General features: G+C 37.5%; 13 protein-coding genes across 16 annotated transcripts; 6 read left to right on the forward strand and 7 right to left on the reverse strand.

The window, feature by feature from the left end:
* Positions 1-3,139: 3,139 nt before the first annotated feature.
* On the reverse strand, positions 3,140-7,549 carry LOC137729404 (protein ROOT HAIR SPECIFIC 17-like). Its single transcript, XM_068468350.1, has 10 exons — positions 6,834-7,549; positions 6,672-6,734; positions 6,484-6,574; positions 6,197-6,273; positions 5,947-6,035; positions 5,671-5,854; positions 5,341-5,522; positions 4,906-5,008; positions 4,460-4,791; positions 3,140-4,367 (listed from the first exon to the last, which is right to left on the reverse strand). The coding sequence occupies exons 1-10, from the start codon at positions 7,083-7,085 to the stop codon at positions 3,899-3,901; spliced, it is 1,842 nt and encodes a 613-aa protein (XP_068324451.1). The 5' UTR covers positions 7,086-7,549; the 3' UTR covers positions 3,140-3,898.
* Positions 7,550-20,573: 13,024 nt separating this feature from the next.
* Positions 20,574-25,379, forward strand: LOC137728904 (glycerol-3-phosphate acyltransferase 9). The gene is made up of 12 exons (XM_068467700.1): positions 20,574-20,803; positions 20,917-20,974; positions 21,293-21,411; positions 21,616-21,715; positions 22,561-22,656; positions 22,909-23,005; positions 23,575-23,662; positions 23,752-23,848; positions 23,962-24,047; positions 24,480-24,599; positions 24,699-24,797; positions 24,972-25,379. Exons 1-12 carry the CDS (start codon positions 20,682-20,684, stop codon positions 25,018-25,020), a joined length of 1,131 nt encoding a protein of 376 aa, XP_068323801.1. The 5' UTR covers positions 20,574-20,681; the 3' UTR covers positions 25,021-25,379.
* A 3,241-nt stretch (positions 25,380-28,620) lies between these two features.
* LOC137728292 (plant UBX domain-containing protein 1-like) lies at positions 28,621-29,097 on the reverse strand. The gene has a single exon (XM_068467122.1). It carries the CDS (start codon positions 29,095-29,097, stop codon positions 28,621-28,623), a length of 477 nt encoding a protein of 158 aa, XP_068323223.1.
* A 5,862-nt stretch (positions 29,098-34,959) lies between these two features.
* Positions 34,960-36,019, reverse strand: LOC137728293 (uncharacterized). Its single transcript, XM_068467123.1, has 3 exons — positions 35,747-36,019; positions 35,425-35,556; positions 34,960-35,106 (listed from the first exon to the last, which is right to left on the reverse strand). The coding sequence occupies exons 1-3, from the start codon at positions 36,017-36,019 to the stop codon at positions 34,960-34,962; spliced, it is 552 nt and encodes a 183-aa protein (XP_068323224.1).
* Positions 36,020-37,982: 1,963 nt separating this feature from the next.
* On the forward strand, positions 37,983-43,564 carry LOC137729417 (protein DETOXIFICATION 45, chloroplastic). Of its 2 annotated transcripts, XM_068468362.1 has the most exons (16): positions 37,983-38,514; positions 38,621-39,003; positions 39,589-39,707; positions 39,804-39,947; positions 40,087-40,256; positions 40,536-40,671; positions 41,112-41,208; positions 41,299-41,399; positions 41,657-41,820; positions 42,007-42,078; positions 42,188-42,304; positions 42,398-42,493; positions 42,604-42,725; positions 43,004-43,061; positions 43,143-43,198; positions 43,333-43,543. In XM_068468362.1, exons 2-15 carry the CDS (start codon positions 38,642-38,644, stop codon positions 43,173-43,175), a joined length of 1,791 nt encoding a protein of 596 aa, XP_068324463.1. In that variant the 5' UTR covers positions 37,983-38,514; positions 38,621-38,641; the 3' UTR covers positions 43,176-43,198; positions 43,333-43,543. The 2 variants fall into 2 exon arrangements, with proteins under 2 accessions (XP_068324463.1, XP_068324464.1); XM_068468363.1 differs by lacking the exon at positions 43,143-43,198 and having other exon boundaries at positions 43,333-43,564.
* A 13,463-nt stretch (positions 43,565-57,027) lies between these two features.
* On the reverse strand, positions 57,028-60,450 carry LOC137728013 (isocitrate dehydrogenase [NAD] regulatory subunit 1, mitochondrial). Of its 2 annotated transcripts, none has more exons than XM_068466893.1 (4): positions 59,756-60,450; positions 59,439-59,666; positions 57,718-57,796; positions 57,028-57,484 (listed from the first exon to the last, which is right to left on the reverse strand). In XM_068466893.1, exons 1-4 carry the CDS (start codon positions 60,281-60,283, stop codon positions 57,210-57,212), a joined length of 1,110 nt encoding a protein of 369 aa, XP_068322994.1. In that variant the 5' UTR covers positions 60,284-60,450; the 3' UTR covers positions 57,028-57,209. The 2 variants fall into 2 exon arrangements, with proteins under 2 accessions (XP_068322994.1, XP_068322993.1); XM_068466892.1 differs by having other exon boundaries at positions 59,439-59,678; positions 59,756-60,442.
* A 2,703-nt stretch (positions 60,451-63,153) lies between these two features.
* Positions 63,154-65,818, reverse strand: LOC137728801 (SEC1 family transport protein SLY1-like). The gene is made up of 2 exons (XM_068467573.1): positions 65,708-65,818; positions 63,154-65,377 (listed from the first exon to the last, which is right to left on the reverse strand). The coding sequence occupies exons 1-2, from the start codon at positions 65,736-65,738 to the stop codon at positions 63,537-63,539; spliced, it is 1,872 nt and encodes a 623-aa protein (XP_068323674.1). The 5' UTR covers positions 65,739-65,818; the 3' UTR covers positions 63,154-63,536.
* A 204-nt stretch (positions 65,819-66,022) lies between these two features.
* On the forward strand, positions 66,023-67,968 carry LOC137729204 (uncharacterized). Its single transcript, XM_068468065.1, has 6 exons — positions 66,023-66,168; positions 66,252-66,332; positions 66,551-66,679; positions 66,816-66,878; positions 67,036-67,163; positions 67,649-67,968. Exons 1-6 carry the CDS (start codon positions 66,073-66,075, stop codon positions 67,839-67,841), a joined length of 690 nt encoding a protein of 229 aa, XP_068324166.1. The 5' UTR covers positions 66,023-66,072; the 3' UTR covers positions 67,842-67,968.
* Positions 67,969-68,159: 191 nt separating this feature from the next.
* Positions 68,160-74,143, reverse strand: LOC137729203 (protein LAZ1). 2 transcript variants are annotated; one of them, XM_068468063.1, is made up of 9 exons: positions 74,012-74,143; positions 72,856-73,124; positions 72,699-72,755; positions 71,941-72,049; positions 71,081-71,265; positions 70,883-70,971; positions 69,918-70,179; positions 69,282-69,533; positions 68,160-68,804 (listed from the first exon to the last, which is right to left on the reverse strand). In XM_068468063.1, exons 2-9 carry the CDS (start codon positions 73,006-73,008, stop codon positions 68,451-68,453), a joined length of 1,461 nt encoding a protein of 486 aa, XP_068324164.1. In that variant the 5' UTR covers positions 73,009-73,124; positions 74,012-74,143; the 3' UTR covers positions 68,160-68,450. The 2 variants fall into 2 exon arrangements, with proteins under 2 accessions (XP_068324164.1, XP_068324165.1); XM_068468064.1 differs by lacking the exon at positions 74,012-74,143 and having other exon boundaries at positions 71,961-72,049; positions 72,856-72,939.
* Positions 74,144-79,875: 5,732 nt separating this feature from the next.
* LOC137727982 (uncharacterized) lies at positions 79,876-82,924 on the forward strand. Its single transcript, XM_068466847.1, has 10 exons — positions 79,876-80,038; positions 80,132-80,190; positions 80,288-80,328; positions 80,452-80,483; positions 80,633-80,661; positions 81,251-81,287; positions 81,492-81,548; positions 81,876-81,952; positions 82,218-82,291; positions 82,642-82,924. The coding sequence occupies exons 1-10, from the start codon at positions 79,955-79,957 to the stop codon at positions 82,659-82,661; spliced, it is 510 nt and encodes a 169-aa protein (XP_068322948.1). The 5' UTR covers positions 79,876-79,954; the 3' UTR covers positions 82,662-82,924.
* Positions 82,925-99,331: 16,407 nt separating this feature from the next.
* LOC137729753 (G2/mitotic-specific cyclin-2-like) lies at positions 99,332-102,902 on the reverse strand. Its single transcript, XM_068468773.1, has 11 exons — positions 102,764-102,902; positions 102,523-102,583; positions 102,319-102,418; positions 102,130-102,189; positions 102,005-102,038; positions 101,686-101,862; positions 101,472-101,594; positions 100,843-100,932; positions 100,416-100,736; positions 100,139-100,317; positions 99,332-99,984 (listed from the first exon to the last, which is right to left on the reverse strand). The coding sequence occupies exons 2-11, from the start codon at positions 102,572-102,574 to the stop codon at positions 99,846-99,848; spliced, it is 1,275 nt and encodes a 424-aa protein (XP_068324874.1). The 5' UTR covers positions 102,575-102,583; positions 102,764-102,902; the 3' UTR covers positions 99,332-99,845.
* A 10,977-nt stretch (positions 102,903-113,879) lies between these two features.
* Positions 113,880-117,618, forward strand: LOC137728924 (ubiquitin domain-containing protein DSK2a-like). Its single transcript, XM_068467729.1, has 8 exons — positions 113,880-114,251; positions 114,564-115,325; positions 115,929-116,137; positions 116,227-116,340; positions 116,541-116,596; positions 116,904-116,932; positions 117,028-117,114; positions 117,244-117,618. Exons 1-8 carry the CDS (start codon positions 114,017-114,019, stop codon positions 117,390-117,392), a joined length of 1,641 nt encoding a protein of 546 aa, XP_068323830.1. The 5' UTR covers positions 113,880-114,016; the 3' UTR covers positions 117,393-117,618.
* A 2,254-nt stretch (positions 117,619-119,872) lies between these two features.
* On the forward strand, positions 119,873-120,931 carry LOC137728294 (uncharacterized). The gene is made up of 3 exons (XM_068467124.1): positions 119,873-120,085; positions 120,194-120,545; positions 120,615-120,931. Exons 1-3 carry the CDS (start codon positions 119,873-119,875, stop codon positions 120,929-120,931), a joined length of 882 nt encoding a protein of 293 aa, XP_068323225.1.
* The last annotated feature ends 8,246 nt before the right edge of the window (positions 120,932-129,177 follow it).

The following is a 129,177-nucleotide window of genomic DNA, read 5'->3' on the forward strand; positions in this document are numbered from 1 at the left end:
TCTCCCTTTAGTGATTACACACTTTCAGGGCTTCCACAAGTCATGAGTGACACCTAACAGTAAGTCATTACTGCACAAGCTAATCAGAAGAGGTTGGAGAACCTATTCAGTTTGGCCTTTCTCTAACACAATACTCTTGATCACATTGTTTGGTTTGATAGTTTATTCATGTCTTCTATTCAAAGTGATTATCTTGAATGTGATTTGGAATGACTTCCTGAATCTCATGCATACTTTGGCTATAGATTCTTAATTATCATAGAGTATTATCCCTCAATGGTTTGAAAGTTGGAGACCCCCATGATTAAGTGGCTTAGCCCCAACTATATCGTGGACACTCTCAAATGGAATGCCTTTAACATGGTCAAAGACTAATTATGGACCTAACCACAAGACAACTATGATGTCTCAGGTCAAATGACTACTTCGCATTATCCCAACCACGAGTTCTCATGTGACATGAGTATGAGAACTCCTCTTTAATCGCGTTCAGTGGACTCATTTTTTATTGAGTACCTACATACTTGTCTTGATGTAAATCATACTAATGACGCGAGACCAGCCACTCTCCTAGGAGAGAAGACATAGCATGTATTGATCTATGCTAATCGTTAATGCCCAATTGGCAATCTTAATTATGATCGAGAATGTTTAGGATATGTGTACAAGAAAATGGTCTCATTAATCTAACTTCTTTAGATCACGTTCTTCTAATTACATATTCCTTGGACTAATCATTTAAGTGTATAACATTTAATGAGACGGCTTTAAACAATAATCTTTGTCCTTATATTAAACTAGTTTAGTTTAACATGTGAAATATTTGTAAAGTATCATCTTATCGTTGGCTTTTGGGCATATTTCCAACAGAAAGAATGCTATAAATTACCAAGAAGGCTACAAAATCTAGAGACTACATCTTAACTAAATTGTTAAATAAATGAATGCAGACACTCCTATATATATGTGTTACAGAATCTTGTGAACTTAAAGGTGATCAGTCTTAGGGCTGGTTTGGTATTGCTGTGCTTTGAAAAAAAACTGCTTCTGCTGTGCTGTGAGAATAAGCAGCTGTGAAATAAAGCAGCAGAGTGTTTGGTAAACTTTTTTGTAAAAGTGCTTTTGAAAAAAAAAAAAAGCAGTATTAGAATGTTTGGTAAACTTTTATGTAAAACAGATGTGAAAAAAAGCCAGTTTTTCAAAGCTGGGTTTTGCAGCTTCTTGTTTTTGGCTTTTTTTCATCCAAAACTGTGAAAAAAAGCTAAAGCTGAGTGTTTACCAAACACAAAAACAGCTCCCAGCTTTTTTTGATAGCAGCTTTTTTTAGAATCACCTCAGTACCAAACCAGGTATTAGCTTCTCCAAATATCTAACTGAAGTTCCAAATCTCTCTCGGAGTCTGAAAATTGAGCATATAGATCTTGATGGCTGTGAAAGTTTGTTTGAAATTCCTTCGTATTTCAATATCTTGACATGCTCATTTATCTTGATCTTCAAATGTGCACGAGTCTCGATTATATTTCGGAGATGTCAGGCAATATGGAGTTTTTATGTTTACGTAACACTGCAATAAAGGAATTGCCTTCATCGGTTTAGTCTCAGCAAACAATTTCTCACTTTGATATTGCCTGTTGTAGGTACCTTCAAAATCTTCCGAGCAGCAGCTCTAAGTTGAAAGTCTCTGGTACTTGTAGTCTACATAAATGCTCCTCTCTTGGTAAGTTTTTGGAGCTTTCCGGGGCATAAGTGTACTAGATTTATCTTGCACAGCAATAGAAATATTGCCCATATCCTTCTGGAGTGTCTCTTTAGTCTCACTACACTTAAACTGAATGATTGCAAAAGTCTGTCAAGTCTCCCAACCATCATTTGTAAGTTGGAATCTCTCGAGAAACTTGATCTTACTGGTTGCTCTAAATTCACACACTTCCCAGAAATCTTGGAACCTATGGAACATCTGGAGTTTCTTAGCTTGAAATGGAAAGTACAGCGATTGAAGAGCTACACTCGTCAATAGAGTTTCTCCCTGTTCTCAAAAAAACTAGAACTGAGTTGTTGTCAAATGCTTACAAGTCTCCCACTCAACATCGGTAGGTTGAAATTTCTCAAGGATTTGATCTCACCGCTTGCTCACATTTGGAGCCAATGGAACATGTGGAGTTTCTTGGTTTACAAGGGACAGCCGTTAAAAGGCTTCCCCGCTCGATTGGAAATCTAATTGGGCTTCAAAGACTAAATCTTGATTTGTGCAAGAATCTTGAGTTTATCCTAGACAGCATCTACGATTTAAATAATCTTAAAACTCTCACCTTTTTTGCCTATCCGGAGCTTAAAGAATTTCCTCCAATCTCTGTCGAATTGCTCGCTTTGGAAGTACTAAACCGCTGCTTCAGCGGTATATCCGAAATCTCTGATGGCCTTGTTTGCTTAACCTCATTACGGGATTTAGATCTGAGAGCAACCAAAATTAATAGCATACCTACAATAATTAAACAAGCTTCCCAGCTTTCTCGCCTGTGTTTAATCAAATGCAGGTGGCTTCAATCTTTACCAGGCTCCCAGCGGTGCAAAAACAGTATAAAAGATGGATCACTTTGCGACAAGAACAACAGTATGAAAGAGAAGAATATGGTGTGTTGGTTTGAGATATAGAGGAGGGTGGTGGTGGTGGTGGTGGTGGGTGTGTTTCATGTGTTTTATTTTATGTGTTTATATGTCTATAATGTATTTCATATTCATTCATGACTTTGTTGTACAACTCTCCTTTGTGTTTCATGTGTAGAAAGGGTTTTCCATGTTGTTCGATTAGTTACATGAAACGCATATCTCATGGGTCGGTTTAATCATTTTTTATTATTTATCTTGAATGTAAATATTTTTAGATTAAAATATTCATAAAAATAAATTAGGATAATCTACATAATTTTTTTAATTAAATTTATCAAAAAAGTTGGTTGGTTGGTTTCATACAGATTTCTTGGTTTCGCTCCATCTTTTGTTGCACGCATTCAGCGATTACTATAATGGTACGAGGGTCTGGATTTTGAATCGCGTTTTTGCGAGTTTGTGTGGTATAATGGCTTTGAACTTGGAGATGGAGCAAAATGCTCCACTGCTTTTTACTATGTTCAGGCAAAATAGTGTGGAAACAATAACTACTTCATTGGCCTTCCTCAAATAGTTCTCTTTATAGCACGAAAACAACTTCCAAATTGGAAAGGTTAAATTGATTATTGTTAAACTTGGAAAAACATGACGGATAATCAGACTCGCTGATTAGGATTGTGTGCGTAATTGCGAGTTGTAGAGCCAATTTAAAAAGGCGAATACGTTGTCATTCCTTCATCTTGCCTTCCTCAAATACATTGAAGAGTTTTCTTTCCAAGTTCCAACAACCACAACCAAACAAGAGACTGAAAATTTGGAGTGAAGGAGAGAGATTTGAAGAATTCCATGCATACAACAGACGACGATGCATCAGAAACTGAAGAAAGTTTTAAGAGAAAGTAAAACCTGAATTCCGCGTCTATAATAACCACACCCTAAACCCTAAACCCTCGTATCTCCATCATATATACGCTCCTGCCTTACGGAAAGAATCATCAAAGAAGAAAACACAATGTTGTCCTGAGCATGAACCGCTGTACAGGGTTCAAAATCTGAATAGTCCTGTATAGTCTGCCATCACTTACTGTGATTTCAAGCCAAATATGATGAACTGCTGAAGCCTGAATGTACAATGTGGTTTTCTGTTACGGCCACTTCAATTGTATAAATCACTCTCATCCATGTAAGTAACCTATCAAAACGGGCGACAGAAAGACCCAAAGAATTTGGTGAAGAGCTTGTTAAGACAAAACTGCTAACTTGCCAAAATTTGAAATCCTGTCATCAAACTTCAGTCTGAAAAGAATTCTTCGATTTCTGGTTGGTCGGACTTATGTAGAAGACTTGGATCCGAAACTCTTACACTAGGCAGCACTTTCCCTAGAGACCTATTTGTAATTTCATCATAATCAGCCTCAGACCAATCTTGCTCGTCCTCAGTTACTTGCTCATCTGTCGCATAACCACTGTCCTTGTTTGTATAATCCTCCTTATCTATTTTAAGGATATCAGGACTTTCATTTTGAGGAATTGGAACTTCCTTAGCCTTTGTGTTGGATGCACTACAAATGCAGGCTACTGGGTTTTCGTGGAACTCACCCCTGCCTGGCTTTATCTCATTTGGCTCTCCCATGAATCCAATTTGACTCGTTCGAAGCCTCGATGCAAATTCTTCCCATGTCATGTTATTACGATTTATGAACAACGGAGACAGTTTCTTAGCATTTGGACGGATTGTTGGTTTGTGACCAAAGTATCTCCTGCGTGAGTAGACAAACTTGTTACAGCTAAAACAGGAATCAAATCAGAACAAGTGAAAAAATAAATGTATTGGTAACTCGAGTTTTAATACCTTCGACCAGCTAACATTTTAGCCATATTGCCATTGTTGTTGGTGATGAAAACATCACTTTCATCACAAACAATGAAGTCCAGTGCAGCCATTCGAGAAGAGAAGGATGAAAATGGTGCCAACTCCTCCTTACTTAATAAAGTCTCTTTTGTGTGGAAGTTTGGGAAAAGTACTTTCAGTGGTGCCATTGTCTCTTCACCTCCATATACTTCACCGGATGCCACATACAAGTGAATATCATTTCCGAAACCCAATGCTCTAAGCATGAGACCAACTTCCTCTGGAGTTAGCGGGCATCTGCCATGTCTTCGTACCTTGTCAGGGTTGCTTGCCTGCACGCAATGTAGCCCCATAAAATAATGTAACTGTGAGGCAGAGACAAATTATATACCCAGGTAATTACTGAACGGCATTATCCAAGTCATTACTCATTAGTGAAGCCTTACATGTAAAGTTTTCCACCTTTTCCGAAGTTTGCCAAGTTCTTTCCTTTCCTTTTCTCCCCCACCATAATCACATCCAGAAAACGCCAGCATATCAGGCTCAAACCTATAACGTAACCAACCAATGTAACAAACTTTTTTCTACATACTAACATTTTTACGGACAACACTAACAACCATCAAAATAACCTAAACCAAGGTTTTCGTACATTACAACCCACCCAAGTATATTATTCTGAGAAAACAGAAAGTTCGACTTTTTTTCAGGAACAAACACACGTTAATACTCAAAGTATCAATTTCAGTAAATTAGGAAAATAAAAACAATTAACATCTGCACAAGCAATTATTCTGTACAACGCATAGCTTACTCATAGTATACCAGCATGTATACTGGGGAAATATTACACAAGCAGTTAAAAATAATTTGCAGTTTACCTCAGATGCAGGGCAATGAAATGCTTGCTTTTCATTCTCATTCTCTCAACCAACTTTTTACCCATTTCGCTAATCGTGTTGGTAAATTTCAAGGCTTGATAATTGGCTCTACATCTCAGCTTTTGTAAATCTGAATTCAACCTATTTGAAAGTCTGTAATCAAATTTTGTGAGCTGAACAGCCTGCACATTAGAAAGCATAACCTACAATTGTCAATTCTATGCAACCTGAAAAGCACAACCAATAGAAATTTCATACACCCTACACGGTCCCAAAGCATATTATAATTCTTTAAAGAGAATGTGCTACATTCTTCAGCGAGACACTTACATGCTTTTTATTAAGAACAGGCACCAAGCGGTTCTGGTAACATTTTTCATTACACTTCCTTGGGACTCGAGTGGTATGCACACTCATTGGTTTCCCTCCCTTCGTTGGAAGCTCTTTAATGATTTTAACATCTTTCGAGAGAGATGATATAAACCAGTCTACATCAAAGATTTCATCGAAGTTGCTGCAACAAATACCCCAATTCGCATTATAAATACGCTGACTATATCACTTACATTGACAGTAGTTCTTTAACTGTAAAACGATGAAACTGACCTGGAATCCTTCCAATACGATTTCTGGTCCAGCTTGGGAACAACAAGAGTAGCGTTCAAGATATAAGCTGCAACGACAGCATCTGTTATCTGCAATACAACCGGTAAAGGAAGCATCAAGCACTGAACCAACAGCGAAAACACGCATAGTTACAGCGTACAAGTCCAATCAATTAGACCTAAACAATAGCTACTTATAACCAGATGCCTAAAAGAAACAAAAAAACCCCAATTGCGAATAAGAAACTCACCCCTGTTCTTTGTTGGTTCAAGCCTCCACTAGTAGCAATCAACAAGTAGCGATTCGAATGAGTTTTCGCATCAGCAGCTGCAACATTTAAAGCATTGCTTTGGTAAGATAAATTAAACCAGAGCTCCAACAATAAAAAATTCAAACTTTACCATAAATTCATCACACGGCATAGAATCGATTCGATTACAACACCATGAAATGAACAAAACAAGACTTCAATCAATCAGATTAAGCAAAACCATCAATTAATATTGAATTTCAATCTGAATATCCAATATACTTTACTTGCAAAGTTATCGGCGGCATTGCTGCAGCCATAGAAAAACTCCGATTTCCTTGTACTCCATAAATATCGACCTGAACTTCCCCCACTCTCCTAAAAACAGAACAAAAATTCAAAACCAAAATCATAGCAAAAGCCAATAATTAAATTAAATTCTGCAAAATCAGCTCCAAAAATATAAATATCGCACCGGCACGCGAAACTTCGTCGTCTCCTCCGAATTCGGCCAGACCTCAACGTCGCCATTGTCATCCTGAACGCAAAAACCACAAGAAAGTTTTCATATAAAAAGAAAATCATAGCAAACCGAGAAAATCGGAGCTGAGAGGTGATTCGGTATGTGCTTGAGTACCGAGGTGAGGTGACGCAAGAGCGAGAGGTGATCGTGAGGATGCAGAACCGGCGACGGAGCGAGGACAGAGAAGGCGGCGAGGAAGAGGAGCAGGCAACCGGAAACGGCGGAGATTAGCGGGAACACGTGGTGGCGGATACGGCGGAAGTGTTGCCGGAGAACAGAGGTTTTGAAAACGACGCCGCCGAAGGCGGTTGCGGTGATGTTGATGCAGCTGTGGCCGTTGATTGCGTCTCTCTTCTTCTTCTTCATCGTTGGTGGCGTTGTTGCAGAGCAGAAAGGGGAGGAAATAGAGTCGTTGTATTTGAAGCTGGAAAGCTTCTGCGGCGACGGCAGAGACTACCAGAACGACGGCGTTTTTGTGCCTCTTCGCTTCCCTCCCCCGCAAGAAAACAAACAAGCTTCACCAAAAGGGCCCTCCCCTAAAACCCATCGCGCGCGTAATTCTTAATGGGTTGGTTCCCGTGTGACGCGCTCAGACAGTACTATTGTCAAAGTGCCGACGATGATGCGTTTCTGATCGTCCAACTGCAGTTTACGATGATCGTTGTTCTTTTGAGTGGGCCTATTGCTTTGGGACCCATGGAGAGGAAATTGAAGGAGCCAATGGGATTTTTGCTAGCGAAAATTTTGAATGTTTTCACTAAAATAAATTCTCAATGAACTCCTTGAATAAAAAAGTGTAATTAGTCTTTAAATTTAAAGATCTAATTCACAAGTTAGAAAGATTTAAAATTTTGTTGGCAAAGGGGAATTTTGCAGCTAATTTAGGGGGGAGGAGGAGAAAAATCAGCTCCCATTGCCTCCATTTTTAATCTTTTAATTTTGGATAAGTGGTTTTTTGCTCCCTAAATATGTGGGCGAAGAGTGGGTAATAGGGAGGCTCCTTATCCCATTGTTTTAGACTTTCTCAAGCATTTTTAGGAAAATAAATGATTAAGATGAGATATCTAATCCTAAAACAAAGTCCTTACACATATTTTAAATTGAGTTGTTATTAGCACTTCAAATTTTCAAGGGATGTGATATCCACATACCCCATTTTACTTCTCACACACCTTTTTAATTTTCGGTTGTCAGATCGGATGAATTGAAGAAAATCAACGGACAAAAGTTATCATGGGGTGTGTGGATAGCACACCCCAATTTCAAATAACCCTTGAACTGTTAGTGTAAAATATAAAGGATGAGGAGTGTAAAATGGTTGTCCTCGCACCGTTTTTGTAAAATATAAAGAAATGAGGAGGGCAAAATGGTTCATTTTCAAAGTGAGGATAACAACCTTCGTTTTAAATAATCTTATGAGTCAGTTTTTGAACTATGAAACGAAAATGTTATTTGCATTCTAAGAAAATCATGATTCATGATTCAACATAAAATAATTAAACTAAATTTATCTATATTATAGGGAGACATGTGCGAATTTGAGTGCAAAGAATGACACTTGCGAACAATAATTTTGTTAGACTATCATTAGCAATTTCAGTTTTATGAATTAAAAAGGAAAAATAAATGAATTAAGATGAGCTATTGAAATAATTGAGTGCACCTCGAGGGAGTGCAATCGTGTTGCTCATACGATGGTGGCATATGCGTTCAAGCATGATGGCTCCTACTTGTGCTGACCTTTAGATCTAGATTTTCTATTTAATGTTATGGCGGAAGATGTAAACGTTTCAGTCCGACTTTAATGAAATTCTTATCTTGGAAGATTTTTTTTTTTTTTTTTTTTTTTTTTTTTTTTTTGAGTTTATGGAGGAATTATCTAATGATTGGGTGAGATTAGTGGGTTGGGATGAGTTAAAAGATTCCTAAAACTTTTGGTATGAGCGCTATACACACCCGAATTCCCAGATTCTTTATTTATGTCCGGCAAGATCTTTGTTTCCCCGTCACTTCTCACGTGCTCAGCGCCCTTCCCTCTTTTTTTTTTTTTTTTTTAATCCAAGGACAGACGGCGACAACAAATCCCAACAAAAAAGCGCGGGGCGGAGCTGATCAATCACCGAAAAGTGAAAGCCGGCCTTTCCGTCAGTGACACTCAGACAGGGACTGACGTGCGCGGTGCCCGCTTTCGCCCTCGCGCTAATTGTCGTTTTGGGCTTGTTAATAACGCTGTGCGATGTGATTTAAGTGAGTGCCTTCGTCGTTTTGCGTTTTGACGTTACAAAAATCTGGTGGTTTCCGTTTGCCAAGAAATTAAAACACGAAACGGACAATTATCTTAACAAGGGAAATGCGAGTTCTTTCAAATTATCATTCTTTTTTAATTTTCTGTCATCTTAACTTCTATTTAACATTATATAATATTGTATTAAAAATATGGATTGGCAAACAGTTCATGGAGAGTTTAATTTTTTGGCACCTCATGGTTTTGGCATCTTAAACTTTTTGGCATCTCATATTTTTTTGCACAATGTTTTATAATATTAACACTGAAATTGATATTAAATTGTAAGGTGGTAGAAAATTATGCTTTAAGAGAGTCTCATTAACATTACTCTAACGATATTTGACCAAACTTTAAAAGAAAAGTGGGTATAAAATTAGGGAAATACATTTTTGCAAATTAGGGGAATATTTTTGCTTGTCACCCTAAAGTGATGGAGATGCCCATCACCCTATTGATTACTATTGGATGAATTTGATTTAATTTATCTATTACACAAATTTTAAAATTTAAACTAATCTAATAGTAATTAATAGGAGCCACTTAGCCCTAGTTTGGTACTGAGGTGATTTTGAAAAAAATGGCTATCAAAAAAAGCTGGGAGCTTTTTTATGTTTGGTAAACATTCAGCTTCAGTTTTTTTCCACAGTTTTGGGTAAAAAAAAAAGCCAAAAACACATAGCTACAAAACCCAGCTTTGAAAAACCAGCTTTTTTTCAAATCTATTTTACATAAAAGTTTATCAAACATTATAATACTGTTTTTTTTTTTTCAAAAGCACTTTTATAAAAAAGTTTATTAAACACTATGCTGCTTTATTTCAAAGCACAACAATACCAAATCAGCCTTTAGTACTATAGTCTAGTGGTATTCCTTTTCACTTGTAAATGAGATGTCTCATGTTCGATTCTCAACAAAGACGAATTTGAACCACATTCTCATAGCTCAGCAGAAGCAGTTTTTTTTCAAAGCACAACAATACCAAATCAGCCCTTAGTACTATAGTCTAGTGGTATTCCTTTTCACTTGTAAATGAGATGTCTCATGTTCGATTCTTAACAAAGACGAATTTGAACCATATTATTGCCAACCTATTGTGAGGCTTAGTCCACCCCCTCTCCCTTAGTGTAGATAATATCGTTTGTTCAAAAAAAATAAAAAAAATAATAATTAATAGGATGGTAAGCATCACCACCACTTTAGGATGGTGAGCAAAAATGCATTCATAAAATTAGAGGAAAACCAAGTTTTGAATTATGCGCTTTATGCTATTATAATACCGTCAAGAGATGTTATTTATTCACAAATTATAGTACAGATAGATAAAAAGTTGATATTTCATAGATATAGTTATTTGTTAAAACAAGAATTTTGATAACATGGAATAACGATGTGGTTGTCACATTGAAAAATATGTGATAAGAAACACAATTTTTTTTTTTAAATACATATGAATGGGGGTAATTGACTGATTAGTACTTAATGGGGTTAGTTAAGAGAATTTAATTATAATAATTGGGAATGCATGATGCACCTAACGCTTGGCTAAAATATTGGGTAGGTTGTGTACTTCCATGATTAAGAAAATGAAAAAATGTCAAGAGGTAGAGATAGTGATTGGTAATTTTAGGTCATTGAAATGGAAAGCAAGTTGAAAAAAAAAAGGAAAGCAAGTTAATTACTAATTAGGGAACAGTTTTTCAGCATTTAAATTACTTAACAAATAAAATTACTTTTTTTTTAACAAACGATCTTATATAGAGAGGGGGAGGGGAGAGAGCTTAACCTCACAATAGGCTAACAATAATGTGGTTCAAATTCGCCTTTGATGAGAATCGAACATAAGATCTCTCACTTACAAGTGCAGAAGAATACCACTGAACCGTAATACTAAGTGGCAAAAAAAAAATTACTTAACAAAGAATACATTTTTGACAGTTTTGGGAAGAGCATGAAAAAGCAAGGGGAAGTCCAACAAAGCTCCTTTGCATCTGCTTCAACTCATATGTAAAGGGCTCAACTTATATGAAACGGGTTCGTCGTTATTATGGTGTTTTGATCCAAAGTACTTTATCATATGGAAAAAAATATTATACATGACAATGTATTACTAGATTAAAATATTACGTAGAGATGAACATGTTTTATGTAGGTCTTTGTCCTATGAAAGAGAACTGTCTCCTAATAGGAAGGAGTTCGTCAAGCAAAATTCAGTAGCTGAGGTGGTGAGTGCTACAGGTTTACATAATTTAATTTCTTTTCTTGTTCTCTCTTTGTACAAATTTATTGTAAAAGGTGATTGACATTTGACACCTTCCTTTGCAGTTATGGTGAGCAAAATCAGACTGTTTGTCATGGGAATGATGCTTGATAAATAGCTTTATCTTTGGAAAAAAGAACTAAAGAATGGGCCATTTAGTTCTTTTGTAAGAAACACGATCAAACTCCAAACACAAAATTTCAAGGGAAAGAGGTTTTCTTTGTGCAAAATCATCATTGTCTTTGCTCAAAAAAAAAAAAAAATCATCACTGTTTGTTATTATGAGGAGAATTTGTCGGTTTCTAATTAATTTACATGTTGTGATATGAGTGGACAAATAAAATCATAAGTAAAACGTGTTATAACATGTGGAGAATTGTATATAATATTATTTGGAAGAAATTGTTTGTTAAACTCTAAGCCCTAATATATTCACATATGTTTTAGCACGAGTGATTTGGTGACACGTCACTATATAGTTATAGTGAATACAAAACAAAAGGAAAACTAATTCACTAGATAAAGTGATGTAGGATTTTAATAGCTCTTTACACTAGGATTTCATATCCAATGTGTGATACACTTGACACGCTTCCTTCTCGTGTATGATGTCTTTTTGTGCTGAAAACACGTCCAATTTTTATTGCGTGAAGTAAGAGCAAGTGACCCTTAACACTCAATATTATGATAAAATATAAGCATTCAATCCAAAACCAATTTAGCAGAATATAAGTCATTCGATGTATCATTTCACGTATTATAATAAGAGTGCACGACAAGTTCCTTGAAAAATTTGCACTCCATCTTCAAGCTCCCAATGTATTCCACATATAGACATAGTCCCAAACTCAAAGTCAAGTGGAGGGACACACAAAATCACTCTATATTTTTCACACAATTCCTTTTTCTTTCTTTCTTTTACGTGTGTGCATTGTTTTGCTTGATAAGACTCTTTAACTCCCGCAACGCACATGCCTTAAGAAATTAAATTGACATTCCCTTTGATTCTTAACGTTGTTTGGTTGGATTTGTATATACTTTTGGCTAATCTTTGCTTGCGTTTGCAAGTTTAGAATATAAAGGCATCGTCGTGTATGCATGCTGTGTTGTTTTTGTCGTACTCCATTGTTTTTGTATGCCAAAAGGACATTCTCGGCCGAAACCTCAACCTCCATTGTCTTATATTGTCAACCAAGTTGCGCCCTACCCATCTGAATTATTCAACCATCCAATGCAATGCTTCACGTGATTGGTAGATAGTTGGTATACCGTATACCCAGTGGCGGAATCAGGATTTTAAACTCGGGGGGTCCCAATTATAAAGGTAAAAAAAATTATAGACAAAAATAACATTGAAAATTTAAATATAATACATTTCATTCAAAAATCATATGCAAAACAATATTACAAATTATAAAATCATAATTCAAGTGTCTATTACGAGGTTTCATAAGTTACTAGGGAGTACCTAAGTTATTGATTATCTAATATGAAGCACTAAAATTAAAGGGGTGTGCTATTCACACACCCCTTTTTGCTTCTCACACACTCTTTGTTTATTTCTGTCATTTGATCTTCTTTAATTCAGTCGATCCGACGGCCGCAAATTAAGAGGGTGTGTGGATAGCACACCCCAATTTAAAACACCGGTCAAATAAAACTCTCCCCAAACTCCCACTATCTTTCTAACCAAACACACCATTTTTCTCTTTTACTAGTTTCCAAACATCCACCTTCTCTCTCACTAAGAACAAAGATGCCATACCTCCACCAACCGCCTCCCTCCCCATTCTCCCGAAGCCATGGTAGCTCCACCACCAAATTTCACCAACCCATGACAGATCATATCCATCTTACTAACCTTATGAATGAAATTTCACCCATAAGAAAAATTACTAAGATGGTTGAAATAATTTGGGAAAGTTTGGGCTTATGTACTGCCCCCGCCAGACGACAGAGAAAGGTTGGAGGAGAAGTGAGTGGCACCGACGGATGAGACCATGGCAGAAGCAAGGAGGAGAGAGGCAGGAAGGGTCCCTATTTCTTTCTTCTCCGTGCGCGGTCATCTTCTCCGAGAAGAAGACAGCCACTGCAACCTACACAAACCTCATGCTCGAGTATGAAGGGTCCCCGGAAAATTTATAGCAACGATTTAGGATTGCCAGCGGGTCCTGGGACCTCCCTGGTCCCTATGTGGATCCGTCCTTGCGTATACCCCATGCTCAAGACAGATGTAAGGATGCTAGTGAAGCCTAACATTAACGGTATGGCTATAATATTTCGTGATTTTAAGTGCATCTGGATATTACTAGGGTAGATGAAGGTGACAAACATATGATATGTATAACTTAATATTACAATCTAATGATATTCTTCTACATTTATAAGTGGGAGGTCTCAACTCCCATGAATGGTGAATGATACTAAATTATAATGGTTGGCTCATTCTTATGGCTTCTTAGCGTTCCCCACCTTTTAGTGTAAATATGGTTGTATTAAAGAAAATATAGGAATTTTCTTTGAAAATGTCATACTTTCATTTTATGATACATTGAATATAACGTGATATTGTGAATTTTCTCAATATTAAGATAAAAAATAAAAGGGGATGGCTTTGTTACTGCAGTGACGAAATTTAATTATGTCAAACTATACACTATGATGTGAGGTTGATCTCCACTGATTGTCCTCCCCAAACAATTAATTATTATTTAATTTATTAACGCTAAAATCACTCTACTAAAAAAATAAAAATAAACAAATAAAGAATAGAATAATATTGAGGAGAGTGGATTAAGTATCTAGGCCCATGAAGTAAAACACTCTTCTTCCTTGCCAACCCAAAAGCTGGCCTCACACTGCGTTTTTGGGCTAATAACTTGGGCTTTCACCACAATTGCATGACATCCAATATTCATACACCTGTTGTCATTGCAAAGCACAAGTCCGGGGTTTTGGGATGCTTTTAGAAGTGCCAATATACCTTCTGGGTTTATGACAACAAAAAAATGTTTGACTACGTATTTGCATAAAGGCGCTTATGAGTCGAAGTCATTCTGGAGGATTTTGATAAGAAAATGTCTACATATTTATCTTTAACGCACTTCTAGTAGAAAAACCTACGAACAAAATTGTTTTCAACGTAAACATCCCCAAAACGAGCTTGTTGGATTAACCTAAGTGGCTAAGATATGTGATAAATTCAGTTTGGGATCCTGAAATAAACATATATAATTTCACTCAAATTCATCTGCTCTTTCCTTTGCCATAGGCATGAAGTTTGAAGCATGCATGGACGTTGGCTGGCTGATTGGCTCACCCACAAAGCCATAAGTCGGCTTGGCCTAATATTTTGGTGGTTGGTTTGGTTCTTGTTGCGACCAACTTAACCATTGCAATTCCAATCCTATATCTTTTAGGTGACCACACCAATCTCTGATAGCATCTCTAATGGTGTAGGAAAATTGACTAGGCAAATCTATTTTGATGAGCTACGTACGTAAGAACTAGCTCTAATGATATAGACGATTGAGTTTTCAAATTTTGCCTATTCTCCCAAAGTAGACAATGTTGCCTACAATACCAAGAGTAGACAAATCGACCCTACATCTCTTTTTATAATAAAATACTAGATGGAGCCTACACACTATGTGTGTGTAAATATAAAAATAAATAGATAAATAAAACAAAGGAAAACTTGATACGATTCTAACTTTTTGAGTCAATATTAGGAATAGTTCAATTTATTAAAATAAGTCTAATTGACACACCCCGACCGAAATCAAGGTGTGCTAGCCATCACGTGAGGGTGACGTAGTCATGTACACAGTGCGGAAGCAAAAGATAAAAATAAAAGTACGAATAAATAAAAACCAAACTACAAAGCAATGTAGTTAACGTACAAGTGCAAGTGTAAGCGTGATAAGCAATAATCAGAGCACAGAAAGCCTAGTGCAGTCCAAAGGAACAAACACTAACTAAACACACCCAGAGGTGTTCCTACACTGGTGATAATCTGTCAGATATGCCATGGATTCCTCGTAAGCCACCAAAAGAGCAATCCAAACTAGAACCTGAAGGGGCACAAAATAGAAAGTGTGAGTGGGTAAAAACAAAGCTTTTCAAAATCATTTCATTATCAAAAGTTCTAACCCCTCGCCGTAAAACCTATGCAGTTTCCCAGAAATAGAATATATACATATATCAAAAACATGTTCAAAAGTATGTCATGTCGAATGCCTCCACATAAACTGTAAGTAACCCAGGTAATGTCAATCAATGCAATGTAACATGTCAGCCGAAGTCACCTAACGTGACCTATACGGCTGAATCTAGAGCTCAAATCCCCAACTCACTAACTATACCTGCACATGAGTCGGAACCACCTAAAGTGGTCTGTACAACAGTACTGGGTGTAAATAAATACGCTCAAGTGCTAAGATCACGTGAAGACTGGGCGAATAATCACGGGTCACCTACGAGTCGGAACCATCTATAGTGGTCTGTACGACAGGACTGTGCACCTAACTTGGATCCAAGATGAGCGTGTGGTGCGGGAGGTGAACATCACATGAAGGACTGTGCCCTACTCTGGGCGGGAGCACTAACATCGGGGGTGCAAGTTATAAGCTCTCTATGCATCTCACATGACCACTAATTCACAACCATAAACCATAAATTTACCTGGCACTTACCTGCGCGTTCGCAGCACCAAACATACATATATGCAACTACTAATGCGTAAATAAATAGGCAAACGCTATGCATGGCATTTAAAACATATAAACATTCCATATCATTTTCTAGGAAAAACCACAAATATATAGGTATATATGGAAAACCAAAAACCCACTCACTAATATGTGGAAGGGTCGTAACCCCCTTGTCTCGAGTGATTGCACTCGTCCTCAGGATATGTCTCACCTATATGGGAAACAACTATAAAAACGTCAATTTAAAGCACATAACCAAAACTAGGTAATAACTTCTCATACAATGCTCAAATGGGGTGTGTGAATACACCAACGGGATCTACTCAACCTCACAAACATCCTCATATTTTTAAAATAATTTTCTGACCACCCATGTGCTGCCACGTGCCTGGCACCACGCGGGCACGTGCCTGGCACACGTGTGGTAACCTTAACGGCGTTAGGGAATATTCTGTCCAAAAATGGAATATACCGTTATATATACCTGACGCCGTTAGTATATTCCGTCAAAGTTGACGGAATATTCCTTGTCTTCTCCAGTGAGTCTCGCTGGCCGTCACCGTCTGAAACTTGAATTCTTGCTGGAAACTGAGAAATTTTCAAAACTTTCATATCTTCTTCATTTCTCAACTAAAATCCATGAAATTGGTACCAAAATGAAGCTTACAACAAGTAGAACAAAAGCTTATCACTTTGAAGCCCCAAAACCAACGGAATCTCACCGGAAAAACCCACGATATTCCGACCAAACCTGCAACTCACTGAAACTGGGCTTCCCAACGTCCAAAACACTTCAACTTTCTTCCCCGAGCTTCGTGAGAGTGTTCTAAAGCTTCCTATGACCTTAGAACCTTCTAAAACCCCCACGATTACGTGTGCATGAACAGTGCACAAAATCGGGATTCCCTGGTTCTCAGGTTTTCGAGGGTTTCACGTCTAAAAACTGGTATAGATGAGTTCGTGATGACGAGATGAAGGTGATGGTACTAAACACGAGCTCGATCTGGACAAAAATGGGTTGGTTTGGTGTTGTCCGTACACTTGCAAAGGAAATGGAAGAAAATCCGAGAGAAAGAAGAGAGAGAAGGGTCACGAGAGTGTATGATATGGGTATGTGTGTGTCATGTAAAGTCAACCACCAAAAACAACAAAACAACCACCCAAAATGACAAATACCCACCAAGGGCAAAATCGTCATTTCACACCTACGATACGAATAATCCGGGACGGGCTGTCACACTAATCCCTTATGTTTACGATTATTTTATTATCTATATTATCTCTTTAATGATAATTTCTTCTTCCTACTCTAAACCTCGTTTATAGGTTTTATTTTTTATTTTTATAATCAACTTATAGAACTAGTTAATTGTATTTATCTTATCCCCCAATTTTCTTGCCCTTCTTTTCTATGTCACAACCTTAATAATTTTTTGAACTGAAAGTTTTATATCTTATATGTGTTATTTCTTATTGATTTGCATTTTTTTTTTGGTAGATTTAAATTTAAACAAAGAAAAAAGGTAATATATGGTTCTCTTAATTGCGGTCTGTTTCTCGATTACATAGTCGAAGATGAGGTGGTTGGGGTTAATTGTCTTGAAGCTAAGATGATGGAAGTTGCAGGATGGCAGGTGGGCTTAAGGCGGATCTAGAAACAAGTTCGTCGAATTGCATGTGTGTGGCTAAGGTTGGGGTTTAAGTCAAGGACAAGACGGGCGTGGTAGGGTGGGTGGGTTGTTTAAGTTTTTTTTTTTTTTTCCTTTTCATTTTGAAATTATATTTCCTCTTATTTTAATTAAAAAATAATAATAGATTATAATATTTTTATGAAATTTTTAGTAGAGATTTGATGAAATGTCCTTAATTGGCTAACAATGATAAACATGATGATTAAATTAGCCAAATTAAAAACACGAGGATTAAATTGGCCAAATGACTATAGCACAAAGATCATTTTGACGTTTAAGCCTTTTAAAAAAAAAAATATAAAACGAGTATAAAAGAAATAAAAGTGGAGAAAAGATAATACACGACTTAACCTAATAACTACTTGTGACATCCCACATCGCCCAGGGGACTGATCCTTAAATGTATATTCTCATCTCTACCTAGCACGAGGCCTTTTGGGAGCTCACTGGCTTCGGGTTCCGTAGGAACTTCGAAGTTAAGCGAGAAGGGGGCTAGAGCAATCCCATGATGGGTGACCCACTGGGAAGTTGCTCGTGAGTTCCTAAAAACAAAACCGTGAGGGAATGGTAAGTCCAAAGTGGACAATATCGTGCTACGGTAATGGAGTCGGGCCCGGGAAGTCGTCCCGCCCGGGCCGGGATGTGACACTACTAGCATATGGGTACACACAAAGTGTGTGAGAAGCTTTTTTATTTTTGTTTTTGAAATAAAAGGAGAGAGGAAGAGAGTGATAAAGAACATGAGAGTGAGAAGTTTTTTTTTTTATTATTATTATTTTTTATTTTATAATTAGAGATATGTTATAATTACATGTATGTGAGAGTTTGAAAATAAACAGCAAAATTTAGTTGTGTGAAATTACATTTCTGCCCCATGTTTCTTATTCATGTTTTTTTTTTAATTAGAGAGTTAAACTGGTAATTTCATAGGGTTTTGTTAGACAATAAGTATTTTATTAATTAGTAGAGATGTTGATTCTTGGGTTGTGATATCTACACACCCCTTTTTACTTCTTACACACATTTTTTTAATTTTTTTCAATTGATATTTTTCAATTTATTCGATCTGACAACAGAAAATTAAGAGGGTGTGTGAGACACACCCCTAATTCTTTTGACCCAAATCAAAACTCCCCTAACCACATAGTACTATGGTCTAGTGATATTCCTCTTCACTTGTAAGTGAGAGGTCTTAAGTTCCATTTGATTCTCGACAAAGGCGAGTTTGAACCACTTGATTGCTAGTTCATTGTGAGGCTAAACCTATCATCTTCCCCTTAGTATAGATAATATCGTTTGTTTAAAAACAAAAACAAAAAAATCTAAATGCCCCTAAAAAATATATGAGAGAGAGAGAGAGAAAGAGAGAGAGAGAGAGAGAGCATGGGTTATTTTTATTTTTTCTTTAATTAGAGACGTGCTTTGATGATATGTTTATGAAGGATAAGAAAACAACAAAACAAATTGTGCAAAATTTATTTAATGCCCATGAATTTTCTTTTCTTATGTGTTCTTTCAATTATGCATGAAATGGTATAATAGTACTTTCGTTGGTTTTTTTTTTTTGTTGACAAATAGTATTCTATTATAGTCAACAAAAACCTCGAATCAACCACCCTTATTATCCCAACCATAACCCTAATTCTCTTATCAAACCTACCCTTACCATCCCTAGTTTCATCAGCAACACATCTAATTACCAAACCATACCCAACTATATTAGCCCCGCAATTAGCACCCACGATTAGCCAAAACGCAATCCAATGAACAACCCTAATTATCTCGATCCATGTGCGACCTAGGAGCTAGGCGGGTGAGCCCAGACAGCCTAGACATGTCTAAGCATTCATTTTTAATTTTCAAATAGCTATAGATTAATCGAGACGGTGACTTAAATAGCGCTAGGTGGAAATTCTAGAATAGTAATTCGTATATGTCTAATTTTCTTCCAAAAGGTTTTAGCATTTGTATCAATTAACTAGGATTGGATTCAGTTTCATTTGGTTTAGTTTTTTTGTCAAAATCAAAATCCAAAGCGAAATTACTATTCGGTTTGATTTAGTTTGATTTTTGCAATTTGATTTTTACTTCGGTTCGATTTTCTTAGTTTCGATATATTTAACCCAACAAAAACTATAATTTTCATGATCCAATTCTGTAATATAGATTAGGAGAAAGAAATTTTGGTAATGTGTTTTGTTCATATTTTAGTTTTGATCTTTGTGCTTTTCAAATTGACAAATTAATCCATCTCCTCGAGTAGTAGCTGAGTCTTCTCGACTCGACCAGTGTCGAAACCCATTCAAGAATTCTCGAGCTAGGCCTGAACCTTCTCTACTGAAGCTCGAATGAAAATTCTTTTGAAGTTGCAAAAACAAAGGAATCAAAATTTTCAAACTGTCTATATTTTTTGTTTTGAACAAAATATATTATTTACACTAAAATGGTGAGAGAGTGGATTAAGACTCACAATGAGTTAGTAATATTGTAGTTTAAATTTATCTTTGGTGAGAATCGAAACTAAAACCTATTACTTACAAGTATATTACTAGATCGTAGTATTAAGTAGTCAACTGTCTACAATTTTTTGTAATAATTTTCCAAAATCCTTAAAATTAGTGGTATTCCTCTTCACTACTAAGTAAGATGTTTTACATTCGATTCTCGCCAAAAACGAATTTGAATTACGTTATTTCTAGACTTAGCTCACTTCCCCATGGGTTAATAATTTCGTTTGTCCAAAAAAAAAAAAAAAGTTGTGATAAGAGAAGTGAAATTATTTTAGCAAAATTTGGTTTTTTTCAGAAATAAAAAAAATGCCACCAGAAATTAACAAAAAGTCAAAAATAGGGTTTTCAATAACAACATCAACAAACAACCACAATAAAGATTAAAAATAAAAATAAAATCAACAAAAACACAAAAGGGAAAAACAAAAACCACCGAATCGAATCCAATCTCAGTAGAAGAAGAGGAAGAAGAGAGTGAGTAGGAGCTAAGAAGCAGCAGGGAAGCATGAGCAACTCCGGGAAGCTCAACTCCTCAAGCTCCGAATTGGACCTCGATCGCCCCAACCTCGAAGATTACCTCCCTTCCGGCACCTCCATCCAGCAGGAACCCCACGGCAAGCTTCGCCTGTATGTTTTAATCCCCTCCCCCTCTTTCTCCTCTTATTGTTCTTATTCTCTGTTTGGTTCCCGAGAAACTGTGGGAAATTTGAGAGAATTTTCTCATCTTATTTGTTTCTCAGGCGTGATTTGCTCGACATATCTCCCACCCTAACCGAGGCTGCTGGTGCCATTATCGATGTAAGTCCTCGCTCTCAAAAATCTTTTGCTCCTCTCATTTGATTGGAGATTAAATCGTCTGATTAGATTTTGGGAGAAAGTAAAGTATTCAACTTTCTAACTGGAAGCTAGCTAAAGTTTAAAATTTTATGGAATTTTACTCAATTATTGTGTAAATTATGGATTTTTTTAACTGTAAGCTAGATGGTTGAGTAATTAATTGGCTCTTGATTGCTTTATTTTCACCGATTTCAGTTGACTTTGAAAGTTGAGAGATTTTTATCGGATTTTGCGCACTCATTGTATAAATTTTCGTGATGATCATGATTGAATGAACAGGACTCGTTTACAAGGTGCTTTAAGTCCAATCCTCCGGAGCCGTGGAACTGGAATGTGTATCTGTTCCCTTTGTGGTGTTTCGGAGTGGTGGTTCGATACTTCATTCTGTTTCCTGCGAGGTTAGAATTTTCTATCTTTGGTCAAAAAATTGAAATGTTTCATGCATTCATGCCATAACGCAATAGCTTTACATGTTCTAGTTTGAGGGTACTGGAATTGCAAGACATACTTTGACTGGATGATTGTGCTTTCCATGGATCATGGTTACGGATTCTTATATTATTTGTTGTTTAGTCTCTTAAACAGCTCAATTAATTCTGCAGGGTTCTTGTTTTGACGATCGGATGGATAATTTTCCTCTCATCCTTCATTCCAGTGCACTTCCTGCTGAAAGGCCATGATAAATTGAGAAAAAATTTAGAGGTGCACTTTCTTATCTATTACTTCATTTCCTTTGGGTGATTTCTATTCAAAATATTTTATTTCAGTTTTTATTAATCAGCGTTGTATGTTTTCTATCTTCTGATAACAAGATTGGATCCCTTTACCTGCTTTATAGGCATCAGGTCAAATGACGTTTTAATGCATAATTTACCGAAGACTGCTCTAATCGTATAGTTCTGCTTATGTATATAGAATCTGTTTAAGCATGCCTAAAAATAGTTGAAATATATTTTTGCAAATAACTGCATTCTTCTTTCACACTTGTTAGAACAATGATGTATGGCATGCCACATGAAAAATGATCTGTATTGACTGGACAATTTATGAGTAATCCATCCAATTACAAAAATGGAACCAATGGCCTGTATTTCTTCTGTCTATTATTACTTATGAATGATGCCATAAGAGTCCAGCTGCCAACAAAGCTTTGACTGGTAACTCAATCATCTTAAATCTGCCCCAACTAACTCTCCTTAGAAAATAAACCACAAAATGCCAAATACGAGATTGTCCACTGTCACAATTAATGGATGCTTTATCTATCAGATAATTGACCACAAAGAATTTGGAGTAACAAGGAAAAATAGAAGATGGTCATTTGTTCTCTTTATTAGGTATTGTTTTGTTCTCTCCATTAGGTATTGTCCCATACGATTTGTCCGGTAAGTGTTAGATATGCATAAATTCTCAGGGGTGGATATATCTAGTATAGTATAATAGTTAATAAATTACACTTGTGTTTCAATGCTCCTTCATTTCACAATTTTGCTTTCTGTAATGGCCTTCATGTAGTTATTAAGCTGTTATGTTTGTTTTCCTTTCAGAGGCTCTTGGTAGAGTTAATTTGTAGCTTCTTCGTTGCATCTTGGACTGGGGTTGTGAAGTACCATGGGCCACGGCCCAGCATGCGGCCAAAGCAGGTACATTTTTTAACCTAATCTTTCCTTTTTAAAATTTCATCCATTATTTTTGCATCTTTTTGGGAGCTGTTATTGGCTCTCCAAAATGTCATCATGTACCCCTCCACTTATATTTTCTCGCTTATGTTTTTATAAATAAGGAGTGCAAGATGACCTTTTTGAGTACCAATAAAAGCTCTCATCTTTTTACAAAATCAATTTCATTTGTTTCTTAAATGTCTGTGTTGAGATTTTCTTTCATGGTTTGAGCAGGTCTTTGTGGCCAATCATACTTCCATGATTGATTTCATCATCTTAGAACAAATGACCGCATTTGCTGTAATTATGCAAAAGCATCCTGGATGGGTTGGTAAGTGTAAATGGTGCTTTACATTATTAATTATCAGAGTTGTGTAAGTTTCCATGGATATTCAGAATTGAATTATTGAAACATTTATTGGAAGTGTGGTTTCCAAAAGTAAAAAACATTTCAAGCACAGTTTTATGTGTATCCATGAAATTTAACCATTAGCATGCGTTTATCATTTTAGATTTGTCCAATTGATGCAGTGCTTGTACAATAATGATCCATTATATATATGTCAGTTGTTAAGACCATGGAATAGAAGTTTTTTGACTTTGCGTGCAATTTTATCATTTTTTGGGGTTAGCATATCAATATAATAGTGTTACAATTTCTTTGAATGAGAATCTATGTTATCGATAAGATTTCTTGTTGTGCATTGATCGTTGATGACTCTTTTATATGTTCTGAAAAAAGGGTGCTTGGTTCTTTTGGTTGTCAGCACTTTTCTATTGTTGCTTATCACAAAGAGTGAATCTTGAATATAGTCAAGAATGACAAAAATCTGAATTTTCTTTTCTGTAATAAGAAATGGAATCAAATGAGAATTCTCTTCGTTTATGCTTCTTGTGAAGGATTGTTGCAAAGCACTATTTTGGAGAGTGTAGGGTGCATTTGGTTCAATCGTTCAGAGGCAAAGGATCGGGAAATTGTAGCAAAGAAGTAAGTATAAACAGAAGGTGCATAGTAGCATTTTTTTACACCATCGTCCATGTCATTGTTATATGAACTAGTACAGTTCCTTTTTTCAGATTAAGGGAACATGTGCTTGGGGCAGACAATAACCCTCTCCTTATATTTCCTGAAGGAACATGTGTAAACAATCACTACACTGTTATGTTTAAGAAGGTAACTGTATTCTAGTTTAAATTTTGCTCATTTTAAGTTTAATATTCACTACTAGTTTATATTTATTGCTTGGTATTTTTTATTTACTAACTTTCAATTTCTATACTGCTTAGGGTGCATTTGAGCTTGGCTGCTCAGTTTGCCCTGTTGCAATCAAGTACAACAAAATTTTCGTTGATGCTTTTTGGAATAGCAAAAAGTAAGGAGCGGATTCTATCGTTGGACATTATAAATATTGAGTTCCTTATTTGACTTGTGGGTTTGCTTGAAAGTTTGTCTACTTCACCTTTCATGCTATTTGAATGCTTAAAATGTTGGGGTGTGATCCACACACCCTTTTTTACTTCTCACACACCCTTCTAATTTTCGGCCGTCGGATCGGATGAATTAAAGAAGATCAACGGACATAAATTAACAAAGGGTGTGTGAGAAGTAAAAAAGGGCGTGTGAATAGCACACCCCAAAAAGTTCTATGATGCTTAAGCATAGTCATCATACTCTAGATTCCATTCGATGGGACTTGGCCGTTGGTTAAGCTTGGATCCGTAATTTAGGGAACATTAACCAGGGTGTTGGGGCCTTGGGGATGTTGTGATACCAGAAGGATTTATATGATATGTTTGTGTTGCAGGCAGTCCTTCACAATGCATCTGCTACAACTTATGACGTCATGGGCTGTTGTTTGTGATGTGTGGTATTTGGAGCCCCAAAACATTAGGCCTGGGGAGACCCCCATTGAATTTGCCGAGAGGTAAATGGTCTTTCTTGGACTTGTAATCTGGAACAATATGCTTCCCCCCCTCGTTATGGTCTTGTTTATCTCCACTATTTTTGGATGCTTTTTATGCAGGGTCAGGGAAATAATTTCTGTTCGAGCAGGACTGAAGATGGTTCCGTGGGATGGGTATCTGAAATACTCTCGGCCCAGCCCAAAGCACAGAGAGCGAAAGTAAATCAAACTTAAATTTCCTCTTTTTTTATTTCTTCGTCGTCATTGATTCTTCTAAATTGTTTTACTGTTTTTGTATACATAAGGCAAGATCGTACAAATGTGAAAAGAAAAAGAAGATTATACGCATGCAGTTCACAATCTTGTGGCTTATTGGTCGTTATCTGTTTGCAGGCAACAATGCTTTGCTGAGTCTATGCTCCGACGCCTAGAGGAAAAGTGAAATAAGTTTTTCTTAGTCGATTTATTTTAAACACGCAATGCACCCAATTTCCTCTTCATAAGCGGAACTGGTTATGATGCCCGAGAGGAAGCTGCATTCTTTATAAAACAAGTAAATGAATTACTATCTCAATGCCAAGTTGTTTTCTTCAATACAAATGATGTATCAAGCTTGATTTCCCTGGTGTTTGCTCGAAGTTTGTAGAAATTTGTCATTAGTTGAAAACGTCGCTCCTTAGTTTTCGTTTGTCAGTAATTGAATACACATCTTAACATGAATGTACCTGTATGTGAATGATGAAAAGATGCCTTGATCTTTGATCTTAACATGAATGTACATTTTCATCTATTTATTCCCAAGTGCTGTGTTGCAAAATTGGATCCACTTCGGCTGTTGAATCCAAGGCAAAGGGTTTATGGTGCGGGTTGTAGAACTCGTTGCATTACTGAAAACTATTTCTGGCCCTCCGTTGAGGGCTTGTTCTCGGTTTCAAGTTGAGGTCGAAATGAAAACAAAGTCATGAACCATGACCGAGATGGTCCAACATGCCAGGAAGCATGGATAAGTTATCGTTATTGTCCACGTTTTCCTGTTATCAAAAAAGGAGAAATTAAAATTCGGCTTTAGCCACCAATGTTTCTTGATTGAAACCTATTCGTTTTTAAGGGATGAAAGCCTCAAGGGTTCCGAAAATGAAATGAGGAAACGAAATAAAGTGGATGATCCAAAGAAGACGACCCAAAGAAGACGGAATATTCTTATAAAACAAAACAAATATCCTCATTTGTCATGGAATGAGAGACCCATGACTTGCATTTGAGACGTCCAATTCACACGTGACAAAGAAAGCATTCTAAAAAGGGCATTAGAAAGATTTTAGAGCTCTCATGAGTCATAAACCTTCATGTACCTTGTGTTTCTTGTTATTGAAAGTGAAATGATTTCCATTTTCCGATCACCTTTTCTCTTCATGCACACCTCTAATCAAGAGCGTTTGGAAGAGAGAAAAAAGGTGTGCGCAAATTATTTCTGGTGGAAAACCTACAAAGCAAACAACGGAAAACAAGTCAAAATGAAAGTTTTCTTTCTTGTTCATTGGTCCGCCGTGAATAAAACGGGGTTTCGTATTTGATGGAGAATTTGGTCTTCCTTATCAAATGAATCACTCGACGCCCCCTTACAGGTTTCTAATAACACCCACGTCTTTATTGCCACCAATTGCGTGAAGTGCCAAAGCAGTTCTGCAAACATTTGGACGTAAGTGCATTTCTCGCTAGTTTGTTGTATTAGTTTTCCTTTCCCATTGGTGGACTCAGTCTATGTAAATTTTCATATCTGCACTGCTTACAATGCGAGCCATCCACCATTAACTCAACGGCATGCCCTGCGATGCAATGCGAGGTTTCGAGTCTGACCGGTCAGCTATTCCTTGGCAACAGCACATCTTCCGGTTGCAATCAAACAACTGTGCCTATGCTGGTTATACTAACCAGACCAAGATTCTTACAACCTTGGTCACGCAGTCCACTTGTACAGGTAAGCTCGCTTACACTTGTACACATGGGGCGAGTGTGTGGGTGATACCATGAAGAAAGTTGAGGTTTCATCATAAAACCAATTGGCAATATGGGAAGTAACTCAACCTCTTATAAGCTCATGCAATGTGAGACTTATTCTTAACATGCTACCTTTCTTCATGGTATCAAAGCCAGAGAGTAGGTTGGTAATGTCACATGATGGGTGGGTTTCCTTGGCTTTACGCGATGATAGTGGGTCCCCTAGCCTCGCATGTAGGGTAAGTCCCCTTGACATTGTCGATGTGTGGATCTACCACGTGTGGCCCACTAATTGGGTCTCACGTGAGTGGGCATATTGAAATATCCCACATTGATCACTGAGAAAAGAAAAGTTTAAATATCTTAATCCTACTCCAACTAATACCGAAATCTTTTATGTTAAAACCTCACACCTTACCAAACTAAGAACAATATCTGTGAGATTGGAAGTGAGTTTTGGTTGTCTCTATAATTCTACACAACTAAACAAGCTATTAGTAGTAAAGAAACCTTTCATTTCTTTCTCTCGGAGTTGGGACCAGATTCGATGTTGATATAAATTGAGAGTTGGGACTAGAGTCGATCTTGATATGAATTGACAAATACCAGATGACTAGAAGAAAAGACACTAGTCATACACAGCACCGACATCTGCGTTGTGTAATTTTGTCAGCAATTACGTGTTTAGCGGTTTGAAATTGCCTATGATGATTTAGTTGGACATCCAACTAAACAATGGTTATTATCGATGTTTAAAATATTAGTATCGATGAAAATATCGATATGTAAATTTGTGAAAATATCAACGGATATATCAAATATCAATATCGATTGCTTTCGAAGGAAATGGTGAGAATTTAAAATTGAACTTTAGGGATTGTCAAACATTGGTTTGGACGAAATACAAAAGTTTCTCCGATATTTAACAGATGTGTCATAAATATCGACAATATATGTTGATTTTAGCCTAAAATTTAGACTTCATCCCTATTTCTATATATTTCTTTGATTTTTTGGATATTTCTATAAAAATATCGACATTATCGAAAAAAATTTAAACACTGGTTATCATCCACTCAAACTGACATCTTTTACTTTGTTGGCAAACAGCTCTCGATAATAAAAACAACGCTTCAAAGATGAGTTTGCAAGGCTCGAGTAATGATATGTTGTTAAGTCTCTACAATTTCGCCCACTTTTTGCTTGTTCTAAGAGGATGAGGGAACCAAATTATAATGTAATTCTTCTGTACATCTCCTAATGCGAGTAACCATCAATTTTTTTGGCCAAGCCGTGATCATGCCTTTTGTAAAGTGCATTTCTACGTTTTACTGTAGTTAGGAATCAAAGACGTTCAACTTAACTTATTTCTCTTCTGTTTTGATCACTTGGGATCATATAATTATACTCAGAAATTGCTAGTTTGGAAGTTGGTTGTTTTTCTATCTTTTTTATTTTTTATTTTTTTATTAAAAGGTTAGGGAGAACGGAGGTTAACCCATCATAGGGCCATGGCATACCACACGTTTGTACCTATGTCTTGGTCTAGCGAAAAGAACGATCCTTACCAACTCATTCAATTCTCGTTGGGATTGTTCTATCTTATCTTATTAGGTTTGTTGAATTTTGGAGAATAATTCAACAATATGTTTACATTTCAAATACTGCTTAATTAGTGCAGCTAAATAGCTAAATATTAATCTCATTGAGAAAAGAGTAACTTACATAAAATGAGTTCATTGTCACGTGATATCTTTTTCAGTAATATAATATTATGTGTTGAAAAACTTACCTATATCATTGTTTTATTAGAGAGGAATATCACTATAACGGTGAACATGTTCCATATAAGTTGGTTTCCGTTAAACGACACTTCAAAAATCAAACTACCAAAAAAAAAAAAAAAAAAAAAAAAAACTATCGAGATTAAATTAGTTCATAAATCAAGAAAATTTATTTCCATTAAATATTATTAGCTAGAAAATAAAATTCCCGACAAGGACAATGGTGACCACAAGTGGGGCATTGTACAGTTGGTTTCACATTAGTTCGGTGCACCGTACGAAAGATGCACAACTGCACCGGGAACAAATCCAGCAGAGTAAAAATCCTGCGACATGTCTCTCAACACCTGCTTCGGCGGAGCAGTAAATAGGTAAAACGGTAACTCCGGTCGAGCACCAACTTTCCTCAGGTAATCGACCAAGCTCTGAATTTTATCCGACGGGTGAAAAGTTGCGTCCACAGTGCGATTATCCGGAAACCGAACCCTAATCACGGCCTTTGTGATCTTCGACCTGCGTTTCGCGTCCTCTGCCTCTCTAATCTTCTGCGTTTTGAGGAACTTGGCTTGTTTCTGCCGCGTGCGTTGAATGTGGTGGTAGTCCTCTGGGGTGAAGTCGTAGAATTCGTCTGCGCTCTCCTCGATATTGGCCGTGCAATCGATGCTGGCGATATGATCGACGGCGCCGATGAGCCGCCTTCGTCTGAAGGATCCCGCGGAGGAAACGTCAACCGTCATCGTGAGAATTCTGGGGTTCGCGACGGCGATCAAATTGGAGAAGAAGAAGATGAAAAATTATCGGAGGGAATTTTGCGACTCTGTGAGTTGTATTAAACACTATTGATTTTGATATCCATTTAAATTTGGGAAAAGTTTTTCAAGTTTTACTTTCGTATCCCGCTTGGAATAGGAATTCCCTTTTCTTTTTTAATTGTTTAATTGACACCCCACAATTTCTTGAAAATTCCAACTTTATCCTTCGTCCTCCTGAAGTCACCCCACCGCCGAAAACGGAAGAACGCCGACACAACCCCAATTCGACGACCAACCATCTCTGGTTGCCTCCGTCATGGACATCAGCATGGCGAAAGTTAGAGTCTCTTGCATCAGTCATCACTCTGAGAAAAGAAAAGTTACAAGAAAAACTGAAGCATAATCCATCAGTTCAAAATTAGAGCCCCTTACTACAATGTACTATATCGATTTTGTGACAATTTTTGTGTGTCAAACAGTAATGATATGGTAATTGTACCGAATCTTTGATATTTAGTATAGTATTGGTATTCAAAATCTATGGCAGTATTACCGTGCCATAGCAAATATATATAAGTATTAAATACTTATATATAAATAGTTGAAGACGGATCTGTGACACAACTTTTTACATAATTTTTGACATATGTTTTTGTAGGGTTTACTCTGTAATGTTTTTTAACGATCCAAAGTTACAAAAAAAAATTGTGAAAAAAAGTGATGACATGGATCCGCCCCAAATTAATAATACTAATTACTAACTTTGATCTTTATATATTTGATTTAGTTTGCAACTTGAAGTATTTAAGTTCAATTTGATTCGGTTTGTAATCCTAACTTTTGTATGTTATCCTTAATGCATGTTTTGACTTACTAAATATGTCTAAATAATGATGAATCTTGGTTGTAGGATATAGGTATATTAGATTATTTGGAAAATTAAAGATTGTTGCCGAATATATATTTATGTCTGTTCATTAATTGGTGTAATTGTTGTAATCGTTAGGTCATTGATTCCTCAAATGAATAGGTCATTCATTCTTCGATTGATTAGGCAATTGATTCTCCTTATTGAATTACAGGTGATTTTTGTAATTTGTCAAGATAGCCACACCATTATTTAAAGGTGATTATGCCTCACATTGTAACACACTAAGAAATTCTCCAATAGAATTCTCTCATTCTCTCTCAAATTCCTCTACAACAAAGATGGTATTAAGTTTCATCTTAATATGTGGGCTACTTGCATACAAAAAAAAAAAAAAAAGAAAAAAAAAAAACTCAATTGGTACAATACCATTTCATGTCATGCCAACTGAATTTTATGGCATATAGAAATTTGGTATATCGAAAATTTGGAATGGTAATAGTACTAGATTTTGTCATATCAAAAATTTGGTATAATAATTGAAACAAGAATTTTAATACAGTAACTGTAACCCACCCATTTATTAAGCATTTCTTTGATTGAGTGGGCAACTAATTAAGTATTTTTCAATTATTTACACGTGAAGTGGTTTATTGATGTGGCCACGAACAATTGATAGGTGATTAGTTGTTCATAAATTTAAAGAATATATAATATTGTTATAAAAGGGTTAAAGTTTGAGAGATAACCTTTTAAGTGGTAGGTGCAAGGTAGATGTAAAATGCCACACAAAAACTATAGCACAGGCAGATAATAAATAAAAGGCAGAGGAATAGATGATGTTACTAATATTTCTCTCTTGTTTTTCTTCTTCTTATTTTTTTTGTTACATGCGGAATGCTCTATTTATAGAGCAACTCCAAACTGATGCAGTTAATGCATCTTGAAATTTATAACACGTCCTCTGACATTACAATTCATTTTCCACTTTCACTTTGCATGGGCATTGAAAACTTTGCCCATGAGACTTTTCAACACTCCCCCTTGGATGCCCACATATCAACATGAGTTGCCTCGTTAAAACCTTGCTTGGAAAAACCCAGTGGGAAAAAGCCATAGCGAAGGAAAAAGAGTACAACTTTTCCTGGATCGTTGATATAGTGTCAAGTATGCTTATGTTGCCTCGTTAAAACCTTGATAGGAAAAACCCAGTGGGAAAAATCCTAATCGAAGGAAAAAGAGTACAACAGGCATGTATCAGGGATGCTCCCCCTGATATGTATCTCCCCCTGATTCCGCATTCTTCAAATTTAGCTGTTTGGTAAGTCAACGTAATCCGATGCCTTGCACTAACTTCTGAAATGTGCACTTTGGTAGAGATTTGGTGAACAAGTCTGCTAGATTTTCATTTGAACGGATTTGTCTGACTTCAATAACTTTAGCCTTCTGAAGCTCATGTGCACTGAAAAACTTTGGAGATATGTGTTTAGTCTTATCGCCCTTGATGAATCCTTCCTTCATTTGGGCAACACAGGCTGCATTATCTTCATGGATGACAGTTGGATTGTCTGTCTTCGAAGTTAGACCACATGAATTCCGGATATGATGGATCATTGATCTTAACCAAGAACATTCACGACTTGCTTCATGTAAAGCAAGTATTTCTGAATGATTTGAAGATGTAGCAACTAATGTTTGCTTGGTTGAGCGCCATGAGATTGCTGTATCTCCATTCTTAAACACATATCCAGTTTGTGAGAGGGCTTTATGCGGATCAAAGAGGAAACCAGCATCTGCATATCCAACAAGGACCTGGTCATCTGTGGAGTTCTTTGAGTAGAAGAGACCCATGTCTGTTGTCCCACGAAGGTATCGCAATACATCTTTGATACCCTTCCAATGGCGAATTGTTGGAGCAGAGCTATACCTTGCTAACAAATTAACTGAAAAAGCTATATCTGGTTTAGTACATTGTGCTAAATACAACAAAGCACCTACTGCACTCAGATATGGTACTTCTGGACCAAGGACCAGCTCATCATCTTTTTTTGGACGAAATGGATCTTTCTTAATGTCCAAAGAACGAACGACCATTGGCGTGCTTAGTGGATAAGCCTTGTCCATACCAAATCGCTTCAAAATTTTTTCAATGTAAGCTGATTGGTGGACCAAAATTCCACTAGCACAATGCTCGATCTGCAGGCCGAGACAATATTTTGTTTTTCCAAGGTCTTTCATTTCAAACTCGCTTTTCAGATATTCAGCAGTTTTATTGAGCTCTTTAGGAGTTCCAACTAGATTCATATCATCAACATATACTGCCACTATAGCGAATGCAGAATTGGATTTCTTAATGAACACACAAGGGCAAATAACATTGTTGATATACCCTTCTTTGATCAAATACTTACTGAGACGATTATACCACATTCGTCCAGATTGCTTCAGACCATACAATGATTGCCTCAATTTGATCGAGAGCATACCTCGTGGTTTATTACTTGTTTCAGGCAACTTAAGTCCTTCTGGAACTTTCATAAAGATGTCAATATCTAATTCTCCATATAGATACGTAGTGATTACATCCATAAGTCGCATGTCAAGTCTTTCTGAAACTACTAAACTTATTAAGTAACAGAACGTAATTGCGTCCATTACAAGAGAATATGTCTCCTCATAATCAATTCCAGGTCTTTGAGAAAAACCTTGTGCAACGAGTCGTGCTTTGTATCTTGCGATCTCGTTTTTCTCATTGCGTTTCCTTGTGAATACCCATTTGTAACCCACGGGGTTTACACTAGGCAGGGTTTGGACTACTGGTCCAAAAAGATTCCGCTTTTCCAAGGAATTTAATTCTGCCTGGATTGCATCTTTCCACTTAGGCCAATCCTGTCTCTGTTTGCATTCATCAACAGAGCGGGGCTCAATATCATCACTTAAGATGATTTTAGTGGCTACTGCAAATGCAAACATATCATCAATGATTATTTCATTCCGATCCTACAATTCATTTGTACATGCATAATTTATGGAGATTTCTTTGCTTTCATGTACTTCTGTCTCTTCAGGGACAGATGTCTCATCAAGGACATTTTCTTTTTCTGGAAGTCCAGAATTATGAATTGTGGATGTATCATTCATTTTCTCTTCCTGAATGACTTCATTTGGATTCAGTTGTACCCTCGACTTTGTCTTTCGAGGGGCTAAATCTTTTGAACCTGGGGGTCTACCACGCTTCAGGCGTGCACCAGATGAATCATTCGCTGCCACTTTATTTTGTCCAATATGGACATCAATTATTGCAGGTGCATTTGCAGCTGATATATTTGATTTTGTCACTTTCATAGCATCATTAAATGCATCTGGCATTTGATTGGCAATGCTTTGAAGATAAACGATCCTTCTCACTTCATTTTCACATTGAATGCTGCGAGGATCAAAATGAGACAAGGTGGGAACAACCCATGTCAGCTCTTTCCGTTCTTCTGGAATGGTCTTTTCTCCCCCTAACGACGGGAAAATTGTCTCATCAAAGTGACAATCAGCAAAACGAGCTGTAAACATATCACCTGTCAAGGGTTCCAAATATCTAATGATAGATGGTGAATCTAAACCCACGTAAATTCCCAGTCTACGTTGAGTTCCCATTTTAGTGCATTGCGGCGGTGCAATAGGCACATAAACAACACAACCAAAAACTCGTAAATGGGAAATGTTTGGCTGATGTCCAAAACACGAGTTGTACTGAAGAGTATTGATGGTTGGCTATAGGTCTCAATCGAACCAATGATGCAGCATGTAAGATGGCATGTCCCCATGCAGAGACTGGCAATTTGGTTTTCATAAGCAGAGTGCGAGCTATTAACTGAAGCCGTTTGATCAATGCTTCTGCTAAACCATTTTGAGTATGGACATGAGGAACAAGGTGTTCAACATCAATGTCCAATGTCATGCAATAATCATCAAAGGTTTGAGACGTAAATTCACCAGCATTATTAAGTCGGATTGACTTAATGGGATAATCTGGGAACTGCGCTCGTAACTTAATTATTTGAGCAAGAAGTCTCGCAAAGGCTACATTCCGAGTAGACAAAAGACAAACATGTGACCATCGGGTAGATGCATCAACCAAAACCATAAAATATCGAAATGGTCCACATGATGGTTGAATAGGCCCACAAATATCCCCTTGAATTCTTTGCAGAAATGATGGGGATTCAGCATCAACCTTTAGTTGTGATGGTCTAATTACCAACTTCCCTTGAGAACAAGCTTTGCAAGGGTTATCATTTAAGGTAGCAATGTATCTGCTCACTAATGGATGTCCATTAGAGTTGGTAATGATCCTACGCATCATGGTAGATCCTGGATGACCCAGACGGTCATGCCAAAGCATGTAAACCTTTGAATCAATAAACTTTTGGTTCATGACAGTATGTGATTCAATTGTCCTTATGTATGTATAATACAATCCACTCGACATACCACGCAACTTCTCCAATATACGCTTCTGGGTATCATTGGAGGTAATGCATAGATACTCCACATTTTCTGCACTTTTTGTTTCAATGTGGTATCCATTTAAACGTATGTCTTTGAAACTCAACAAATTTCGAGTAGATCGAGTAGCATACAATGCATTATGTATGGACAATATTGTTCCATTTGGTAACATAATCTGGGCTTGCCCTGAACCTTGAATTACATCTGAAGGTTCTGATATTGTTGTTACCCCTACTCTTGTAAGTCTTAAGCTTGAGAAATACTTTCGATCACGAAGTATTGTATGTGTGGTTGCACTGTCTGCAAGACAAATATCTCCGCCATTTCTCATGTTCTGAGAATAACCACAATTTTTATCCATGCTCTCTGAGTAAGAGAATCAGAGTTAAAAGTAAGTTATAACAAGAAATTTACATGCCACTTTTATTGAATCTGAAAATACTACAAGTTCAGCATAATAAAAGTACATCAATGATTCAATCGGATCGGTATACTTCATTTCCCCTTTCCACAATAAATTCTGGAACATCTAGATGAGTTGTGTTCAACTGCCTTGATAAGTCGAACACTGGATCAGGTATATCCATTGGTCTAGCCTGGTCGAGAAAGTTGGTCTCGACACCCTTCTCATTGAGGGAGGCTTGATACAGATCCACTAGATGTTTTGGGGTACGACAAGTACGCGCCCAATGCCCATTGCCACCACACCTATGGCAGACTCCTTCAGAGTTTCTAGGAGCATTGTTCATATGAGCTTTGCCTTTGTGGCGATTCGCATTTTTGAAGCTCGGGCCTGGATTATGCCTCGGAACCTGGTTGTGAAACTGAACTCCATGGTTCTTGCCTTTCCTATTCCATCGACCTCGCTTGTGGCCACGTCCTCGTTTATGATTATCACCACCAGAGGATGTGGCGTTCACTTCGAGGGAAGCAACATTCACTTCTGGGAATGGTGCAGATCCAGTAGGTCGGGAATGATGGTTTTTCATCAGGAGCTCATCATTCTGTTCAGCTACTAAGAGCACAGATATCAGCTGGTTGTACTCAGTGTAGCCTCGCGCTCTATACTGCTGCTGCAAGAGCACGTTGGAGGCATGAAATGTGCTGAGAGTCTTTTCCAGCATATGCTCCTCAGTAATAATATCCCCCACAGAGCTTCATCTGAGATGTAATTCTAAACAATGCAAAATTGTATTTTGCCACTGACTTGAAGCCTTGGATCCTCAGATGAGTCCACTCATAACGGGCCCTTGGAAGAATCACCGTTGTCTGGTGATTATATCTGTTTCTCAAGGCATTCCAGAGAGCTAACGGATCTTCAACCGTTAAGTACTCGCTCTTTAGCGCCTCATCAAGATGGCGGCAAATGAAAATCATGACCTTTGCCCGATCTTGAGAGGATGAGTTGCTCTCTTCCTTGATGGTATCTCCAAGATTTCCTGCTTCCAGATGGATCTTGGTATCCAGTACCCAGGTCAGGTAATTCTTCCCGGTAATATCCAGGGCAGCAAATTCAAGCTTCGCCAAGTTCGCCATTTTCTTTTCTGAAAGAAAATAAGATGTGTAAGAACTTGCAATAATATGTGTTCCTGGAGGAATATGATGTTAGAACTTCTGGTTCTTACAAATTTTTCATTTTGATCTTCAGGCCAAAATGATAAGCACTCGAAACTTCTGGCTCGAGATTTTCAGGATGAATGAGGAGGGCGATCGTACCGCACCATTCTCATTGAAATAATGTAATATAGAATGAGCGATTATTCCGCACCACTCAAGGAACAGGAAAATTAAATATGCAGAGCAGCGTGGGCGATTATACCGCACCACATAAAATTGCAATGAAATTAAACAGCAGGTAAATTCAGATATGCAGGGTAGGGTGGGCGATTATACCGCTCCACTCAAATAACAGTAAAATTAAATCTGCAGTCCAAGATAGGCGATGATACCGCACCGTCTTGGATCGCAGTAAGAATAAATTTGCAGTTCAAGATAGACGATTGTACCGCACCATCTTGGATTGCAGTAGAATTAACATAAATAAATACTGGGTTAGTAATCAATCTCTACACCAAACAAGTAATCAAAGATGTATTTAACCGTTAGTTGGAGAACTAAGAGCAGGCATGGAGCAAACAATTCGTCGCAAGGGTACACGGCGCAGTTGAGGCAGAGGAAGAAGATGAACAGTAAAAACCTTAAAGGAAACATTTTTTTTTCTTTCTTTCGTTCGTTCGGCGAAGAGAGATGAGAGAATAATTATATTTAGAGACTCGTGCTGATTACTTGTTATAAAAGGGTTAAAGTTTGAGAGATAACCTTTTAAATGGTAGGTGCAAGGTAGATGTAAAATGCCACACAAAAACTATAGTACATGCAGATAATAAATAAAAGGCAGAGGAATAGATGATGTTACTAATATTTCTCTCTTGTTTTTCTTCTTCTTATTTTTTCTGTTACATGCGGAGTGCTCTATTTTTAGAGCAACTCCAAACTGATGCAGTTAATGCATCTTGAAATTTATAACGCGTCCTCTGACATTACAATTCATTTTCCACTTTCACTTTGCATGGGCATTGAAAACTTTGCCCATGCAGAAGACTTTCACAAATGAAACTGTGGGCATTCATTGCCCATGAGACTTTTCAACAAATATATATATATATATATATATATATATATATTTTTTTTTTTTTTAATAAAAAAACATGTTTACTTATAAGAATGAAAAAAAAAAAATGAATCTAATAACTCAAGAATATGAAAAAGTAAGGAATTGGTATGGGCAAAATAAACATTCTCATTAATCTGTTTACTGATCATATAACAACTAAATATTAATGGAGTTGAATCTCGCCATTATTGTTCACTAATTCTAATAAATCAAAACATAAACCAACCTTTTTTACTTAACATGATTACTAATTGCTATATTCAACGGTGGAATCGTGACATGTTCTTCTCAATGGGTAAATGTCTACTCAGAAGAAGTCATGAATTTTAAATCATTCATTTTCTTCTCGTTTCCGTTCCTTATAAGTAAACGTTTAGTACCGTTTTCTCGATTTAGCCATATAATTCTATTTTTTTGTTTTGTTTCTTCTAACTGTATTTTTACACTAAACAATAATCATTTGCGTTAAGAAGAAAACACTAAAACTATTAGTAACATACAAACTCCACTTTTAAACCCTTCATCAGTTATGTTATACATGTGAAGTGGTAGTTACATGGCGGGACAAAAAAAGAGAAATGATTTTCTGCACCCGTTTATCATTAGAGAAAGAATAATACACTCCGTAAATCATTTTTTCTTTCACATAATTCTTCATTAATTTCAAATAAAGCAAACGAAAAGTAGGATAAAAATTAACAATAAGTGCGTGATGGTTAGTAACACTTGAGTGCGGTGATTGCATAACGTGGCACAAAAAAGGTGTCATTTCATAGCGCGGCACGTGGTTTAACATCCTGAGAGCGATGATTGCGAAAGTGAAAGCCAAAGCCTCGTGACCACCCTCCCTTCCCCTCTATCATTTGCAGTGGCGTACGGAATCAGCCGTGTAAATGTACACCCAGCCACTGACCACTCTTGGACCCGCCCGCCCCACCTCTCTCTCTCACTTAATTCTCAACCGACATTCCAACCCCCTCTCTCTTTCCTCCTCTTCTTCTTCCTCACTTCAAGACCCCCAATAATCTCAATCCCTCTCTCTCTCTCTCTCTCTCTCTCTCTTCTGCACAAAGGTGACTCCTCCTTCTTGTTTCTTCTCTACTTTCTGTTTTTCTTTTCCCCTGTTTTGCAGAATTTCCCGGGAACCAAACAGATTGTTCTCCCAACTCCCTTTTCACTTCCCAATTGCCGCCGCCTTATTCCGTTTAGTTGCGTGGGGTGCACGTTTTTATACAATTGTTATGCAGTTTTATTTTCTGTATTCAAATGTGATGTAATTTCTTTTCCCGAAGCGGAGTTTGGCTTTCACAAATTTGAATTTTTGTTTCGGGAAAGTGGGAAATGATCGTTTGGTTGTGTAAATTTCGTTCCTTTTTGCATAATTGAAGTTTATTTATTGTTGTTAAGACCCTAGTGCTCGGAAATCCTGACGAAAATTTTGGATTTTCCGTTTGATTTTGAAGGAATTACACGAACTGGTGAAAATGGCGGCTACCCAATTCAGAAGTGGCGCCCTTTCTAACGGATTAACCGCCGGATCCAGAGACGGTAACCCGATAACTCGAAAGTCCAGGTTTTTTAATCCATTGCACACAAGGGAAGATAGTAATATTGTAGCAAGAAGTGGTAGGAAGGATTTGAGCAATGCCAATGCTATGGGGGGATGTAATCTGTCTGCCACACGCAGACCACTGTGCTTGCCGCTAGTGACACGCCGCAGAAGACCCTGTTTTCCGGGGGTGGCGAATCAGTTGAGTTCGGATTTGGGTGTGGGATCCTTTGAGGTTGAAGGGAAGTTGGCTTTACAAGAAGAGGAAGCTCCCATAAGTGGGGGGACTGGTGACCTGTAAGACCTTATAGCCTACAGGATCTTGTTATGTGTAAATTTTTTGTTGCTTTTATTGTTCTTGTACTTGTTTTTTTCATGATTGATGCTCTTGTTTTATTATTTTTATATCATTTTTTTTTTAAATTGAACATGAAATAGGCGCGTTAATGGAGTTGCAAGTTGCTTTTTCTGTAAAATACTTGGTACTGATCTGTCTAAGTTGAACTGCGCCTTTTACTTGCAAAGAGATTCATACGTTTGTTTTCAAATTTGATAGAGTGGGTGGTAACTGAGCATGATAGCTTTAGATAAATTTTTCTACTTTTGTTGGAAGTCTCCCAATCCCTTCATCCTCTAGTCCCTCCCTTCGTATGTGGTTATTGATTTATAAGGGCAAGCAAGCTAATTTTGTTTATATTCACTTGATCTTGATGTATGAAGCTTATATGAGAAGTAATACTATCAATAGCTTTTGGGAATTGTCCATTTCAGCGATTCTCTAAAAATGTTATTATTATTCTTAGTTTTTAGGTGTTGGGGAGTTATCTTAAACATTGTTTTATGTTTGTTTTGGGTTAACGAGTTGAATAACATTCCTAGCAGTGAAACATATTCTCCAGATATCAAACGCGAGCTATTGATGCTTTCTTTACCTGCAATTCTGGGTCAGGCCATTGATCCATTAGCACAACTAATGGAGACTGCGTACATTGGCAATTTGGGTTTGTTTCACTCCTTTAAACGTCCTCAATGACTAAGCACTGTACAATTGATTTAAATTTGGAGCTGTTACCTAATTTTCTTTTGTTTTTCCGTAGGTTCTGTGGAATTGGCTTCAGCTGGTATTTCAATTAACATCTTTAATTATATCTCAAAGATATTTAACATCCCCCTCCTCGGTGTTGCTACATCATTTGTTGCTGAAGACCTTGCTAAGAGTGAAAGTAAAGGTTCTATTTCAGGTGAAGTTAAATTTTTGTTTTACTTCCCAGGTCATCTTTGTTTTACACACATATTTGGTCGGTCTTTATGTCTAAATTAGAGCAGAGATTACTTAACATTATTTTTTTCGCTATCTGATTTCGGCTAATTCTCGTACAGAAAATGGTTACCTAGACGGTAAACCCAAACCTGTTAATGGAGTCGTTGAGAGAAAGCAGCTATCTTCAGTGTCTACAGCTTTATTGTTAGCAGTTGGGATTGGAATTTTTGAGGCCGTGGCCCTGTCTATGGGATCTGGGTTGTTTCTAAATACGATGGGCATATCATCAGTAGGTTACCTGATCTAAAATTACATCTCATACTGATTTGTTTGTCTGCTTTTTCTTATATCTTTTTACATAATTATACAAACTTTCTATTTTTTGTATACATAAATGTAATTATATGTATGTGAACAATTACTGTACAAGTTTCTAGGTCTTGTGCTGCAATTTACTTAATTTGGTTTTTTATTTTTGGTTGTGGGGGGAGCTCATACATTTTCTGATTTCCCCTCTCATCTTTGACTGTTTATTTAAGGAAGATTCATATTTCCCCGAATGTCACAGGACTCACCTATGCGCATTCAAGCACAACTATTTCTTCAACTAAGAGCACTTGGTGCTCCCGCAGTTGTAGCGTCTTTGGCTCTTCAAGGAGTTTTCCGTGGATTTAAGGATACAAAAACTCCAGTACTATGTCTAGGCAAGTTTTTGGCTATATATACTTTAAATGTTCAAGTGAAAACATCCCCTTATAGATAGCAGTATGAATTTATCATGTGTGACTGCAGAAATGCCTGGTTAATCTATTGTCATCAGCATCTTGCTGAGGGGAGAGCACTGGGGAAGTGGTGTAACATTTTTTTATCCACTACAATGCTATATATTTGTGATATGTGTCCAATGGCCCTTGGCATCTTTTGATTGAATATGAAATAATCTGATGGAAAGTCTAGTTTTCTATAAGGTGTAGACACACACACACGCCCCACCCGTACTATACATATAAAACACAAACAAGATTGGTCTGTTATTCTTGCACAGTGTATCTACAGTCTTGTCTCCAACTTTGTTGATTTCCATTTGTTTTTAATCAAGCTTGAGTGGTCCTTCCAGTTAATTACTGTATTGTTATTTGTGCAGGTATTGGTAATTTGTTAGCCGTGTTTTTGTTACCGCTCCTTATATATTATTTTCGTTTGGGTGCAACTGGTGCAGCTATTTCCACTGTTATATCTCAGTATGTGATTTTCAATACATTTTCTGTAAATATTAACTTTTGTTTTCTCTGTAATTAGAAAATGAATATTATGGAATTTCTGTTTTTCAGATACACTGTCACCTTTTTAATGATCTGGTTTCTAAATAAGAGAGCTGTACTATTGCCTCCGAAGGTTGGATCACTGCAATTTGGTGGATACATTAAATCCGGTAAGTTTTATTTCCTTTTATTTAACGTTTTACGCTCTCATCTATCTGAAAATATACAGCTTTTTTCCAGCCTTCTGATTCATTGATTTTCTTGACTATCATAGTAGTTCACTTTACTTCCGATTCAGTGCACACGTATCAGGGCAGTGTATATTAACTTTTCTTTTGTCTTTGTGTTGGTTGTTAAACTTTTTTCATTACCCCAGATATAATTCTCTCATCTACCCATTCAAAATTTGTTACCTAATATGATGTAGGTGGCTTTCTTCTTGGAAGAACTGTTGCTTGTCTTACAACCTTGACATTGGGAACATCAATGGCGGCTCGTCAAGGTCCAGTAGCTATGGCTGCTCATCAGATATGTATTCAAGTATGGTTGGCTGTATCCCTTCTAACTGATGCAATGGCTGCATCTGGTCAGGTACTGACTCTGCTGTTTTGATCATCGTAGTCTGTATCTATTGGTTTCCATATTGGTAACTCAATCAGTATGTGAAGACTAAGTATTAGTTTCACCAAAATTCACTGATATTTGTCATCTCGAATTGGGGTTTGTAAGAATTGTGTGTCTTTGTATATGGCATGGCTAAAATGTCTCATTTTGCAGGCCCTGATTGCAAGTTACTTATCAAAAGGTGAATACAAAATTGTGAAAGAAGTTGCTGACTCCGTGTTAAAGGTTTTTTTTTTTTTTTTTTTTTTTGACTTATTTGTGTTGTAGTTTTGTTATGTTGCATATGTAGTTTCTTGATTTCAAATACGATAAATTTACGTGAATGTTTTTTCAGATAGGATTGTTCACAGGTATTTCCTTGTCTGTAATTTTGGGAGTATCTTTTGGTTCTTTAGCTACATTGTTCACCAACGATCCTGAAGTATTAGCAATTGTTAGATCTGGTATATTGGTACGTATTCAAATTTATGCTTGTTGGCATATTAATCTAGATTTATGCAAGTGCAGATGTCTTTAACAGAGGTAATGATGTTTAATTTTCCAGTTTGTCAGTGCTAGTCAGCCTTTGAATGCTCTAGCTTATGTTTTTGATGGCCTCCATTATGGTGTTTCAGATTTTGCATATGCAGCTCGCTCCATGGTAAGCTGCTCTCTTTGAAGAGCCGAAGTTATTCAGTCATGTCTTTATTATTACGGAAGTGTGCATATTTCATTTTTTTTGTTGTTGACAAAATTTCTATTGATCACTAGATGGTAGTGGGGGCAATATCTTCCGCATTTTTGCTATACGCTCCTTCTGTCTTTGGCCTTCATGGAGTTTGGCTGGGTTTGACTCTCTTCATGGGCTTGCGTGCAGTCGCAGGCTATGCCAGGTAATAACTTACCATGTCAAATTTTGATTATCATCATTAGTTGCGAATATATACTCTTTTCGATAACCAATCCAACTTTAAGTAAGTTGCTGGTTCATAACTCCCGATGATAATAAATCTAAGGCTTCGATTGCTGCTGAAATATGAATACGGCATTTGCTTATTTTAGTAGGAAAGGCAAAATGATTATTCAGATTTGTTTTTTACGTTTATCAGCATCATCACTATCTTTGTTGCTGCTTATTCGTATCTTTGTTTTTCTTCTGTTTTCCCTTCAGATATCTGTCAAAATCAGGTCCGTGGTGGTTCGTGCACAGGGATTTTCAGACAGCTCAGGTTAGTCGACATTCAAAATTCTTCTCATGCTGTATTTTTCCGTTTTTATTTTTTCGTAAACTGCAAAATATTTTCACTCAGGCTCTTGAAGGACAAGTTGGAATATGCCGATGAAGCTGTATGAAAAGTTAAATGTTGTCACTGTCACTGTCACATGTTTTCTTCCCTCGAAAATCTTATTTAAATTTAGAGATGCGATTATATATGAAACTATGAACATGTTTCCAGCTTTTAGAATGTGCCTAAAACTGTATAATCCTTCTTTTTTCAGCTGGCCACTTGAGATTGGCAAAATCAATTCGATTGAATCACATCAAAGACCGAGTATTTCCCACAAGCCGAAGAGAGGTTTCAGCTGCGAATTGCACATTTGGATCAGTATTTGTATTAGTTGATTACACGATTTTATTATATTCATTGATAATTTTGGGGTACGAAAAAAGAACCTGAACATTACTTTGTATATATTCTTGTGAATTCCAGTTTACCATACCTTTAATGTGATCCTCGTGATGAAACGAATTCAATTGAAATCTACGCGCTCGTTTGTCTAAGCAACCTAAAATAAAACAAAAAAGACTTCGAAAACCCCTTAATACTTCAGTTTCTTCGAACTGAAGGTGACATAATTTAACCCCATTGCCTGCTCTCGTTTTGGTCGGAATATAAAATGCAAATCAGGAACAAAACTGTCATCTTAGTTAAAAGATACGCTGCCTAAATACGAACAGAAGGAAAACTAATCTTTTATTGTGTCCCTGTTGACCATTTTAAGAGGAAGCATAATCTATGGGGCCATAAAGCTCAATCAATTCAGCAAAGAGTCCCTTCTTTCTTTTGGGATTCCATCCCATGTCCTTGTACAACTGGTCATTGTACCACAGATGGAAGGGCGCCGACGCATGATTTCCGGTAGTATTGGCTGGAAGCGTATCGCTTCGCGTATGCGTCCCATTTTTTCCACATCTTTCTCCATCTCTTTTATGCATGGTAGCTTAAATGTGCCTCCGAGAAGCTCAGCTAGCCATCTGCATCTCATCTTGGAGCTGTATAAGTTGGAAATACTCTCGGAGAGTCCAATTACAGCTAGCTGTGGAATTCTTCCATGGAAAATCTGAGAGCTGGTAAAAATCTTTACGGGTTTGCATCTTGGTAGACTCGGTAGTTTTGTTCCACACTCCTCCAATGTTGCCCGAAGATTCAAACACAATGGGCTAAAATCCCTTTGGAAGTGTGTACTTGGAGGCAAGGAAGCCTTTTCTTCTTGAAATGTAAACATTGGCTGTAACGAAAAGGAAACAGGAATTGAACATGCTCTCTTGACACCCCAAACACCTAAAGGCAAATCAAACATACATATATATCCCAACAGTGTGTGGTGGCACCGTTGTCCACAGCAGAATGCGAGCACGGGCGTGTTTGATCTGTCAGGCTTATGACATGTGTGGCCTAATCCACAAAGATATGGCAACCCTGAAAACTTATCAATAGTGAAAAGTAGAAATCCTTATCCTGTCTTGGACCGTTGTCTTAAGACGAACACATAATTAACTTTGACGTGATAATACTTGCATTTTAAGCTCTTAAGCACTATGATTCAAACTCTTCATTTTTTTCTTTATTGAAAAATCATTCATGTGAAAATTCACTTAAAATTCCGATAATTGCAAATTCACTTGTTTCGAGAAGATGTGTGAGAAAATGATAGATTATAAATTTTAATGTTTGGCCAGCTCATCTAATTTGTTGGAAAGTTTTTTGTTGCAAAGTTTTCTCAATCATATCTGATGGAACTTTTTAATCGTCAATCCAATTGTATGACATACTAGGAAGACTAAATTTAGAGACCAATTTTGCTAAGAAGACTAAATTTGGAGAATAATAATGTGTCATTAATAGAAATAAACAATTTATCAACGTTTAAGTAATAAACCAATCATCAACTTCCATGTCCTTTAATTTTCAAAACTGTCTCCAAATTTAGTTTTCCTACCATTACCCTACGAGCTATTAATGGATTATGTTATAGAATTGGGATTGGTTTCCCACCAGACAAGGAAACACGTCAGTTTCCTATGGATTTTAATAGAAAATTCTTATTGGTTTTAACAAGGATTGTATATCTATAATTCTATATGTAGCGGTCTCTGTTCTCATAGATATTACGCTCATTGTTGGACTGAAACCTATTGCGAGTCGAGCATTCTGTTTTCTGGAAGAGAGGATAAGGTTCACTAAGAGTTTTGGTGCCATGGCTTCGAGTGTTGGAGCTTTTGTAGGTGAGTTTTTCTTCTGTGTTCTTCTTACATGGAAAATGGTTTTGTATCTTGTTGATTTGTGATTCATGTGTCTTGATCTTTTTTGTATATTTAGTCTAACATAGGTAATGAAAGAAACTAAACTAGGGTATGAAGATCTGAATTGCATAAGCTCAACTCAGTTAATTATGAGTGAGTCAAATGACTTCATATTTATAGAGATTACATGAATATGTTTGTTACAGATTACAAGTATTTCAGATTTGCAAAACAACTAAACAGATTACAAAGAGATGTAGATAAGCTAGGACTAAACAGATTACAAAGAGATGTAGATAAGCTAGGATTGTTTAGATATCCTTTGACTGATATTTAACTACGGCAATCTGTTTGAATAGCGGGAGCTGGGATTTCAAACATAGATGACCTGGATTGCTGACTTGGCACACTTTTCGACTTGTACGGCTGATATGGTTTATCACTCCCCCGCAAGCTTAACGGGCGCTGATGAACGGGAAGCTTGGAGAGAAGATATGAGAAATGAGACATTGAAAGGCCTTTGGTTAACAAGTCAGCAAGTTGATCTGTAGTAGCCACATATCCCACGTCAACTTTCTTCCGAACAACCTTTTCACGAACATAATGATAATCGACTTTAATATGTCTCATGCGTGCTTGATAGACTGGATTGGAAGCAACTGCTAGGGCACTTATGTTATCACACCATAGACGTGGAGGTGCAACAGATAAGTGAAGGTTGCGAAAAAGTTGTCTAAACCATGATAAAGTGGCTGCTGTGTATGCTAATTGACAATATTCGGCCTCTGTGCTGGACCTAGAGACACCCCGTTACTTCTTGGAACTCTATGAAATAAGATTACCCCCCAAAAAAAATACAATAGCCACCTGTGGATCGGCGATCATCAGGATCACCCGTATAATCAGCATCGACAAAAGCTGTAAGCGCCAAGGAACTGGGTGTGTAGACTAGAGCATGATCATGAGTGCCTTTTAAATATCGAAGAATTCGCTTCACTGTTGCCCAGTGACTGGTAGTGGGAGAATGCATGTATTGGCATACCTGATTTACGGCAAAGGTGATGTCTGGACGTGTGAAAAATAAGTACTGTAAAGCACCTACCACACTTCGGAATGTAGTGCCATCAGAAATAGGTTCACCCTCATATAAGCTGAGTTTACGTCCAGAAGCAGCGGGAGTGGTTAGTGGCTTTGCATCAGCCATATTTGTCCTCGTGAAAAGATCAAGAATATATTTGGACTGAGATAAGTACATGGCCTGAGAAGTACGCTTTATTTCCATCCCCAGAAAATAACTTAAAGGACCTAGATCCTTCATAAAGAACATATTGCCGAGTTATGCAATCAGACTGGAAATTTGTGAAGTATCATTTCCTGTAATAAGAATATCATCCACGTAAATTAATAAGTAGACCACAGTTTTCCCGTTGAAGAATGTGAAAAGGGAAGAGTGGGCAACGGAAGCAATGAATCCCAAGTCTTCAAGATGATGGGAAAAACATTGAAACCAGGCACGAGGTGCTTGTTTCAAGCCGTATAATGACTTGCGTAAATGGCAAACATAAGAAGGAAATTGAGGATCAACAAAACCTGAAGGTTGACACATGTAAACTTCCTTAGCTAGTGTTTCATGAAGGAATGCATTGTGGACATCAAGTTGTCGAATGGGCCATTGATAGTGTAAAGCAATGGACAATATCATACGAATGGTGGCATGAGTCACAACAGGACTAAATGTTTCACTGTAATCAATACCTTCTTGTTGATGAAATCCATTGGCAACAAGACGAGCTTTATATCGCTCAATGGAACCATCAGATTTTCTTTTAATGCGATAGACCCATTTATTCGGCAGTATATTCATTGATGGTTGAACGGGAACGAGAGTTCATGTTCCGGTACGTTGCAAGGCATTGAACTCGTCCGCCATAGCTATTCTCCATTCAAGAGACTTATTGGCTTGGGAAAAACAAGTCGGCTCAATAATATCGTTAGCTAAAACAGTGTGAAAGCTATATTTAGGATTGGGTTTCCTTATGGCATCCTTTACTCGAGTGATCATTTGATGACCAATAGAAGTAGTTGGTAAACTTGCATTCACAGGTAAGAGTTCTAGGATAGGTGCTACGGCAAGGGTAGGAGAGGGTGTTGGGGTGTGCATTTGAGGTAATGGTTGAGTTGGTGTTGTAGTTGGTGAGTTTATGGAGAGAGATGATGGATGAGGTGGGTTTTGTTGAGATGGGACAGGTGGGGTGGTTTGAGGAGTGTTAATATGAGTAGGATTGGAGTGAGGCGGTGGAGTCAGTGGAGGATAAGGTTGAAGAGATAAAGGGTGTGAATCAATATGTAGGATAGGGGAAACTGTTGATGAATTCGTAGCCATAGTAGGAGTGGTTTCTTTAAATGGAAAACACTTCTCATAAAAAATAACATGGCGAGAAAGAAAAATGCGACCTGTGGACAAATCTAAACACCGATATCCTTGTTGGTTTAAGGAATAACCTAAGAAAACACATTTTTTTGGATCGAAATTCAAGTTTGTTTGTGTTAAAAGTTCGAAGATATGGAAAACAAACACAACCAAAAACTTTTAAAAAATCATATTGAGGAGGTTTTGAAAACAATTTTTGAAAAGGACTCTCATCACCTAAAACTTTGGTTTGTAGCCTATTAATTAGATAAGTGGCAGTGTGAAACGCCTCATCCCAAAAAGAGGTGGGGACAGAGGCATGAGCAAGTAATGTTAACCAGGTTTCAACTAAATGACGATGTTTTCTTTCAGAAATTTCGTTTTGCTCAGGGTGATGAGGACATGTAAGACGATGATTAATCTCATGATTAGCGAAGAATTGTTTGAAATGATTGTTTACAAATTCTCCTCCTCCGTCAGATTGAAACAATTTGATGGTTGTGGTAAACATATTTTCAACAAGCTTTTTAATTGACACAAATGTAGCAAACACATTCGATTTTAATTTTAAAGGAAATAGCCAAGAGTAACGAGAAAAATCATCAACAAACACAACGTAATACTTAAAACCATTCATTGAATAAGTGGGAAAAGTCCATACGTCAGAGTGAATAATTTCTAATGGAAAAGAGGAAACAGAAGTAGACAAACTAAATGGTAACTTATGGCTTTTACCTAGGGGACATGAGTGGCAAAAGTCAGGAGTTACATTACCGCTAAGTGGTAATTTATTTCTATTAATTAAAAACTTCAAAACATTTGATGATGGATGCCCTAATCGAGAGTGCCACATAGTATTTGACACTCTACTTCCTACAAATGCATGGACACCACTGTTATTTGATGAGACATTTGAAAAAGTGTAGAAACCATTCCTACTCCGGTCGTGGAAAAGGGTCTTCCCCGTGTGAAGATCCTGGACATGATAAGAGGTAGGGTAAAGTGTTAGGGAGCAGTTGTTATCATTGGTAAATTGATGGATTAAAATGACATTAGTATAAGCATTAAGGCAAAGTAAGGTATTGGGAAGGTTAAATGTATGGTGTGGTGTGTGGGTGTGTGAATGCAAAAGGAACCAATATGAGTGATATCCAAACCTGTTCCACCCACGACTCCGTTGACATGATCTAAGCCGGTGTAAGGACGTGGATTATTAACTTGTCCAGGGTCATTGGTGATGTGCGCATTTACGCCGGAGTCAAATAGCCAATTTTGAACTGCAGGAGCTGAGGCAGAAGACAATGGTGCCGCAGCAGCAAAGGCTTAGAGTTTGGGTGCTGGAACACGGCCTTTATAAGCCATGTTTAAGCGATTGTAGCAATCAATCGCAGAATGACCAGGATAGCGACAAATTTGGCAGTGTATGCATCCAGAAGAATTACCAGAAGGAGGAGGAGCACCAAGAAGTCCATCATTGACAGCACGGAACTGAGCTCCAGGATGATGATTTGGATTGGCAGGCATGTACTAATTTCTCATATTTGATGATGAGCCACGTCTTTCACAAGAAGATGAAGAGAACGTTCCACGACCACGATAGCCGTGGCTGCCACCATGACCACCTCGAGTGGCAGCGAGAGCTGTGGGTCCAGTTTCTGTAACAAATGAGCAGTGCATCTTCTGCCTGCGTTCAACGCCTAGGAGAAGGGCTTCAAGTGCACTGTAGTTGATGGCTTCCTCACAAGCTTGAGCGGAGGAAACTGTACTTTCATATGTTGGGCCAACATTGTTAAGTATAACAGCAACTAAATCCTAATCGGATATAGGAGCACCAGAGAGTGACAATGTATCGGCAAGACAATTTATTTTATCCAAAAAATCAGAAATGGAAGAATCACCTCTATGAGTATTCATTAACTCACTACGAAGCTGGAGAAGACGACCGGTGGATTGAGAGGCATATCTCTCACGAAGAGTGGTCCAAGAAGAATGGGAACTAGTCTTCCCAATCAAGGCTATTAGTACAGTAGGATGAACGGATGAGTTGATCCATGACATGACCATGGCATCTTGTTGTAACCAGGTGTCAAAATCAGGATTCACCAAGTCGGTGACGTTGCCAACATCATCTTTCAGGAATGCAGGCAGGCATTTGCTTGTTCCATCCACAAAGGAAACAAGATTTCGGCTTCGAAGCAAGGGTAACATCTGGGCATGCCAAAGGGGATAGTTCGTACGATCTAATTTGATCGTAAGAAAATTGGAAGCATTGGGTAGAACAGGGAGAGGAGATTAGGTTGCCATTTGAGTGAGGAGAGAAAAAAAAAACTTCACCAAAACTTCAATACAAAAGCTTCAACACCAAAACTTCACCCACAAAGGTTCAACTCTCAACTACAAAGCTTGAACACCAAAACTTCACCTACAAAGGTTCAACTCTCAACTACAAAGCTTTAACATCAAACAAAGCTTCAACATCAAACAAAGCTTCATCAATGGAGAGCAACTACAATTCTCAAAAGCTTCACACACTCTTAATCAAGATAGTGTGAAGCAAAATCAGTTTATGGTGCCCAACAAAGCTTTAACACAAAAGCTTCACCTACAAAGCTTCAACACAAAAGCTTCACCTACAAAACTTCAACATCAAAGCTTCATCCAATAAAAAAAAAAAAAAAAAACATTTTCGAAAATTCAAAAAATCGAAAATTAAAAAAAATAAAAAAGGAAAGAAAGAAAGAAAGAAATGAGCCTAGGCCTCCATTTCTTTGGGCCTAACAACTTTCATACCAAATATATATGAAGGAGGAGTTTTGGACAACCACTTAGAAAGGAAAATGGTGAAGTTTTGTTTGGAAAATTGCTTACTAGCAAGACACCTCCCTCGACTGGAGACTTGGGGGACTCCTACCATATATCACTACACCTTGGTACTCAGAAATTTCACGACTACTCAGTGCCTTGGATTTTTCAAGTCCCCAACCGAGAAGTTTTCCTCACTCAAGAAATTAAGGGAGCACTACTTCAACCTACAGGGTCCACCCACGAAGTTTCAACAAGCAAACTTCAACAAAATAAAAAATCCAAGCTCGACATCATTGCTCTAATTGAAGAGATCGAGAAGCCTTAACAGCCTTTTGCTAACACCGTTGTCGAAGAACAAAGCTTAGCCATACCACATCTACTACTTTGTCAAATAGCAAAAGTATCCCATATCATCAGGATCGAACATACTCCAGGTTTGACGGACTTGTTTTAATCCTCAAATTCTGGAGTCGGCTCGCTCCTTTGGAGGAAGCCAGAAAACCCTCCAACCCAATTCAAGAATACACATGTGGAAAGTCAAGTACAACAAAGCATGTGCCGATTCATCCATCTTCTCCAAAAACAAGAGTACCTTATATCATATCTTCTCCCTGTTTCTTCTCTTTATCCTTGTTGCTGAATGAGAGACAGGGAGAATGAGTACAATCAGCTAAAACCCAAGATCAACCTACCAATATGAGATTGATTGCTTGGAACCTTGATTGCTTACCTTGTCTGTCACCTCCTTCAATAGATCTCCTCGCTTAGAGACTTGGGGAACTTCTACTATATGGTTTGTATCGCACTTGACCAAACCCAAAACTACAAGTAAGCTTCAAATGAAAATGATACATTACCTTGTGCGTCAACGCCAACTAAAGATACCACTCCTGGATGAAGGAAAAGTACTTCCAAGAAAAGATGCCACATCTACTTAGGATAGAGAAGGCAAGTGAATGCGACACCACACTTCGGTACTTGGAAGTTTCGTGATTACTCAATGGCTTGGATCTTGTAATTCCCAACCGAGGAGCTTTCCTCACTCGGGAACTTAGGGGAGCACTGTTTGTACCATACTTGACCAATCCCGAAACTACTAAGCACCGGTCAACAGTATACCGTCAAGGACCTACAAGACTTTTCCTCCAACCAGGAGGTCAATCACAACGCGACACATGTCGGTATCAGAGGCCAATCATAGCGCAACACGTGTTAATATCAGAGGCCAATCACAACACGACACGTGTCAATGTCAGAACAAAGCTAGAAACTCTCTTCTATAAAAGGGGATCATTCTCCCACAATAACCCCTAATGTCATTTGTACTAAACTATTCACTAGAACTCACTAAAAGAGAGCTTGAACCTATGTATTTGTGTAAACCATTCACAATTAATGAGAACTCCTCTACTCCGTGGACGTAGCCAATCTGGGTGAATCACGTACATCTTGTGTTGTTTGCTTCCCTATCTCTATTCATTTACATACTTATCCACACTAACGACCAGAGCAATCTAGCGAAGGTCACAAACTTGACACTTTCTGTTGTACCAAAGTCTTCGCCGATTTTGTGCATCAACAACTTTATTAATTCTATTTAATAAAATCTTTATAATTTCTTTTTGTTTTCTTTATTGAACAAATAATATTATCTACACTAAGGTAAGAAGGTGAGTTTAGCCTCACAATGGATATAATCGATAACTGGAGGGCCGGCCTTTTAGCTAGTGAACATCACCCACTTGCTTAGGGCCAGCCCTTAATTATTCCAACTCTATACTTCAGATTTTACGTCTTTTCGGCTTTATTCATACTTCATCTATAACAACATATATATTGCACATCATGTTTTAATCATATATAGGTACATCAAGACAAGTGTTTGACCATTTTTGACAAACTGAATTAGAAAAATATCTCAGTTTTTCTTCTCCGAGAACTTAATGTGAGCTCCATCCCCGAATGCCAACATAGGCCTTCGAGAAATGCGTGCGCCCTTGATTGTTGTCCACCTATGTACATCAGAAATTGAAAAGATGATTTAGCTCTGCCAAAAACCATGTAGGCACAAACTAGAATTGCTACTTCTGGTGAGATGCTGAGATTAAAATAAGAGGGGAGTGGTGATATATACCCATATCTGGTGACCAAAACATGGAGAAAGGTGGACAAGTACGCTCTGCTGAACTCGCCCCCTGCACATTGCCTTAATCCGCCACCAAACGACATGAAGTACTTAGATATTACAAGGGAGTCAAGGTCCTAATCCCATACAAAACATAAACATGCATAAACAAAGTTAGTTGTGAGAGTGTTTTGTGATTGCAATCAGATTCTACCAAAAATTGAAGTTATTGTTGAGAATTAAGCTGCATACTAGCTTAATATTGAGCTGCAGATGACAATCCTGCATAAAGAAGCTGAAGAGAATACTGAGATCGAAGAGATGAAGAACTTGTCATTTTTAGTAGTAGCCGTTAGACTTAAATATGTAACAGCTAGTTTAATTTCTATTTTTAAAAACCTACACAGCTGTTATTCTTATCTGTCTAGGATTGTATTGTGTTATTTGATCCTCTCCAAGTGGAAGGATCGTAGCCTTCAATGGCCTGAATGGCTGGAGATTAGTATTTGCTCCCTAAAAAATAGGATTTGAGCATTTGACTGATTTAGGGATATAGGCTTGTATATTCTCTCTTGGATTTTTATTGAAGCATACTGAGCATTCTCTATCCTCTGCGTTCATTCTCTTCTCTACAATATTTTGTCATAAAGTTTCAATCTTTGTGTTTTTAATCAACCTAAAATACCATGCCTGGTACCATTTCAAACATGATATCAGAGCTTTAGGTCTGATTCCAAAAGAGGGGCGTAAACTGTGAGTGAGGATCTTCCTTGAAAATTCCCAGAAGGGATAAATGCGGTTCCTTTATTGGTTGGTTTATTGATACTCACTGAGAAATGGTGGGTTCAAGTTCTTCCAGTGGAGATTCAAGAAGTCCACTGTTCGATGGTGCAAATTACGATTTTTGGGCTGTCAAAATGGAGATTGTCCTCATAGCGCATGATCTATGGGATGTGGTAGAACTTGGAGTACAACCATAGCCGATTCTCAAAGAAGAAGAAGGCTCTAGAGATGAAGAAAGTGAGGTTGAGCACGTTCCAATCGAAGCACCCATCATCTCCAGAGAAGACAGAATCAAAAATGCCAATGAGTTGAGTCTCATTCAAGGAGCAATAACAGATGAGCTTTTTCCTCGCATCAGAAATGAGAAGACTGTGAAAAGGGCTTGGGACATTCTGAGAAGAGAGTTCAGAGCAAATAAAAAGGTAAGAGTTGTAAAACTTTAAGCAGTTATGGTTGGTTTTGAGTATATGAGAATGACAGAAGGTGAAACCCTAGATGATTATTTGGCTACTTGTTGAATTGTGAATAATCTGAAGTCACTTGGTGAAGATGTGCCTGAAAAAAGGATTGCGCAAAAACTATTGATGAGTCTAAGTAGGAGGTATAAGTTCATTGTGTCAATCATAGAGGAAACTCGGGATCTAGATGCCATTAGAACTGAAGAAGTCATTGCATCTGTCAAGGTCTATGATAAAAAATAAGACTTGCATGATGAAAGGGATAAGTTAACAGGAACTGAAAGAGCTTTTAGCAGTCTCAGAGTTGGCAACAACCAAGATACTGGAACTTACAAAGGTTCACAGAATAGGCAAACTCAGAAGTGGCTATAAGAAGGGAACAAATTGGTCTTAAGGTGGAAATTGGAACAATAACAATGGTTCAAGATGGAACAACAACCCTAGAGGAAATTGGAACAATAAAATCAATTCACAGTACAAGCAAGGGAGTAGTAGTCAAAGTGGTGTGAAACCACAGTGCCAAGTCTGTGGGAAATACCATTTTGGTGTGCATATACAAAGGAAAAGCCAAGTGTGGAAAGTGCAACCGGTTTGGTCATATTGCAAAGGACTGTGATAGTACAAGCAAGTAGCCAACTGCACAAAGGAAGAAGAAGTAACCACATGAACCATGTTTTGTGCTTGTCACTCAACTTTAATTGCACAAGATAGAGCTGCATGGTTTGTGGACAGTGCCTGTAGCAATCATATGACCTCTAAAGAGTTTGTGTTGATAAACATTGATAGATTTGTGACATTTAAGGTTAAAATGGGCACTGAAGATCTTGTACAAGCTACTGGAAAATGCACTCTTGTATTTGAAACTAAGCATGGAAAAAGATACATAAATGAGGTGTTGTTGGTTCTAGGTTTGGATGAGAACTTACTGAGTGTAGGCCAGATGATAGAGCATGGATACTATATTTTATTTGGGGGTAATATGGCAGTGATCTTTTATGATTGTAGCCTTAACAATGTTGTAGCAAAAGTGATCATGGCAGGAAATCGATATTTTCCCCTTTTACTAGAATCAATGACTCTTGTAGCAAGGAAGGCATATGTGATTGAAGACTCTTGGGTGTGGTATAGAAGGCTTGGACACTTGAACTTTGCTAGCATGAAAAAGATGCAACAGAAGGAAATGGTACTTGGATTACTTGTTTTGACAGAAATGAAAGATGTGTGTGAAGGCTGTGTATCAGGGAAACATCACAGAGAATCATTTGACAAGGAGAAGGTGTGGAGAGCAAGTCATCCACTTGAGTTGGTATGCACAGATGTGTGTGGACCAATACAAAATGAGTCCATTGGAGGGAATAGATACTTTATCACATTTATTGATGATTTCTCAAGAATGTGTTGGGAATACTTTCTCAGAAATAAATCTGATACCTTCAATGTATTTAAAAATTTCAAAGCTTTTTGTTGAATTGCAATCTGGGTTCAGTTTGAAGAAGCTAAGGAATGACAGAGGTGGTGAATACAGCTCATATGAGTTTCTGGACTACTGTGCAAGCATGGGAATGGAGAGGCAATTGACTATTGCCTACTCTCCTTAGCAAAATGGAGTTGTTAAGAGAAGAAATAGAACAATTGGTGAAATGGCAAGATCCATGATGATTGAGAAAGGAATCCCTGTGATCTTTTGAGCAGAAACTGTGAGCATAGTTGTGTATCTGCAAAACAGATGCTTTACAACATCAGTGTTAGATAAAAAACCTTTTGAAGCATTCACATGTAGGAAACCTGGAATCAAGCATCTGAAAGTATTTGGGTGTATTTGTTATACTCATGTTCCATCACCACTGAGACATAAGTTTGATGATAGAACCAGAAAGGGAGTTTTCATAAGATATGGAAGTTGTCGGAAGAGGTATAGAGTGTATGATCTGCAATCTAAGAAGATTGTACTCTCAAGGAGTGTGATTTTCAGTGAAAACAAGTCATGGAATTGGGAAAGCAACCAAGTGGAGACTCTCTCAATACCTTTCAACCTTGGAGGAAATGATGCAGAAGATGAAATTCCAGAAGAACAAACTGATACAACCCAGTTTGAAAATGATGGAGGTTCTTACTCAAACACAAGTGTTGCTAAGTTAATTGAGAACAATGATGGAAGCCATAGTCAAGGTTCCACACCTAGCTCTACTCTAGTGAAGTTAAGAACTCTGGAAGATATATATGCAAGATGCCACATGACCATTATAGAACCAGAGAGCTATCAAGAAGCGGCAAATGATGTAGCCTGGCAAGAGGCTATGAATGCAGAGTTGGAAGTGATTGAAAAGAACAGTATTTGGGAACTTGTTGAGAGGCCTGCTGATAAGCCTGTTATAGGTGTGAAATGGGTGTTTAAGACTAAGCTTAACCTGGATGGAACAATTCAAAAACACAAGGCTAGACTTGTGGCAAAAGGTTATGCATAGAAACCTGGGATAGTTACAATGAAACCTTTGCACTAGTGGCAAGGTTAGACACAATTCGAACTCTCATTGCTCTTGCAGCACAAAAGGATTGGAAGGGCACCCGAAAGCAAGAGTTCAGAAGATGTAGGAACTTGTATTGTGCCTACCATCCCTGGTACTTTACACTGCCAAGGAACATCTGGAAGTAGTTGGTGAGCTCGTTGATTTCAGGGGGTTAGGGTGGGTAGAGAGAACTTTCGTCTGGTGCTCGAACATAGAACCACAAGGGATGCGTTTGCTGTGTTGGATAAAAGAGACTGCAAAAGGAATATGAGCATGGTTGCGTTGCGTCTAACCAAAGAACGGATGTCCTGGTTTGAAAACAAAATGAATTCAAACGCCTCCTAGTCATCGAAAAGAAGTGAGAGAGATTCTCATCTGTCTGTTAGTTTCTTCGGTTTCATTTCCATCGTTTGGCGTTGGCCTTACCGTAGAATTCTGTCTGATGTTAATGACACCGTCCCAGGTCAATGATAGATGTACTACACATAACCCAATCTCAGACCACATAACAAGCTGGACAAATTTTATTTGACAATATATGAGCTTACATATGAATTCTGGGAAGAAAAAGCAAAGCAAGGTTTCATCAAATCAAAACTTCTTTATTACTGAATGCTGTTGGGATCAATTCCGATTATTCCCGAATAGGGAAAAAAGAAATATTGCATTTCGACAGATGTAGGATAACCTACCAACAATGTAGAATAAAAAAAAAACAATTATAAACGTGACTATGTGAGGCAATGGACATGTTCCCCGTCAATCAGTCCAGGTTAGCAATAACGGCATCAACAACCTCTTGGGTGCTGCTGACTCCACCGAGATCTTTTGTCCTGTACTTGCCTTCTGAGATTACACGTTTCACCGCTGTTTCAAGTCGATCAGCAAATGAAGGAAACTGGAGATGCCTCAACATCATTGCTGATGACAGAAGCAAAGCCACTGGATTGGCCTTCTTTTGCTCCCATAACTTTTCGTTTCCGACATTTCCTGCTGAAGCACCTTGCTCAAAAACAGCGTGATCAGCACCCACATTTCCTGTAGTAACCCCAAAGAGACAATGAGGCAGAGTTTAGAAGAGACCGACTACAAGAACAAGATAAATTATAAGTGGTGATCAGCGCTTGAAGCAGATGATCTTTCTTCTATGGAAGGGTGGAGTAGATATATCATGATGGAGTTAACAAAAACAACTTAAAAAAAAGGGTATAGGATTTGCAACGACTCGCAGAATAATATAATCAATCAAATTTATTAATAAGGACTTCTACCTCCTGGCATGACACCAGTGCCTCCAGCAATACCAGCTGCCGTATTTGCCACTAGATTTCCATAAAGATTGGGAGTGACCTGCAAGACATGAAACAACCTCTGTAAATGGCACAGGAAAAGAGTAGCACATATAACCAACTATGAAGTTCGAAACTATGCAAACATCTATTTTAAATTTTCAATAGACAACTTAGTTTTAGCTCAACAACGTAGACAGGTCTTTTGGCTAAAATGAAGAGCAAGCATGAAACATCCGAAGCTCAGAGTTGGGCCCAGACCAATAAGTTATTCTCAAATGCAAGATGATCCAACACACAAAGCCTTTTGCCAGTGTGGGGTCTGGGAAGTGCCACATGGACACAGTTTTACCATTTTGTGGAAAGAATATTTTCCCATTTCAAACCCGGATGACAAGGGTAAACACCAAATCCTAGATTCAATTTACCCTCCCCCCCACCAACTCCCAAAGAACAGAAAAATCTGAGTTCATGATCAACATGTGAGACAAGAAGTAAACCCATTAGAAACACAAGAGGAACAAGATGTTGATCCAAGTTAAAACAGCAGAACCAGGAATTTCACATTAGAAAACAAGGTAGATGAACACACTATCGGACTATTTGTGTTGAATTCGACTTATGAATCCATGCTTAATATTTCACTTGAGTGCATCCGGATTGTTCTTTTTTCCCTGCTTTAAATAGAGCATTACTATCTTTCTATGCTTACTTCTTGACAACCACATGAACATCACAGAGACATCAAACTCTAACAGCTCACTCAATGTTTTGATGTGACTCACAGGTTTTATACTCTCAAACCTTTTCCAATTACTCTTCTAAGTTTTCGTAGGTCATCACAATAGCAAAATACCTACAAGAGCTACTCTTTCCCTTTTCTTCAGTCCAAAACTAATAGTAATAGAGAACGTCTAAATTTTGCATCATCAGTTGGCATATGAGCCTATGCAAGATTCTCCACATGTCATGAGTACCTAATATATTTCATAAACTTATATCCACCGTCTGTATTATGGATCAAACCAAACCTGAAGCATATAAGAAGATTAGAACAAAACCACCGTTTCTTGCCTAACAAACAATAGAAATGGTTTTTGCAATTCAAATCATATTCACAATTCAGATCATAGAAAACCCAAAAACTTGAAACTTTTCACATTGCCACCATTTCAACAGCCAAAAAAATTTTTAAAAGACATATCACTAATGTTAAAAAAAATAAAAAATAAAAAGTATTTCATAATAATAGCATAGTTGCAAATTCATCAAAATTCCATCCAGTCAAATGGAGTCAACGAAGTATTTTCCTGGAATTCCTAGTTAAAAACACGCAGTTCATCAATCCACGAAACCTGAACTTTGCTTAAAATTGATGAAAATTAAATTAATTGGCAGCCGCCCCCCTCTAGGTAGCAAGTTATTCCAATGCAGTTTTTAACTAACTTCTTATTAGTTACTCCAAGCTCTTAAATATGAGAGAGAAAGGACAGAATTTGTTGCTAAACAAACTCCTAATCACCAGGCAAACACATCTGCCAAACAAAATCCTGGTAACCCACGTCAGACCAAGTCCATAATTTAACCAAATTATCCAAAGTTAGTCAAAGATTAACAAAGAGAAAAACTTTAACCCTGCCATGAACACATCCACATATAAAAACCAGATTCACAAAACAGATTTTGAGCTGAAGGCACATTACCATCACATCAAATTGCTCCGGCTTCGAAACGAGTTGCATACAGCAATTGTCCACAATGATCTCATTGTAGTTAATACTTGGGTACTTTTTAGCAACCTCTCTGCATGACTCCAAGAACAACCCATCAGCCAGCTTCATAATGTTGGCTTTGTGCACAGCAGTCACCTTCTTCCTGTTGTTCAAATACGCGTACTCGAAAGCGTACTTGGCGATTCGCTCCGAGCAGAACTTTGTGATCACCTAACACAATCATAATCAATTCCCGATTTCTCACAAAATTGCAGAGCAAAAAAGATTGGATTTGAGTTTTTGATTACCTTGAGGCTTTCGACGACGCCGGGGACGACCTCGTGCTCAAGCCCGGCATATTCACCCTCGGTGTTCTCTCTAATTACGACAATGTCCACGTTCTCATGGCGGGTGGGTAGACCGGGGAGGTTGAAGCAGTTGACTAGCGACGCGTACAGGTCGAGCTCTTTTCTCAGCTGGACGTTTAGCGAGCTCACTCCGCCGCCCATCGGAGTCTTCAGGCCGCCCTTCAAGCACACCTTGTTTTTCCGGATCGACTCGATCACCTCCGCGGGGACCCGCTTCAGGTCGCCGTGGACGTCGTATCGCTCGAAGTACACGGGAGCGTGCATCGCTTCCATGACTTGCTCGACGGCGTTGGTGACGAGCGGGCCGATTCCGTCGCCAGGGATCAGGGTTACGGGCCGCGGGGCACCGTCTCCGGGTCGGGGCATGTAGGTGACGGATCGGGTGTTCGGGTCGGGTTTGGGAAGGAAGTGTGCGGGCGTGGGGCGGTGGGTGAGGTTTTTTAGGATCGGGAGGGTCCGACGGGCCATGGCTGAGTGTTAGGGTTTTGGGTTTTTTTGGAGGGAGGAGGTTGTCGGATTTGCGAAGGGTCGACTTTTTGTTGCAGAGGAGTTGAAGTTGAGCGGGTGATTGACTAGCGAGGGGAATTGGAAAATATGAGAAAGTTGGAGGACTTTTTTACAATAATTCCACGTTCCAATTCGCGTTTCTGGGTAGACCTAATTATGTTGTCAAATTGTCCTAATAATTTCAGTGCTCCATTTTAGGGTATATGCCTAAATTTGTTGGGTTTATTTGTAAGCACACGCATTTTGACACACATTTTAGCATTACAAAATGAGTTCCGCTAAGTGTGTCAAAAATCTGTGTTCTCCAGATTTTAACCCAAATTTGTTTAATAGTACTTTTCTCAATTTTTAAATTGAATCTTTTATTGAAAGTCATTTAGTCCTCACTAGTGTAGTGACCTTCTTTGTGAAAATTTGAAAGACTTTAGCCGAATTATTGAATAGATAAACGATATTATCTACATTAAATGTGGAAGGAGTGGGCTAAGCTTTATAATAAGTTTGTTATAATAATGGGGTTCAACTTCGTCTTTGGCAAAATTCGAACCTAAGACCTCTTAGGTACAAGTGAATGAGAATATCACTAGATATAATACTAAGTGGTTCAAAGTGGAGGAATATTAACAATTGAATACTAACCGACTCTTTTTTATTGATGCAATGATTAAAAACTAAATCATAAATAATATCAAACTTACTTCTACGAGATTTAAATCTAAAATCTCTTACTTTCACGTATCATTTTACATTTTACATGCATTTTTTTCCACATCCTTCTCTTCACCCTCCTATATTCTTATTCATGCCTACGGAATAGGATCCTCTTTGGATCCTTTTTATGGAGATCCGAATAATCAATCAATTAAGTATGTTCATAGTACATCATGTGTTTAGAAATCATTTTGAATTTAAAATTTAAAATTGAATATAAATAATAATTAACGAAAAATGATTGTACGATATTTGATGAATAAATACAATTGATTCATCATTAGATTCCCACAAAAAGGATCCGAGGATCCTCATTCCATGCCTACAATCAATCATGTCCTTTTAGTTCACGTAATGTCAATCTTTTTAACTTTTCACATGTTCACTATTCTTTGATAATCTTAATCAACCTTCACAATCGCAAATATGATTTAAGTCGCGTCAAGCGTAAAATATTTATCAAATAGACCGACACAATAGATGCAACAAACTAAGATAATTAAGGAGTTTTTTTTTTTTTTTTTAACTAAGATAATTAAGGAGTTACAATAGAAGCTTGCGTCTTACCGCATACCAATTTCTATTCACTTATTTGAGAGGGTATATGGCACTTACAATGACCGGTGAGCGTACATTAAACACATGGAAGTATAGTTCGTTTAATATTTTTTCACTTTCGAGCATTGGCCCCAATCCCAACAGGATCCTCTTTGGATTCTTTTTGTGAAGATCTTGAAAATTCGGGAATCATGTTCGTTCTTCATATATCATGCGATCAGTTTTTGTTAGGTACTGTTTCTGTTTAATTTAAATAAAAAAATTTAAAGTGATTATGCATATGGCATGTAAATTTGTGGGTTGCAAAATTTTTTGGAACAAAATCAAATTATTCCGAGAATTTTGGTATATCAAACACATTAAGCTTTCAAGCTTGAACTACCTAGACTGACCAAGTCCATGTTGAAATAATTCTTTAAAACAAGACTCCACTAGTTCTTTTTAGGGGTGGGTTCAGTTTCATTCAGTTCAGTTTTTTGCCAAAACTGAAACCAAACCGAAACTTTGATTTTTTTCGGTTTTGTTTTGTTCAGTTCAGTTTCGTTATAGTTTCGGTTTTTATTTATTTTATAAAACTTGATCTTTTTTTTAATATGGAATTTAGAAAAGAGATTTGCATTGGTATACTAATAATAAGAAACGGGGAAAGTGGAAAGTGGGAAGGTAGTGTACGAATACAAGAACATATAAACCAATCTTATTCTATCAATAACCTCAATTGCACAGAAAAATGATCACCGTATCCATTCAAAAAACAAACAAATGGAGAAGTTCTTCCAAGTTCCAAAACTTTCCTCTATAACCAATGATCAATCCTCCCTAATTGAACCAAGTATGCTCCTTGAAAAAGCCCTAGGCTTAGTTTCAAATTTAACAACAAAGTTTCACAAAAGAAATATCATAGGCATACATTCATAAAGTGTAAACAGATTCGTTTCTGTTTGGTTCTGTTTCCAAACCTCCGAAACCGAAACCGAACCAATAAGGTTTGGTTCAGTTTGGTTTTTTCTTTTTCCGTTCCCTTTTTTTTTCTTTTTTTTCCTTCAATTTTCGGCTTTTTGAACCCACCCCTAGCTCTTTCCCTAATTGGCTATATCGTCTGCTATGGTTGTATAATTTTCTTTACAAGGCCGTTTGACAACCATTCATTTTTAGTTTTTAGTTTTTAGTTTTTTTTTTTTAATTGACAACCCGTTTGGTAACTAGTTTCAGATTTCAGTTTTTATAAAATTTCAAAAAAAGAAAAACTCAAAATTGAAAATTCAAGAAATTAGTTTTCTCTTTTTAATTTTTTTTTCTTTCTTTTTTAAGCTAAAAGTAGTGTCAAACGAGTTTTCAGTAAAAAAAAAATGAACAAAAACTGAAAAATTCATAGTTATTTTTTAAAAGAATTTTGAAATATTTTGTTTCAAGAACTCAACTGAATATTGACATTCCGAAAACTTTTGGTTGAAATTGAAAGGCAATTCCGATTCGCGAAAACTTTGGATTAGATTTGAAACACTTGGTTCCAATCCAATCCGTCCAACAGTTAGGCAAACACAATCCAATGTTACTTCACATCTCGTTAAAAATCAAACCAATCTTTGGAAGAAATTAACATATCATATTTCAAAGTTGAGCTATTACAGAAACATCAATGAAAGGTAACATCAGTAAACTTTTTTCCAAGTTTCCAACCATACAACTTACACCTCAATGAAATACAAAACTTATGTGATTCTGAAAACTTCTGCCTGTAACAAAACATAAAACCGGTTTCTTCTTGATCCTGGCAGAAAGTTTTGGACTAATCTCCTACGGAACCACAGAGCATAGCAGTCCCTTGTATTACTCGACCAAAAACATGCAACAAATTTATACAGATTCGTCCACATGGTTTCTTAGCTTCTCAAGATCGTCTTCTTTCAAGTGTAAATAACAACTAAACTGCAGGATTTACGCATCAATGAGTTGAAGCATGTGTAGGAGGAGGAGCACCACCCAATCCCATCTTTTGCCCCAATACTGCAAGCTGCTCCACAAACTCCTGTCCTGTGAGTATTTCTGTTGTTCCATATATAACATGCTTGACAGGCTGCTGACGCTGCGCAAGCTCTTGTAGGCTCCCATACTCCACATAATTACCACCACCAATCATGAAGACGATAGCTTCCTTGAAAGGTCCTTTTAAATGGCTGCTACCCATTCCTGAGCTTGACTTTGGAGCACGAGGATCAAAAACAAGGTAGGAATCAATTTCTGGATTCGGCCTCCCCTCCACCAAGGCCTCCACTGTTCTTGTCAGTGCTAGCTGCCTATCATTGGACAAAAGATTTTTCACACCTGCTGTCACAGCGCTTATTGATTGCCCATAGAGTTTCTCTGCCCAATCGACTATGTTGCTTCTGCTAGCAGAATTTGCTGATGCCAGTGAGACATTCAGTGCCTTGATCTTCTTCACATACTGAAATGCACTGGTATCAACCTCAGATTCCCTGAGGGCTGCTTCCACTGCTTCCACTTCCTGTTGATTAATGGCTTCAGAAGAAATAAGATACATGATAGAAAACCGCAGCTTATCCATCTTACTCCCCTTCCCTCTAAGCACACCTAAAAGTTCACTTCGATCAATGCCTCCTCTAACCATCATGTCATACTCCTTTTTGGCAAAAGAATCAAGCAATCTCTCTTTGATCTCACTCAACAACACAGTTGCAATGTTGGTGTGCTTATCAATCACCTGCTTCCGTGCGGTCAACTCTGGCAATGAGTTCACTGCACTCATCAAATGTTTTGTATTCCCAATCATGTCTGTTCCGTCAAACTCAGCTCCATCATTCCCGCCAGTCCGTCTGTTGACCTCATCAACATCCCTCTTATACTTATTCAATTGGGTCTCAATCTCTACCGCTACTTCCGGAAATTCTAGAGACCCATTTGCTACCCAAAAGGGATCTGAGCTATCTAACTCATATGACTTCATCCCACCCTTTTCACCTTGAACATTCAACCTATTAAGCTTCAATCCAAGAATATCATGCACCAAGGGTCGGTACCTAAAATCATGCTGTATTCCCACAGATAACTCAAAATTACGATCAAATATACACAATATGGGGCGCTGGAAAGAGCTCACAAAATTTCCACCTTCCGTAAACAGATTGTTCTTTGACAACAAGTGGTCACGAAGTCTCTGATCCAATGCTGATGCTACCATCTCAGCTGGTCCACCGCGAGGGCACCTGATAATGGGCACAACAGCAAGCGTAGCCAAAACACAGAACAAGCCACCAACTATCTTTTCAATTATGTCCTCAATCTCACGGTCTCCTGCCTTGGGATCGTTTAACTGAACATAACTGTTCTTCTGTGCCAATGAGAACAAATTATCTTCCAGTGTCACAAACTCCAAATACTGATCATGCACCTTCGAAATCCGATGAATCGAATCTGAATTCAAAGTCCCAGATGCCAGGTCCTCAAGCAGAGGTCGAGGAATCAAGGACGAGAAGTTCAGATGGAAGCTATCATACAGCGAGTTGGAGGTGTCGGCAATGATCCTCTGAATGTTGGAATGGCTGGGCTGGACAAAGTAGACCGCAGGCACATCATGAACAGGTTTTCGGTCCTTGTCAATCAGGAAGTACAGGGTCACGCCGTGCTTACGGAGGTCCTTGACATGGATCAACGGGGAGAGAATGTTTTGACAAAACTTATCATAGATCAAGATCTTGTAGACCTCCTCGTTGGCCATACCAGTTGCATTAACGGGTTGGTTCAGATTCAGCATACGGGTAATACATTCTGAATACAGAAATCACAGATCAAAATCAATAATTTACACAAATCCCAGAAAAATTATTCAAATTTAAGCAAGCCCAATTCAAGCAAAGCAAATGAATTTAGTCACAGTTCTCAAACCAAAACCACAGATCAGGCTCAACAAACAAAACCCTGATAAAATATACACATTTCATCCATTCCAATTGTAATTCCGGTGAAAATTCATCTGGGTTTTCTATATTAGGTAAATGGGTTCTCGATTTAATCCAATATTTTCAATTTTTGCTTCCTTGGTTTGGTTGATACACAGATCTAGAGAGAGAAACTAAAATGGTCAAAAGATAGTATCACCTGTTTGCCTCTGCCGCAGATTGAGCGCCATGACCGTGAAATCTACGTTCTCCGGCTTAGCAAAGACTCACTTAGCAACTTATGGTTCGCTTCAAATTTTATGAATTTCCCAACCAGCTCTGCAAATTTGAGGGTGCCGATGATGTAAAAAGATAGTTGTTCGTCTACAGCCGTTTCAAGACGAAGAATTATACTCTAGCTAATAGGAGTTCGCCACGTCATATAAATACAGATGTAGTTATTTCATTGGTTGACCATGGAGTCTTAACCAATATGATCTCATTGAAGCCTACCAATAAAATCACATACCGAGGCTGTGTGAAGAGGAGAAGGAGAGGAGTGCGGTGGCGGGGGGCCGTGCGGAGATGGCGGAGACGACGTCGTTTCTGAGAAACAGATACTGGGTGCTGAGGCACGGGAAGAGCATTCCGAATGAGAGAGGCATCATTGTTTCTTCCATGGTTATTTTTTCTCTTTCCCCCCTCAATTTTCCTTAATTACTTGTTTGGCCCTGCAAATTTTGAGTATTTTGAATTCGACACAGGAAAATGGTACCCGCCCAGAATATCAATTGGCGCCAGAAGGTGTAAGTCAGGCACAATCGGCTGGACAATCATTCCAAAAGGTATTACTTTCTGTTTTAAGATTTGAACTTTTTTGGTTTGTTTTGAGTGCAATTTATTTCACATTCGAAAAGTTTGAATCTTTTTAGTGTGCAAAATTATTTAATGATTAGGAAATGTGAATTGGAGTTTGAAAACTGGTAGGCTGGAAGATTTAACCGAAAACTGGAATGTCGATGGAAACGAAGAAATGGGAGCTTGAGTAGTTTGTAATGTGCAGGTACTTGAGGAAAACAACGTACCGCTTGATAACGTTCGGATTTGCTACTCTCCGTTTTCAAGAACAAGTCAGACTGCTCAAGTTGTTGCATCTGTCTTGAACATTCCATATGAGGGGGCTCAATGCAAGGTAAGATAGTCCCTGAAAATTGACCAAAAGAACGGTATCTTGGTTGATTTCTGATTGAGATAAGCTTGGTTGATCGATTATGCTAATTTAGATTTCAAACCAGTGATCTTTTCCCCTGGTTGCTTTTTCTGGACAGGTGATGGAAAATCTCCGTGAACGCTTCTTTGGTCCTTTGTATGAGCTTTTGTCACATGATAAAGTAAGTCCACTGGTGTTGGTGTGGTTTTTTTTTCACTGATTAAAGTGGCAGATTAAAGGCTTTGTCTATATTGTCGGGTTTATAGGTGGTGCTAACTTATAATCGTCTGTTGCTGATGCTGAGGCTGTCGTAATTCTGTTTTCCCTTTTGCTGGTAGTATCACGACATATGGGCTCTTGATGAGAAAGATCCACTCATGAGGCCGGCAGAGGGAGGAGAGAGTGTCGATGATGTTGCGTGCAGACTTGCAGAAGCAATGGAAACTATGGAGTCACAATTTCAAGGGCAAGTGTATAAATACGTGTTTGGTATTCTAACATCGTAGTCATGTTTGCAATACTTCTATCTTAATTTCTAGAAACATCTTATTCTTATGTTTGACATTGCATATGATCAGGCACATTGGCATTGCAGAGACATGAAATAAAACGTGTAATTGTTGCTGTGGAACTTAAAAAAGCCTATTTCCGAATAATTTCTACTTAAAAGAAAATAGAAACAGCCGTCCGCGTTTAAGAATTTTAGAATTAAGGATGAAAAACTTGTAACTGTAATTACTCAGTTTGTTTGCAGTTCTTGATAGATTATTTTTCAATGCAGTTTCTCAGTTAGCGATTTTCTCTGTTATTGTACAAGACCGTCGGTCTATCCAGCTGTGCCACGGCTTTCCTCTTTTAACTGCCATTAGGTTAAATTAAGTCATACCTTTTCTTGCCTGCGTATTATATCTGTGTGACTTTGTCTGTTACATATGTTCGTTCAATCTACAGGTGCACGATCTTAGTTGTTAGTCATGGCGATACCCTACAAATCTTGCAGACGATACTTAATGCTGCCAAGCTAAACGCGGGATCCAGTTACACTGACCTGTCATCAAGAATTCAAGCAGTTCGAACCCCTCCCATCTTATCACAGCACCGGAAGTTTTCCCTGCTTACAGCAGAGCTCCGGGCAGTGATATAAGTATTATCTGCGAAGAAACTTTCATCTTTCGTTTGTAATTTGTCAAAAACTAAGATTATGGATAGTGTTGGTTGTAATTGAAAAGGATTGAGTATATGCACAACTCAGCACGGTGGCTTTGCCTTGATTGACCATTTTTTAGTTCTCTTTGCGTTTGCTGCTCAGCCCTTCCCTCGTTCAAACTACCGAACAAGAAACGAAACTCGTTAAGAAATAATTCACCATCTCTGTAGCTATCATAAACTTGGACTGAACCAGCTCCTGCACATCGTTGGATTGCCAACGCTTGGAAAAAGAGTGGAAGGAGATTGAGTCACCTTCTCTAACAAAAAGTTGAATTTTAATTTCAGCTGTTACAATTACTGTCCTCGACATAAATGTGTAAACTACATATACCCTAACAAGACATTTCCTCTAACTTCGATGCCATTTACATTTTTTTGCGCCCCTAACAAAAAAGTAGCCCCGAGGCGACAGTTGTTGCCATCCTCTATGAATTACAAAGAACAAAAAAGGCAACAGCTTCAGATGAAAATATCGACAAGCAAACAACAATGGAGAAAATCCACAGGCCACAGCATCCCATGAGACAATTTCCATGATCCTTCCTCAATCTTTGGTTACCCACCTACGGCCTCTGACCTGAAACCCACCATAACTCTGATCACTACCACTCTCTCCACCGCTTTCTGCACTGGTATATCCAGATTTGCGGCGATGCCTATTTGCCCTTGCAACCCCACTGTCACTCATGCTTCCGTTCAAGAGAGGGTCATCTATCCCACGAATCACCTTCCGTGTAGGTGATGTGGATATACAACTGTCATCCCTCGTCTTTCGTTTCTCCTTGTCATGTTTCTTAATGTTTTCGGAGATCTTGTGTAGCTTCTCATTGAACCTGGTGAACCCCTTCTCCACTGGCTCTACTGCCTGTGTAACTGTGAACTTCACATCTTGCACAATCTGTATTTGAGGCAAAGAGCAGATTCAGAACTCAAAACTGAAAAATCATACACCATGACCCACAATCAACTGGTTTCATGTAGATACGACTTTCTTTCAGTTCAACAGATGGTTGGCCATTTGAAATGTATTAGAGAATAAAGGAACATTTTTCAATCTGAAATATTTGTATCCGTTCTTTTCCACAAACATTTACCACCTAACCACAGACATCAATTAGCAGCCTTCGCAATTTACACATGTTTTCAGTGTCTTACAGCACAGACATCCAATATCAACAGCAATCTACAAATCTTATTGGCTATACCAAGGTGTAACACTGTCATTGTTTTAATACATTTCTAAATAACCCTTTCCACGGGAGCTATTTCCACCCCCCCCCCCCCCCCGCCCTTTTTTTTATATACATCAGGGATTACTAGTTCCATATTCTTAGATCAATTCATGATCGTAATGTACGAATAAAAAGATACTTACATATTCCCCGCCACCAATGAAAACATCTCGAACACTTTCTCTGATGGTCATGCCGCTCTTGACATCAATGTCAGGAGTGGGGAGGCGTAGCTTTGTGGGGCGTTCACTGTCCCTAACCTCCTCTGGATCCAAAGGACAGTCAGCCGATACATAGTCTCCAAGAACTGAGACAGTTCCAGGAAAACGATCTCCCATCATTTCGTAAGGTTTGGCAGGAAACACATATAGGTGAACAACAGAGGCAATGCCCATCTGTAGAGGGTGAAAACGCAGAACTGTCAAACTAAAATATGTTGCATAAAGATGGTAAACTGAAAAAATCTTTTGTCATGTAACCAATTTAACATTATTGAGAAATGCAAGACAAAGTATACAGAATACTAGTAGCAGAATAAAATGAAAATTGGAGGAGAAAAAACCTATTAGTCATGATTTTGATTTTATCGATTGACAAACCCTTCCTAGTTGTACAAATAAATTTCCACCAACACCTTCAGACGAGGAGTAATTATCTCTCAAGACCACATCAACTCATAAAGTTCAAGTAAGAATAAACTATCATTCAAAACACTACGATACAAAATGTCAATTGAAAAGACACAATAAGAAACTGTGTTACCCAATGAAATGTTCTACCTCTATACAAATGATGAAGTCTTGAACACTTGACTTAAACTGCAATCCTTGAGCTATAGGGCTTTTGAACAAACCCAAGGCATAGAGAAGAGCAATTGCCACACCTTGCCACCATGTCAAAAACACAATTGATTTAAATGTCAAAAACTTGGCTAATGGTTTTATGCGAGCTAGTTCATCTTTTGTAACAGTGTAAAACTGAACAAGACAGTACAAAGCCCATGACTGACTAAAATTTAGAACCACTGCAATATAAGGATACCTGCAAGCACAAGAAAATTATGACCATGAGAGTCCTTTATGAGTTAAACGTCATTAAGTAATATTTTTACAATTCTTTTGTAGGACAAAGAGATACGTAGGGCATCAACTAGATAGAAGGAAAATTGGCAAGTCAAAATATCAAAAGCACTTAAAACAGAAGGCATTCTTATTTGAGAAAGTAATTGGTGAAATCCAACAAGCTATGATACCATAGCATAAGTCAAAGGTTCAAAGAAAAAGGCTATGGCTACGGAAACTGAGGTCTTGACAGGTCTCTCCTGCTTGTTTTTGAAATACATACTTTAAAGAACTAAAGCAGGATCACATGACCATTTTGTGTCCCTATCAATTGACAAACCCGTCCACACAGTAACAGGCCAAAGAAATGAGCTAAAATATGTTAGCCACCATCCACAGTGAGTTTAGCAAGATTTTAGAGGTTATTTCGAAATGCAGGATTCCTGAAGATTCATTTCTAGGTATACAACTATAACCAAAACTTACAAGTCCCCAAGGAGCAACTTCACATGTGTATGAACATAATCAGTACGAGTAACAAGCAAGAGTTCCATGTGAAATTCAATAAGTGATAGTTTAAAGAGCTTCTTAAGGGGGCAAAAAAAAAATTATCCTATCAAATATATTACATCATAATTTCAAATTACAAATGCTTTTCCTATAATCATTTGAGATTCTCTTACCCACATCCCCATTTAAAGTCACCTTCGCAATATACATCAAAAGCTTCAAGGATAACTGCTACAATAGCACTGAGAGACTTAATTAACATCTGTCCAAGAATAAAAAGTGAATTTATGTTATAAAGGGGAATGGTATTTGAGAACAAGAAACAACGGCCAGTAAAAAAATAAACTTTCTCAAAGTGATGGTAAACATACATACTGAACAATTCCGAATTTGACAACTTGGTAAAACCATTGACCAAGTTTCCATGGTTTCAAGATATAGTTCACTGGAAAAGGATGCTTAACGGTTCCCCTTTCAGAACTGTGTTCTAATAGGGGAATCTTAGAACTTGCACGTCCTTCCCTTTCCATAAACTCAATAGTCCTCTCTTCCCCACCTTACAAGGAGGAAAACATATATAAAAGAAAAATGTCAAAAGCAGAATAAATATAAACAATGGAAGTAAAGAAGTTTCTTTATCTATTAAAAACAAAAGGACTACAAACTGTAAATGAAAAAAAAAAACCTGGATATATATGTACCCCACCAAACAAGGATTATTTGAAATTACCATACATACACTAAGTTAAAGATGGAAAATCTGATCATTCAACATGATTGTCATATGATTGGTCCTAAACACTTCAAAACCTTACCATTGTGCAGAATAGGTATTTATTTATTTGTGCATTGGCCCTGGAAACTTAAAACCTTAACATTGGTTCTGATGTTAGATTCTCATATGCAGAAATTTGTGCATGTATAGAGAGAGAGAGAGAGAGAGAGAGAGAGCTGAATGTGTATGCAAGACCAGACAAGGAACATCTATTGCATAGCAGCCAATAGGCCAATCCTGTCATCAACAGTGCAATCTTGTCCACAATCAGTACTTGATTGTCGATGAATTCTCAATTACCATGTATTACACGTGAACATATACTTACAATGCTTTTTGTGAAATTCAAGTTTGAGATCCAAATAACCATTTAATGCATTATCACATTTCCAAACCCATCAAATTTGAATTTTAATGAGCATGCTAGCTAAAGCTAAAGTTCTTAAAAGGACATACCCAAGCATGCAACCAAGTACCTTCCAAAGCAATACATGGCAAAGGATTCATAGCAATCCCGTAGAATCTCGCAATAAACGCTTATCGAAGGGTTCAAGAAAGATACTAACTGTAAACAGCATCAAGTTAGAATCTGGAAAAAAAATACCAAAGATCAAAGGAAGAGTACTTTTCTGTTTGTAACACAGGCACACCTGTACATCTAGTTTCAATTGTAATAAACAATGATCAATTATAAATCTAATACAAGAATTTAATCTTCACAAATTAACAGAAACTTAATGAATGGTACATGTACATTCAACTCATTATCTTCCCAATGTGCACTAAAGAAACATGGATGTTTGTGAGCCACATAAAAACAAATAAAATTGACAAATTCAACATCTTTCGTATGTTAAATCTCAATTCAAGGTTTACCATGCACATTAAAGTTTATAAACAAAAAACTACACATAAGATTCTCCTTGGGAACCACAAGCACACATGTCATATGTGCCGACGCAAACACCATAATTCCCCCCACCCTCTCTTTTCCTGAACTACTTTCCCCACCTTTTCCCTCCCCTCTCTCCATTTAACACTTACTATTAATGATCTACACTAATAACCATTGTCTAAAATAAGTGTGCGTTAAAAAAACTATATATTTAAAAGACATTTAAGATTAATATATGTTCTACCTATAACCCCAAGGAGAGGTTTGAATTAAAAAATACAAACAAAATTAAATTTTAAAAACCAAAATAAAAACTTACAGATTCTATTGCATAGCACGGAACCATGAGTACAACACCAATTAAAAACTTTTGCTCCTGCAAGGTTCACACAAACCAAAATGTGAAAAATGCAACAGAGAAACATTACTATAGAACCATGCATAGTAAATACAATTTGTCACTAGCGAATAAATACCTCAGGATTTTTGTATGCAGAAAGGTGCTCAAATACAAGATAAATTGAAAGGGAAAGAGTGATGAGTACAAAGACACCACAAGCTAGACTTGCCCAGGTAGGAGGTGTGTAGGCCAACTGGGTAATGAGATCGAGAAATGGTGTTATCTTCATCAGCTGTATTTCCTTTTGACCAGCCTATATTCTCAAATATTGCCAGCATAATGGAATTATCAATTCACAAACATATGCATTAAGTGCTGAATCACCACAGACAACAGAATATGGACCTGTTCACCCAGACAATGAATAGTAAACATAAATTGAGAGTACAAATTATATAGATACCAAGCACACCAGCTAATATATGATTATTCTCGCGTGGTATAAAAAGACAGATTGACAGAAAACAAAGTGGGTAAGAGGTGCAGGGAAAGGAAAAAACTAATGCCATAATTTGTTCGGAGATCACCATTCCCTAGCTCTAAATGCATTACCATCACACCAAACCATTAGCATGCATGTATTTAACTATGCTGTTTAGTTGTTTGTAACTGATCATGATACTGAACCAAAAGAATCATAAATCATAAATTTGGACATTTTATCATGCACATCATACCACCACAATGCTCAGCATCCTAAATTAGTATAAAAATTGCATACGCAGATTCAACGCTCGTCAATTCAGACCAACCCTCATACACCAAACTCAGTCAAAACTTGCAGCTCAAATCAGCACATGAGAAAAATGCTAGGCATGTCCCCCAAAAGTGAATTTATCAGTCTTTGAGATGTGCAATAAAAACCCATCAACATTGTGAATTCAAGAATCATTTTTCCAAAACACAATCGGATTTTCCGATAACCAATCCAATTAAACAATTTCAGAAATCAACAGTGCGAAAAAGAAAATCTATCAGATAATAAATAGAGGATGGAAATCCACAAAAACTGTAACAAGTGAGCTCCTTTAGATACGATTAGCCAGAAAAGGGAAGTGAAATACATAAAGGGAAGTAAATTTACATCATTTTTCCCACACTTTCCCAGCAACCAAACAGAAAACTCAGAAATTAAAAGCAGATGAACTGACTCCCGCAATCAATTTAACCAGAGAAATCCGATTTTACTATGGTGGGGTAAATATGGAAGAAAAGGGTCAGAAATTACTTACAGCGAGCTTCGTCGACTCGGTCCAGGGAGCCGGAAAGAAGATCCTTTCTGATCAGAGAATCAAATCAGCATTATAAACCTCACGAAATTCGCATTCACAGAACCCATCTCAAACCCAACACGGACGCGGCACGTGACACTTTGTTCCAACAGAGGGAGAAAAAATGAAAGCTCTTTTTAGGGTTTTTTTTCTACAACATCGTATTTACTCAAAAATTGTGGGTATTATAAATTTGAATTTAAAATTAATAAAAAAGAAATTGTTAATAAATGTACTTGAGTTACAAACCAATCATTTTCTTTCTTTTCTGTCTAGGTTTGAAGAGTTGGAAAAAAATTTTATTGTAACGGGAATATAAATAGTACAGCACGTGTTTTTATGTAAGTGGTGGGAAATTTTACTTTTTAAGTTATTAACTTTTTAACACACATATTCCACCATTTATATAGTGACACGTAATGTACCATCTCAATGTGCCGAAGAGTTGAAGTAAATTGTAAAGTTCAATGAGGTAAGCTTATGCCAAATATAACGAACCTATGGTCTCATTTGGTATGAGAATTATATTTTTATTTCGTTATATATTATCAATTGATACAAACAAAAACCTTTGTAAAAATCGGGGTTGAATATCTAATTGTGCACTTCATATTTTGTTTGTATGAGGAGTGCATAATTGAAATACTTGTATGAGGAGTGCATAATTAAGTTTTTTGAGTATCAATAATAATTTATTCGTCAAAACGATATTTATATTTCGTTCTTGTAGATAAAGAATTCAAAACTAAATTATTATCCGATTCTTGAACAACCCATACCTAATGCTGTAAAACAATTAAACATAAAAAATCCATTGAATGATGAATGAATGAGAGGGATTGTTTGTGTAGGTGCAATGTGAATCATATTTAAGTTGCCCCTCGAACTATCTATGCAATGTGAAAAGTGTGCCCTTCAATGTGAACCATGTGTGCCCAATACAAGCAGCATTCATACTAACGAGAACCATTCATGCTAATAACATAATCATTGGTATATATCAATTTGCTCACCATATATGCATTCAACTGTCGTGAAATGTGATGTAAATGTCACATAAGTGTTTGGGTAAAAAAGTTAATTAAAGTGGACTTTGGTGAAAGTCATTAAATGCATTAGATGAAAATGTGATAGGAAGGTGAAATATTTTATTTATGTATGTAAGATGCTGAATAACTCAAAATCCCTATAAATAAAGGTATGTTTGTAATCCCATAACAACATACAAAGAAAAAAAAGTAAAAGTAATGATACAAATATCTCTTTCTCCTCTCTTTACCTGCATTCCTTTTGTGATATAGTTACGAAAATAAATAGTGTGATGCATTGCATCCATTCCACTTCTATCTCTAACAAATGTTATCTCTCTCACTTTTGCCTATTTATAACATCAGTTAAGTTTTTCTCATGTTTTGCTTATACTTAAGAGTAAAGTTTTGTTTCCTTTAGTTTAGGGTTTTGTTCCTAGATCTAATTACCCCCAACTTTTTTTTCGATCAATTCGATCGTTATGCTTTCGGAATTCAAATCTATTTATTCACAACTTATAAAAATTGTCACGTTCCGGATTTGGAATTGGCAAAAACTAATCACAATAAGAAAATAAATGATACATGCATTTTTAAATATGGATTAAAATCCCATTTCCTCTTTTTGTCCCACTTTTAACTTGTAATTGTGACAGCCCGTCCCGGATTATTCGTACCGCATGTGTGAAATGACGGTTTTGCCCCTAGTGGTTTTGTTTCGTTGTGTGGTTGTTTGGGGTTTTGGTTGGCTGCTTTTGGACCACACACACATCCCCACACTCTCATTCTCATCTTCTGCCCTATCCTATATCTCTCTCTCCCTCTTCTTCATCACTTACGTACGGACAAGGATCAAAACACTCGAAAACGTTACGGATCGAAGTTGAAAACCATACCTTTGTGTTCGTGAGCTTCATATGAGTTCAACCATACCCATTTCAGGTAAGCAATTCTACGATTTCACGTCGAACTCGAGATCCCCGATTTGGTCACTGTTCATGCACACGTGAATTGTTGCGTTTCAGGGAATTTGAAGCTTGTAGGAAGCTTGGTGAGGTCCTTAGGAAGCTCGGGGTGGTTCATTTGAAGGTTTTGGACGTCGGGATTGTGAGTTGTAGGTTTGGCCGAATTTTTCGAAGTTTCTCCGGGGATATTCTGTGGGTTTTAGGGCTTGAAAGTGGTAAGGTTTTGTTCTATTTGTTGTAAGCTTCATTTTGGTACCAATTTCATAAAATTTGGTTGAAAAATGAGTGAGAAACAAAGATTAGAAAATTTTCCAGTTTTCCACCAACGGCGACGGCGCTGGAGGTTGCCCGGAGAAGACGACAAAATATTCCGTCAGTTTAGACAAAATATTCCTAACGGCGTTAGGTTAACTTTAACGGAATCTGTTAGTTTTAACGGAATATTCCTGACGGCTTTAACTGACGCCGTCAGTGTGCCAGGCATGTGCCTGCGCGTAGGCGGCACGTGTGGCCGTGCTTTGGCCGGCGCGTGGGGGCGCGCAAGACGTCAAAAAATTATTTTAAAAATATGGGGATGTTCGTAAGGTTGAGTAGATCATGTTGGTGTATTCACACACCTCATTTGAGCATTGTATGAGAAGTTATTACCTAGTTTTGGTTATGTGCTTTAAATTAACGTTTTTATAGTTGTTTCGCATATAGGTGAGACCTATCCCAAGGACAAGCGCAGTCACTCGAGGCAAGGGGGTTACGACCCTTCCACATACCAGTGAGTGAGCTTTTGGTTTTCCATATATACCTATATACTTGTGGATTTTCCCATAAATTGAAATGAAATGCTTATATGTTTTAAATGTCATGCATTGCGTTTGCCTATTTAATTATACATTAGTAGTTGCATATATGTATGTTTGGTGCTGCAGACGCATATGTAAGTGTCAGGTAAGTTATAGTTTATGTTTGTGATTAGTAGTGATTTGAGATGCATAGAGAGCTCATAACCTGCACCCCTGGTGTTAGTGCTCCCGCCCAGAGTAAGGCACGGTCCTTCACGTGATGTTCACTTCCCGCACCACACATTCATCTTAGATCCAAGTTAGGTGCACAGTCCTGTCGTACATACCACTATAGGTGGTTCCGACTCGTAGATGACCCGCGATTATTCGCCCAGTCTTCACGTGATCGTAGCACTTGAGCGTATTTATTTACACCCAGTCCTGTCCTACATACCACTTTAGGTGGTTTCGACTCGTGTGCAGGTATAGTTAGTAAGTTGGAGATTTGAGCTTTAGATTCAGCCGTACAAGTCACGTTAGGTGACTCCGGTTGACAGATTACATGGCATTGTGTCACATCCCGGCCCGGGGGGACCACTTCCCGGGCCCGCTCCACCACCGTAGCACGATATTGTCTGCTTTAGACCCTGACCACGCCTTCACGGTTTTGTTTCTAGGAACTCACACGAGAACTTCCCGATGGATCACCCATCCTGAGAATGCTCTCGAGCGCTACTCGCTTAACTTCGGAGTTCCCATGGAACCCGAAGCCAGTAAGCTCCCAAAAGGCCTCGTGCTAGGTAGGGATGGAAATATACATATAAGGATCACTCCCCTAGGCGATGTGGGAAGTCACAATCCACCCCCCTTAGGGGTCCGACGTTCTCGTCGGCATACCACGGCCAGGGTTAGGCTCTGATACCAACTTGTCACACCCCAAAGTTGAAAATAAGGATGATAATCGAATTAGGGCATGAATAGTATCTAAAAAAAATTTAAAATTTACAACAAATGTATGATGGAACCAGAGCCATCTAAGAGTTCACTTAACCTTGTTTATTTAATACAACATGAGTTTAAAGAGTTCAACTCTAACAACATACTCTTAAGATACTAAAACACTTTATTCTAAATACAACTAGGAAACAAGCACACACATGCAATCATGATTCATCAAAGTCGCCATCTCAATGGATATCAACCTTCTTCCTAGCCTGGTGGATAATTATAGATTGTGGAAGTATTATTCCATTAGGTTCCAGGTTCAAAGGCTGGTATCCGTTAAGATGGCGACTTTGATGATTCATGATTGCATGTGTGTGTTTGTTTCCTAGTTGTACTTAGAATAAAGTGTTTTAGTATCTTAAGAGTATGTTGTAAGAGTTGAACTCTTTAAACTCATGTTGTATTAAATAAACAAGGTTAAGTGAACTCTTAGATGGCTTTGGTTCCATCATACGTTTGTTGTAAATTTTAAATTTTTTTTAGATACTATTCATGCCCTAATTCGATTATCATCCTTATTTTTGACTTTGGGGTGTGACAAGTTGTCACATTCCGGCCCGGGACGGATCACTTCTTGGGTCCACTCCACCACCGTAGCACGATATTGTCCGCTTTGGGCCTCGACTACGCCCTCACGATTTTGTTTCTGGGAACTCACACGAGAACTTCCCGATGGGTCACCCATTCTGGGAGTGCTCTCGTGCGCTACTCGCTTAACTTCGGAGTTCCCATGGAACCTGAAGCCAGTGAACTCCCAAAAGGCCTCGTGCTAGGTAGGGATGAGAATACACATATAAGGATCACTCCCCTGGGCGATGTGGGATGTCACACATTGATTGACATTACCTGAGTACTTACATTTTATGTAGAGGCATTCGACATGGCATATTTCTGAGCAAATTTTCTATATATGCGTATATTCTATTTTCTGGGAAACTATACAGGTTTTACAGCGAGGAGTTAGAACTTTTGTTAATGAAATGATTTTGAAAAGCTTTGTTTTTGCCCACTCACACTTTCTGTTTTGCACCCCTCCAGGTTCTAGTTTGGTTTGCTCTTTTGGTGGCTCTCGAGGAATTCACAGCATATCTGACAGATTATCACCAGTGTAGGACCACCTCTGGGTGTGTTTAGTTAGTGTGTTGTTCCCCTGGACTGCACTAGGTCTTCTGTGCTTTGAATATTGTTTTTCACACTTACGCTTGCACATGTATATTATTTACTCAGTGCATAGCTTGGTTTTTATTTGTTCGTACTTTATTATTATTCTTAGCTTCTGCACTGTGCACATGGTTACGTCACCCTATCGTAACGGCTAGAACATCCTGATTTCGGTCGGGATGTGTCAGTAATCATTTTCGTTTGCAAGAGAAAAATGTTGGGAATGGGATTCAAACCCAAAGTTTATGATGATTTGTAAAACCTTAACAAATAGTTTTCGTTTCTTTTTCTCTAAACTTTAAATTGAAGATACGCGAACAATTCCAGGGTGTTTATGCACATTTATGTTTGAACTTTTATTTTGATCAATTTCTACCTCACATTAATAGTTTTTTTAGATTTCATCTATGTTTTCACAAAAATGTCCTAATTTAAGAACAAAATGTTATTTTTACTATCTATTTGTATTATCTTTCTAAATTAGAGATAGGACTCACGTATTTGTGGCCCTCATGGCCCCACCTCTCTGTTAGAGAAATGATACAAATAAAGGTACAAATAAATTATTCAAATAATTCATTAGACAAACAACATATATCGATACACCACATTATTGCTAGCCCATTGTGAAGTTTAGCGCACTCCCCATCATCTTAGTGTAGATAATATCGTTTGGTAAAAAAATAGAAACGGTAAAGGATAAAACAAGTGAGCCTCCACTACAGTGGTGAAGAGGAGTCACCACATTATTGCTAACGTATTATGAGATTAAGCTCATACCTTCTCCGTTAATGTAGATGATATGTTTGTTTAAAAAAAAAAAAAAAAAAAAAAAAAACCCGTGAACTATAATACTAGGTGAGGCGCCGCGCAACGCTGCGTTTCCAGACGATTTTAAAGAAAAAAAGATTGAATAAAGTGTGAAACACCGAGTTTGTAATCGTCACTCTCACGGAGAAAAAAACAAAAATGGAGAACTCGTCGACTCTGAGAGAGTGGTTCTCGCGAGTTGACGCGGCCAATACCGGAAACATCACAGCGCCTCAGCTCAAGGTTCGTCTTCTCCAATCCCTTCGCCCTCATCTTCCCTAAAATACCCAATTTTCGTTTTCCTCTAACTAACGACGACGTTTCTATGGTGATCAGAGCGCTCTTGCTGTTGGAAACCTCGACTTCCCTCTCTCAGTTGTCCAGCAAATGATCAGGTCCAAATAGTTATAAATTACGCATCGATATCGTGGATTTGTATGTGGGGTTGTTGATTTAGTTGCAGAAATTGATAAAGATGTGGCCTTTTTGCAGGATGTATGATTTTGATAGGAATGGGACTATGAGCTTTGAAGGTATATATGCTTAAATTGTTTCAAAATTTCGTAATTTTTGTTATGATTTTTATGCTTAATACTGAAATTTCGATGAATCTGCAACATGGGTTCGCTGATTTTGGTACGATTTTTCTCTCACAGAGTTTCTTGCGCTTAACAAGTTCCTCCTCAAGGTGAAAACTTTGACCATACAAATGCAACTTGTAATTTTTTGTTGCATGATGTATTTACTCTGTTTTATAGTGTCCTCAATTCGAGGATGCCATGATGAGTATTTATAAAACTTATATGTAATGTTCCTGGGAACTTGTCTGCTTTGCAGGTCCAACAAGCCTTCTCGGACCGTGAGAGGTGATTCAATGCCAATTCTAATATATTTAAGCATTTGTTTTGGCCACTGTAGTAAGTACTGTTGTGATTTGTGAGTTGCAGCGTCTTCGTATAATCCTAATTAAAGGTATATTGATAGATTCAACCGTGTTAGTATGAAGCAACAAATAGCGTAAGATTCATCTTATCTGTTAATAATTTAAGTGGGCTGCTCTAAGACGTGGTTAGCAGTTTAATGTTTTCTTTATAATTCGTGCACTGTAATGTGTATCATTGAAATTAGGCTGTTAATTTTTTTTTTCCCCATGCAAACAAAGTCGTCACTTGACAATCTTTTGCAAAATGTGGACTTGTTATGAAATTAGAGCACTTTATAAAGTTTATGTTTCAGCCTATTCTTTTTGGCAATGCAATGCAATGCACTGGCCTTCATGAGCCCATCGTGCATAATATACATACCACCATGCCTACAAGGTTACAACTAATGTATTCATTTGTGCATATTATCTGTATTCTCCTTTTGGTTGCAAATATTTGAGATGAGGGTAATTGGTTTGCGTGCACTTGTAAGCATTTAGCAACTGTCTAACTGTTGGTTTTGTTTTTACAGGGGACGTGGCTATCTTGTTACTGATGATGTGCATGAGGTAGTATCGAATTTTCTGTCTTGGATTAAAAACGAAAAGTTTGTGTGTTTAGATACGTTGCTGGTAGATCTTTAGTAATGAATGTGTCTGGAACTTGAAGGCTATATATCGTTTGATAGTACTGTAATAGGAAGGCTGTTCCTCCCTGACCTCTCTCTATGCTATTTCTTTTCTGAAATCTCAATTGCTGAACCATTGCGACAGGCATTGGTGAAAATCGGCTTCTTGCTGGACACTCCTGCTTTCTACCCAGTCTGTGAGGTATATCATCTAATTTGATTTGAAGATGAAAATTGAGAATCTCAACATTTCTTGTGAAATTTGTTCCAAAGCATTGTTTTCTTTCACCTCGATGGATATTCAACTTTTTCTATAAAGAAACAAGAAAGTAGATGTGGTGCTTCTTGTTTAGTTGATGTACGATTTGTTTCCATACGTACAGATCTAATATAATCATTTTGGTTGTGCACTGATTTGCTGTGATAAATTTTCCATACAAAGAAAATAAATAAAAAAGAGAAATCAAAATTCTTTATTCAAGGCTTGAGATGGTTTGATATCTCATTCATTTTCCTATTAATTGTGCAGAGCTTTGATCAAAAGAAGAAAGGAATGTTCAGACTAGATGACTTCATATCTCTTTGTATATTTTTGCAGTCTGCTCGGTAGGTTGCATTTCAATTCACAAAAGGTGTTTTAAAATTTTAGTTCAGATTTAAGGAGTCTTATCATATTTCCCAAGTTAGCATAGACAAATTATCTTTACATGCGCGCACACACACACGTCTATGCCAGGTTTGGATGTGAGATCTTTGACTATCAAAACTCGAGGTTTTGCGTCTAATTAAGTTAGACAAATACCAATCTTCAATATTTTATAAGATGCTATTTCAAAGACTAATGGTGTCGTTTGCCCTTTTTTTGTTGCAGTAATCTGTTTAATTCATTTGATACAGCTAAGCAAGGCAGGGTGACTCTGGATCTCAACCAGTTTGTCTACTGCAGTGAGTGCCTTAATAAATATTACAGGAATTTATTGTTTACTACATCTGAACCCCATCAATGTCTTGATAATTAACTAGAAACGGTTTAGGTTGGTTGACGGGGGAAAAAATCAAAATAGAATGCCCACCGTCTAGATCCATCTGTCAGACGGTGCCCCTTTTGTTCATCTTGTTTTACAGTTCTTGGGTTCTTAACGGGTATCTTTCCTTCAGGCCGCATCTGTAGGTCACTTTTTGAATTATGGTTAGAAGGATAGGAGGACTCTGTAACTCCATATGCTAATTTTCTCTACGATTCATCATTTATTGACATGCATCTAATATAATCAAGTTATTATTTTCTTGTCCAGCTGCCAATTGCAGAATATGAAATGCGGCAATTACGCTGGACTCGCTGGAATTCAATTCCTCTGTTGTACTGCATCCCACGATTTTCCTCATGGATGTAAATTATCTTCATATAAATTTGGCATTTGGAAAAGGTTATTGATAAGAACTTTCACTTGTTATATGATACATGCGGGAGAGTAGTAGCAGAAAGTGTTGGTCTGCTATTTGGCCCAATGTTGGTGTAGTTTGTATTTTCTCTTGCTTCTTTCCGTCCTTGTTATCCATTTGAGCTGTACTTTTCTTCTTTGCTTGCATGTTCTTATTGAAAAGTAGAAAAGTATATGAAACATATGTATTGGTCAAAAAGACAAAGGCTGGCTAAGCATATGAAACATATGTATTGGACGAAAAGGATTTGGCTCGAAAAACATTAATATACCAGGATAGACACTTTAACATCTTTAGAAATTTTGGATCTATTCAATTGAAAATCGACTAAGAAAATGGAGAGTTTTCGGGCGGACGGTATAAAGTTTAAGAAAAACTAACGAAAAGTTCAAAAAAACTTCCCTTTTAATGAAAAATCTTTTTTAAAAGGTATAGTGAATAGTACCAGGAAAAGATATAAATGTAGTTTTTTGTTAAAAGTGAACAGTATCGAAAGTGTTTTGTTAAACCTTCGTAATGTTTACCCGTTGTTTTGGACGTGGAAGTCTTTCACCAAAAAGTTCTTATGCCCTTTTTGTGTTGTTTGACGTGTTCATCAATTTTCCTCCTTTCCAATATAGCTGGCCAATAAAATCTCGTGAGATCGGCATCTTCTACTTAGTGAGAAAATAGGCTTATAGCAACATCGGAACACGGTGTCGCTTGAGTTGGTATGGTCCAAGTTTATGGTAAAGGGATTGGAGGAATATTTATGGTAGTATTTCTTAGTTGTATTTTTGCCTTTTTTGGACATTCATTTTGTTGTATTACAAAATTATTATGGTAATATTTCTTTTTTGTATATATGTTGTTGAATTTCTAGCTTATATGTCATATTGTTTTTTATTTACGTGTGCAATGTTTATAATAATGTTTTTTTATTTACGTGTGTAATGTTTATATTAATGTTATGTCGATGCTTATGGGAGTGGAGGAGTACTTTTATGGAATTATAATCATAGGTTACGTTATGGCAATGGGAATAATAAAATTACATGAATGGTAACTGGAAAATTGGCGACTGAGAGAAGGACAAGATAACTAGCAAAGGATGGAATTTGGGATGATTAAGTCACTGGAGGTTAGTTTATTATGGTAATGCTTTCATGGTTACGATGCAGTGGTGGAGCCATGATTTGAGGTTAGGAAGGGCCTCTTACAAATGTAAAGAAAACGTAGCAACACAGCCAACAACGCCGCAATACGCTCGCAAATACATCTCTTAGCTATCGTCTCATCCATCGTTTGGTCATCGTCTTAGCCACTACTTTGCTGCTCTAGATTTTTGGTCTGGTTCTGATGTTTGTTTGCTATGTGACGATGGTGTTGATTTTTCAATTCCACTCCATTTCATCAGTACATTCCAACCATTTGGGAGTTGTGTTAATTGGCGAAGAAAACAACCTAATAGAAGGGCTAACGAGAACATGAAAATCACACACGGATGGAAGCATAATTCAAACCTTGGAGCAGAGAAGAGATTTAGCTAAAATTTCCACAACGGAACCCCTTGAATTGATAACCGAACTTATATTTTACTTCTAACTCGAAAGCTTGGTAATGGCATTGCGTGGCTGTGGAGGAATTGTATTATGAAATATTAAATCAATAACTTATAGTCCTTCCTTCAATAACAAATATCTGATGAGTAATACTAGGGACGGGGATTCGAATATAGATTCTTGCAAATGAATTCTTTCAGTGCAGAATGCAGATCCTTCTACCGAAACAAACCGCAATATACCAATCAACTTCTTCAAGTTTGATTTTCCATCTGTGATTGTAGTTGCAAGTTAAGAAGATGAAATGAGCTCTGTTGTAAACTAAATTTTAAAAGTGGGTAAGAGAGAGGGGACGGTAGAGGCAGAGAGAAGGGCTTATGCATATGAAATGAATTGAAATCGAGATACTGATGCAAGTTCTTCGCTTCTGAACAAGACAAATTCATATGTGAAAGAGGTTGATAATAAGTCCTTTCAAAATTGAATATATGTCCCTCTGTTAGAAGTGTTCAGAAATGTTTGCGATCGAGTAAATAACTTTATGAACGAATGGATCAAATCGAATTGAAAATGTAAAAGCACTCCCCCTTGAGTGTGTACAACTTAAGAAACAGTCGCATCGTGTATTTATAATTAGGAGATGTTGGTTGTTATTGTCAATTACAATAGTTGCTAGCACGAGTCTTATAGTAGGGGCGCATATCAAAAGAAAAATCTCATGAAAATGTTGATGTTGTAATCCATTAGTCATAAGGAGAAAAAATGAGTTAATGCAGGATGTCGATGTTTCACATCTTCAGATGGATCATTAATATTCGTGCCGGAAAAAATTCTAGATAAACTTGAACCCAAACCAAAAATTACCGAACCTAAAATCGAATTATACAGAAAACCAAAAAACAAAAAACCGAATATAATATAAAGTTTCGGTATACGGTTTTCATTATGCATTTGTTTGGTGACCACGAACCGAAGCGGAATATAATTTTTAATATAATTTTATATTTAATATTAATTGTTGAATTTGGTTGAGATTGGATCTCAACCATTTGTTTAAGCTCAACTCTCTCTATCTCTCTTGACCTCAATTCAGTATCTCAGACCATCTCCAACCGAATGATCCAAAGAGCCAGAGGACCAAAGAGCTCGTGAGCCACATGGAACAAAAAAGGGCCAACCGGCTAGCCCAAAGGAGCCAACCAGCTAGCCCGGGCCAGGCCATAAATTTAAAACCAACTGCTAAATGACGTCAGTTACCATGATTTGAAATTTTTTTTTTTTTTTGGGCTAAATTTTTTTATAAAATATTTAATTATAGGTCCAAAAAGGTATGGTTAGTTTAATGTTGGGGTGTTCCTTTTATAGGCATGTTTGCTTGCTCAATTCTCTCCCATGGCCGATGTGGGACTCTCCCACTCACTATAATAGGCCTATTTCCAAAGTTCATTTCTTCACTTCCTTTTTTATTTTATTTTATTTTTATTTTTATACTCTAAATAAGACCTCTCACTTTTGACTTGAAATAAATAAGTTGTAGTTTTTAAATTTAATAATAAATTATGTTTGGCCCTATAGCCTTTTGGCCCTCGGTTGGAGATGGTTTTTTTGTCATAGGGCTATGTTTGGCATGTGGCCCTCTGGCCCATCGATTAAAGATGGTAAGAAATATGACTATGCACTGTTGTTGACCTAAAAATTACAAGCCTACGTGGCGTGTAGGCCAAGTAACTAATAAGCTAACTACGTTATTCGGTTGATGCGAGGTGTGCCAACTCGTCGACCGAACTAGGCCAAGGAGTACAATTTGTTGATGTTGCGTTAAGCGCGTTGCTGACTTCTTTATCTTGCGATTGTGGCTGCGGAATGAACAAGTCTCGACCTTCGGGTTCTCGAGCTTGAAGACAAGGCTGCTAGTTCTGCGAAGTTCACGAATCATCGGCGTCGGATTCGATCACAGTGATTATATTCATAAGAGTATAAGCACGTCGAATCGACACCAGACTATATGGACACAAGTACTCAAAGGAGATGTATGTCTTGATGGTAAATGTGGTTCGGCTGTCAGAATGCTGAACTCTGAAACTCACTTGTGAATATCCAATCATAAAATCACTCGGCGTTCAATGTGCCGAATGTTGTAACTTGTAATACCTTACTTCGCCGAGAAGGCTAATAAGATGACCTCTGCCAATAAGGATTCGGAAACCCTTCTCGACCGAGACTTGGATAGGTAACCAGTCGGCCTCGACATAGTGTTGTTTATCCAAACTGAAGGTGCTCATCGGTCGGCTGATTTTACTGCAACAGTGTTGTTTATCCAAACTAAAGATGTTCGCTGGTTGCCTTCATAGTGCTGTTTATCTAAACTGAAGGTGTGTTGGCAGAAAAAGAAAATAAAAAATCTCAAGATGTTTGAGAGGTTTGCGCAGAGTAGTTGTGTGTTGAATTGGATGGGCTTCAATGATGCACTCTGCTATCTATTTATAGCAACAAATCCTCCTTAAAATCGAGTTGAAACCATATTCGGACTAAGACTTCTTATTCTGATCTAACCTTATCTCGACCGATCCTACTCTTATGAGGACTTTGAACTCTCCCCCTTTTTAGGAAGTATTCATTTCCGGCCAAGAATCCTCATTGTATTAGGACCCCTTAACGTACTAGGACTTCGACCCATCTGCTCTTATCCAAATCACTCCTTCTTGCAATAGGACTCGACCGCCTTAACTGAGCGGCTGAAGACCACCATACAACCTATAATATATTTAAAAAAGCTTTAGGCCGAACACAAACCTACGCTCGGCCCAATAATATTATTTTGGGCCCAAACAACTGTTCATTAAAATATTAATTTCTTGGAGGACTATAGGGCCAAAGAAAGCCCTCTGGCCCTCCTTCAGTTGGAGATGGCCTAACTCCCACTCTTTCAACTCTAACGGCCTCTTTGTCGACCTCTTCTCCGCTTATCAAAAAGTCGACCAACCACTCCACGAAGACCACTAACCATTGACCACACCACACCACTCATCGTCTTCAATTGCAACATAATAGCAAAAATCTTGAACCTTGACCTCTCTCTCATCTTCGCGATCTTGAACCCAACCATCACGACCACTCTGTTGGCTGTCTATCTCCCCTTAATTCTAAATAGCAACAAACCACCACCACTTCATCCCTCTCGTCTCTAGTTATGAATTGTGAAATAAAGATTTTGATTTCGATATGGATGACTTTTAGAATTTAGGGTTTTAATTTGGGATAAATTACTAGGGCAAGAGATTTTAGGGTTTAAGAATTTGTGAATGGGAATTAGGGTTTCAATTTCGAACTAGGGATGAATTTCTGAATTTAGGGTTTAATCTGGAATAAATTATTAGGGAATGGGTTGAATTTTAAGGTTTAAGAATTTGATGGTTGTTGATGTTTGGTTGTTGCTAAAATTTGAATCCTTTTGCAATTTGAAGAAATTTGAATCCTCCTGAAATTTCTTATTCCTTTTTCTTTTTCAATATGCCTTTACTAAAAGGGAAAAGACATTGCGGTCATGAGAGTATACTTTGTGATACTCCCCTTAAATTCGACAAAACGCCTCAAGAGAACTACCATTGATGCAAATATGAAAGTTTACACAATCTGATTCCATAAACATGCTTCTAAAAGGTACTTCAGCAATGACTTCGTAAGTAGGTCAACAAGATTGTCTTGGAATTGAATCAGCTTGACTTTGATCTTCTGATGCTCTTGTTACTGATGAGTGACGAAAAACTTCAAAGCAATGTGCTTGATATTTTCGCCTTTGATGTATTCTTTCTTTAACTGGGGGATACATGTAACATTGTCTTCATAAATCATTGTTGGAACATCAACGATGGAAGAAAAACCACATGAAGTTCTTATGTGATCAATCGTATTCCTCAACCAAGTACAATAAAGCACCAACTGCACTTAGATTAGGAATTTTGCATTCCAAAACCTCTTCATCCTCATTTTTAGGATGAAATTGATCTCATTTTTGCATCTTGAGTTCGGATGACCATATGAGTCATCAAAGACTTTTCTTTTGTCCTCATTAAAGTGATGCAACATCTATTGGGTGTAGTTTAGTTGGTAGACCGATATATCGTTCGAGAAAAATGCTCTATCTCTAGACCAAGGCAATGTCAAATTTTCCAAAGCTCATTCATCTTAAATTCCAAACTTTAGGCGCACGACAGTTTTTTCAAGCTCATTCAGAGACCTTATGAGATTCATGTCATCAACATAGATTGCAACAATGGAAAATTCGAAATATGACTTCTTAATTAACATGAAAGGGCATTAACCTGTTATTCACATGACCAAGGACCTTGCAATCATTTGAAGGCGATTAATGAACACTTTTGCTAGACCATTTCGGGTGAACATAATGAATTGGATGTTCAACTTCAATACCTTGAGACATGCAATAGTCATCAAAAGTTTTTGATAAACTCCCTAGTGTTATCCAGTCAAATTGACTTTATGGGATAATCAGCGTGGTGAGCCGTAATTTAATAATTTGCGCTAAGAGTTTCGCAAATAAAGTGTTTCTTGTGGACAACAAGCAAACATGTGAACATCTTGTCGATGCATCAACTTGGTTAGATTGGTCCACAATTCCCTTGTATTCTTTTCAAAAAAGATGGATGATCATTAGTAAATTTTGTAGGGGATGGTCTAGTATTCAATTTTCCGAAAGATCAAGCTTGACATGGTGTGTTAGAGAGCACAAGATCCTTATTTCGAATAAGGGGATGCTTGTGTGAACACTTAAGTATATAGCGCAACATATTATAACCTGGGTGTCCCAAATAGTCATGTCAAAGAGAATAAAGACTTCGGAACATAGGGGTAGGGCTGGGCACATAATGGGCCTTTAGTACTCAAATTGTTGTTAAGTATAACCCATTAGGAAGGCGTTCCATCTTTTCTAGAATATACTCAAAACATCTGAGTCAAGATTGAAATGAACCCCAAGTTCACTCAATATGTATTCATAACAACCAAACGAGAACACACCCTTATACATGTGCAAAACACAAAACGAATACAACATTGCAATGACATATGGAAGCACATAAAGCAAATAACTACAAAATGGTATGTGTGGGGAGTCTTCCAGATTGGTCATCAAGTATGTTTGAGGTTCACGCAATGTGTGGACTTCAAGCCCATTCCAAAATCGTCGTGGGGGCTACAGAAAGAACCACAAGACCCCAATTTACCGCTTCAAGCCCGAATTTCAATTCAAAAACTCGATTTTCTGTATTATTAACCAAAATTACATGGTCGATTCTAACAGATATGAGTGCGGCACCATGATTTTAAATTGACTATAGAGTTTAAAATTTTGAAAAGACACCAATCATATATTAAGCTAAGGCAGGCATGTAGATTGATTTATCCAACGAAATATCAACCAGTATATAAATGATGAAGTCTTCAACACTTAAACAGTAAGCCTAAGCTACAGAACTTCTGAGCAAAACCCAGGGCATATAGAAGAGCAACAATGACAATGTTTAAATTGAATGAACTCAACATCTTCCAGATGTGTCGAGAAAGAACACTAATCTTTAAGAATGAAAAAAGAACAACTAGACATCGTTTGTATGTTAAGTCACAATCTGAGGTTCAAATGCACATTAACAACAGAAGAAAAAGGAAACCCCGCAGGTAGCGCTTCTGTGAGAGATGAGGGTGGCATTCAGCTGCATAGGCGAAATTCAATGTACAATGACTTGTTGCATACTACAGTAAGTTTTTTCCAGTTTGAGCCTTCTGATTCAAGGTAGCCATCACCCTTGTGCATTCACAATTGGTAAATAAATTTCATGTGCAGCCTGTGACACGGTGTATGTCGTCCAAATAGTTTAGTTTACTAGTTCATGAAAAAACCATAAAACTGCTGCTAATAATTTGCTTGCTGGTCTTGCTCCCCTGCTCGAATTGGAACATACTACATACACTAAGTAGTTTATTAAAAATTTGCTGCCCGACGGGCACGGCTAAATGAGGAAGGACAGAAGCTCAAGCTGATTCGGTTCACTTCCCTGAGTACCAAGTACATTATTAATACAATTGTTCCTATAAGCAATACCAAGTGAAATCTAATTGTGCTTCATATACAGTGGGTTCTGACCTTTTTCCATGATTGAGCTGCCTTGATAAGTATCCTCATTATAACATTATAATTAACGGAATGAAGGGGAGAAGAAGAGGGGAACTAGATTTCTGCATGTAAATGACATCTTCTCTTTGTCTATCCCTTATCTGACGTGAGAAGAGAATCTCCTCACAATTGCATGCTAGTTAGTAACATTGATGTCCCGCTAACCAATTGAAGCTTCGATATTGCTCTAAGAAGATGCCTGTAAGATTGACTGGTAAGGAATATGTCTCATCCACATATAAGCTCAAACTAGCAGTAATCAGAAACACAATCAATCAAACCTATTGACAATTCATTCACATCACAGGTTTCTAACCAAAGTCGGAATATGTTACCTCAATAAGCCAGTCCATGAAATTGAACTCATTTCTGATGTCAAAAACTACAGCCCCAAGTTCGGCAGCTACATAGAGAGAAAATGGAAATGGAAACTCATTGAGAATAGATGAAAGTGTGAAAAGTCAGAGTTATATATACTACTTTTTTGTATGTAACACAACTGCATATAAATCTAATGCAATAGCAGTCAACAACAATGATAGTTTGTAAATTGAATGAACTCAACATGAAATATATTACAACGACACTAAAAAGATATACATAGTAGCTTTCATTAACGTCGTGATTATTACATAGACTTGGTAAGAAAGGCAGAGCTTTGTGTGTATATACCTAGAAGACTGACAGTTTCTCATCCTTAAATCCACTCAGTGAGAACAGATCAAGTGTCAGAGTGATTTCATCATCGGGTTTCAGAATCTCAGCCATTGCTTCATAATGGTAGGACCTGGTGTTATCTCTTCTACCAGTGAAAAACGGATAAAAGGGGCCATCAGCCTACCATTTTGGATATGACAAAAATGTCAGCATCAAAGAAGAAGACATCTAAAACTGCAGCAGTGGAATACCGAAACAAGCAAGCAATCAAATAAATTTGGACGTGCTATGTAGGTTTTCCACTTAAATACTGTGGATCTACAGGCAAAATGAAGAAAGTCCTAAAACCTTACGCACAGTCTTATGCTGAGTTTTCCAAAACCTGAAAGTACCAAAGATAAAGAAACGGGAAAGTTTTCCCGAGGGACTGATTTAGTACTTATATGCATACTTGGCCTAAGTATCGACCAAACAATAAAATCAAAATAGCTAAAAGCGCAGGCAAACACTAAGACGTGCGAGCGATAAAATATTCTATATGTAGCTTAATTGTCAAATTAAATACTGCGGAACTGAATGTGTATGTTGAATTTACCAACAATTGAAAAACACCAAAGATCAAATAAACTACTTGGAAATCAAACAATGAAAACGAAAACAACACAGAACATGTCAAGAAGACTGAGAAGATGGAGTAAAACATATCAGAACAATGCCATCTCTAGTGGCAACAACATGTATGTCAGCATAAGATACAACTTTTGTACAAACATTGTCAAGGGCCTCCTTGGTTTGGTCAATTTTATCAAATCCCTTCAAGATCTTATTTGGCATAGCCTATTTCTGTATGGAATGATTTTTATATCCATTGCTATCATCCAAGAAACAGTGGCACTAGACGAGAATGTCAAAGAAACAGAACCCCACTTCGCCCCGCCCTGCCCCCACCATCACCACCACACAGAACACAAAAAAAGAAGAAAGGAAGAACGAAAAAAAAAATGCAGAGAAACAGCATCCTGCCCGGCTCGCACCACCTCACCCCACCATCACCACCCCCACCCCCCACCCATAAGAACACAAATAAATAAAAAGGAAGAACCAACAAAAACAGAAAATGAAAAAAGAAAAGGAAAACAAGAAATGGAAATCTAATTGGAGAATAATAGTTGGAAGCCTAAGCTTTCAACTATGAGGACGATGAAAACGTGCATCTGCTTCTTTAGTTGAAACAGCTCCAGAACGCTTCTTTTTAGGCAGTGCGGCTAGTCTGCCATTTTTCCCAAGCCTCATATATGCTACTTGGACCTGTACACCTACATCCACTTGGAGGAACGAGAATTCCCTGCAACAGCAACGAAGGCAACAACCCCGAAAGGCACAGACACAATGTAAAGTCCATAGTTCCCGACCCCACACTCTCTCTGTTTTTGTATTCTTTCTGGTTTTTCTTTGGTTATATTTAATTGAAGTGACTATTATATAAATATATATATATATATTTATATTTATATTTATATCTATATATAAAGCCAACAAAAAAGTCAAATAAGGTAGAGGTGTTTTTGTCATTTTAATAGTGTTTTTTTAATAATTAATTTTTTTTTGTGCTGTTTTTTTTTTTTTGTTTTTTGTTTTTTTTTTTTTTTAAATTAGTATCTCACGATAAGCTAGCAATAATGTGATTCAATTTCCTTATTTGTAAACACATTCAAAACATCTTAAGAGTCGTGCAATGCCAGTTATAAAAAAGGTATTTCGACGTGCAGAAAACATTTTTTGAATCACGGCGTGCTATGCGCGACTTACACGTTTTAAATATATTTATATGCATAAATTGACAAAATGAAAGTCAAATATTTGAAGTAAATGAATAATCTTAGATCATGCTAGAAGAAACCCTTCATAAACCAATTAAAGCAACTGAATCTACATAATAAAATCGGTTTCTATAGAATTTACATTAAGAATAAATAAAATAATATTTAATAAACAACTAATTGAATCACATTATTGCTAGCACATTGTGAGGCTAAGCTCACTCATTCCTCTTTAGTCTAGATAGTATCGTTTGTTATAAAAATAAAATAAAAACAATCATTTGACAACTAATTTAGTCACATTATTATCCGCTTGCAAAAGACCTTTTTTATAACATACATTACACGCTTCTTAAGATGTTTTGAACGTATTTAAAAATAGAGAAAATAATATTGAATGAACAGCTGATTGAATCACATTATTGCTAGCCTATTGTAAGGTACTAATATATATATATATATATATATATATATATATATATATATATATAAAGGTTCAAAAAAATTAATTATTAAAAAACACTATTAAAATGATGAAAATATCCCTGCATTACACACCTCTTAAGATGTTATGAATGTGTTTAAAAATAGAGAAAATAATATTTAATAAATAGCTGATTGAATCACATTATTGATGAGGCTAAGCCTACCCTCTCCCCCTTAGTGTAAATAATATCACTTCTTAAAAAAGAAAAACAATCATTTGACAACTAATTTAATCACATTAATATCCGCATGTGAAAGATTTTTTTTTTTTATTTATAACCGGTATTACATGTCTCTTAAGATGTTTTTGTACATGTTTAAAAATAGAGAAATTGAATCACAGTATTGCTAGCCTAATCGTCAACCTCTTTCTCAAAATGACAATCATATTCTTGTTTTTCTTCTTTTATCCTTACTTTTAACACACACTATTTACAATATGAGGACAAAACAGTAATTATATACTATGTTAAAAAAATTAAAAATTATGCCCATGTTAGAATAAACTAGGGGTGGTTTTAGTACATTACTGTATCAAAACCTCTTTACCAATTACCATATCAAATATTTGGTACGGCAAAATCTATTATCATTACCATACCAAACTTTCAGTATACCAAATAGTTTGGTTGGTATGGTATGCCAATGGTAATTGCCACTTTGTTTTACTCCACTTAGTTTGCCCAAAATCTAGTATTTTTTAATTAATGTAGACGTGTAAAAAATATAGAAAAAATATATAAACGCTCGTAATGACAAACTTTACAACTTTCGTGAAGAGCTTAACTTTAAAATTCACCATTATAATCATATAAATCATAGATCAAAATTTAACCGTTGATTGTTGTTTACATTTACGCTTCATTTTTCTCATCAAATTTTATTTTTTGAAAACATGATCTATTAGAGGATGCAGGAAGATGAACGGTTTGAATCGTTGATATTATGTTTAGAGCTTTACGGTTAGTGTTGCTTGATGTTTATAAAGTTTCTATAAACTATATGACATCGACTCATATTTTAGTTAACCATAAATATCAAAATGTGATATCAAATATCTGAACCGTTCATCTTCTTACATCCGCCAAATGATCATGTTTTTAAAAAAGAAAATTTTAAAAATGAAATTCAGTAAGAAGAATAAAGCGTTAATGAAAATCAACGGTTAAATATAAATTTAAGGTTTATGGATTATAGTGTTGGATTTTGAAGCTAATCCCTTCATGAAAGTTGTAAAGCTTGTTACTATGAGTGATTGTATATTTTTTTTTACATTTTTTTTATATATATTTTTTACATTTTTTACGCTTCTACAATAATTATTATTAATTTTGCCCTCAAATAATTATATGAATAAATACATAATATAATATTAATAATATTAGTAGGTACGTTATACCACTGGTACTGGTTTTGAATACCAGTACCGTACCGAAACAGTATGGTATGGTACAAATACCGTACCATTACCAATTGGTACAAATTTTTGTAATAATTTGGTATGGTATGGTTGGTATGATGGTTAGTACGGTAATTTGGTAAAAAATTTCCACCCTTAGAATAAACTGCCCCATCATTGTCCCATTTTTCATAATTGAATTTTTCTTTTTTAGAATGTTAAAAGCTAATCACACTCCTTAATCAAAAACAAAAAATAAAAAATAAAATGAAATTTAAAAAATGATTTTAAGTCATAGCATTTCTATTTCTATGAACTGAAATGTTCATGAACTTCTTGACCGTTATTTTATGGTAAAAACTCATGCTTTTTGTGTATATATTACTTTTACAATTGCCTACAGATTTTTAAGATACCTTCTTCTTCTTTTTTTCCTCCAAACATTGATTTTTTATTTTTTTTATTTTTTTATTTTTTTATTTTTTATGAAACAGCCATTAAGATATTTGAGTAAACTAAATTATATTTTAGGGTACAAAATGCAGCTCCATAAGTTATTGTTTTACTAAATCTATTTGCCATCAATTAGGTTTTTTAGATGATTCTTGCACGTAAGAAAGGAGTCACCAAACACTAAAACCAAATCTTTTATTATACTAATTAATTTAATTGGTCATGCGCGTAGAAAAGAAAAAGAAAAACAGAAAAAGAAAAACGAAAAGCAAAGAAAAATAAGAAAGGTAAGTATAATTGGAGAAGAATCCAAACATGAGGACGATGAAAACGTAGACCACCAAACCGACCAAAGCATTTGCTTCTCCAGTTGAAACAGCTCCATTCTTGGAGTGCTTCTTTCTAGGCAGTGCGGTTGGTTCGCCATTTTTTCCCAGTCTTCATATATGCTACTTGGACCTATACACCTGCATCCACTTGTAGGGAATGAGAATTCCCTGCAGAAGCAACGAAGGCAACAACCCCGAAAGGCACAGACACAGTGTAAAGTCCATAGATCCCGACTCCACACTCTCTCTGTTTTTGTGTTCTTTTTGGTTTTGCTTTGGTTGTATTTAATTGAAGTGACTGTTATATTATATATATTCAGACATTTTTTATCATTTTTAATTATTTTTCTAACTGTCAATCGATACAGTGAAAAGTAAAGGTTACTTTTTTTTACACCACGTCATTTTACTGAATTTAAATTCTTCTACAGAAATCCATTTAGAGATAGCAAAACAAAATTTGGGGATTTTACAGAAATCCCTTTTCAAATAAGCAAATTCTCTCCGCAAAGAATGTTGAAGAATAACAAGATGAAGAAAAAAGCATTACAATTTTGACATCCAACATACCCCGTTTCAAATAAGCAAAAATGTCAATCAACGAAGAAGACATAATAAAAAAGCAACAAACTTTTTCACATACAAAATACCCCTTTTGTGCCTTTTCAAATAATCATTGCAACTTGAAGTTCTGAGAAATCCCATTAAAAAATTACATACAACAAAAAAAAAAAAAGAAATGGAGATTTTGGGAAGTTTGGGGGAATGGAAAGAAGAAGATAGCAATAAAATTTCATATCCAACCTACCCCATTTCAACTAAGCACTGAATTTGAAACTTTTACAGAAACCCATTTAAATATAACAAAACAAAATTGGGGATTTTGAGAAGTTTAGGGCCAAGAGAATGAAGATGAAGACGAAGAAGAAGAAGGACCTTGATGCTTCCGTTATTGGCCGAGCCAACTCGCACGAACCGCTCTCTCACAATTGTCGACTTGTTTTCCATTTTCTCTCTACTCTCTACTCTGAGAAGCTCACTCAGTCCTTTGAGTTCTCTCTTTTATCCATTCCCTTCTCATAAATCCTCTTGGAACGCAGCGTTTCGCGCCCGTCCGTGTTTTTATTTGCAGTTCACTGTTTCAAAATCTCAACGGTAAATTTTTCCCATAGTCACTGCCTAAAAAGACCAAAGAGCCCTTTCCACGTCAGCTAAACTAACGTTTCTGCAATTCAGTTGACAAAATGGGATAATATGGGACACAAGGGATGAGTAACAGGGATGAGCTGAGACATATAACATCATACGATTGTAAAAAAAAATCCCAATTATCAAGAACTAAATTTGCATCTTAGAAAATACGATGCTTGAAAACAATATCACGGGATGCTAAGAGCATTCCCACCGTTGGGTTTTGCTCGGGGGACAGGGTCCAAAACAATGGCCCGAGGGCCGGTGGGAGGCCTCCAGCGTGGGGTAGCCCGATGGAAGGGGAAGGCCCGAGCTCCAGGCCCGTGGGGGATTGCCAGCCCTTGAGCCCGAGGTGGGCGTGACGTCAGGCTGACGCCAGGGTGGCGTCAGCGTAATATTTTATTTTTTTTGTGTCAGGCGCGTGCACCCCATCCGCGTGTGGGGGCGCGTCGCTGACACAAAAATCAGAAGAAAAAAAAATCTGTCAGTTACCGTTGGGAAGCCACGTGGCTTGTGACATCCCACATCGCCTAGGGGAGTGATCCTTATATGTATATTCCCATCCCTACTTAGCACGAGGCCTTTTGGGAGCTCACTGGCTTCGGGTTCCGTTGGAACTCCGAAGTTAAGCGAGAAAGGGGTTAGAGCAATCCCATGATGGGTGACCCACTGGGAAGTTGCTCGTGAGTTCCCAAAAACAAAACCGTGAGGGAATGGTAAGCCCAAAGCGGACAATATCGTGCTACAGTGGTGGAGTGGGCCCGGGATGTGATCCGCACCGGGCCGGGATGCGACAATTGGTATCAGAGCCAATCCCTGGCCGAAAATGTGCCGACGAGGACGTCGGGCCCCTAAGGGGGGTGGATTGTGACATCCCACATCGCCCAGGGGAGTGATCCTTATATGTATATTCCCATCCCTACTTAGCACGAGGCCTTTTGGGAGCTCACTGGCTTCGGGTTCCGTTGGAACTCCGAAGTTAAGCGAGAAAGGGGTTAGAGCAATCCCATGATGGGTGACCCACTGGGAAGTTGCTCGTGAGTTCCCAAAAACAAAACCGTGAGGGAATGGTAAGCCCAAAGCGGACAATATCGTGCTACGGTGGTGGAGCAGGCCCGGGATGTGATCCGCACCGGGCCGGGATGTGACATGGCTTCCCACGGTGCGTTAGATCTTAACGGTCACTTAATGTGGACCGTTCGATCTCAACGGTAAAAAAAAAAAAAAAAAGTCATATTTAATATCCACCGTTCGATCTAAGATCAACGGTGGATATTAAAATGCTTTATAAATTAAAAAATAAATGAAAAAATAGTTTTAAAAATCTGAAAAGTTACCGTTGTGACACGTGGCACAATCTGGAGTGTTGGAATTCAATTTTTTTTTATATCCAACGGCAGAGATTAATTAATTGAATAAAAATTTAAAAAAAAATTGTAAAAAATTCAAAAAAATTCAAAAAAATCTGAAAAAAAATTGTAAAAAAAATTGTTTTTACTTTTCTATAAATACCTTCTCATTATCATCTACCTTACACAACAATTTCATATTCTCTCAACTACTTTCAATCACTTTGGGTTGTAATTTATTATTTATTGTTTGTATTATTTATGTTGTTTCCTATTTCTTGAATATTTATTCAAATTAATTTGGTAAGTTATTTATACTAAGAATTAATTTGGTAAGTTATTTAATTTGGTAAGTTATTTATGTTGTTAAAAGTCCATGACCATGACCATCGTTCTAATTAAAAGTCCTTGTATAAAATAATTAAAAGTCCATCGTTCTAATTAAAAGTCCTTGTATAAAATAATTAAAAGTTCATGGTCCTAATTAAAAGTCCTTTACATAGATTAAAGCATAAAGTCTACTTGTATGATGGTGCCATTCTCTTTAATGATGATATGCTTTAATGTATTAACCAAAGGAAAATATGTACATATGTGAACATAGCGTCTACTACTTACATCAAAGCCATGATAAAATAAAGAGTCTACTAATTAAGATGAGAATTATGCACAATCACAATTTTAATGTTGCAAGCAATTCGGATAATGACACGTGGCGCAACGAGAACGATTAAAAATCTTATCCGATATTACAATTCAAATTATTTTGTAATATTTTATAAATAAAAAAAATACTAATATTTTATTGCCTATTGCCAGGGCTATTGAAGTGTAACGGTGGAGATGCAAATTCTATTGCCAGGGCTACTTACTGTTCATTAAGGGCAATTACTGTTCATTAGGTGGATTGAATAGTGTATTGCCAGGGGGAGGGCTCCAACGCTGGAGTTGCTCTAAACAATGAAAAGATGCACTAACATCTTTAGTCTTAAATGTAGAATACAAAGTTCTTCAAAAATATTTTCAACCTAAACGTTGCATACTAATAATGTGGACCTCAGTAAAAAAAAATTGAAAAAAACCACATGAGACAAAACTTCAAGACAACGAAATAAGAGCATGGCAAATACAATGTTTTATAACTTTGGACAAAAGATTAGTCGACTCAAATCAACAACCATTGCCAATTCTTCAAGATTGGATAGGAATTGCAGCCTAGGATATTTGGAATGCATTCGATTAATTGTAACATAAATATTTTGGATTTGAATAATAAATTCAATTCAAATGCAATTCTTGGTGCCACTCTGACCCGAACGTCACAGGGTTCTCTCAGTAACTAGGTTTGATTTTCAGAATGCATGGTGGCAGCAGTTTTTAATTGTTGCAAGGAAAAAAACATTCACATTATCTGCAGAGAGCAGATTAAAAGATAGTCGTTGGAGTTGTCAACGTAATATGTTCTTCTAGGAACCCCGTAAACGAGTCAATCAAAAACTACGGGAAAAAAAAACATTCACATTATCTGCAGAGAACAGACTAAAAGACCCCCCCCACACCAGGACAACTTTTGTTGCTCAGAGACAACTCAAGAAAGAATCTTGGTCGCTTAAATGTGATCGAAGTTGTCTGTCAGCACGATCAGTGATCCAAGAGGAACTCAGCTGGTTGAGCTTTAGCTGCATAGCCAAACTTCCGTGTGCTGTACTTCCTGTGCACTCCAGTGAGTTTTGCGGTTTCAGCCTTCTGATGAAAAGTAACCATCATCCTCGAGCATTCTCTGTCGATACATAAATTACACATGAAACATTTCTGACAAGTAAACAATACGCAATTGTCTGACAAGTATGCCAATGTGGTCCAAATAACTTTATTATTTTGTATATACCATAAAATTGCAATGCATAGTGACAATCAGTGCAAGAAATACTCACAGGAGTTCATCTTCTGAGTAATTTGTATACCACTCGCTGGTCTGGCTCCATTGCTTGAACCGGGACAGAGTGCCCTGAGCAGTATAAATTGCAGCAGCGGCTAGCATAGAGGGGGGGAACCTGAGCATTTCGTACTCCACCAGGCATAGCTCAATGAAGAAGAAGGACAGAAACTCAAGCTGTTTATTCAATTCCATGAAAACCAAGTACATTAATACAGTTATTTTTATAAAAATAAGTGATATTACTTCTTTTACTGTGGGTTTGTATGACTGACGTTTTTGTCTGATTGAGCTGCCTTGAGGAACCGCCTCATGAACACATACACGGTAGGAACAGAGAAGTTGAATTGTAAGCTGTTTACCATTGATTTTTCCATATCAAGAACATCTTTCCTTGAATATGCCTTATCTGATATCAGAACAAAATCCTCCACAATTGGGACAGAAACCTCCTCATACTTGCAAGCTAGAAGCATGGCAGTCACACCAACCAACTGAAGCTTCTTTCTGATCACCGTTTGGCGCTCAAGGAACCTGTCTATAAGATTTACGGTAAGGAATAGTGTCTCGTCCATAAGCTCAAACTTGTAGTGAACCTGCTAAAAAGAATCAAAACCGTTAAGTTTACATCACAGGTACCAAACTCTTGATACTTAAACTATGGTCTTAGAAAAAATCCAACCGTTGACACAATATGGATACCTCGATAAGCCAGTCAATGAGAATCGCCCTCATTTTCTCGTTGATGTCAGGTTGATGAGCCATGTAACTTGGGGAGACAGAGCTTGAATTCTGCATGATTAAGATGCTCATTTTTCAGTATACCGAACTTGGTCAATAACCTCCCCCATGCATCTAGTTAATCTAATTAAGGGGTGTCTCACTGAACAATCTGGCCAACTAACCAATTTGATTATTACGTGTTTGAGCTCATATAATCAAACAAATTATTTTTTGACAGATCAACATTTGCATGTCCAACTATTTTGGTTTAGCTACATGATTTCAGAAATTTTAACATTCGTTCGATTCTACCTTTCGCCATAAGAGAACAAACAGTGCAGTGCTTTTAATTTTCGAAGCTCATCTGATCAAACAGATACAATAATTTAGAAGTTTTCGTTCAAATCTACCCTAAGCCATACGTGAACACAAAAGTGCAGTGCTTCTGATTTTGAAGCTCATCTAATCAAACAGATGCATGAATTCAGAAATTTCAACATTCGTCCAAATCTACCCTAAGCCATATGAGAACAGAACATATGTATTATGTGCTTGCATTGGATTCAGTGATAGCATAGTATAGCTTTTAATAGCTAATGAAAATATACCTCAGATTTCCTGTAGTGAGCATAGATGTCATCTATGTACTCAACAACATTAAGCGGATCCTTCGAGCTGCTGCTGTCGATATCCATAATGGGGTCCTCATCCTCCAGATTCTCATCCTCTTCCTGCAGTAATCAACAGAACGTACTCAGTTAGCCTTCTGATATATATAAAAATATGAACAAGAAAACTGCTAGTAGTACTAGGCACACATACCATCCTATCAATTTCATCTAGCATAGCTTCAGTGTGCTTAACAAACATTGGCACATGAGCATCACAAGCCTCATCCTCAATATTCTCCACATCTATAATTTCGCAATCCACCAGACCACTAGAATTGGAAGTATACAAGCTCAGTTTCTTAGCTTCCTGATCAACATCCTGCACAGCCTTCGGATTCGCAGCAAATGAATTCAGTCACTTCCTTGGTTTATTAATTACATATCACCAACACCGAACATTGCAATTTGAACCAAAGCGAAAGAACAAAATGTAAACAAAGGATCCTTGTTATCAGTCTAAAAGGTACTACCTTTGGGTGCTGCTGAAGCAATTGCGCAAACCTCCTATACGAACATCAAGAAATAAAAATCAAATTCTTCGGATAGCCTATTATGACATAAACAGGAAGGAAAATTGAATAGAGTGAATTCAAACCTTGTCACTGGTCTATGTTGCAGATCTTGCACATTTTTCTTACATTCCGCAACATCTTTTCTGAATAATGTTGGTTATCCAATGTCTCTAATTAGTTCATTAGTAAATGAAAGACTACTAAAAAAGAATCAAACATCAAAACATAAACTTGGAAAGAGATTCATTAGATTGTAAGAAAAAGTCACAAACCTAGGACATTCTCTTGTGGTGATGTTATGGACATCCCTCAGTGCTGGTCGAGGATTCGGCCCAACCTCCTTCACAAACTTGGAACCCCACATTCGTGGACCTTTTCGGGAATCCAAAGAAAATAAATACAAACGAAGAACATAAATTCCCAAAAATTGAAAATTACGTCAAATTTAAATCCTGGGGTTTTGCCGCGTCTCTTACCTTGATAATTTGAGGGCCTAACGAGAGCTGGGTTGTTCTCCTTTGATCCCATTTCGATCACCTTCAATACGAAATCACCATCAAACCGCAGAACTCAAACCCCAAATTAAAATTTGAATAAAATAAGAAAAAAAAACCCATGATCTAGAACAGGAAGAAAACGACTGAAAATCTGAAACAATCAAAACCCAGAACATTCAAAGTTTCAAAAAAAAGGAAAGATAAAAAGAAATCCACAAACCTTGAAGAGAAATCAAGGGACTGGATCAAAGTAATGCAAATATCAAAGCTTTGAATCTTCAAAACCCCGAGAGAGAAATGAATGACATAGGAAGCCGCTTTCTCTCTTCTCTCTCCCCTCTCTCTCTCTCTCTGTACTCTGCGCGTCTGTGTTTCTTCTTGGGTTCTTTAAAATGGGTTTTTATTTATTAAGCAGATTCGCATTCGAATAAAGAAAAAGAAATTAAAAAAGCGAAATTTGGGAGAGAAAGCCATGTGTTCGTCTCGTTTTGAATACAACGGCTACTACATTGCTAACCGTCGGATCTTCGTACTACCGAAGAGTCCCGATGGTTTGTCTCTAACGGCTATCTCGCTTTTGTGCTGCCTGTCATATTTATTATTTCAAATGATAATCGATCTCCGGGTTTTTTTGTTTCTTTGATTGGTTGGGCTTGGCCTTTTGACCTTTTTGTCTCTAGTAATAAGCCCGTTAACTACGCCCTACACTAATAATTTGGCTTTTTCCCAGGGTCATTCTCGGAAATTTGGGGTACGCTCTGCAGCACTGTGGATAGTATCCCTAATCTCCTAGAGGCTCCTTCATGAAACACTTTTTTGCCCTTATTTTTTTTTTTTATTTAAATCTCAAAGAAAAAAAATCTAACCTAAAAATTTCAAGTACAAGAATAAATACTTTAATTAGGATAAACGCTCTAATCATTTGAGCTACAAGCCCTTTTGTATTATTTTTGTTTTTGTTTTGGGTGTAGCAATGGGTAAGGTGAAAGTGAAACAGGTTGTCAAAAGAACTATTATGTATTAAGTATCCACAAATTAATTTTCCTTTTTCTTTGTTTTTTCTAGAACTGTTATTGAAATTTCAAACCAATGTATTGTTAAAGAAACAATGAGTGTGTGATGATTATTTCAGAGCGCTAGTATCAATTCATATTGTTTAACAAATCAATTATCACGTAATGTAATCAAGTGATAAATAATTGTATTAATTCTACACCTACATTTTCATTTTGAACCTTTAAACTTTAACACTAATTAGTGACAAATTCATATGAATTGACTTCATTTGCAGCACAACAAAGGAAAAGAATTAGAGACATCGAAGAGCAATGTTAGTATTCCTTGAATTTGGTTATCTTATTACAATCATCTTGGCAAATAGTATGGTGTCTACCTCCATTTCAGATTCAGTTTCCCTTTTTGGTTTTTACGTTTTTCTTGCCAAAACAATTCAATTTTCTTTCCCATATTCCTCTACAAGCTCTATATGATGATGACTATGAAGGTAAATTGGCCTATAAATCATTTTTTATAATTACATATGGAACGTGGTAGAAGCCGTTTTCATGAAAGTTAAACATTATAGCATATTTTACTGGATACAATGATATTGGGAGGGTGAAGATTGTGCAAAGCCAAATAATAGGTCAACCATAATTTCGGTCGTGAACTCACACTCCAAAGGTTTCAAACATAAATCCTTCCATTTAAAGAAAATAAATATATAACACTAAACACTAGTATAAAGTCACGAGGTCCACCAGTACATAAAACATCACACAACAACGCTTGCCTAATCGGAGGGAGGGGGTTGGTTGCAAGCCCAAATTACATCAGAAGGAATAAAATGAGCATAATTGGCCAAAGTATTGGCAACAAAGTTAGCCTCTCGCCAAATATGACTAAAATTAGTATACTCTAAGGTAGAGGTGGGTTCAAAAAACTGAAAACCAAGCCGAAACCGAAACCGAAAAAATCGAACTGGACAAAAAAATCGAATCGAATTGAAAAAACCGAACCTAAGTTCGGTTTTGGTTTTAGTGGTCTAGAAACCGAACTAAACCGAATTAATTAAATTAATTTTATTTATTTATTTGTTTTGGGTATTATTTTCTAAACCCGTAAGCTCAAATGTGCTAAGTCCAATATGTTGTCAAACTTTAAGCCCAAAATATTAAAAAAAAAAAAAGCCTTTAAAAACTCTAAACCCTAACCTATTATTTCTCTCCCACATAGGGTTCCGGAACCAGACCTCATCCTGAAGTACCTACATCCATCTCCACAGCACTGTCTACTTCTACCCCAGCTTCCTTTTCCAAATCTACCATCATATAACATGTAACAAAATCCATAAACATTTATTTCGGGCATATTACTCGCATAATTTGTGATGGAATCCAACACACACTAAATAAATCCATCCACGCATTACTTTTACTAATCAAGTTGTCAACTGCAGTTACAAGCAAACAGCCTTGATCTTTTAACAACATCATACAGTTCAACTTTAAATGTTTATTTTCATTGTCTTTGATTCTAGTTGGAATGCTTATGTTATGATTGTGTTGGAGATGCTAAAATTTAAAATTTCAATTTTTTTAATTTTTTGAAAAAAAAATACCGAAACCGAAACCAAACCGGAAAAAACCAAACTAAAAAAAAACTGAACCGAAAAAAAAAAATGAACCGAACCCACCCCTATGCTAAGATAGAAGCTAAATACAAGATAAACAAGAGCATTAATTCTCCAAGAAATAAGACAATGATGTAGAATGCAGTAAAAAGGAGCTTCGAGTCACTTTTCGAACATACAAATGTTTGTATTTGATACCGAACAAATATTTATATTTTAGTAAGAGTGATGCTAGATAGACTAAATTTATAAACTAAATTTACAAACTAAATAATGTGTCACCGATATAAAATAACCACGTTGATTAATACTTAATTAATAATTCAATCATTAACTACTATGTTATTTAGTTTACAAAATTTAGTTTACCAATGTAATTTTCCTAGAATCACCCTTTTAGTCTACAAATGTATACCACATGCCGAGAAGAAGACATGTTGACCTGCGAAATGTGGTGGCTGGCAATCACTCACAAGTCGGAGCTTTCTTCGGCATTCGATTTGTGGCCCTTAAAAAGACTAATTACAAAGACCCCAAGTATGAAGTCGAGGTTGACGTGGAAAAGACTCAATCCAAATGAGACGCATAATTCTTCCACTTTGCAGATTCAATCCAATCTGTAATTAATAATTTTGAATCCTTGTTAACGGGTCAAATTGAACATTTTGAATGTTTTCTTAGGCACCCCCACAAACTCGGCTCAACCCGTGGGCTAAACACAACTGATTTTACTATCAATCAAGAATTCAATTTGGAAAATTTACTGTCTGCTATTAGAATCTTTACAATCTTGTTATAATATTGATGAACAACATATTTATATTTTCAGGAATAATTTCAACAAGTATTTTTGCATAGGACAGTACTTTCCTCATTTTCAATACAGAGATATGTCTTAACTTTTCATTATATGCATCATTTTACTACACAACTTTTCATTCTCTTTATTCTTGTTTAAATGATCATGTTTATCAAAAAGAGAGTCTTAACAAAAACACTCTTGGTACTGTTCACTTTTAACATTAATGACATTTTTACTCTAAAAAGTTACTCCTGGTATTATTCACTTATAACACCTTTTTGTTATTTTGATTAAAACTCAAAGTTTTCAAGTCATTTTCATTGGTTTTCCTTTAGAAAAACTCGTTTGAATTTGGAGAACGTTTATTCTTTCATATGAATTAAAGAAACTGATGATTCATCATGAGGATACTACCATGCATGTGATCTAATATCTTAGTAGTTAGGGTGTTGAGTTTTTACTCATGTATGTCGGCCAGTTTGGAACTCCCCATCCTCAAAATTATTGTATTAGTTTCCAACCCTCTCTCTCTCCTTAATAATAATTGTGGATGCAAATTTCTTCCTCCTTGTTCTTGGACAAAATTGCCCTACAAAACAAATAACACATTTGATCAAAGACAAGAGTCTCACGCGCCCACGATGAATTTTGGGGGGGGGGGGGGTGGCTTTGGTCGAAGAACCTCTGATGCCAAAGTTAGAATTTAGAGGGAAAAGTGTTTGAAGAATTTAGAGAATTTTAGCAAGAGAATTGGGAGTGAACTTTGAGGAAAAGAATGAGGTTTAAATAGGAGAATGGTTGGCCTCCTAGGGTGGGAGAGGATCAGCCACCTAGCCTTGTTTATGGGCTAGATTCTTGATTTGTGTTAATTTAGGAGTTATGAAATAATTACCTAATCAATTAGCTAATTAATAGAATAATTACCTAATTGATTAGCTAATCAATATAATAAAAAGGGAAGATTTTGGGAGTTACCCTATGGAGAATATTGGATGGGGATGGATGAAATAGATTTTGAATTGTTACCTATTTTGGACATTTTTCACTTGGTTGAGGGATGATTGTCCGCTGCTCACGCGTAAGAATTTCGGTATGCTTCAAGAGTATTTTTGTCCTCTTTTATCCAAAATCTCATGTGTCACCTTGTGATTATTTTTGGCTCCATAAATGCCCCCACACCTGTTGGGCTGCTCGCAGGAATGGGCAGTAAGTGTAGAGATCTTCTTGCTTTAGGAAACTTAAAACTGCTTCCTATTTTGATGTAGATTCCCTCTTTAATAGGAAATCTTTCTAGGAAAGGGAAATAAATTTCTCTCAAAGCCTATTTAAGTTCACCTTAAGTGGGTTATTAAATCAACTTTGGAGAGCGATTTATTCTACCCTGCAAGAGAGAGAGAAAGAGAGAGAGAGCTTATATGATATTTGTTCCCCCTCCTTTAGCAATCTTCTACATCTTACATGTGCAAAGGATCGTCTTTCGTTGCTTTCTTTGTCTTCTCCGTGCTGCACCGATGTATGAAAAATTTAATTTTCCTTGTCTTCTTCTTAGATAGTGTTGTCATGAGGCAACCGTCGGGGTAGTGTGGCACTTTAGTTGGCAGAGGCCAAGAGTCGACTCGGCATGAGCCGAGGATGTGTTGTGCAGAGACCGCTACTTTAGGCGACTCGGCTTGGCTGGAGCCAAGGGCAACTTATGCAGTTGGGGCCAAGGATTATGGCGCTGGGGCGCAGTGCTAGGCAAGCCGCATGGCTCGTGTCCTTTGGGCTCTTAGACTTGACACGGGCCAGGCTAGTGATTAGGAGAAATGAGGAGGTCGCGGGCTTCATGGGCTGCTGGAATGCTGGGCATGCAGGCCTTCTGCTCGCTAGTTCCAGAGAAAAAAAATAAGGGAAAAACCAATATAGGTTGAGCTCTCTTGCTGAGTACGGTGAATGGCATTGATTGCTTAGTCCTCTTCACTGGGAAAAAGGTGGGCTGCTCCCGAGAGAGGAAATGAATAAGATCAAGGTGGATGCATTGGCTTGTCCAATCGCTGTTTGTGGATCCCGCTACAAGTTAAATTGAGAAAAAACCAAAGACTTCTTCCGCTGCTCGCGAAGGTTTGCCGGCTGCCCCCATGTTTGTGATTGACTTGACTTTTTCCAAAAGGACGAAAGATGGGGCTGCTAAATCTGAGCCAATGATGTCTGCCATGTCAAAGATAGCTAGTTTGATTTCTGATAGGGTTGCTCAGTGTAGAGGTCCTATCATGCCCCTAATGCCGAAGTCTATACCAAGACGTCCGTTAGAAGCTAAGTCTGGTTCATATTTGGAGATGTTTGCTATTATGAATAGCGATAAGGTGGACTCTGGTGCTAAAGTGGTGCCAAGGCCTACTCCTCCTCCTGCTGAGACTGAATCGCCTACTGGGAATGAGGAAATTGCTCACGTGGGCAGATATGAGAAATCCACTAAACTTGCTTCTGATGAGGTTGCTGAGATCTATACGCTTTTGAAACCAAATATGCTTGAAGACATGGACGATTGTGCTAAGTTTATCGATGGCATTAGAGGGATTGCTTGCCCCAAGTTCATTTGCGAAACATATGACCGAGTATAGGAAGACTGCCTGATTGCCATGATGCAGAAGACGACTATTCTGGCAGCTGAGTCTATGCTTATTGACCAAATGGATACCAAGGCTGCCAAGGAGGTGGTAAGGGCTATGGCAACCGAAGCTTATTCTTCTGTCGAGAAGATCAAAAGGTTGAGCTCGTCGTTTTGAAGGGGTCTAATATCCATGCCCCTACTTCTCTGCAGCTTGAGACCGCTCGCCAAGAGATTGTTGACTTGAAGATTAGGCTTGATGTGATCCAAGTTAAGTATGAAAGTGCAAAGAATGAGATTGAGTGTCACATACCTCAGATTCAAGATCTTGAACGTGTCACTTCTTAGCTTCGTTTCGCTGCTTATGTAAAGGATGAAGAATTGATTGCTGCTTATAACTAAGTGATCCACTTCAAGAAGGTCGTTGATAGGATTGAACCCCAAGTGTTGGAACTCCAAGGTGTACTGAAGATCAATGAAAGTTTGAAGAAAGAAGTGGATGAGCTGTAGCGCGTCCGTGTTGGTCTATTTGAGGAAATTAGGCAACTGAAAGGTGAGAAGGCTAGGCTCGAGGATCCGCTTGTTCAGAGTCAGGCCAATTTCTACAAGTAGGGTTATGTAGATCATCTCTTTGGTAAGCCGTTTGACTTCGAGTTTGCTGGGATAGATTTCGAAACCTTCTTTATTTCTCCGAAAGACTTGTTTGCCTTTACTTTTGAGGCCTCCATTGGTGAAGTAGCCAGAGATGTTAGTGCCTGGGCTGGAGCAGTCGGGGGTGAAGCGCCGGATGATGCCGTTGCTGAGAATGTCGCTGCTGTTGAAGGTGTGGTGACCGAGTATTCGCGGAGTGTCCAGGCTGCTGAAGAGTAGTCTTCTAGGTAGTCTTTAGGATTTTCTTTGTTTCCCTTGTTGCTTTTTTCTTTGCTTGAACTTCTTTGGTCTTTGCTAGTTGTTTATCAATTTTGCTAGAAAATTTAATAAACTTGCTTCCTTCGCTTTTCTTCATCTTCGCTTCATTTGTTCATCCCCTAACCTTTAGACTTTATGAAACAGTGGCAGGTATGCTACTTTTTTATGAGCAGACAGGTCGCGTAGCTTATGCAATCGTAGGTATTGGTGTAGAACTTTGCAAAGTTGTTAGCCATAAGGTCGACAGCCAAACGCCTTACTTACAGAAGCAAATTAGTCCGCGTGACCACTAGGCTGTTAACGTTGGCTTTCCCTAATTCCATAAGTTGCGTAGCAAGTATCATAACACTTTAAGACTTAGTGTAAATCGTTCCGCGCTTGGCAAGCTTATCGACTACGTAGCATGTCAGCAGTGGATAAGGCTTCATATATGCACACTAGCTTGTTTAACCTTTCATAAGAATGTGTAGTTGTATAAGTCTAGCGTGGCTTTACCGCTTAAAGGGCAAGTCGTAGGTAGTCTTCTGGAAACCATAGACTACCTTAGTGCACTCGATAGCAACTTTAGGGTTATAGGGCAGCCGTCCATCGGGCGTACTGCGTAACATGCCCATCCGTCTCTAGGGCCCGGTTCCCCATGAATTAGGCCAAGAGACCCAAAATCCTTCAGTTAGCTGAGCCTTGAAAAAGACCATTATGGCTACTTCTAGGAATCCCGGCGCAAGCCATCGTGCTTCTAGTTATACTAGGGCAACCCGGTTCATCCACGTCTGGATATTTGGAGTGGTGAGTTTATCCTTCTACTTTGGAGAGCATACCCATATGGGTGTCAGGGAATTGGTTTACTCTCTCGCACTGGAGAGCATGATTGGTCCCTCAGGGAGCATTCCTGCCATGAGTCCCTAAGAAGGGTGCGGTCTTCTTTTGAAGTGCAAGGATGATCAGTTGTTGTAAACATGTAGTTGAGCCAAGTTGCAAATTACTTCTAAATTCTTCATTGAAAAACAAGTGAAACAAACGAATAACTTTGCTATAGAAAACTGCATAACAATCGGATAATCCTCGGCTTGCGAGGTGGTGCCCATCGAGCTGCTTGAGTCTTTGGGCTTTAATGTAGCGGGAAGTCACACATGGTACTTCCTCAGATTGTAGGCATTCCACTACTTTTCGATCTCTTTGTCGTTCATGGTGGCGAGGGTGTAATTTCCTTTGCCGCCTACTCTGCTGATCTTGTAAGGACCTTCCTAGATGAGATTCATCTTTTTGGAGCCTTCTCTGCAGGCAGTGATGAAGGTTTTCCTAGATCTTCGGGCTGAAATTGCTGGATCTTGGCCTTTTTATGGTAGCTGGAGAGGAGTTGATGCTGGTAGGCTGTGATGTGAGTGATGGTCTGCTCACGCTTCTCCTCTACTAGATTGAAGCTTATGGTCGTCTCCTTACTGTTCTGCTCAATGCTTGGCAGTTAAGTGTTGATACTTGCTTGTAGCATTGGTAGTGGTCTCACTTTTGTACTAACTCCTTAGCATTTTGGTGTATGGTAGGCCAGTAATAGCCTGCGTTAAGAGCCTTATGTGCTAAAGATTAGCCTCCAGAGTGGTTTCCACAAATGCCTTCGTGGATTGAGCTTATAACCTTCAAGTCATCGAGAGACGCTAGGCAGCTGAGATGTAGTCCGGTGTAGGATTTTGGATGGGAATGTCGTTCCACATGTAGTAGCGTGTTGCTTTTATTTGGAGTTTTCTAGACTCCAATCTTTCTATGGGAAGTGTGTCATTGACCAACAAAAAATATACCAAAAAAGTTGATAAAGAAACAAGTAATTAAAGATAATATTTTGCAACAAGCAACGTGTAGTAAACATAATGAAATGAAATCTATCCACCACTCATAATCCTAATGTTCTTTTCATTTACAATTTAAGCATCTTCTCAAATTCTACACACAAGTTGATGCAGGCGATCACATGACCACTTTGGATATTAATTTTTAAAATTTCTTCTGTGTAAGTTTATCTTACATTGTCGGTCCTAAGTCCGGATAAAGAAGAAGGGACAGGGTGTCGAGCAGTCAACAACCAGCACTCCGTTCTTACGTCGAATGCTTATAATAATGAATCCTGAATGAAATTCCCTCTTTATAGAATTAGGCTTTATTGTTGTTGTTTAATTTGTGCTTACTAAATATGGGTTCAAATTTATGTTTACTAACACGTAGAATCTCGATAAAACTATGAATTTTCCTCTTAAAGTCCAGAATCCGAAACTTCAATTAGAAATCAAGTCAACTAGAGGATTAGGTGATCCGATGTTCTTGTCCTTACTTCCCCTTTTTCTAAAAGTTGTTCGATCCCTTGCTTCTATCATCCTGTTAAGTAAACAGAAAGATAATGTCATTCAGCACATCCATTGGTGTTTATACTTTTTATAAGAAAATTAATTACATTTGATCAACTTTTATGCTCACCCATCTTCATTATCACCAGTATTGTATTCCAATCGCTTCTTCTCTTACATTGATAGTTTTTCAATATTTTATGGGAAAAAAAAAACCCAGGGTTATAATGGCATTATGAATCTTTTTTCTATTAAACCATCCAAATGGAATGTCCTCACCCATATTTTTTAGGGAGTTTTAATGAAAAACTTAAGGTACTGTTCACTTTAACGAAAAACCACATTTTTACACTAAAAAATCAATCCTGGTACTATTCACTTTACCCTTTATTTTGTCTTTATCATTAAAACTCAAAATTTTCAAACTATTTTCATTAGTTTTTCTTATTTTTTAATCTCTCTTTTCGTTATTGTAATGAATTAATGTTAACCTATCAAATTGAATGTCCTCACCCATATTTTCTAATCTCAACTAATCGTATTAACCAAACATGACCTAAGACTTGAACTCGTAAGTCTTTTTAGCACTTACTTTTTCTTAAATCAAACGATGGGAGGTTGAGAGTTGAACGATCGTTGTAAATGTGATGATAAATGCTCCAACATTGAATTTGTAACCTCTTTATCAAACTGAATTTTGATCATTGACTTCTGTTTATTAATCATTTTTTGTCATTTTCATCTAAGTTGAGTGCTAATGTGTATGTGACACGACAAAGACTCATACATCAGAGGTTTTTTATTTTTCTAGTACAACGATATATTTTTTGCTAAGGTGAAGGGAAGTTCGAGTAAGTCACATAATGGACAACCTAAGTTGGTATTGAATTCGTTATTCACAAGATTCGAATGTAAGACTTTTCACTTACAAATGAAGAGGAATATCATCAGATCATAGTAATGAATGATCATACGTTATAGTTAATTAACGTCAAATTAAGCAAAAAAGATTTTAAAAACAATTAAGGACATAAAACACAATAACAAATACTTCATCCTTAAAAGACAATACCAAGAAAAAATCCAAATAAAATACAATAAAACAGGATAACAAATGGTATTTCAAAAATACAGGTACAACCAGTTTTGCCCTCAATTTTAATAGAAGATAATTGAGTGGGTCCATCCTATATAGTATGAGTTATAACGAAAATTTATAAAATGCATTATAACTCATATATAAAAGAAATCGAAACTGCATATGAGGCTTTACTATAATAGCGAAAATAATAATGTATATACAGATTAATGCGGGTTTAATTCCAACCGATCCTTTCACCCACTAATAATTAACTGTCTATAGGATAACTTTGCAGAACCCCTCTAGACAACTTTGCAGAACCCCTAAAGTGGAGGTGATGCTTACCCCTCATTGATTTTGGTTTAACTGATTTAAGATATATAAATTAATCTAATGACAATCAATGGAGGTTGAGTATCACCCTCACTTTAAAAAGTGAGCAAAAATGCATTCAACTATCCAATCGCTGACGTTGTCACTCTACTAAAAATCTAAAACTTAAACTCAACAACAACAATTAATACGATAGTGAGCAAAAACGACTCGAATAAGAGAAATTTTTCAATGTGATCAGAACACGGAATGATACATCACATGTCTATACAAATGGTGGGATATGTGTGTTAAAAGTTAATAAATTAGAAAATACAATTTTACACCATTTGTATAAAAACACGTGATATAACACCCGTATTTTCGTCATAAGAAAAAATTTATCCCCAAAGAGAATCTCACCTTCATTTCTTCAAGAATATGCGAACCTAACTGTTGAGAATCTAACCTGTTCTTTCATTTTCCCTTACAAATAGGCTTCCCCCTTTGGCACACAAATCCACCTATGCACGTTGCGTTTTTAACCTGTTCGATTCCAAATCTTCTTTAATTTCCTTTCTTTTCTCTCTTAATTTTATTTTTTGAGATTTTGCAAATTACAATTTTAATTTTTTAATTCCCAAAATATATTCCGCCATATAAATATATATATTATATTTTTACTCAATAACACAATTTTTCTGGGCTGTGCCCTTTTCGGCTTTCACTTCAAAGGCATCGATTTCAATTTCATAATTTCTAGGGTTAGGGTTTTCGATTCATTCCTCGCGATCGATCGATTGGGTGGGAGCGAATTATGGGTGGCGAGGGCGATTCGAGCGAGCCTAAAGTCAGTGGCGAAGGAGAAGGAGGAGAGCAGATTAACATTCGATGCTCGAATGGCTCCAAGTTTTCGGTGAGGGCGAGCCTGGACTCGACTGTTGGGGCATTCAAGGAAGTTTTGGCTCAGAATTGCGATATTCCAGCTGATCAGCAGAGGTTAATTTACAAAGGTCGTATTTTGAAGGACGACCAGACCCTCAGTAGTTATGGTAAGCTTTGTTTCCTCTTCGATTTGATTCTGTGTTCGTTTTGACTTTTGAATATTTATTTTGTGATTTTAATCGAATCTGGGGTTGATTGTCATGTGGGTTTGTGTTATTTTATAGAAATTTGAGTATAATTTTGTTATATTTGTGTTGGGAAATTGTAATTTGGGGAAATTTTGTGGATTATTGTATCGTTGAATGTTTTGGGGTGAGATTGTTGGATTTGGATGCTATCCATGGCTGTGAATGTTCCCATATGTCATGTTTTGGGTGATTTACTGTATTCTAATGCATAGTTGATTTCTTGTGTTGAAGGTCTGCAGGCAGATCATACTGTTCACATGGTCCGTGCCTTTGCTGCACCTGCATCAACCCCCGCTCCCCCTGCTGCTACTGCTAGTCCTACCACTGCTCCTGGTGTTACACGCGGTGTTGGTAGTGAGGGGCTTCAGAGTCCTGACCTTGGGGCATCTTTGTTATTTGGGCAGGGTTTAAACCCACTTGGTGGTGGTGGTGGAGGACAGGGTTTATTTGGAGCTGGGCTTCCGGAATTTGAACAAGTGCAGCAACAACTGACTCAGAACCCGAACATGATGAGGGACATAATGAACATGCCTGCCATTCAGAGTTTGATGAATAACCCTGATTTGATGCGTGGCTTGATCATGAACAATCCGCAAATGCGTGATATCATAGACCGGAACCCAGAGCTTGCACATATACTTAATGATCCTGGCATTCTCCGACAGACATTGGAAGCCGCAAGGAACCCTGAACTCATGCGTGAGATGATGCGAAACACTGACAGAGCAATGAGTAACATTGAATCTTCCCCTGAGGGATTCAACATGCTGAGGCGGATGTATGAAAACGTTCAGGAGCCATTTTTGAATGCTACAACTGGAAATGCTGGAAATGATTTGGGTTCAAATCCGTTTTCTGCTCTTTTGGGAAACCAGGGTGGGGCACAGGCCAGGGATGGGTCTAACAATCCTTCAACCACTGGTTCAGAAACAGCTGCTGGTTCTGCTGCTCCTAATGCAAATCCACTTCCTAACCCTTGGGGCATTGCTGGTGGTGAGCTTCTCCCTCTTTGTTCTCTATTATCCAAATATTTGTTTGCTGGTAGTGTTTCAATTTATCTCGACAATTTATGGGTATTAAATGGAAGAGACTTCACATGGAAGTATAATATATTCTCGGCACTAAATTCTATCCTGAAAGTAGGACTGATTTTGCCGTTGGACATAGTCTTGATATCTGATATACAGTAATCAATTGTTATGCAAACTTGTTGCTGGGTCTTGAATCTTAATAATATGCTTAGTAGTCAATTCCTACATTTGTTACATTTGTTGGGAAATTTTAGCATGATTTGGCCCTCTCAATTTTAATGGGTTATATAGATGCTCTCACTTGCACCCTTCTGGAAGTTTGTGTTCAAGTCTGCATTGTATTATTTAAACCGTTGCATAATTTAAGAGTCTTTAGTAAATGCAGTCGCTTGTTTGACCTGAAATTGACTGCTGTTGGCCCTTCAAATTGATTATTAGGTTAGCTTATGCCTTTTTCTGTTCTATTTTTGAGCTGTTTTTTAATAGATTTTATATTGTAAAAGAAGAGGTGCTTTGAATACATTATGACAATTTCCATATTCATATATTTGATCTGAATTGTCAGGAGGAAATCAGCCAAATACTACGAGGACAAATCCTGTTGGGGATGGAAGGGCCGCGGGTATTGCTGGCCTGGGAGGGCTTGGTCTCCCCGGAATGGAACAGATGCTTGGTGGCATGACAGATGCTAATGCAATGAATCAGCTTTTGCAGAATCCAGCCATATCACAGATGATGCAAAGCATGCTTTCCAATCCCCAGTACATGAATCAGGTACCATCAGTTGACAAAGTTTTCCTTACCCAAGATGTGGATTTTTGCGAAAATGTTTCTTAATGTTTCCAATTTTTTTTTAACTTTAGATTCTGAGCCTCAATCCACAACTACGTGAAATGGTTGATTTAAATCCTCAACTTAGGGAAATGATGCAAAATCCAGAGCTACTAAGGCAGTTAATGAACCCCGAAACAATGCAGGTACTTTCCCTTTCAAAGTCTGCTAATATATGTTTTTGAATATCTCTCCCGGCTTGTTTACTCTCCCTAGTCCCTGCATGGATCTTTATTTTTTATTTTTATAATCTAGACTTATTGTCCCTAAGAACAATGAAATTTTTGGGATGTGAACCACCTATCTTTAACTTAATTTTTTACTACTCTGACTTTTCCTCTTGCAGCAAATGCTCGCGTTACAGCAGTCACTATTTTCTCCCAATCGACAACAACCAACTCAGTGAGTCTAATACACCTTACCACGCCTGCTTGGTTTCCACATTCAAATTTTATAGTTACATTTTCTATCAGTATTTGATGGGTTTTTTACTTTATACTTTTGTCAAAATACAGCATCATTCTAGGGTGTCAATGATTTCTTAATATAATTGTGTCTAAATAATATACATCATTTACCCATAATTAATTCTCAATCCGTGGAGGTGTCAACCTATCTCAAGTAGGAGTTTTGGCCACTTAAAAAGAAACAGAAAAATACTTGTCTTGATGTTAACCTTATTACTAATCATTTGTTGCGTTCTTGCCAGGGATCCAACTCTGACTGGTGGTGCTACAGGTACTTTGAGAATAAGAAGTTCAAATAAAGTTATGGGTTCCTGTCATTTTCTTCTTTTGGGTGTTCACACTTGTTTAATTTCTGTGTATGATCAGGTGCCCCTAATAATGCCGGGTTGGAGATGCTGATGAACATGTTTGGAGGTCTTGGAGCCGGCAGCTTGGCTGCTGCAAACCCTAATGGTTAGGCTCCCTATTCATTCATAACATCTTAATACAATCTTATCCTTTATGAAATCAACTTTTTATTATAAGAAGTCGAATTAAATAAACCGTTATGTTGACTCCGAACACTTGTCATTGCGGTTGCAGTACCACCGGAAGAACTGTATGAAAATCAGCTGAGGCAGCTTCGAGAAATGGGTTTCTTCGATACCCAAGAGAATATCAGGGCATTGCAAGCCACTTCTGGGAATGTCCATGCTGCGGTAGAGCGACTTTTAGGGAATCCTGGGGTGTAACTTCACTCGGTTTCAAGTTTTTATATTATTCGATTGGGAAATTTTCTTGTGGACGTGTGAAATTAGTAAACTTGGAGTAAAGTCATCGCAAGACAAGACATACAGGCGCTTGTAGATTCCATTTTGAGGGGTGTGAATAAGCAAGAACACACGATGATAGAGCTGTGAAACTACTTGTGGCTAAGCTTTTGCATTACCCCTACTATTTACTTGCTTCTCTCTCTTAGTTTCTCCCTTGTTTGCTTGAAAAGTGCCTTTTTGATCCGGAGAAGGTTTCTCTCCTCGATTATTCCTCTCCCTTTCCTTTCCCTTCTTTCACACTTTGTTTTTGTTTATAAAAAATCAATATAAAATGTTGATGTGCCTTAATCGTTTAAATAGGAGAGAGATTAAAGGGGGAGATAATCCTCCTCCTTTTGGGTTATGTATACATGCACATTTGAATGGTTTCAAATTTGAAGAATGATTCTTTACCCTTCTATTCTCATTCCCTTCTTTCCTCTTACACATTACTTTTTGTTTTATTATTTCTAAGAAAAAAATCAATATAAAATGTTGACGTAGTTTAACCGTGGTCGTTCAAATAAAAGGGAATGGAAAGATAGAGAGATTAGGATGATAGAGAATCTTACTCCTTTAAATTTAACAAATCTTAATTTTTGTTTGGTCATAGAACAAATCATAATTGTTGCTGTCTGGTTGATTTATTGAAATGACTATCAATCAATTCAAGGCCTTTTTTTATATAACAACTTACTTGCCACATATACACCATCAACCGCCATGGGGTCTTATGCGCAGGAATCAAACTCAGGATTTTAGGTGCATGAAGAAGCTTCTTAATCGATTGAGCTACAACCCTATAGTAAGATTCTTAGTTTGAATACAAGTTATCATGCAAGGGCATAACAACTTTCCATAATTGTGGTAAAGGGTTACTAGTCATCGACGAGGTTCGAACTCAAATCTTCATGCAAAGACACAATATCTTTCTACCATTGTGGTAAAGAGCCACTTACCATTGTACTATTGTTTCAATATTGATCAGTCCTATCAAAGCTAAGATCATTTCCCTAATATAATATCATTTGATAACGATGCACCTTAGGATTCTTTAGATTTTGACCGAAAGTAAAATATAAATGCAAAAAGGAAACGTAAATTGTCAACAAAGAATTAATGAACTTCTATTTTACTTATTAGAGTTTCATCCCTAGCCAACGATGTCCTTTGATCAAAGCTTTATAGTATTTCATGCTTTGATCAAGGTTATTTGACTTTTGTACACGTCACATTTTAGCATAAATATATTAACATGTTATTAATATATTTTTTAAGCATAAATTTAAATTGTTGAAAAGGCTGGTGGGTAATGAATGCCCACAGTAATTGGTAGAAGTTTTCTAGCATTGGTAGAAGTTTTCAATGCCCATCCAGAGTAAAATTGAATTTGTAAATGCATGGAGGTTGTATTGTCAAAAGAAGTGTTGTAAACTTCAATGTGCAGTTAATGCAACAGTTTGGAGTTGCTCTATAAATAGAGCACTCCGTATGTTTTCAGATGACAGAAAAATATAAGAAGAAGAGAACGAGAGAAAAAGATCAATAACATCATCTATTCCTCCGTCTTTTATTTGTTATCCTCTTGTGATATAGTTTTAAGTGTGAAATTTTACATCTACCTCATACCTATTATTAAAAAGTTATCTCTCTAATTTTGATCTATTTATAACATGTTATCAGCACGAGTCTCTAAATATAATTATTCTCTCATCTCTCTTCGCCGAACGAAAGAAAGAAAAAATGTTTCCTTTAAGGTTTTTACTGTTCATCTTCTTCCTCTGCCTCAATTGTGCGGTATACCCTCGCGACGAACTGTTTGCTCCATGCCTGCTCTTAGTTCTCAACCTAACGGTTACATACATCTTTGATTTCTTGTTTGGTTAAGAGATTGATTACTAACCCAGTATTTATTTATGTTAATTTTACTGCAATCCAAGATGGTGCGGTACAATCGCCCATCTTGAACTGCAAATTTATTCTTACTGCGATCCAAGACGATGCGGTATCATCGTCTATCTTGGACTGCAGATTTAATTTTATTGCAAATTTTAGGTGGAGCGGTATAATTGCCCACCCCACCCTGCATATTTAAATTTGCCTGATGTTTAATTTCATTGCAATTTTAGGTGGTGCGGTATAATCGTCCATCCTGCTCTGCGTATTTAATTTTCCTGCTACTTGAGTGGTGCGGAATAATCGCTTATTCTATGTTACATTATTTCAATGAGAATGGTGAGGTACAATCGCCCTCTTCATTCACCCTGAAAATATTGAGCCAGAAGTTTAGAGTGCTTATCATTTTGGCCTAAAGATCAAAATGAAAAATTTGTAAGAACCAGAAGTTCTAACATTATATTCCTCCAGGAATACATATTATTGCAAGTTCTTACACATCTCATTTTCTTTCAGAAAAGAAAATGACGAACTTGGCGAAGCTTGAATTTGCTGCCCTGGATATTACTGGGAAAAATTACCTGACCTGGGTACTGGATACCAAGATCCATCTGAAAGCAGGGAATCTTGGAGATACCATCAGGGAAGAGAGCAGCTCATCCTCTCGAGATCTGGCAAAACCCATGATTTTCATTCGTCGCTATCTTGATGAGGCGCTAAAGAGCGAGTACTTAACGGTTGAAGATCCGTTAGCTCTCTGGAATGCTTTGAGAAATAGATACAATCACCATACAACGATGATTCTTCCAAGGGCTCGTTATGAGTAGACTCATCTGAGGATCCAGGACTTCAAGTCAGTGGCAGAGTACAATTTTGCGTTGTTCAGAATTACCTCTCAGATGAAGCTCTATGGGGATACTATTACTGAGGAACATATGCTGGAAAAGACTCTCAGCACATTTCATGCCTCCAACGTGTTCCTGCAGCAGCAGTATAGAGCACAAAGCTACACTGAGTACAACCAACTGATATCTGTGCTCTTAGTAGCTGAACAGAACAATGAGCTCCTGATGAAAAAACATCATTCCCGACCTATTGGACCTGCACTATTCCCAGAAGTGAATGCTGTTTCCCTCAAAGTGAACGCCACATCCTCTGGTGGTGATAATCATAAACAAGGACGTGGCCACAAGCAAGGTCGGTGGAACAGGAAAGGCAAGAACCATGGAGTTTAGTTTCACAACCAGGTTCCGAGGCATAATTCAGGCCCGAGCTTCAAAAATGTGAATCGCCACAAAGGCAAAGCTCATATGAACAACACTTCCAGGAACTCTGAAGGAGCCTGCCATAGGTATGGTGGCAATGGATATTGGGCGCGTACTTGTTGTACCCCAAAACATCTGATGGATCTGTATCAAGCATCCCTCAAGGAGAAGGGTGTCGAGACCAATTTTCTCGACCAGGCTAGACCAATGGATATACCTGATCCAGTGTTTGACTTATCAGGTCAATTGAACACAACCCACCTAGATGTTCCAGACTTTAATGTGGAAAGGAGAAATGAAGTATACCAGTCTGATTGAATCATTGATGTACTTTTATTATGCTGAACTTGTAGTATTTCAGATTCAATAAAAGTGGCATGTAAATATCTTGTTATAACTTGCTTTGAACTCTGATTCTCTTACTCAGAGAGTATGGATAAAAACTGTGATTATTCTCAGAACATGAGAAATGGCAGAGATATTTGTCTTTTAGACAGCGCAACCACACATACAATACTTCGTGATCGAAAGTATTTCTCAAGCTTAATACTTACAAGGGTAAGGGTAACAACAATATCAGGACCTTCAGATGTAATTGAAGGTTCAGGGAAAGCCCAGATTATGTTACCAAATGGAACAATATTGTCCATACAGAATGCATTGTATGCTACTCGATCTACTCGAAATTTGTTGAGTTTCAAAGACATACGTTTGAATGGATACCACATTGAAATGAAAGGTGCAGAAAATATGGAGTATCTATGCATTACCTCCAATGATACCCAGAAGCGTAAATTGGAGAAGTTGCGTGGTTTGTCGAGTGGATTGTATTATACATACATAAGGACAATTGAATCACATACTGTCATGAACCAGAAGTTCATTGATTCAAAAGTTTACATGCTTTAGCATGACCGTCTGGGTCATCCAGGATCTACCATGATGCGTAGGATCATTACCAACTCTAATAGACATCCATTAGTGAGTAGACACATTGTTATCTCAAATGATAACCCTTGCAAAGCTTGTTCTTAAGAGAAGTTGGTAATTAGATCATCACAACTAAAGGTTGATGCTGAATCCCCATCATTTTCACAAAGAATTCAAGGGGATATTTGTGGGCCTATTCAACCATCATGTGAACCATTTTGATATTTTATGGTTTTGGTTGATGCATCTACCCGATGGTCACATGTTTGTCTCTTGTCTACTTGGAATGTAGCTTTTGCGAGACTTCTTGCTCAAATAATTAAGTTAAGAGCACAGTTCCCAGATTATCTCATTAAGTCAATCCGACTTGATAATGCTGGTGAATTTACGTCTCAAACATTTGATGATTATTGCATGACATTGGGCATTGATGTTGAACACCCTGTTCCTCATGTTCATACTCAAAATGGTTTAGCAGAAGCATTGATCAAGCAGCTTCAATTAATAGCTCTCACTCTGCTTATGAAAACCAAATTGCCAGTCTCTGCATAGGGACATGCCATCTTACATGCTGCATCATTGGTTCGATTGAGACCTATAGCCAACCATCAATACTCTTCAATACAACTCGTGTTTAGACATCAGCCAAACATTTCACATTTACGAGTTTCTGGTTATGTTGTTTATGTGCCTATTGCACCGCCGCAACGCACTAAAATAGGACCTCAGCGTAGACTGGGAATTTACGTGGGTTTTGATTTACCATCTATCATCAGATATTTGGAACCCCTAACAGGTGATATGTTTATAGCTTATTTTGCTGATTGTCACTTTAATGAGACAGTCTTCCCGTCGTTAGGGGGAGAAAAGACCGTTCCAGAAGAACGGAAAGAGCTGACATGGGTTGTTCTCACCTTGTCTCATTTTGATCCTCGCAGCATTCAATGTGAAAATGAAGTGAGAATGATCGTTCATCTTCAAAGCATTGCCAATCAAATGTCAGATGTATTTAATGATGCTATAAAAGTGACAAAATCACATATACCAGCTGCAAATGCACCTGCAAGAATTGATGTCCCTGTTGGACAAAATAAAGTGGCAGCGAATGATTCATCTGGTACACGCTTGAAGTGTGGTAGACCCCCAAGTTCAAAAGATTCAGCCCCTCGAAAGAGAAAGTCGAGGGCACAGCTGAATCTAAATGAAATCATTTAGGAAGAGAAAATGAATGATAAATCCATAATTCATGATTCTGGACTTCCAGAGAAAGAAAATGTTCTTGATGAGACACATGTCCCTGAAGAGACAGAAGTACATGAAAGCAAAGAACCATAAATTATGCATGTACAATGATCGAAATGAAATAATTATCGATGATATGTTTGCATTCGCAGTAGCCACTGAAATCATCTTAAGTGATGATATTAAGCCCTGCTCTGTTGATGAATGCAAACAGAGAAAGGATTGGCCTAAGTGGAAAGATGCAATCCAGGCAAAATTAAATTCCTTGGAAAGGCGGAATGTTTTTGGACCAGTTGTCCAAACCCCACCTAGTGTAAACCCCGCGGGTTACAAATGGGTATTCACAAGGAAACGCAATGAGAAAAACAAGATTGCAAGATACAAAGCACGACTTGTTGCACAAGGCTTTTCTCAAAGACTTGGAATTGATTATGAGGAGACATACTCTCCTGTAATGGACGCAATTACGTTCCGTTACTTAATAAGTTTAGTGGTTTCAAAAAGACTTGACATGCGACTTATGAATGTCATCACCATGTATCTATATGGAGAATTAGATACTGACATCTATATGAAAGTCCCAGAAGGACTTAAGTTGCCTGAAACAGGTAACAAACCACGAGGTATGCTCTCGATCAAATTAAGGCGATCATTTTATGGTCTAAAACAATCTGGACGAATATGGTATAATCGTCTCAGTGAGTATTTGATCAAATAAGGGTATATCAACAATGTCATTTGCCCTTGTGTGTTCATTAAGAAATCCAATTCTGGATTCGCTATAGTGGCAGTATATGTTGATGATATGAATCTAGTTGGAACTCCTGAAGAGCTCAATAAAACTGCTGAATAGCTAAAAAGCGAATTTGAAATGAAAGACCTTGGAAAAACAAAATATTGTCTCGGCCTGCAAATCGAGCATTGTGCTAGTGGAATTTTGGTCCACCAATCAGCTTACATTGAAAAAATTCTGAAGCGATTTGGTATGGACAAGACTTATCCACTCAGCACGTCAATGGTCGTTCGTTCTTTGGACATTAAGAAAGATCCATTCCGTCCAAAAGAAGATGATGAACTGGTCATTGGTCCAGAAGTACGATATCTGAGTGCAATAGGTGCTTTGTTGTATTTAGCACAATGTACTAAACCAGATATAGCTTTTTCAGTTAACTTGTTAACAAGGTATAGCTCTGCTCCAACAATTCGCCATTGAAAGGGTATCAAAGATGTATTGCGATACCTTCGTGGGACAACAGACATGGGTCTCTTCTACTCAAAGAACTCCACAAATGATCAGGTCCTTGTTAGATATGCAGATGCTGGTTTTCTCTCTGATCCGCATAAAGCCCGCTCACAAACTAGATATGTGTTTAAGAATGAAGATACAACAATCTCATGGCGCTCAACCAAGCAAACATTAGTTGCCACATCTTCAAATCATTCATAAATACTTGCTTTAGATGAAGCAAGTCGTGAATGTTCTTGGTTAAGATCAATGATCCATCATATCCGCAATTCATGTGGTCTAACTTCGAAGACAAACAATCCAACTGTCATTCATGAAGATAATGCAGCCTGTGTTGCCCAAATGAAGGAAGGATTCATCAATGGCAATAAGACTAAACACATATCTCCAAAGTTTTTCAGTGCATATGAGCTTCAGAAGGCTAAAGTTATTGAAGTCAAACAAATCCGTTCGAATGAAAATTTGGCAGACTTGTTCACCAAATCTCTACCAAAGTGCACGTTTCAGAAGTTAATGCAAAGTATCAGATTACGTCGACTTACCAAACTGCTAAATTTGGAGAATGCGGAATCAGGGGTAGATACATATCAGGGGGAGCATCCATGATACATGCTTGTTGTACTCTTTTTCCTTCGATTAGGATTTTTCCCACTGGGTTTTTCCTATCAAGGTTTTAACGAGGCAACATAAGCATACTTGACACTATATCAACGATCCAGGAAAAGTTGTATTCTTTTTCCTTTGCTATGATTTTTTCCCACTGGGTTTTTCCAAGCAAGGTTTTAACGAGGCAACTCATGTTGATATGTGAGCATCTAAGGGGGAGTGTTGAAAAGACTGGTGGGTAATGAATGCCCACAGTAATTGGTAGAAGTTTTCCAGCATTGGTAGAAGTTTTCAATGTCCATCCAGAGTAAAATTGAATTTGTAAATGCATGGAGGTTGTATTGTCAAAGGAAGTGTTGTAAACTTCAATGTGCAGTTAATGCATCAGTTTGGAGTTGCTCTATAAATAGAGCACTCCGTATGCTTTCAGGTGACAGAAAAATATAAGAAGAAGAGAACGAGGGAAAAATATCAATAACATCATCTATTCCTCCGTCTTTTATTTGTTATCCTCTTATACTATAGTTTTAAGTGTGAAATTTTACATCTATCTCGTACCTACTATTAAAAGGTTATCTCTCTAACTTTGATATATTTATAACATAAATTACTTTTTTAGGGCTTTTAGTGCTCACATTCAATTGGTTTACTTTTTTTTTTAGAGGTTTGGTTTAGCAAGATTATCTCTCTTAATTAATTTCAGTTTAAAAAATTCGTTTCCTTTTTCATTTTGCAAAAATTTCACAATTTGTCTAAAAATGTACCGGTTTTTTTTCTCTTCTAAAATGTACCTAATTTGTTTTATTAAAATGTACCTTTAAAAAAAATGCACTCATTTTTATTAGATGGCAGGAGAGGAACTTCAGTAAAAACCTAAAACACATAGGGGGTGTTTGTTTGTCTTCCCTAACTCTCAATGGACAGGATTGGACTAAGGGTTAGTCTAGTCATGTGTTACCCGTAAGCGGGGATGACAATTCTAACCGTTAAACCAATAACCGTGGATAACCGTCCGAATGTATTGAATTTAGGTATGAAAATTTGGGTATATTTGGGATATGGGAAAAACCCATGAATTTTATTCAATTATGATTTTGGATATAGTTATAGGGGTCCCCAATCTGTATCCCTTCCCGAATCTGAACCGAATAATATTATTATACATAATTGTATTATAATATAATAGTATTAATATATATATATATTCATGACTCACCGAATCCATTATCTTGAGAATACAAAAGTTGCATTTTGTGGGAAAATTCAAAAGTTTTGATATGAATCAAAATCAATGAGAATTCATGGTACTTATGGGAGATATCAAAGATCAGCCAATATCATCAATGTTTAGCTTCAATTTTATACTCCACAAGATTCATTCATTGAATCATTTTAGACATCAAATATTTTATGATGAAATTAATATTTACTAAATTATAATGCGTCAATTGAACGAATTTGTTTTTTGTATTGACAAAGATGGATATAATCGTTAACCGATAGGAAATCTGTTACCCGGTTGGTATGGTTATGGATAATACCCGATGGTTAATTTATGGTCATGCATGTGATTACTTTTGTGGTTATGAGAATGGATATAACATTTCCTTCCCCAAACCGAATTGTTGTCATCCCTACCCACCAAGGATTAGGTTTGCTGACACTAACTTTCACTCGCGTCGACTAACCATGGGACTAGCAGTTCTTAGCGACGCCCCCAAAAAAGCATGAGACTAGCCAATTTTCAATTATGTTTCACAATCAATTTTCAAATGAATACCAAATTGCAGCCGGGAGTGGGCAGGGGTGGGGGGGGGGGGGGGGGGGGAATTATACCTGAATTGAGAACAAAAGGGGGTCAAAGATCGTTGGAAAATGACATGGAATTCTCAGCCTATTTGGGTTTCTTCGAATCCGTGATAGATTCGAGCATGCAAAGATCAAATTTGGATCCAGGGATGGTGAAAAGTTTGTTGGTGGTGTTAACCTCGTCTAAGTCGACGAGGTTAAACATAGATATAATTAAAAAATCTATCTCCCTCATGTGAGAGGTCTTCTCTCCCTGCTGTGAGAGTCTTTTCTTGCCCGTATATGAGCTTGGTTCTAATTTTTCGTTCCCCTTCTGTCATTGGCCCTAGCTACAGCCAGGGTCAGTAGTCCTTCTTCCTTGCTTCCTTTTCTCTTTTTAATTTCTGTTTTTCCTGCTTCTTCCGCACCGATCTGCCCTTTCTTCCTACCCTCTGTGCTTTAAAAATCAAATTTTCAGCCATCACTTTCGATCTCCCTTTCCCATCCTCTTTTTTCTTTTCCCACCATTAATCTCCATGTTTTTCTTCCATCCTTTTGTTACCCTTCCCACCTAGTTCCAACAATCCTTAACGTGTTACCCTTCCCAGCCATCACTTCATGTTTTTTTTTTTAGATATGCAACTTTGAACCATTAACGTGTTTTGACGTGGTTCTCCCGGGAAGTGCATAGAGTTCCGACTTGGGTGTTCGCACCACCACCTCCCATGGATTTGTCTTCAGTGGCTTGGTTGCCTTCGACGACTTTGTTGCTGGTGGGTTATTTCTCACTAGCTTCATTCGGTTTCTAGTTGTTGTCCTGATCTTCATGGTGGTCTTTGGACGTTGTTGGAGTCGCCTTCTCCTTCACTCTTGCAAATTTGGTTAGCTGGATCAATGGCTTCGGGTTGGAATTTTGGTCTATGGCGGTTTCTCAACAGTGTGGCGGTGGCGGCTGTGGTTGCAGGAATATAGAGTTTTCTTTTTGGTTTGCCTGTTTCCGAGCTCAAAACTGTTGTTTTGGGCTTTGGTTTGGGGTTCCTTTTTTATTTGTGTTTATCTTGTAATTGGGCCTTTGCCTTGGAATACTATTTTCAGTTTACCCAAATAAAAATAAATAAAAAAATAAAAAAAAAGAAAAAAGTCGACGATGTTTGGCCAAAAAACGCTTAGGGTGCGTTTGTTGCATCGGACTATCTCAGACTGGATTAGCTTCATGGACTAAATTGGACTGGCTTAGAATAGACTAAGCTTAACTAACTTAGTGAAATGTTTGATGCAATGTCGGACTAACTAAAAGTTATTATTATATTTTAATTTATTATTATCAAAATTAATATATGAATAAAAAAAGAGCATATCCCTCTTCTTCTTCTCGAATTGCAGGTACTCTGCAACTTTGACCCCATCTGTTCCAAAACCCATATGTTCCAAACCCATCGAATTGCAGGGCATATCCCCCATCTGTTCCAAAAACCCATCCAAAATTTCTGAAAGTCTGAGAGGTACTACTTGCCTCAACTACCAAAACCCAAGTACAAAAACCCACAAAACTTCACCAACCCAAATGCCAAATCCCCAAATAAGACAATCCAAAACAAACCCGCAACAATTCAATCAACAAAACACATAAAGAAGGGCAATTCCAGAAGAAAATTGATCCCATATTCAGCACGTTGAGGCAGTCGGCGAACCCAGATCTAGCGCCATGAGAGGAGCTGCGACATCGATCCAACCGTGGAGTCTATGTCGACATGGAGCGAAGCGCGAGGGTAGGGGCGAAGCGAAGAAGAAGACATAGATGGGAGGGGCAAAGGTCTTAGTAGTCGGCCTGATTTTGGGGTCCTTAGAGAAGACCGGCTAATGAAGCGCATAGTCGGCATGAGTCCCTGCTAGTCTCATTTAAATTAGTCCATGCAAGAAACAAACATAGGATTACATTGACTAGTAATCCTAGCCAGTCCAGTGAAACTTAACGAGGTCAAACAAACACACCCTGAGGGTAAAGAGGTTTGGCCGTGAGGGTTCTGTTTGAATAGCGCACAGCTAGGAAAGAGAGGAAGGAAAAAGAGAGATATAGAGAGGAATCAAGAGGGAGTTTACAGGAAATTTTTTGAAAAGTCTAGTTTAGTAAGGTTTGATATGGGGAAGAAGGGAGAAAAAGAAGGAGAGAGTGGGACGGAGAAGTGAGAAAAAAGGGGATTAATAATAAAAATATAATACTAGAGTTTGTTACCTATCCTACTTCTTAGTCTGACATTGTATCAAACATTTCACTAAGTTAATCCAGCTTCGTCTATTCTAAGCCAGTCTTACTTAGTCTCTGAAACTAGTCCAGTCCGAAATAATTCGGTGCAACAGTCACTCCCGTAAGGTTTTTGTCCGTAACAGTTGGAGGCAATGGACCACAACTAAACCACTCAGTTAGTACTTCTCTTTAGATATTGATAGTGATCATAAACTTGTATTTCCACTATTTGTTGATATTTTATTCAATGACGGAATCAAGCTTCATTTTTTAGGAAAATTTTATTCGGACCTAATAATTTTCTTTCTAAACCAACATATAAATTTTTTTTTGTTAGGAACCTTTGTTTTCCCCATATACTACAAGGCTTTAAAAAAAAAAAAAAAAAAAAAAAAACCAAATGACATCCCATTAGTGAAAATACCTTCGATTATCTCATTCCCGCTCCTCCATGAAAACACCCTCTCTCTCTCTAACCTCCGATCACCGAAATCATTTGGCATTCCT

Source organism: Pyrus communis, chromosome 3 (genome assembly GCF_963583255.1).
Source record: "Pyrus communis chromosome 3, drPyrComm1.1, whole genome shotgun sequence".
Classification (NCBI taxonomy): domain Eukaryota; kingdom Viridiplantae; phylum Streptophyta; class Magnoliopsida; order Rosales; family Rosaceae; genus Pyrus; species Pyrus communis.

What these genes read in the sequence shown, in the direction of transcription:
- LOC137728293 (XM_068467123.1), bottom strand. Translation starts at nt 36,019, where the DNA reads ATGGCGAACTTGGCGAAGCTTGAATTTGCTGCCCTGGATATTACCGGG. An exon ending in GATATAATCACCAGACAACG is followed by an intron (nt 35,557 to 35,746) that starts GTGATTCTTCCA and finishes GTGCTCTTGCAG; the next exon opens with CAGCAGTATAGAGCGCGAGG. An exon ending in GATCTGCACCATTCCCAGAA is followed by an intron (nt 35,107 to 35,424) that starts GTGAATGTTGCT and finishes CTCAATGAGAAG; the next exon opens with GGTGTCGAGACCAACTTTCT.
- LOC137729203 (XM_068468063.1), bottom strand. Translation starts at nt 73,008, where the DNA reads ATGAAGATAACACCATTTCTCGATCTCATTACCCAGTTGGCCTACACA. An exon ending in ACTTCATCATTTGTATAGAG is followed by an intron (nt 69,534 to 69,917) that starts GTAGAACATTTC and finishes CACCCTCTACAG; the next exon opens with ATGGGCATTGCCTCTGTTGT. An exon ending in TCATTGGTGGCGGGGAATAT is followed by an intron (nt 68,805 to 69,281) that starts GTAAGTATCTTT and finishes CCTCAAATACAG; the next exon opens with ATTGTGCAAGATGTGAAGTT.
- LOC137728924 (XM_068467729.1), top strand. Translation starts at nt 114,017, where the DNA reads ATGGGTGGCGAGGGCGATTCGAGCGAGCCTAAAGTCAGTGGCGAAGGA. An exon ending in CCAGACCCTCAGTAGTTATG is followed by an intron (nt 114,252 to 114,563) that starts GTAAGCTTTGTT and finishes CTTGTGTTGAAG; the next exon opens with GTCTGCAGGCAGATCATACT. An exon ending in CCCTTGGGGCATTGCTGGTG is followed by an intron (nt 115,326 to 115,928) that starts GTGAGCTTCTCC and finishes CTGAATTGTCAG; the next exon opens with GAGGAAATCAGCCAAATACT.
- LOC137728013 (XM_068466892.1), bottom strand. Translation starts at nt 60,283, where the DNA reads ATGGCCCGTCGGACCCTCCCGATCCTAAAAAACCTCACCCACCGCCCC. An exon ending in GCGTCGTCGAAAGCCTCAAG is followed by an intron (nt 59,679 to 59,755) that starts GTAATCAAAAAC and finishes TGATTGTGTTAG; the next exon opens with GTGATCACAAAGTTCTGCTC. An exon ending in CGGAGCAATTTGATGTGATG is followed by an intron (nt 57,797 to 59,438) that starts GTAATGTGCCTT and finishes CATGTCTTGCAG; the next exon opens with GTCACTCCCAATCTTTATGG.
- LOC137728801 (XM_068467573.1), bottom strand. Translation starts at nt 65,738, where the DNA reads ATGGCGCTCAATCTGCGGCAGAGGCAAACAG. An exon ending in TCTGCGGCAGAGGCAAACAG is followed by an intron (nt 65,378 to 65,707) that starts GTGATACTATCT and finishes TTCTGTATTCAG; the next exon opens with AATGTATTACCCGTATGCTG.
- LOC137727982 (XM_068466847.1), top strand. Translation starts at nt 79,955, where the DNA reads ATGGAGAACTCGTCGACTCTGAGAGAGTGGTTCTCGCGAGTTGACGCG. An exon ending in TTACTGATGATGTGCATGAG is followed by an intron (nt 81,288 to 81,491) that starts GTAGTATCGAAT and finishes CCATTGCGACAG; the next exon opens with GCATTGGTGAAAATCGGCTT. An exon ending in CAACCAGTTTGTCTACTGCA is followed by an intron (nt 82,292 to 82,641) that starts GTGAGTGCCTTA and finishes TTTCTTGTCCAG; the next exon opens with CTGCCAATTGCAGAATATGA.
- LOC137728292 (XM_068467122.1), bottom strand. Translation starts at nt 29,097, where the DNA reads ATGACGGTTGACGTTTCCTCCGCGGGATCCTTCAGACGAAGGCGGCTC.
- LOC137729204 (XM_068468065.1), top strand. Translation starts at nt 66,073, where the DNA reads ATGGCGGAGACGACGTCGTTTCTGAGAAACAGATACTGGGTGCTGAGG. An exon ending in GCATCATTGTTTCTTCCATG is followed by an intron (nt 66,169 to 66,251) that starts GTTATTTTTTCT and finishes AATTCGACACAG; the next exon opens with GAAAATGGTACCCGCCCAGA. An exon ending in AGCTTTTGTCACATGATAAA is followed by an intron (nt 66,879 to 67,035) that starts GTAAGTCCACTG and finishes TTTTGCTGGTAG; the next exon opens with TATCACGACATATGGGCTCT.
- LOC137729417 (XM_068468362.1), top strand. Translation starts at nt 38,642, where the DNA reads ATGGCGGCTACCCAATTCAGAAGTGGCGCCCTTTCTAACGGATTAACC. An exon ending in TGCGTACATTGGCAATTTGG is followed by an intron (nt 39,708 to 39,803) that starts GTTTGTTTCACT and finishes GTTTTTCCGTAG; the next exon opens with GTTCTGTGGAATTGGCTTCA. An exon ending in GGGATTTTCAGACAGCTCAG is followed by an intron (nt 43,062 to 43,142) that starts GTTAGTCGACAT and finishes ATTTTCACTCAG; the next exon opens with GCTCTTGAAGGACAAGTTGG.
- LOC137728294 (XM_068467124.1), top strand. Translation starts at nt 119,873, where the DNA reads ATGACGAACTTGGCGAAGCTTGAATTTGCTGCCCTGGATATTACTGGG. An exon ending in TAAAGAGCGAGTACTTAACG is followed by an intron (nt 120,086 to 120,193) that starts GTTGAAGATCCG and finishes CTGAGGATCCAG; the next exon opens with GACTTCAAGTCAGTGGCAGA. An exon ending in AGGACGTGGCCACAAGCAAG is followed by an intron (nt 120,546 to 120,614) that starts GTCGGTGGAACA and finishes GGCATAATTCAG; the next exon opens with GCCCGAGCTTCAAAAATGTG.
- LOC137729753 (XM_068468773.1), bottom strand. Translation starts at nt 102,574, where the DNA reads ATGGGATCAAAGGAGAACAACCCAGCTCTCGTTAGGCCCTCAAATTAT. An exon ending in TGCTTCAGCAGCACCCAAAG is followed by an intron (nt 101,863 to 102,004) that starts GTAGTACCTTTT and finishes GCGAATCCGAAG; the next exon opens with GCTGTGCAGGATGTTGATCA. An exon ending in TCATTGACTGGCTTATCGAG is followed by an intron (nt 100,737 to 100,842) that starts GTATCCATATTG and finishes TCTTTTTAGCAG; the next exon opens with GTTCACTACAAGTTTGAGCT.
- LOC137728904 (XM_068467700.1), top strand. Translation starts at nt 20,682, where the DNA reads ATGAGCAACTCCGGGAAGCTCAACTCCTCAAGCTCCGAATTGGACCTC. An exon ending in AAAGCATCCTGGATGGGTTG is followed by an intron (nt 23,006 to 23,574) that starts GTAAGTGTAAAT and finishes CTTCTTGTGAAG; the next exon opens with GATTGTTGCAAAGCACTATT. An exon ending in ACACTGTTATGTTTAAGAAG is followed by an intron (nt 23,849 to 23,961) that starts GTAACTGTATTC and finishes TATACTGCTTAG; the next exon opens with GGTGCATTTGAGCTTGGCTG.
- LOC137729404 (XM_068468350.1), bottom strand. Translation starts at nt 7,085, where the DNA reads ATGAAGAAGAAGAAGAGAGACGCAATCAACGGCCACAGCTGCATCAAC. An exon ending in TCTTGCGTCACCTCACCTCG is followed by an intron (nt 6,735 to 6,833) that starts GTACTCAAGCAC and finishes TTTTGCGTTCAG; the next exon opens with GATGACAATGGCGACGTTGA. An exon ending in TGCCGCCGATAACTTTGCAA is followed by an intron (nt 6,274 to 6,483) that starts GTAAAGTATATT and finishes TAAATGTTGCAG; the next exon opens with CTGCTGATGCGAAAACTCAT.